Source organism: Drosophila rhopaloa, unplaced genomic scaffold, assembly GCF_018152115.1.
Source record: "Drosophila rhopaloa isolate 14029-0021.01 unplaced genomic scaffold, ASM1815211v1 contig_115, whole genome shotgun sequence".
In the NCBI taxonomy this organism is placed as follows: Eukaryota; Metazoa; Arthropoda; class Insecta; order Diptera; family Drosophilidae; genus Drosophila; species Drosophila rhopaloa.
Window position 1 is genome coordinate 15,116,624 of NW_025334990.1, and position 121,896 is coordinate 15,238,519.

The window sequence follows — 121,896 nt, forward strand, 5'->3', positions numbered from 1 at the left end:
CAACGTTAAATTGAAATTTTTAAATGCAGATTTTTAGAGAATCGATTCACAAGTCTTTAGAGGTATGCCACGTTGGAATCGGATTAAATTTGGTAAAGTTATGGAATCTAGAAGTCCAATTATGGGACTCCATTTTTCAAGTCATCAAAAACTTAGTAATAACTAACATGAAAACGGGTCAACATTTTGATCAACGTTAAATTGAAAATTTTGAAGGCAGATTTTTAGAGAATCGATTCACAAGTCTTTAGAGGTATGCCACTTTGGAATCGGATTAAATTTGGTAAAGTTATGGAATCTGGAAGTCCAATTATGGGACTCCATTTTTCAAGTCATCGAAAACTTAGTAATAACTAACATGAAAATGGGTCAAAATTTTGATCAACGTTATATTGAAAATTTTGAATGCAGATTTTTAGAGAATCGATTCACAAGTCTTTGGAGGTATGCCACTTTGGAATCGGATTAAATTTGGTAAAGTTATGGAATCTAGAAGTCCAATTATGGGACTCCATTTTTCAAGTCATCGAAAACTTCGTAATAACTAACATGAAAATGGGTCAAAATTTTGATCAACGTTATATTGAAAATTTTGAATGCAGATTTTTAGAGAATCGATTCACAAGTCTTTGGAGGTATGCCACTTTGGAATCGGATTAAATTTGGTAAAGTTATGGAATCTAGAAGTCCAATTATGGGACTCCATTTTTCAAGTCATCGAAAACTTCGTAATAACAAACATGAAAATGGGTCAAAATTTTAATCAACGTTAAATTGAAATTTTTAAATGCAGATTTTTAGAGAATCGATTCACAAGTCTTTAGAGGTATGCCACGTTGGAATCGGATTAAATTTGGTAAAGTTATGGAATCTAGAAGTCCAATTATGGGACTCCATTTTTCAAGTCATCAAAAACTTAGTAATAACTAACATGAAAACGGGTCAACATTTTGATCAACGTTAAATTGAAAATTTTGAAGGCAGATTTTTAGAGAATCGATTCACAAGTCTTTAGAGGTATGCCACTTTGGAATCGGATTAAATTTGGTAAAGTTATGGAATCTGGAAGTCCAATTATGGGACTCCATTTTTCAAGTCATCGAAAACTTAGTAATAACTAACATGAAAATGGGTCAACATTTTGATCAACGTTAAATTGAAATTTTTAAATGCAGATTTTTAGAGAATCGATTCACAAGTCTTTAGAGGTATGCCACGTTGGAATCGGATTAAATTTGGTAAAGTTATGGAATCTAGAAGTCCAATTATGGGACTCCATTTTTCAAGTCATCAAAAACTTAGTAATAACTAACATGAAAACGGGTCAACATTTTGATCAACGTTAAATTGAAAATTTTGAAGGCAGATTTTTAGAGAATCGATTCACAAGTCTTTAGAGGTATGCCACTTTGGAATCGGATTAAATTTGGTAAAGTTATGGAATCTGGAAGTCCAATTATGGGACTCCATTTTTCAAGTCATCGAAAACTTAGTAATAACTAACATGAAAATGGGTCAAAATTTTGATCAACGTTATATTGAAAATTTTGAATGCAGATTTTTAGAGAATCGATTCACAAGTCTTTGGAGGTATGCCACTTTGGAATCGGATTAAATTTGGTAAAGTTATGGAATCTAGAAGTCCAATTATGGGACTCCATTTTTCAAGTCATCGAAAACTTCGTAATAACTAACATGAAAATGGGTCAAAATTTTGATCAACGTTATATTGAAAATTTTGAATGCAGATTTTTAGAGAATCGATTCACAAGTCTTTGGAGGTATGCCACTTTGGAATCGGATTAAATTTGGTAAAGTTATGGAATCTAGAAGTCCAATTATGGGACTCCATTTTTCAAGTCATCGAAAACTTCGTAATAACAAACATGAAAATGGGTCAAAATTTTAATCAACGTTAAATTGAAATTTTTAAATGCAGATTTTTAGAGAATCGATTCACAAGTCTTTAGAGGTATGCCACGTTGGAATCGGATTAAATTTGGTAAAGTTATGGAATCTAGAAGTCCAATTATGGGACTCCATTTTTCAAGTCATCAAAAACTTAGTAATAACTAACATGAAAACGGGTCAACATTTTGATCAACGTTAAATTGAAAATTTTGAAGGCAGATTTTTAGAGAATCGATTCACAAGTCTTTAGAGGTATGCCACTTTGGAATCGGATTAAATTTGGTAAAGTTATGGAATCTGGAAGTCCAATTATGGGACTCCATTTTTCAAGTCATCGAAAACTTAGTAATAACTAACATGAAAATGGGTCAAAATTTTGATCAACGTTATATTGAAAATTTTGAATGCAGATTTTTAGAGAATCGATTCACAAGTCTTTGGAGGTATGCCACTTTGGAATCGGATTAAATTTGGTAAAGTTATGGAATCTAGAAGTCCAATTATGGGACTCCATTTTTCAAGTCATCGAAAACTTCGTAATAACTAACATGAAAATGGGTCAAAATTTTGATCAACGTTAAATTGAAAATTTTGAATGCAGATTTTTAGAGAATCGAATCACAAGTCTTTAGAGGTATGCCACTTTGGAATCGGATAAAATTTGGTAAAGTTATGGAATCTAGAAGTCCAATTATGGGACTCCATTTTTCAAGACATCGAAAACTTAGTAAATAACTAACATGAAAATGGGTCAAAATTTTGATCAACGTTAAATTGAAAATTTTGAATGCAGATTTTTAGAGAATCGAAACACAAGTCTTTAAGGTATGCCACGTTGGAATCGGATTAAATTTCGTAAAGTTATGGAATCTAGAAGTCCAATTATGGGACTCCATTTTTCAAGACATCGAAAACTTAGTAATAACTAACATGAAAATGGGTCAAAATTTTAATCAACGTTAAATTGAAAATTTTGAATGCAGATTTTTAGAGAATCGAATCACAAGTCTTTAGAGGTATGCCACGTTGGAATCGGATTAAATTTCGTAAAGTTATGGAATCTAGAAGTCCAATTATGGGACTCCATTTTTCAAGACATCGAAAACTTAGTAATAACTAACATGAAAATGGGTCAAAATTTTAATCAACGTTAAATTGAAAATTTTGAATGCAGATTTTTAGAGAATCGAAACACAAGTCTTTAGAGGTATGCCACGTTGGAATCGGATTAAATTTGGTAAAGTTATGGAATCTAGAAGTCCAATTATGGGACTCCATTTTTCAAGTCATCGAAAACTTAGTAATAACTAACATGAAAATGGGTCAAAATTTTGATCAACGTTAAATTGAAAATTTTGAATGCAGATTTTTAGAGAATCGAAACACAAGTCTTTAGAGGTATGCCACGTTGGAATCGGATAAAATTTGGTAAAGTTATGGAATCTATAAGCTTAAGTGAATTAAACCACAATGGGCTTGAATTTAAAATGGTATTTACTTCATGTAGAAAAATCAGTTAAGCTTGCTTATATTTTTAAAATTTGTGATTTTGTTTTTGTATTTGTGACTTTTTGTTTTTAGTAAAGCTCTAAGATATATTTTCTTTAAAGAAAACTAAACAAATGCGCTGGCAACATGCGACTAATAAGTAATGTTGCAGCAACATACGAGTGTTGCTTCCTGGCCTGCCGGCAACAACAACGCCGCTTAAGCCAGTTAACCCATTGAAGCCTACCCATTTGAGTGCTCTGCCGGCGTTGTTTTCTTACCTGGGCTTCGTTACCGAGTGGATTCGCACCTGGCGTTCAGTTGCGAGCAGCGCGGATAGCGAACAACAACGAAAAACCGGCGACGCGATTTGAATTCATTTCATACTCCCAATGCAGATCTCGTTAGAACGTTTTGTTTGGCAACACGGAAAGAGTTGAGGGATCGGTTGAGAACGAGAGATATATCTCCCTATATGTGTATGTACGGAGAGCGGAAGAGAGAGAGTGTAAGATCTGGTCGGGATTACTTTTCCGGCAGCTGCAGCCAACTTCAGTTGCTGTTGCAGTTGCAGTTCGTACGCGTCGCTTGCAACATCGTGTCGCGCATTTCCACTCCAAATTCGAAACGAATTTCGATTTTTCTCGTTTTCCAGTTGCAGTTTTTGTGTGTGGGAAAATGCGACAAATTATCCGGCTTCGGGTATTTGTTGCGTTCATTAAAAAAACGTTTTGTCGCTTGTAATTGAGCGGCAGTTGCTTTTGTTTTGCCTTTAAAAGAGCAGCAAACAGTGAAACAGGTGCGTGAGCCAAAACCGAAACAAGTTGTTACAAAAATACGAAAAAAAACAAACCGAAGCAATGTGCATAACTTGACTTGTATAAAATCATTAAAAGTGCATTAGACAACCAGCCCAGAGGCGGAAATTCTAAGGCCTTTCATCAGTCGGGCCGTCAAGCGGCCAACCCGTCACTCAGTCACTCATTCAGTTTGTCAGTTTTAATGCACCTGCAATGACTCGTTAAAAAAATTTGTCGAGAGATGCCCCTTAATGTTTGGCGGACCTCGGAGCCATTAAAAAGAAACAATTTCGCACTAAAAAATCAACCCACGTCGGGTGGCCAAAATGCTTTATACTTTATAAGACCAACAAACCATAAAGTGATCTCAAAAGTCGGCATACGCGGAATATACACACGCACCTACTATATGATAATCATAAAATCTGGCAAAAGGCATTCGGTTTTTGGTCAGTTTGGAGTTTTTGTTTTTCGCAGCTGCAACGCCAACGCTAAATTCTCGGCTGCGATATTTGGTTTATGAGTTCTGTCACTTTGCGTGGGTTGCCTGGGAATAACTTCAGATCTTATACTAGTGCTAACCTTGGAATGCCTTCAAAGATTATAATTTGTGGGGCTCTTAGTGTTTTATGGAGATTTTTAAAAGCAGATTGGGATACCTCGTAAAGAATTTTAAAAGCATCAAGTTTTGCGTAATCTATAAATGCCAAACTAACTTTATATATATGTAACACACTTTTACTGCTAAAATGACTATAATTGGAATCAAATATCTTCTTTGATGTTTGATTTTTTAACTTATTTTTTGACTTAAAATCTCTTTGTCTAAATATATTTTATTTCATACATCTAATTGACAATTTACTGTCCAACAAAGAATAATTTCAATCCCATTTCTCTTTTCTTAGGCTTTTTCAATTTAAATTCTCATTATAAGCCCTCCCGCTGCTTTTGAGCTTCAGAAATTCCAAGAATGCTCATCCGTGTGTGAGCGAACCCAAGTAATAATTCATCATACAAAGTATACCTTTTTAGATTTTGCATAAATGTCCAAGTCATGACGAGTCGACAAAACGTGCCTTTAATGTATTTAATAGATATTTGAACTGCCCATCAGGCTGACATAAAACAAATGTTGCCCATTAGACTGCATGTTCAGCATAAATGAAGCATAAAGCCAGAGCAACAACAATAATCGGTTAACGTTAACCCTTGCAGCGAAAACAACAACAACAATTGGCTAAGGAAAATGCAGTCAAGGCGCGCTTAATTAACATGCAACTGGCAACGTTCGCGTAAACAAAAATAACAAAAATAACAAAACAACGACAGCCACGACAAGTTAACGACAACAACACGTTGAAAAGTGCAATCTGCGGTAATCAAAACAGCACAAAAAATCCAGGGGAAAAAGGTCTCGATTTTCGCCAGAAGGTGACGAAGTAGTCGAGCGGTCTAAGTTTTCCCAATCAGTCAGCTAATGATGCTGTACCAGCAAAACCAGCAATATGCAACTGCAACTGCGGATGCGCCCTGCAGCTGCTAATTAAAGTGCAGCGGCGAGGGGAGAACAATTGCAGCTGCAACAGTCAGCAATTACCGCTTCAACAACATTCCAGCATCAGCAGTAAATAAACCATAATGTAAGTACACAAAAAACTTGAGGAAAACTGCTTCTCATCTTGCCATAATTACTTTTGAAACGCTTTCGTATATTATCTGTTTCTCTAGAATTTTGTTGTAAACAAATTTTTGTTAAAACACATTTGGGGTAATAGAATTATTTTTACTTTAGGTACATATACTAAAATATAAGCATTTTCAAAAATTAAGCTGTTTTTGTAAGAATTATTCTTAACTCATGCTAAGTTCAATGCTTAGAAAATTATAACTCTGCAATACACATTTTAATTCCTTTAAGATACTATAAAAAATTAAATATTCATTTTTGTTGGCTCAGACATTAATCAATTGTTAAATATATTTCTAAAATAAAAATAAGACATTACAATAAATATGAAGTTTAAATTAGGACGTTCAAAAACATCAATTAACGAAAAGTTTCATCCTTAAAACTAAAGGAAACTAATTATTTTGGAAACTTATTGATTGATTTATCACGCTTCCAGTGGCTATATATAAATTTAATAATTCCAATCTAAAGGCAAACTATTTGAAACTAAATGTTTCTTATTTATTTTCTGAATGATTCCTTCATCCCTTTACATTTCACCCACATACTCGAAAGTTCATTGTCTGAGTTTTCTGCGTGTATTGGCTGTCATTTGACTTTCTTTCGACTCGCTGCAGTAGCAGAAACAGCAGCAGCCACCCCATCGACTTTCTAAGCCAGTTGCCAATTTAGTGCATTTAGCAGATTTGGCCAGAGCGAGGAAAACTGGCCAAAAGTGGCAGTGGCTGTCGCCAATTGTTTACCGGGTCTCCACTGGGAAGAAGCCTGCGGACCGCGAAGATTTCCGAAGATTGCAGCCTGTGTAGACTGTAGACTGTAGCCTGTAGACTGCAGAAAAAGAAGCAGTTGCAGTTGCAGTTGCAGTGGAAGACTGGGTCGCGTGTTTGACACAAATGCCGCGAATAGTTTTGAAGGCGGTTTGGCCCCACTGCGATTTATGGTCAAAAGCCGCGTTGACTTGGCCAAACAAGAAGTGTGTTTCTTTTTGTGTGTGTTTTTTTGTTGTATGCTTCTTGTTTGTGTGTTTTTTTGTGCCGGCTGTTTCCTGTGACTGCGCTGATTGCGTTTTAATAAGCCGAGAGATGCCTTTCAGCCATTGCATGTTGGTTTTAAGTAGCAGGAAAAACCAATAATCGGCCCAAGACAAACAGCACGCAAACTTCGCTGCGGATGAATGCAGAAGTTGGCTAGTTAACTCGCGTGCCAATGCGGCAAAAAGTTGGGTCACCATGGGTTAAAGTTGCCCATGATGGCCCCCGGCCAATTTCAGATATCTATTTAGTGAAATCTCGCCTCGATTGTTTTTTTTCTTTCAATGAGCTCAATGCCGGGGTATTGAAAGAATGCTTCTGATCTTGGTAAAGATATTCATGACCATGGGTTAAATAATTTAAAGACTATAAATTTATAGAACAATTACAATTAAAGTCCGAATAATATACAAGCAAAAAACTTACAAAATTTATGTTTAGGAGTGTCACTAATGGATACGATGATTCTTTACAAAGAACACAAATAAAACAATAATAAAAGATAATTGAAGATCTTAAGATACTTTCATAGGCCAAATATATGATCACCTAAAATTTTATACCATATTTTTATACAAATTAAAAACCAGAACATGTTTGAAACTTTTATTGACAGTTTTAAATGAGAGTATCATATAGATCGTTACATAAGTTTTGTATAACTTATAAGGCAATCGATAAGTACTTTATAAAAATGTCAAATTCATTAAAAAACTTAACTCCCCTATAACTCGTTAACAATGAATAATCCCATTAAAAGCTCAATAGACTATTCATGTTTTGATGGATTATTGGCTATGGTAAAACCCTTTTTTGCCTCCATCAAGTTGGCTTAATAAAAAAACCCATTTAGCCATCGATATTCGAACAATGGGAAAACTTTTATTGCCCAGCAGCGGGAGTGTCCATTTTTCTGGCCAATGTGCGGCGGCGGCAAAGCTTCTTTGATGCCAAAAGATCAATGGAATTGGCTGTGGGTATTTGGCAATTTGTCGCTGAAATACGGCAAGTGTTCAAGTGAGATGCCTGGCATAAGTGGCTGAATATCTTTTGTAAACTGGGCACTGCAGTTATACAGCGCATTGCCCAAGATCGATTGGTTTCGGCTCGTAATAGGCTTAAAGTGATTGGGAAATGCCACTTCGACTGGTTAACGTTCATATTCATAGGCCATCGGCCATTGGCCACGCCCCCCTTTTCACGTGCAACGGTGACCCTCAGACCACATGAACTTGGCTAATCACATAAACAAACAAATAAAGCTGGGTAGCAAAAAAGCAACACAGCACCGAACAAGACAGCCAATAAATGTCCGACAGTGCAAAAAGGCCATAATAATAAACTTAAATAGACGGACAAAAAACAGCCTCAGACTTAATGCTTACAAATTTGAGCGCAGTGGCTGCTTCATAGACGAGGGCAATAACAAGTTTTTAATGCACTCCGTTGTTGCCGAGTTTTTGCTTTGTTTTAGTGGCACTCATTAGCCAAGTTATGAACACCAAGTTGCGGCAAAACAGTAGCACAAAAAGCCAAACAACAGATTTGCGCACCGCAACAAAATATGGCTAAAACGTTTAGCTAAATGCACGTACATTGAGTGCGAAAAGTTCATAGCCATAAAGTCTGAAAAAACTATTTAAAGAAATTATGAATAAATATGGAGTCCTAATCCTTATTAATAACACTCATTGAAATAATAAAACGAAAAAAATTTTTTGAGAGAAATGCTTTTAAGTTTAAACTTAGAAGAATCTAAAGAGAGTTTAGATTCAGTTGCTTTTGAAATCTTTTAAAAAATAAGTCCAAAATTTCTTTTAAGTTCAGAGTAAATGCAGATGTTTCAAAAGATTTTATAAAAAAACCGACCGTTAGAATACTTTTAGCAACCGCTGTTCGTGGAAATTGGATGCGTTTCTGTGGCGTTTTATGAGGCGTTTAAAAACGCCTCGTTCCCATGGCCCACCCAATCACCCAATCGCCCAAACGAGCGTTTCCAATGCACACACATTCGCCGTAATCAATTAAATGAAATCTGAGCCGAGCTTAGCTCAGCCCAAAAAGTATTGAGGGGTTTTCTAATGCCCCCCACCATTGCCATACTACAAAGTTACTCGAGTCGTGTCACAAGCGAAAAAAAAAAATTGTTTTCTCATTTTCTTCGTATTTTTTTTTTGTTTCTCATTTTTGTGGCATTGTTTGAGCGATTTGTTTGAATTTTGCCGACTGGCTGGAAGATGCCTCGCCAATATTGGGTATTTTGTTCGTTTTTTTTTCATCTGTGTGTGGCTTGGCATTTTATCCCAGTCACGCTGCAAAGTTATTTGCGCCGTCGTGCAGGGACCAAGTTCTCTTCTCTGTTATTATGCCAGCCGGTTTGGTCGTCATAAAGCTGGAAAAAATCAAGGGAAGAAGAGAGCCCAGATAAAAACGTCTGAGGTCTGCAGTTTTCGTGTGGTAATCCGAACCCAAAGCCTTTTGATTTATGCAGTTGGCGTCATAAACTGTTGCAGTTTCTGTACTGTGATATTCCTCTCAATCGGTAGGGTATTGTGAGGATTTGGAGATTAGAATTGTTAATTTATTACATTAACATTTTATATTTAATAGAAAAACAAAAACCCAAAACTTCTATAGAACCAGTAGTTCCACTTGTTTACAATTTAATTATTGTTATTTCAGCTGAATTTATTCCTAAAGCGGATTTTAGGTAATTTAAGTATCCTTTTTAAAACCTATTTAGATTGAAAAAAAAAATATTTGTATGCACCCTTAATTTAATGGAATATTAAATAATAATAATGTCAAATAAAAAATTTATTTTTTTTATTTATAAATAAAGAGCATTCATCAGTCCAAGCGGTTAACTTAAAAGTATCCAATTACCAAAAACATTCTGTCCCTCTGTCAGATTCTTTCTTTTGTGTGTTTTTACAAGATTCAAAATGCATTTTCGACTTAGCCTGATGGCCTGCACTTGTTGAATTTTGATATTTTGTGGGAAAACTTGGCTAAATTGGTGTGCCAACATCTGCGTGGTGCCAAGCTGGCAACAAATCCCCATCGACTTGCAAATATTGAAGTACTCGTATTCATCGTTCGTTTTGTTTTGACTAAAAAGTAAGTCAAAGGCTCGTTATGCATGCATCAAGCGTCTGGGTTTTTGTGTGCCAGCAATTTGCAAGTAATTCATGTAGAGTCGAGTGTTTTTTGTGAAGTATGAATGTGTAGTTTTTGTTTTTTTTTTTTTTTTTGATGGTGATGAATGAAATCAGCTCTCAACCTTGCCAAGTGCTTCCGCTCAGAGGTACACAATTGTCTGAGCCATGTCTATTATGACTTTTATTTTTTTATGGTCCGATGTCTCCGTCTGCTCAATTATAATTTGTGGCAGCCCCTCGGAAGGTTGAACTTTGGCGAATTTTTTCTTCAAATCATTATGCTCTAGGGCAAATGTACCCATTTTTTTTCTTTTTTGATAATTTCAAGTGCTAAGATACATATAATAAAATTACTTCATCGCCATTGTGGCTGAAATTGAGGTGATTTCTCATTGTTGCGGTCAAGTGGGCTAATGACTCTTGAGGGGGTGATGGTAACTCGAGACTCTTGTGGCTAAAACAAAAGTGATTTGCTTAATAGTTTTGGAACACGCAAATTTATAGCTATCCCTTGGTCTGTCAACAGCATTCCATGCGGGTTCGCAGTTTATTTTTTCGGCTATCGAATATCAATTTTCGAATTCTATTTTTGCCAGGCCTCGTTTGCATGTGACACACAAACTTTGGACAAAAGGTAACTTCTAACGATGCCGTATATCGATAATGCTGTCACCTTTTTTTCCGTTTGCCTCGCTGATCCGTTTTGGACTCCAAATATTTGCATAATTTTGCGTAGAAGCGTTACCCTAAACCACCTGTTCCAAATGCGCAATTCAAAGCGGATTTTCGGCGAAGGCTAAAACCGATTTTCAATTTTTGTTTATGCGCTCACGATTTGGCCATAAAGTGGTTGGAATATTTGCAGCGTCTGATTGCCCCGGTCGTTGGTATACGAGTATGAAGTTTGCCATTTACTTTCACCGATTGAAATTCAATTACGAAACCCGATACGCCCAGATCCAAGTGGAAGACAAAAATGTATGCCTCATGGGGAAAATCAATGCAAAAAGTGTTAATATTTATTAATTGAAGGGGGGAAAAAGAGCCGCCAGCGAAATGCCACAAACTTAGGGAAGTAAATCCGAACACAGTGAAATTAATATATGCATTGATATACGAGGTGTGTTCAAAAAGTAAGGTGACTTTTCAAATTTCGCGGGCAACATATTTTCGATTATCGATTTTTTTGTTTTGTTATATTGGTACACTCTTCCCTAACATCTGTACCAAGATTCAATGGAACATCCTCTTTTGTTTGGTTGTGAGAGGCGTAAAGTTACAAGTTATTTTGCGAGCTCGGCGATTTTTTGCTATCGAAAAATATGGATCAAAGGATTTGCATCAAATTTTGTGTAAAAAATAAAATTAAGTGCTCTGAAACACTTGAAATGTTGACAGTGGCATACGGTGAAACTGTTCTGAGTAAAAAAAATGTGTACAAGTGGTACAAACTCTTCCAAGATGGCCGGGAAGATGCCAATGACCAGCCTCGCTCTGGACGCCCAAGCACGTCAACAACTGATGAAAACGTTCAAGCAGTGACGAAAATTGTTTTGGAAAATCGTCGAATCACTATCAGAGAAGTTGCTGAAGATGTCGGTATATCGCTTGGCTCATGCCATGAAATTTTTTCAAACGTTTTGGGTATGAGTCGTGTGTCAGCGAAGTTTGTTCCGAAATTGCTGAATTTTGACCAAAAGAACCGTCGCATGAGCATCGCTCAAGAGCTGTTGAATGACGTCAACGACGACCCAGATTTACTCAAAAGGGTCATAACTGGTGACGAATCATGGGTATATGGTTATGATATCGAAACCAAAGCCCAATCGTCCCAATGGAAGAGCCCAGGCGAGCCAAAACCGAAAAAAGCAAAAAATCGCCGAGCTCGCAAAATAACTTGTAACTTTACGCCTCTCACAACCAAACAAAAGAGGATGTTCCATTGAAACTTGGTACAGATGTTAGGGAAGAGTGTACCAATATAACAAAACAAAAAAATCGATAATCGAAAATATGTTGCCCGCGAAATTTGAAAAGTCACCTTACTTTTTGAACACACCTCGTATGAGCAATAATTTCATTTAAAACCATTATCCTCTGTTTTGCTTCAAAGTCAGGTAAATTAATTTAACCATTCAGGGATCAGTTTATTGTCATTTGTTTATCAGTTATCTGATGATATAACAATGTATTTATCCAATTAAGAGGCGGGGCAAATTCATTTGACTGCGGCATCGTCATCAGTTCAAGTCGTTTTGTAGCTTGTCATATGCAAATTGCGTATACGCCCCGATGGCTATTCAGAAAAAAAAACAAAATCGCAAAACTGCCAGCCAAATGTCAAGCTCAACTCTCACAATCTGTCACTGACTTGTCGCTTGAGTGTGTCTCAAAAGTCGATCCCCATTTACCCCTGCCTCGGTGATCTTTCTCTCATTAATAGTTGCTCACTTAACGAGCGTTGTCCGGCGGCGAAATATTTTGCCAGTGATGCAATAGTGCTTCATGGCTTTGATTTACAGTCAAGATACGTACGATAACCTCACAATTGAAGGCATTGAAATTGCATTAAGATTGTTGATAAATCGCCGCCAAAGTTGCGCTGGCAATAGTAATAATGCCTGCACAGGCAGAAAGATGTTTGTGTTTTTAAGGTAAGCTTTTCTGTTTGATTACAAAATATTGTGTGACAGAGTGTCATAAGGTTTGTTATAAAACTAATCAATATTTTATAAAAATTAAAAATTAATTATTAATAAATATGATTTTTCAAAGAATTGATCTAACAAGATTTATTTATGAAAACTTGTATTCATAAAAATATGGCCTTACAAATTTTAATTATTTATTTTGTCTATAAACATAGGTTAAGCATTTTAGCACTCTTATAATTAAAACATGCTTTTATAAACACTATAAATAAAATAAAATAAAATAGTAAAATTGAATTTAAAACTTGAAAACTTAGGAAACAATTACGAAACATATAAACAAAAATGGTATAAGATAGGATTCAAGTCAAAAACTATTTTGTTTATCTGATTATTGTCTTCTCCAGAACTACCCAATAACAATGATACAAATTTTTTAGTGATCTAATTATTTTTCCAGTGCGGGATGAGTGGGTGGCGCGGGTCCGGTCCGAAGTGATGATCGTCAAAGGCGATCACCTTTTCGCCTAACGATTACAAACGTTTGCAATTAACTCAAATACTGTATTTACGGCCGGGCAACATGCCGCCCCCCGCGGACCGCCCCGATCTGCGATCTACGATCGGCGATCGCCGTCATTGCTATAACATGCTATATCATAATTTACAACTTTGACGTCAGGCTCCGCAGAGCACGCGTTCACCGCAATTCTGTTTTCGATTATGCGCCTCATGGCTTTCGGCGGTCGTAAGACTTCATCTATGGGTAGTAGTACCCCCGTATAACCCCCTCCTGAAACTCTGATCCCTCCCCTTGCAAAACTATAAACTCCATCTCCGGCCTTGATGGCTTGCCCCTGGCGGCGTTTTTTGTATCTTGCGCTTGCATCTTGTATCTTTTGCTGCCGAACGGCCGCATGGCCACATGGGGCGGTTGCTGCAAAAATTTGTTAGCCTGTCGTAAACTGCGCCAAATCGCATAAATTATAAACGCCAAACCCCGTTTATCGATATGCAAAGGAGTATCGTGTTTTTTAGTTTTTTTTTTGATTTAGCGAAAGTGTCGATATGCCTTGAACCGAGAACGGTTTCTTTGTGCCTTGTGGCCAGCAATTTCTTTTAATTGATTTTCAACAGTCGTGTGAGCTTTTTTTTCTTTTTGGTACCCGTCTAGACAACGCCAACGCATGAGATGTGGCTCGGTTGACAGGTGTTGATTGAAATGACCCAAAAAATCGGAGAAAAAGGAACACAATGCCTTGAAGATGGAGGCATGAGTTTCACACTTTTTGGGCTGTTTATAAACAGCTGTGAAAAACATTTCAGGAAAACAACTCAATCACATTAATGAGAGTCAGGGAAAATGAAATATCAAATGACTCGACGGGTTAAACTATTGTTGGTGGGGGTAAATCCATTGGAACCACTTAAATTGAACATAAACTGCCGAGTTCTTTGTAATTTTATACTTTTGTTTAGGGCATTTTGATGACCTGATAATTGTATAGGCGTTCATAACAACTTTTCTCGGTCTATTTAATAGATTTTCCAATATTTTAGGGGATAAAAGAAGTTAATTAAGGGTTTCAGAGATAGCCAGTTCATTCACCAACATTATTCTATGCAAATACTGCACTTTTTTGTTTGTTAAGTCCGACTAGCACAAGGAAACTGAAACTACAATTACTATACCAACAACCCAGAACAACAACCATAAAAAGCCCCGACAGACGCCAACATTGTCAATGCTCGAATGTGGTTGTCTCCCTTTTCGAACTCTGCTCTCAAAATGAAATAAATATAAATAAACATATTGTCGACTCATACACATTGACAGGTCGGCCGATAAGATAACACTCGCACGCACTCACAACAGACTTTTAAATATAGTCATTACAATATGTCAAACTGCATGTCGTGCAACTCTGTTTTTGTACGGCACTTTAGATCTATTTACCGACACTCCAGCAACATATAGTTGCAAGGCAGGAAGTTCTGGAAGTATTCAATATTTAAAAGCTATAATTAAAAAAACAAACAATAAACTTCTAAAAAGAAAGTTGTGCCATTGAATCAACTTTATAATTGGTTTAGTTTTACAACATGTGCAATATCTTCACAAAACCAAACTAATTAAATTATGAACAAAAAAACAAATAAATAAATAAACTTTATTGCACAGCAAATGCACATCAATGATATACACCATTAAATATAATTTAAATCAATTGAAACTTGCTTTAAATTTGTATTGAATTAGATTTGCATTATATTTGAATTCGATTAAAACCTGAAACTATTTAGCCGAATTAATTTGAAGTTTAATTACCTAAATTGAAATCAAACTTGTTTTTGCATTTAATGACTGAAAGACTCATTAGAACTTTGGATGACAAATAGTTATGTTAATCTACCATATTGTATTGTATTCTTTATCCATTGTAATCAACGTGATCTCTTGATGATGATGCATTTAGCAAACGCTGATGATCACAAATGCGCTTCTCATTCTTTAATCAAAATGTTTATAAGCTTAATTAAATGTTTGCTCTGCGGACAACAACTATCAATTGTTGATTATTTACACAATTGCCGCCTTATAAAGTAAGACGACGATGTCAAAGCCGCCTATCAGCGGAGATCGTCTATTGAACTCCAAGTAGCCGACGCAGTGCGAGTCCATGAAATGATCGTTTTATTTCATAATTAGTATTTCCCGCGAGCATTGATTTTGTAATTTATGCTAATGAGCCTGGCTTTTTTTCTACGGAAATATGAATATTGTATAAGCTTTTTTTTCATGCCCTATGAGCTGGCCGAGAATTTCTACAAAAGTGTCACGGCGTCTACGATTTCGTGTGTTTTTCAGCGCTAAACGTTAAGTGAGCCGGTTTCCGTTTCTGTCGAACTGTTATTTTTTTTGCTATTCATAAACAAGTTTAGTGCTTTGGCCAGTGGATTTCACGGCATTTAATTATGCGTTAGTGGATTCTCTCATTGCTTTAATGGGGTAATAAATTGCTGCAATTATTTATGCGTCACACCCAATCGATTTCTACTTGCCGGAGGGTCTTCAATTTGCCCACTCTTCTCACAAAAGAATTTATCTACATAAACAATAAAACATTTTTTCATTATTCTCAGGCTTTTGTAACCCGCTGAGTTTACAACTACTGGGTTTTTTTTATTTGGCAGGCCATTCTCAGCCAGATTTTATGAATAATGAGATAGGCCTAGGAGGTATGAAAAGTGACAGAATTTTATGGATTACATGGTAACGTAAAACCCTTGTTACATTCATTAAAGTTAGCCCATGCCGTTGTCAACTTAAATTAGTTAGCCGGAATATCTTCCTGCTTAATGACCTGTCTTGTCTCCAAGATATCTCACTTTCGGGTTTAGCAACTATATTTTCCAACTCAGCTTCTGTGGGATTAATGATGCCTTCGGTGAAAGATCAAACAGCCAGGATAGGGCGACACCTTTCCAACTTCATCAATCATGGAAAACGCTTCCGCTACCAGAATTTTACACACAGCACTACAATAATATGAATATATACATTTACAAAAATTACACAAAAAATAAATTTGTAGCTTTAATGAAAATCTTAGAAAAAAGTTAGAACATTGCGTCGATGTGATTTAAATAAGTATTTCAACTAGAACTGAGCAAGGAACAAAATTCAGTGATTCGTTATTAATTTTATATGTTTTGATCTACAAAAGATTAGGGCTTAAAACAACAATGTATTGAGATCATATAAATATTTTAATATTATTTAACAAACTAAGAAAAGTAAATGTCTTATATTGACTTAAAAGACTTAAGCAGAAAAGCGATTATTATTATTAAGTATTTTGTATTTTCTATGGAAAAAGGTGATATAGTCTTAAGAGGATCCATTGTTAAAAATGTTTCAATTTTAATTATGATTAAATGTTGAAGACAAATTAAACTGGCAGATTATCAAATCCATGCTGACATAACATACATTTTTCTCAGTACAGGTGTAAGTTTGCTTATCGGGCGTCCACACAGATTCGGAATGGGAATTGGAATTGGACTTGGAATCGGCATCGGTTGTTTGGGTGTTGGAGCGGACTCGTTACGAACTGGTTTTCGTGCTGCTAAGCAGTCAGTTACTTATATTTATTAATTATCGTATCGATAGCTCTCTCGTTTGAGCTTAGCTTCGGGCTAAAAGCAAAAAGCGTCTAGCAACAAATGTACATTTGGTATTGTGTTTGGGTTTTTTGGGTGGTTCTCGGATTGGTTTGGCGGCAGCCAAAGTTCTTTGACGATCGTTGGCAAACAAAAACAAAGTCGACAACCAAAACAAACACAAAAGATACACAGAAACGCATACGCACACGAGGGCCAAACACACAGATACTCACATTTACAGAGCATAAAGTTCAGGCGGCGAACTCGTGAAGTTTTTCTCCCGGCGCATTCAGTTCGATTCGAGCGATTTTCGAGCGCGGAGCGTTTAACTCGCACAGAAATAAAAACCAAAATAACAAAAAGATACGACAAAAGCCCCACAAAACGTGAAACTAAAACTAAAAAAAATTACAAGCTATCTGAGTCAGCCAAAAAAAAACATACAACTAAAGTGCAGCGGCGATGAAAAGTGTTTCTCCAAATGCCGGGCCAAAAGTTTTCGTTTTCGTTTTCGTCTGTCGCCTTCGGAGTTAATTAATTTCGGCATAGAATTTCCACCAGCTAAATATAAGTGTAGACAAAGCCAAAAAAGCCAAATGCTAATTAAATGCCATCGCAGAAAGCCATCGACTAAAGGCCATTAAGAAATCACGTATGCCCTGCTCATGAGTAGTCGACCCAATAACGCCGGCGAAATGATTCTCCACAATTCCGTAATCGGGGGCTACGATGAGTCAAAGTTTGCCGAAAAGATAACCCACCTGACGCCCACGGAACAGGAAGCAGTAAGGCGTTTCTGGAGGTAAAGATAATGGTGATGGATCTGCGATCTATATCACTGCAATCCAAAGTTGAAGGAAGTCGCACCAAATGTGCGGGTGTCTAATAAAGTGGCAAAAACTGAAAGCGTTTATCGGATGTTGTTTTATATCTATTATGGAGGTGTTAAAGGTGTGAACTTAAGTGCGAGTTTTGTGTGGCCATGAGCTAATGTCAATAGATGAAGGTGTTTCCAAAACAAGTTTTGGTGTCTTATAAACCTTTTTCGTTTTTTTTGTAAATATTAAATGTTTTAGGTTTTGATAAAAATATAAATACTTTTACAATCTGTGTTTTAGTAATATATTATAGGGATTTAAATACATTAAATATTTAAATAGAGCTTTCCTTGATTAGCTTAATACAACATTTTAGCCAATGTGTAACTTTCAAATTTTGTATTTAGATAAATTGCAATTTATTAAGCTGACAGCCCTTTAAAGGAACTTTAAAATGATCTGCCTAAAGTGTCACAACTTAAATGTATTTCCAAAAAACCCATGAATCTTTGTCTTCGGCCAAACCGAATCCAATTATAATAATTTCTAATTATGAGAACGGTCCGCGTAAACAAGGAAAAGCCGCAACAAATTGTGGCTAGACAAAGCTAGAAGGCAGAACATAAAAACAACGAGTTTCGTGTATCATAATCATAAACACGCATATTAATTTGGTCGGCAATCCAAAAATACGCGATGCCGCAACCGTTCCACATGAATGCAGGTTTCTTTGGAGGGGGAGTAGTGGGTCCATCCATGTCAGGCCTTTTCCATTCATGTAACATGCATATAGCGAAACCGCATAAATCAGTTGACGCATAAATTTTCATTTTACATACATTTTCAAATCGGGCAAAAGATGGAAACGTGAAAAATGACTCGAGAAATATGGCAGCAAATTGCCAGACGGCTTTCAATTTGACTCCTTGAAAGATATATATACATACATATAATATATATAATTTATTTATAATATCATTAAATCAGCAACACTGTTGTTTGGTCAAAAACATGACAGGCAATTAATTGATAATGCATGAAGAGCCAAGGTAACGCTGGCTTATTTGGCTAATTGCATTTGGATAATTTGGTATCCCCTTGAGGACCCAAAACAAATTATAAATAATTGCAGTTTCCGTTTCCAGCAAAGTGGAAAAATGAAAAATGCGGCACGCATGTTACGTTTTCCAGGAAACCCAAGGAAAATTGGAGTAGGGATCAGGGCGGCAAAGTTCACTAATGAGTTCTGGTGGGATTGTGGATTGGGGATGAGGATGGGGATGGGGATGGGGATGGGGATGCGGATGGGGATGGGAATGTGGATGAGGACGGGTCTGGATGAGAACCATTCCTCGGAATGGTGGGGCAAACAGTTTATACTGGATTTTGTGGCGCGCGCTCTCAAATATATTTCCAAAGATGTTTCCAAATACCGAACAAAGGGGGCGACAACAAGAACTCAAAACGCTGACAGCTTGATATATTTTATTATAATTTCTTCCCTACGGCAAGTGTGATTTCTATCTATATCTGTCGCACTGTTTGTGTTTCTTTGGTATCTACGCATTTGTCGCATTCCGTGTCGAGTGCACAGGAAAAATCACAGCACTGAAACAATTTTAAATAAATAAGTAATAATTAAATAAAAGCCATAATAGATTGATAATTAAAAAAAAGATCTATATTATTATTATACAATCTAACTTCGTGTTATATTCGTAAATAAATAAATTGAACGACGGAATTTATCCAAGATCAGTTAAAAAATAAAATAATCAATTTAAATTGCTTATTTTATGATAACTTTATTTATAGCTTTATTTATTAAGTCACATAGCAAAATATTTTATATTTTGATATCCATTAAAGATATCAGCTCAAAGTTAAAAAGTAAAAATCATTTATTTATAAACATAATCTATGTATTTTTCTCAGCGTGCTGGTTGCATTGATTTATTTTTAAATCTGATTGCAAAGACAAATAGCGTTGGCGCTTTTCTAGCCTTTCGCAAGAGACTTTCCTTGTTATTGTTTGTGCAGGCCCTGTAATCTTTCATTATATGGTTTACGTTATTTGCCAATTTCCACTAACAAGAATTTCTTTGGTCCGATTCGTTTCCAGGTCGCTGGTTTTGCGAAGTCAACGCGCCTTCATTGAGGAAAATGGTAAGTTGAAGAAACCCAGCGCGTGGGTCTGGGCCATAAAAATAATACTAAAAACGTGTCTCAGGCCCACATGGCTGACATTCTACAGCAGCTTTTGGCCACAAGATCGGATGTGGGTCAACCTAACGCCCGCACACGAATCCGCAAAGTCGGGCCAACACCCACAATTGTGTTGAGCGGTGTTAACAATACACTTAACTTGGCCGAAAAGGCAAATTTGTCACAGCGGCGCCGCAACGCACTTTTTTCAGCCTACTCCAATCCAGTGAAATATTTTTCGTATCTCAACTCCTTTATGGAAATCAATTTTGGCAAGACCCACACACACTCCCCCTTCCGCCAAAAAATGCAACTTTTAATTAAGCCAAACTGAGACCAAACTGGTTTGCGGCTTAAACGCAAATATTTCCCTCGATATCAAATAATTCGGGCTTTTTGCAGCGGCCAATTTATGACAAGCGGATGTGAGTTGACAGTTTAGTTGGCAGTGGGCAGTGGGCGTGGCAGGTTTTGATTTTCAACTTCAGCGTTAATTGAAGCAATTAAAATGGGCAACGTGCGCTTAAATGTCAGCTGGCCCGCGATTTCAACTCATTAGCCACACACGAAGTGTTCACCATAATTTTGAAAGAAAACTAAAAACGACAAAAGTTTATGACACGTTGAAAAATCATTAAAAACTAAAGGCCATAAACCACTGCAGCAACCACAAGTAGTCGACTGAAAGGGACAACTTTAATTGGGTAATTAAAATGCAGCCATAAAAAGAGAGCGAATCTCGCCTGGGGAGCACTTAAAAAAAGAAAAGAAAATTGTGAGGCGTGATGGAAAAACGGAAATCCATTAAGAAGGAACAGGGATGTTAGAATTGTTTTCTTTCTCTTTAAAAATATAAAAATTTAACTTTTTAGTCGGCCATATATTTTTACAAAATACTGTTATTAGTTCAACGTATTTAAATATTTAAGTCTTTTTAAAAAGTAGCTATACCTAGAGTTTTGACTGTCTTAATCTCAATTTTGCCATCCCATCGTTGGAGCAATTAAAAATCTCAAAAGTTTATAGCCTTTCTTCAAATATAAAAAACTATTTTTTTCATTAAATATTATATAAAGAGCATCTCTTATTGAGGGTGTATTTATTAAACCAAATGTATTTTGCTAATTTAAAATTATAGTTATTTCTACCAAAGTAAAATCTCTTGATTATGGCTAACATACCCATTATTCACTTATTTTATATTCGGCTGTCGCATTTTTTTTCGGTTGCCTGTCAAGTGAGTTGGGGCATGCAATTAGATCGAACAGCATTGCACGTGTTTTGCATAATTAAATTTTTGCACTTTACGGTAATTTGTGGCTGTTGCACCGTTAGCTTCATTAGCTGCAGCAGCTGCAACTGCGAATGCCGCCTACCTCAGAAATAGCCCCCATATGAGCAAATTGTGCACATGTCGGTTGGCCAACCAGTTTGAATTTGGTGTTCCAATACGCTTAGCTAAAGGCTATATCAACTTGATCTTAAATATTATAAAATATTTATTTATAAGGTGGAATAAAGCGTATACAAACTTCGATATTCCCACAAACACATTCATTTCTTTCCCATATCATTCACAAGATGAGTTCATTTTGTATGCTGGACAGCATCTGCATCATTCACCAATACGCCTACGCCAAAAATGTAGTCATTACAAGAGGTCTGATCAACATCGAAGCGATCACGATAATGATGATTGGGACATGGGACATGGGCCTGCAGAGTATGATCGTAATTCAACTGTTGTGATCGAGCTGGGTTAATTTCTTAATTTTTATGTGTGTCGGGTGCGACAATACGATTTATGTGACTGTATGTAGGCGCCCTTATATGGTTGGCAGATTGTCGGCCAAATGAAGTTGTAAACTCGCCGCCATACTGATTGTATTCGCAAAATGACAATTAAGCAATTACATGGGAAAGTTATACGGATTCTACTGGGTTTTTATTAAGATTCCAGTCAATTATCAAGATATTCATAATTTTTTTTCTGCATTTACATGCTAGTACATAGTTAAAAACAAAATGTTTTGCCTTTTAAGATACTCAGACAGTATTAAACACCCTGCAATTAGTGGACATTTATGGAGCCACATTCCTTGTCCGCCCACTGAATCCAAAAAAAACAAAAAAAAACTGTAGAAGCCACGCCAAATTTGAATAGTCTGTGTGATTATACGATTAAGAGTGTTTGATTGCGGGTGGGTGTTCGTTGCGATCGATGATAATTAAGCCGGTGAACAGATTTGGCCGTGGCCATGGAGCCGCCTGCTAATTACGGCCACTCGAGCTCATCAATATGCGACCTCTTAAGTCGGTCCAACACGTATACGCCGCGTTGAACACTTTCACAATCTAGACACGCCCACGATTTTAAGCGAAGCGTTTTTCAACCCACACGCTCGTTTGTTTATTTTCATGAATGAAAAGTGAAATGTATCTTCTGCACTTTTCAATCCGAACCGATTGCAGTTCGCCAACAGATGGCGACGGCAAAGAGCTTTATACTTGGCAACTTGATAACTTGATAAGCGTGGCTAAATGCTCCCATATCTTATCGGGTTTAATTAACCAAATGATGAAAAAAGTTGGTATTTGATAAGTTTGCCGGTCAGTTTGTTGAAGGCTTTCCCGAAGAGTAGAACGTTTGGTTTTTCTGTGGTTTTTAAAATCATACTATCGAAAAAATTTGGAGGTCAGCCGACGCGCTGCAGGAATTCCAAATGTTTTGAGTGCAAATTCGAGTAACAACAAAATGCTGTGGAATCTATTTTGGATAGGAGTTTTGTGGCTCTGGCATGAGGCAAAAATTCCGCAAGAAAGTGAGTGAAAGGCAGGAAAAAGAGCTATCTGATAAATACATAACATAAATTGATCAAACATACTTTGTTTGTGCTGGCTTTTAACGTTAAAATCTCTGAGCTGACTATTAAGCCCCATTACTTGAATCATTATTTAATTATTATTTGCCTTGATTACAAAATCGTTTACACCAATGCCAACGTAAATAACTTAAATTGCTTCGTTAAAAGTGATTCAGCTGGCCAAAAGTGGTTTATCTAAATTAGCCAAAATTAGTTATTATAAGGCGCAATTAAGAACAAATAAGGCACGAATGTATCTTGCGGATACACAAGGGGGCATTCCGAGAACTGCGCCTTTGTACCTGCTGCTCAGATTACCAAATCCGATCCGAAACGTGTTTGATGGAGGGCAGGTGTGGCTCCCTCCGTCTGCGTTGCACAGACGCACAAAAAAAGATACCTTTTTTGTGGTTTGACTGTGGCCAAATACCAAGAATCGACTGTTGACGTGACCTTGGCAGTGACATTAAGATATACCGTGTCTGGCTTTTATATACATATATCCCCGAGATACTTATTCCATTTCGTTTGACTTCTCTTGCAGCTCATCCTGGCTCTTCCCCCGCGAATCCCGCTCCTTCGGGCATGAGTCGCTCGGTGCGGAGTTGCAACTGCTGTCCTTATGGCTACCACATCGACCTGGACTTTGTGCGCTACTGTGAGGCCCTGGCCCACGAGAAGCCCAGCGAGGAGGAGCAGCGGCGCCGGGATCGCCGAAGGTCCCGAAAGTCCATGGAGTTCATGCTGGGATTCGAGAGCCTCTTCGGCGGCGATTGGCAGGCGGAGTCACGGGTGCAGGGAAAGCTAAGCGAGGTAGGTTAAGTACTAATGAGCATTCTCTAAAAGAATTTCATAGTTTGTTATCTTCCTGAAGACAATCATCATCAGAAAACATTAGCAAGTATTTTAAATCGATTTTGATTATTTCCAATTATAGTTAAAGCAATGCAGGTTATGGTGTCCTATTTGCAAGTCTACTTTTCCACCATTTTAAATCATTCATTCATTTTTCTGTTGATCAAAAAGCAATCCAAAATTTGAGTATACAAATTTGCAAATTTAGTATTCAGAGATTCAAAATACAAACTTGCAGCAAACACAAAATTTTCAATGTAGAGTCACGTCTGTGTGGTCTTTTCCTTTGATCTCCAAACTCGCGAAACTGCACGTGCAATTAACTTGTCACCTTTTCAATTTTCCATGCAGGCCTCACATGAAAGCGAACCGGATTCGCCACGCCCCATTGGAGGGGCGGTGGGCGGTGTGGGTATGTCGCAGTCGTACAGCACCACCCCCTGCTACCGACCGCGTTCGTCGTCCGTGCCGCGATTCACCTACGGCAGCATACCGCCGCGATCGGAGTCTCCCTTCGGCACCGCCTCCTCCACCTGCTCCTCCCTCCGCGGGGGCGTGGAAAGTGACGTGGGTGCGGGAGGGGGGATCTACCACCACCAGCAGCACCACCATCGTCCGGCGATCAGTCCGCCGGAGACGCGAGCCTTCCTCCACGAGGCGCTCGACGAGGTGTGCAGCGATTTCGAGCGGACTCTGGAGCGGACCTCGGTGAAGAGGCGCAAGACGCCATACGGAGGATCCCTGTCCATGGATCGGAACAACAACAAACTCAGCCTGAGCCTCACCAATGGTCACGGGCCATCAAAGGAGCAGCAGAGTCATCGGCTGGGCAACAGCACGTGGGACCGGTACTTTGATGTGGCAGGTGAGTGGGCGGCGGAACGATCTCCAGAAATAGCATGCCAAATAGAACTCAATTTATAAGTTTCTTGGTCTCCACTGAAAGAAAATATATAGTATATTCGAGGAATTATGACGTGATAAAATAGTTTTGAAAAAAACAAAAAATCCAGAATTAGTTTAAAACATTTAATTAGTTGTATGAGTTACTCTATTTTAAAGAAAAAGAAAATATTATAAAAATTCACACTTCCTCTTGAACGTTTGAGGAGTATCCTGAAAGTTTTGGATATTGTTGTTGATATCGTTAAAACCTAGATACAAATAATGACAGTATATTTACAAATAAAATATCTTGTGTATTTGAATTTATTTGTATTCTAGAGCTATAGTTTTTAAATGACGCGTGATTTTAGATAAAAACCAAGACCAACATATTATATATTTTTGGTTCTGTGTGACGAAGATGATTCATAGAGCCAAGTGAGACACGCCTTTGGCAGATACTTTTGCTTTCTTTTCTTAGCAATTAGCGATGCTGCGGCACATGTCAGATTTTTACGCACGAAAGTGTGAAAAATTTTGTTAGACTCTTAGAAGGGAATATAAAAACAAAACAGTGGAACAAAAATTGAAAGTAAAAGTAATAAACTCAAAAAAGCGGCAACAGAAGCCATTTTTAGAGACTAACATATGTGTAAAGTTCAAGTTCAAAATGAAAGTACCTTCAAAACATATCAAGTTGCATATTAACCCAATTTTTGTTAACAATTTTTGTGCACTTTTTTGACTACACAATCCCATAGTTCTCATGAAGTTGTCATCTCTGCAGCTGTGGTCTTAGATCAAAGGATATTGCAACATCTATAAAGTTTTAAACTAAATAGAAAAGCAAACAAATCAAATTATAGTTCACTGCTGGCAACTCCAAATATACAGATACAGAACAGAGATACGAAGTCGCATGCAAATGCAAATTCAGATACAGATACGGTTGCTTTGGATCTTTGGCATTTGAAACTCAATTGGGTGCTTGCAACGTGCGGCATGGGGCAACTTCAAGGCAATTTTCGAGGCGTTCGTATCTCAAATCAATTTGAAATGCGCATTTGGCGCTCAATTTGCATGCAAATTTTGCTCCAGCTCGTTTTTCTCGTATTTGTTGATGCCATAAATTTGCCATAAAGTGTGCAAAAAAATCAAGGCAAATAAACAAATCAAATTGTCGCGTTTCGTTACTATTTTTTTTTTTGTCCATAGGACATGGCGCAAAGAGTTGTCATTGATTAATGTGTAAAAAATGGTTGCAGTGCCTTGGTAATTGCCAAAGTATAGGCCATTAATAAATGGCTTTCAAATTGAACTGAACACGGGCAAAAGACAAACGGCTGCCAAAAAGAACTTGTAATGCCCAGAAAAGATTTCTAACAATAGATGAATGCCAAAAAGCGTGTAAAAGCAGAAAACACGAACCTTGATCTAAAAATATCATATTTAAAAAGATATTAACTAGTAAAACTACGTATTTATAGGTACATATTGTTTGTATTTTTCAACTAGATTAATTTAGTACGAATTTTTTAATCATTGAATAAGACTTTCTGTGTATCTAGCCAAAAACTACTATCTGCGGGCCCAACCCATCCAAAGCAAACACCAAATATTAAACCATAAATCAAAGAATCAGATGGTTATTTATAGATTTCAATTTGTTAAGACTTTAAATATCAATCAAACTTTTTTTTCATTTTTAAATTAATTGCAAAAAGATAAGATGTTAGATATTTCAAAGGGCGAACTTTGAATCAAATTTAATGATGATTTATTCAAAATTAGCCTCTTCATTTTCTTGGCCTTGACTCAGAAACCACAGGCAAACACCGACTGCGAATTGGTGTGCAAATAGACACCCAAAAATCAATACTATTTGCCTATCAAATGGCCCATTGAATATAAACAAACCCATTTGTTTTTTCTCTCTTATTCAGATCCTCTCTTTTTGCCCACGTCACTGAAATTATCACTATCAGCTTGTGTAATATAATTGTGAATTTAGCTTATCAGCACAAATACAGCAAAATGTTGCCTACTTCTCTAGCTTTTTTTCTTATTTTGGTTATTTAATTTGTATTTGCAGAGCGCTATCGCTTCGCTCTGGGCTCTCACCAAATTGGTTTTTATTTTATTTCGTTGTTAGTACTAAAGACCTAACATTATTTTTTTTCGCTCGCCTTTTGCACAAAGTTGTGTTAAATAATAACACAAAAATCTTTACTGCTAAATGGTTTTTTGTCGCTCTTCACGCTGTTTTTGCCGCCGTTGATGATGGTCGAATGAACGAAAAATCTGAGAGCAGTTTGTCGGCGACTTTCGAACGAATAGCATAAAAATGCGTCTGTGTAGCTGCGAAATAAATTACCTAAAATAATTATACGAAATGCCTTAAACGAAATCAACTAATCAAAACGAGACGCGTAATGGTGGTACAACGAATTTCGAGAGCAGCCAACATAAAATCGGTTCGACAACGACAAATAATTAAAAAGTTATAAGCTACGATAAAAACATTTAATTTCAAATTTATATAAAAAAATATATTATATTGATTTATTAACCATAAAGAACTTAACTAAAATCATAAATTTATAATCAAAAAGCGATAAATCGTCGAAAGAATTTCGAATCCTAAATATATAAACATTAATAAATCTCATAAACAAACGCGAAGACAAAATCAGCACAAAAATAAAACACATAAATTGTAAAACAAATTCGAATATATTTTTAATAATGCCCATGATTCTACGAAAACTTAAATATGAACTTTTAAGAAGTGAGTTGTGTGAACTATGTGTGCATGTTTGTTTAGACGCCACTGTAAGGCAGATAACATGTGATGAGCTGTCGCTTTGATCTGCCAAATCAAATAATTTAATATTGTTTATAACCCAACGCTTTAATTAGCACCGGCTAAGATAAGAAAAAGAAAACAACACAAGGCAATTAAATAAAAGAATCTAACCAACTTTTGCTACGCTTTTGGCTTTGCGAATAGCCAGACAAACCAAGTGCAATGTCTGCTGCCTTGGCACACAAAAACCGCCAAGTGCAATGCTGTGCTTCTCTAACCAACTAAACTGAATAAATCAATAATAGAAAATAACAATGTTTTCGACATCGGAGGATGCCTTGCCGCAGAGACGAAAGCGTTTGGTCAAGAGGAGTATCAAATTGAAGCCAGACAGCCAGCCAAACTCGACAAAAAGCTGGTGGAGCGACTGTAGGTTCATTAGCTTAAGGAGACGCTCATTTGGGGCGAACTCTTCACCGTTTTTGACTTGGTTCTTTGCTAATTAGTTGGGCCATAAAAACTGATTAATTATACCCCGGTCAATGCTACCCCGCGTCACGCGCTGCCCCGCCCCTCTCGACCACCGCCCCCCATTTCGCCTTGACCAAAGACGCTCAGCCAATTTGGCACCGCTAGGAAAAAACAGACACAGAAAAACATATTAACAATATAAAGGGTGTCTAGGAAAGTTTTTCGAAAGTTTGCAACAAAGAAATGATAAACTGTGTTCACAGACTGAGAATGAGTTACTACTAAGGTTTCGTTTATTTGGCGGGTAGCATGTCCACACTGATTTTAGTTTGATTTTTAATGCTGTTGGTCACATTAATCAATAGTGTTGTTATGCAATCAGCAGGCAGTGACTGGGGTTTATTAGGAATCAAATGAGAGTAGATATAGATTTAAATATTTCTTCTGTAATTTTTAAACTCCAGAGTTTAAATATATATGATAATATATAATTTATTCAAATACCATTTTGTCAAAGATACATTTTCTTGCTGTGCATCTGCTTTAAAAACGGAAAGGCTTTTGTCCGAAAAGTTCGTTGTACAGATACATTAAGTAATAGCAAATAAGAGGGCGGGAAAAAAGATGAGAACAGCGAAAAAACTTGGCAAGGCTGACAACGCGAGATGAGTAACAAATTGTTGTTGGCTGGGTACACAGTGCGTATGCGGGATATTGGACAAATGCAAGGGGACCAAAATAGAAGCTTCATCCATCAGCTGGTTATAAATTTCTCTTTTCGCTCTCATATAAAACTCAGCATGTTTTGCATGTGTCAAGTAAAATACGTGAAATAACCTTGTCTCTTATGTAAATAAAAGGTAATATATAAACACCACACACATAAATGTGTGCCAGGGCGATAAACAAAAACTAATATTGAATAATAACCCGAGTCTCTTATCTTGGGACATTTTTTCACTCACGCACACTCGCAAAATGGGTGGATCGAGTGACTTTTGCCTTTTATTTTTTGTCTGCATTTAATGTAGTTTTTGTATAGGTAAATAAACCCATAAACATTTGTTTTTTTTTGCGCATTATGCGAACTTTGGCACAATTATTAAAATTAGATTTTAGTAGCAGCCGCATTTATCATTTTGCTTAGGAGCTTTTTGCAATATTTTTATCGCATTTTTATATCCAGTCGCCAGCGGCAAGAGCTCATGGCAGGTTTGCAAATTAAGATTGTACTGAGAAGGACCAGCGGCAGACCAAGTAATCTGTAATAATACTACTTAAAATTTTAAGTTAATTACTATGTACAATTATTATTTTTAGATTCCTGCATTGGGGGCAATCGATCGCCCACTGGCACGCCACGCCCCTTTCTGCGATCCAATACTCTGCCATTGCAACAACGTCCCAGTCCGGCGGAGGTCCAGTATGAAAGCTATGTCCAGGCCACGGTGGCGGCCAATGCCAAGTCGCCAGTGGAGCAGCTGGAGTCCCGGAAGTCCTCGCCAGGACTTGCTCCACCGCCGCCGCCAAGGCGCCACCACTTGTTGGCCACTACGCCCACTGGTACGCCCACTTCCAAGGAGGATCGGCAGCAGGAGAATGGCTCCATGAGCAGCAGCTCCCTGCAGTCACCCGTCATCTCGGAAACTGGTCAGGCCACGGCAGATGCACAGGCTCTGTTTCAGATTCGCGAACAGATGGCCTTGAGCCTCAGACGCCTTAAGGATCTTGAGGAGCAAGTGAAGGTCATACCCGACATGGAGGTAAGCACTTATAAATAGAAACTATGGTTAAGTCTCTTTATAAAATATTTGTATATAATACAGGATCTTTTTTAGGGAGAAGTATTGTTTACAGTTTTGACACATTTTTTCTTATTATAGTGTAAGGTAATCTGAATGTCTTATAGATAACAATAATTCCTTTATGACTAAAAAACCAGATTACCTTTTGTACGATGAGACATTCAATAAATAACAAAACAACTCTTTTTAAGACTTGTACCAAATAGAGAAGTATTAGATTAAAGGTAGAAAAATTTACATTATCTGACCTGGATAAGACAATTTATAGATTAGTTTGCATTTACACCGCATAAGCTTCTTTAACTAACATTTATTAAATCCCAATTTCAGCTTGAACTCAATTCCTTGCGATCAGAAAAACAAAAGTTGCAGCGCAGGAATGAAGAGCTAATGCGGAGTCAACGGCAGACGCCATCGCCACCGAGTCCGGGTCTCAAGACCGCCTCACCCGTACAGTTTACGCCACAAAGGATCAGTCCAGTGTCGCTGGAGAGCCTGGGAGCTCGGATGCGCAGCAGCTCTACATCGGCATCGCCATCTCCAAGTGTCGTCCGTCGGGATGTGTCCACGCAGGCGGTGGTGCGACCACCTGCCACTCGAGATGTGTCCGTTGGCCACCAACCAACCACTCGAAATGTGGGTGTTCAACCATCGGAAACTGTTTACTCCAAGGAGGAAGTGGAGGTCAAGGTGGAGCAAGCCCTGAGCAATGCACAAAAGCAAAAGCTGAGGAAGCTCATCTCGGTGGGCACCCAGATGTATGTGCCACAACGGGAACAGCGGGATAGTGGAGTGCAAACTCTGCCGGAACGACCCAAGCTCAAATACAATGTGGGGGTCACCGCAAAACCAACTACGAGGGAAAACTTCACCAGCTGCAAACCGGATGTGCGACATGTGGGCAGCTCCGAGGATCGACTGGATGATGTCCTCTGCGAAAAGTGTGCCGTGAGCAAGAGGAGCGTAGCCAGTGGTCCGGAAACTCCGCCGGAGAAGGTAAAACCAGCTCCCCAAATGCCCGGACGGAGCAACACATTCAGTTTGGGCGAGAATGAGACCGTATCCGTGGTGCGAAAGGCCATCGGTTGCCAGACGCCAGTTACCCTGGTGCACAGTGCAGGAAGTCAAACCACCACGGCAGTAGTTCGTTCAACCGGAGCCCAGGTGAATCCCCAGCAGCATCACTCCGCGGTGCAGTGCGGAACGGAGCAGGTTAATCGCCAGACGGACACCAATGGATTGCAGCGACTCAGCCGGAGTCCCTTGAAGGCGGAGCAGGTGGCCGAGCCAGTGACACGCCCCCAAACCCGCCACATAGCCAGCAATACGGATAAGGAAAAGGAACCGGAACCCGTTAAGGTCCTGACCAGCCACTCCGCATGCAACACGGAGGAGATTCGCAAAAGGGACGTGGGCTGTGGCGATATTGTCAAACCTCATATCTCCATCGCCTGTGCGGCCAACTACTGTGATTCTTGCAAGGAGGCCATTCAGGATCTGGCAAGGGGCTTCTCGAAATCCAGTCCCACGACTCCCAGAATGGGTGGAGCAGGGCGTCGCTCCACTTCGGCGGATTCACGGATACCGCGACCCAAGCACCTCACGAGTCCGAGTCCGGTGCGCAAGGAGTTCAAGCGGCAAAACACCTACACGCTGGCCACGCCTTCTCCAACACCCAGTCCTCAGGTGGAACGGAAAACACGATTGAGGTGAGTGTTTACCAAAAAGAAAAACCACAATCTACCTCTTTAAGTTGTAAAAACAATAAGAGTTTAATTTTGTCATCACAACTTATTTGTATTCAAGTTTATTTCAAGTTAAACTATTAATCCCTTTATTAAAATCTTAGTTCATTTCAACGATTTCTATAGTTTCAAGAATTAATTGCATTATACAGGCCTCTTTATTTAAAAACAAACCAATAAGTAATGAAAGACATAAAAGAACCTATAAATTGATAACCTAAAATATATATTAAATTTAATTTCAAGAGTCCCCAAATTTAGGGAATTTTATAAGTCTGTTCGTTTTTTTTTTTTATTTAACCACGTTTACACAAGCTAATTCCACTGTGCTAGCCAAGTTTCCCACAGAGCTTTCAGCCAAGACACACACCACATAGCAGCTCTTGCGCATTGTGTTTTGAAAATCCACAGCCTGAAATCAAAATGCGTTGACCTTCAGTTGAGTTTTGGTGTTCGCTTTGGCCCAGTTACTGAGTCGCTTATTTTTGTTTTTTGTTTGGATTTTGGTTTTCCGCATGGTTCTTCCAATGTTTTCCAGCCTGAGCAGTTTCACGTGCTATCCGCTGCTGGTCAGCGGATGCTCGGCTCTGCTGCTAACGTGGGTTTCCAAACTCTACAAGGACTTCAGAGCTCCCAAACTCATCAAGGTTATTTGTTTTTCAGCTCCCTGCAGGAGAAGCCTCCCACTGTGTCCAGTTTCCAAGCAGCAGACCCATTGGGAGAATCCCAGAGTTTCATCCGGCAGCCGCAGAAGGACTTGTTGGACCTCAGTCTGCTGGGCGATGATGAGCTGATAGTGCGCGAGGAGAAGCGGGTGAGCATCAGCTGGTCGCGGGATGCCTCTCCTGCCCCTCTGATGACCTCCTCGGGCACCACCAAGTCCGAGTCGCCGGAACAGGAGCCGGCGATGAGCTCTTCCAGTGATTCCAGTCCGCCCATCGATGTGCAGATTGCCCAGGGAGCACGCAAGAAGTCCAGCACACCACTAAAATCTAGTCAGAGCGATGGCTCCCAGGTGACCGTCATCGAAAAGCCGGCCACCAAAGCCCAGCTCCATCAGTTGGCCCAGGCGGATTCGGAGCCCCGAAAGAAGTGAGTAATGGAACCATAATGACAAGCAATTGGGACTCAATTAGACATGGAATACTCATATCCGTTGGGTTTACAACATTATAAAAACTTATTAACTTAATTTAATATATTTATAATGTATTTTTCCCCCTCAGAACCGAGCTGTCTAAGGATCTTAAAGATGCCCTCAAGGCCATCAACGATTCGCTGCTGAAGAAGTTGGGCGCCAAACCCATATCCTCGCAGAGCCTTAAGTCGGCCAAGGTTACCATCCAGGATCACTGGTTCTTCAACTCCAGTACCGGCAAGTCCGATCCCCACCAGGTGGAGGACTATCTCGATTACTTTGAATCGCTGTCGGTGCCATTGTTGGAGTATTGTGTCAACCTGTCCGACAGTAATGTAAGTTATTATAATTAATTTATTTTTATATATACTATATACTTTATAATATACTTTTTTTTAGGGCAACACAGCCATGCACTATGCAGTCTCGCACGGCAACTTCGATGTGGTATCCATTTTGCTGGATTCTAAGGTTTGCGATGTAAACCAGATGAATAACGCCGGATACACATCGGTGATGCTCGTATCGTTGGCCAAGCTGAAGCAGCCGTCCCATCGCACAGTCGTCGAGCGACTGTTCAAGATGGCCGATGTCAACATACGGGCCAAGAAGGTAGGTAAGGGGCCCCACCGCCCACTGCTCTTGGTGCTTAGAAAAAGCTGACCCCTCGTAACTCCCCTACTAACCGCTAACGCCCTATTATCCCATTGCAATTGCAGCACTGCCAGACCGCTTTGATGCTCGCTGTGTCGCATGGTAACGGGGACATGGTCAATATGCTACTGGATGCCGGGGCGGACATCAATATCCAGGACGAGGACGGCAGCACGGCCCTCATGGGAGCCGCCGAGCACGGACGCATCGACGTGATCAAGACCCTGCTATCGCATCCCGACTGCGATTCGCTAGTTAACGATGTGGTGAGTAGAGAAGTATATTTAAGGTTAAGATTTGAAGGCTTTAAAAAACATAAAATGACTATCAGTTGTGAAATTCAAGATCTTTGATATAAGAAAAATGTTTAGGTAAAGCATTTCCCTTTGTAAATAATGTTTGTGTGTATATAACTCAAAGATTTTATTTTTTTTATTTAGTTAATAGTGTAATAAAATTTGATAGAATTTAAATAACATTGTCAGACTTCCCATAAAAAGCATTCCAAGTTATGAATTTAAAAATGTAACAAAATTACTTAAAACCTTTATGTTTTAAACTAAAGAAAACTTTAAAAGTCGAATCTTCGAAGATCAAGAACTACATTATAACTTTACCTATTTAAACAAGTTGGGAATTATAAGGCAGTAGGTATTTTTTAGGAGAGAGGTTGATAATAAATGATTTCATTATTTTCAATTTATTACTAATTCGTTTAAAGTTAAGCAGGATCTTACGAGTGAAGAATTATGAATTTTTTAACTATCTAGCATATATTCAGTATATAACTCAATTCTAATGATTTCTTTATCCACAGGACGGCAGCACGGCTTTCAAGATCGCCTGGCAGGCTGGGCACCGGGACGTGGGTCTGCTGATCTACGTCCACGAGCAGATGCTGAGGAGCAAGCTGCCGAACCGCGGAGAACCCACGAGGAGCTCCCTGATTTCGCCCCAGCGCCACAAGCGCCAGCCATCGCAGTAGAGCCATTTCGTATTAGCGGCCAATCCGACGAACAAACAGCTAGTGTCTAAGTTCTTAATTAGCATTTCGTAGAGCTGCCCAAAACACATTCCATAGCACAAACGCAGCATAACCTTTCATATGTATATTGTATACTTAGAGTTCGTTTGTCGTAAACGTTTTATTTATTTGTAAATCTAATTTTAGTACTAATGTGTAATGTAACTCTAATTTCGATTTTGATTAATCAACGAAAGCAACAGACTCTTAATAATATATCTGACACTCTTGCAATCAAGTACTGCACAGGCCTGAGCTACTGATCCGAAAGTAGCCGACAACCCAACCAATCATATCAGCAATCGACAATGCAAAACACGATTTATACTAACCACAAATAACAAAACAATGAATCAAATTGACAATTATTTTAACAAATCAAAAAGTTCATCCTTAGGAGGACAATGTGTATTTAATAGAAATTAAACAAACTATTTTAAAAGAAATGTTTTTTCGAAATAAATAAATTCTTAAATAAAAAACGTGCATAAAACTATTAACTATTTTATTAATTACTTTAAGTTGACTCTGACTATGAGGTTTTCTGACCTAAGTTTTATATTTTATTTGGTTAGTTGCCATGCTGAGTTTTATATTGCTTTCTAGACTTTGTTCATGGAGTAAATTCTTCGTCATTAAGTTAAGGCTAGAAATTTAGATACTGACAAAAGCTTAATCTTTTTGTTCGTCTACACATTTTTCCTACACAAATGAGTTGCTTTAACAACTTTTCCATATTAAGCACAGTATCCGCTCACTTTTTAATTGAATTAAATCACTTTTATACAATTATTTTGAGGAAACAGCTATATTATTTCTGAACTCGTATGTTTAATCAAACTTTTTTATATTTTATTTTAAAATTTAATATTTTTTTTAATGCATTGTTATGGGCTTCGTCAGCTATACCAAATAGTATTACGTTAAAATGGCAATGAAAACACTTTGAAAGAAACTAGTAACTTGATTTTACTTTCCCTGAGATTTAGCTAATGTCAGTTCTGATCTTGTGGTCCCAACCCTCCAGCTTATACTGCCCTCTCCTCATTTCCGGGCTCTATAACTCCCAATGGCATCAGGGTAAGCGCAATACCATCCTCCAGATCGACCAATGGCTTCCTGGAATTCAACGTGAATTCGTATTCGGAAAGGAGTAGGGCCAAAGCCAGTCGCAGTTGCAGCTGTGCGAATTGTATTCCAATGCAGCTGCGAGCACCCACTCCGAATCCGAACCAGGTGCCCTGCTCCTGCAGCGAATCCCTCGGTCCACTCCATCGATCTGGCTTGAATTCCTCTGGATCGGGATAGATATCCGGATCGTGGTGGATCGCATGTGTGGGTATAATCAGAAATAGCTCCTTCACCAGTATGTACTTGGGATGATCCGGAACTGCGTAATCATTTAGGGTGCGTCGCAGGATGTAGGGTGTTATGGGATGCATTCGCAGTGTTTCGTTGATCACCTGGCCCATAAAAGTCAGCGACTGAATGCACTCGTAGCTGATGTTCCCCTCATGCCGCTCAATGGCCTTCTTGACCTCCTCTCTAACTCGTGTTTGCAATTCCGGATGTAGGGCAAGTTCGTAAAGTGCATATGAGAGAGTGTTGGCCGTTTGTTCATAGCCTGCCTTTAAAAAGACAACTGCATGGGCGGTCAATTCATTTTGCAGGTGAAAAGACAACTCCTTATCGGATTCATACTGATGGGTAATCAACTCTAGAGCTTTGACCTCGATCAGGAGCTGAAGGTAGTCCTGCTGACGTACTCCCGAGGTCTCCCGCTGTTCCACTATTTTTGTGAGGAGATTTATGAAATAGTCCTCCGCCGGTTTGGGAGTGCGTCGCATTCGTAGCATTCGACAAAAGTTCGGAAACCGTATCATCATCAGGTTCATTAGGTAGCCATGTTTATGGCTATTCAAGGCCATTTCCGTCATCTGCTCAAAGTCCTCCAATGGATATGTTAACCTCTGCTGGGCATCCAAGCCAAAAACACACTTGGCCAGGGCAGAGAGGACATAACGCCTCATGATCTTCTGGATGTGTACCGTGGAATGCGGTTGACTCATTAGGGTGGAATTAACATTAAGGAGGAGCTCTGCCGCCTCCCCATAGAGACAGCCATATAGCCAGGACATGCGATCCCCTTCCAAACTGGGATCCAATTTCTGGCGCATCTCCTTCCAGCTCTCTCCTCGCAACGCGTAGAGATCTCCCGAAAGCGGATCCGACTTCTGATTGCAGTATAGACCACGATCGTTAAAGTTCCAAAAGTCCTTGATCATTATCTGTCTGATCAGCTCCCGATCGAGGATTAAGGCCCGCGGCTGCAGCAGAGCGTAGAATCCGCAAAACGGACCGCTGCCCTTGAACTTTTGGTATATGGCCGTGTAATGATTCGCTTTCATTGCCTCCGTACTTAATGTCTGCGTCATTATTTGCCTAAAGATAGGCCATAGCTTTTTCGGTCTCTCGTGCGGAATGTTCAGATAGCGCCAATAATCGCGTTGATACCGGGCCGCTATAATTAGCAGAACCAGCAGCCCGAGCACTAATAGCCCGATGATCAGGAAAATGATCCACATGTTTTGCATTTTGAACTCTGTTCTGTTTGTTCTGAATCACATGTATCGAAATCACTGTAGGGGGTGGGGGTGGAGCTCCACTTCCTGACCGCCCGCTATCTTGCCACCTTTTCACTCTCACTGCCTAGCTATATACTATATATTGCGATCCCGCTCTCAACCGCCAGGTTGTGTCACGAACTATATGATCTAATGCATCATCGCTCCGGAGCGTTCTCGACTGGGTTCTCGGTGGGTTACGTTCATTACCGAAGCGCGCGATTCGACTGAGAGTACAACGGAGAAAAGTAACTATTTACGATACTCGCTCCCCACTCCACAGGTGCGAGCTTTTAATTTGTTTCTTTGCCGCTTTTTCGAGTGCGCTACACTGAAGCTTGTCTGTCTGTCTGCTTGTTTGTGGGCGTCTCACTGAGGCCAGACGGACATATGATTATTATTACTTTATTTCCAATGTTGGTGGCACCATCAGACACTCACAGAAGACTCGTTTATACGTCTTGCGAAATCTAAATAAACAAAAGATCTGATAAGAATGCCATAAACTTGTAACGCTTTTATATTTAGCAAGACAATTTTTGTTATACAACCAGATTAGGTGATATCATATTTATGGTTATTTACTTTTATAACTTTTAAGACTTATACTGTACTAAAATACTTACTAACTTTATTGTAGGAGGTCTATGTATTCACCTTGGCCGAAAATGATCCTGTTATCTGCATTTCTGCGCTTTGAATTTCATTTTCGTTTGTTATCAATTTGGGTAGAATTTTAATAGACCTTTTTGTGGGAGCAATATTTTTTGGGGAATTTTTAATGAACACATTAGCTCCAAATTCATTTACTGCCCTATAAAAAATATATATTTGTTACTAATATTAAAAATACTACACTTTCGCTCTTTTCAAGAGTTTTTTTTTCTACCCTATCGGAAAGATTTCACGCCCAATTAACATTTAAATGCCGTGAAAAAAAAACAGACAAAAGAAAAGCTCACCCACAAAGCTGAAGTAAAGCCAAAATAAATAAAAAATTGAAAAGCTGCCGGGTTTAATTGCTCGTTGTTGTTGCCTACATCCGCACTTGAAATCTAATCAACTGTCAACCAAATATGACTGAAAAGGTAAACAGTGTCGTTGCCAGATCCGTCAAATATCAGAGCAGCTAATAACCATATCATGTTCCACTGCCGGTCTAACATGGACTTTTACTGATTAAGTAGCGTTCTGGTTACGAGTATATGACGCTATTCAGGGGGGATCGTCATCGTCCGCCACTTCTGGGGGATTGATAACCGAGGGCTCGTCGTTATACAGTGGAAACCGGCTGACGGGTCTGAAATCTATATAAACGAGTTCCAGTTCAAAACTATATAATCTTGAGGTAATGATTTGTTCAGTTATGAATTAAATACATGATAAGCCATTTAAGTTTCATAATAGTCAGTGATTAACCCATATTAACTACCCTGTTTTGTATATCTTCACAGAATTTCTTTAAATTATTTAAAATTAACTTTAAGTACTAAACATCTCAAAAGCCGTACAAAGTTTGTACTACAAACAAACAGAGTTAAAATAGTTCAACGTTTTTCCTTCATAAAAGTCATAGTCATTCTTTTGTGGTAGGTTAGGTATTCTATGAATAAGAAATAAGCTAAGAGGCTGTGATGAAAAATATAAACAATGATGAAGTCAATTAATGGTCTGACGAGACAATTTAAAAATAATATACAAATATTATGTTACGATGATAGTCGAGCAACGGTGAGCCAGCAGACGGTTTTCAGGTAGATAACCTACATATGTATATGGGGAATGTCTAGATCTATACAGGTTCTGATTAGCCATTGAACGTCATTATACAGTAACAATTGGCTAATCGTCACAGACAGCAGTGTGTGCGGAAAAGATAGCCAATTAGGCAGACAGTACCAAAATGATAATGAGTTTAAAAGAAGTCTAAATCTCATAGGCAAATATTTGACAAAAATGTTTCCATTGAAATTTGGCCTGTGCCACAATCTTTATAGACTGTTCTTACTGTTATGTTCTTGCTGTCTCACCGTTAAAGTAAACAAAACATCAGATTAACTCTTACTTTTCATGCATCTGAGAAAGATAGCTTCGTCATGCCAAGTAGGTAAATTTCAGCATTTAAAAGCAGTTCGTCGATCGTTTTCCGAGTCAGTCATCTCCGAACGGCAGCTTCAATAGTAGTATGGCGTTCACATACATTCTCTTCCAAGTGGCGATCGCCTTGCTGGCGATTTTTACTTACTATCTTCACCGTAAATTAACATACTTTAAGCGTCGAGGGATTCCTTTTGAGAAACCCCACCCGATCAGGGGAAACTTTGAGGGATTGATGAAAACGAAAAATTTTCACCAGATTTACCAAGATCACTACAACAAATATCGGGACAGCAAAGCTCCCTTTGTGGGATTTTTCCTTTTCCAGAGACCGGCTGTCTTTGTCATTGATCTGGATCTGGCCAAGAATGTACTCATCAAGGATTTTTCAAACTTTTCCGACAAGGGCTTGTATTACAACGAAAAAGATGATCCCATTTCCGCTCATCTCTTCAATCTGGATGGTCCGCAGTGGCGTCTGCTCAGGAACAAGTTATCCTCGACTTTCACATCGGGAAAAATGAAGTACATGTATCCAACAGTGGTTTCCGTTGTGGACGAATTTATGGCAGTGATGCATGAAAAGGTGGAGCAAAACTCTGTCCTGGATATCCGTGATCTGGTAGCCAGGTTCACGGTGGATGTCATTGGCACCTGCGCCTTTGGCATCAAGTGTAACAGTCTACGCGATGAAAAGGCCGAGTTCCTTTACTTTGGCAAGAAATCGTTGGTGGAAAAGCGACATAGTACTCTGTTGAATGGACTCATGCGCAGCTATCCCAACTTGGCCAGAAAAATAGGTTTCGTCCGAACTGCCCAGCATATTCAGGACTTCTATCATAGAATAGTCACCGAGACTGTGGCAGCGCGAGAAAGGGAGAATATCAAACGGAACGATTTCATGGACATGCTCATCGAAATGAAAAATCAAAAAGAAATCACTCTGGATAACGGGGAAGTGGTCAAGGGACTGACCATAGAGGAGATCCTTGCTCAAGCGTTTATATTTTTCATAGCTGGCTTCGAGACATCCTCCTCCACCATGGGATATGCTCTCTACGAACTGGCCAAGAACCCGGATATCCAAGAGAAGGTTAGAGCTGAAGTGGAAGAGGTTCTGCAGGAACATAACCAAAAGTTTACCTATGAGTGCAGTAAGAGTTTCAAGTATCTCAACCAAGCTATAAATGGTAAGTTTAATTCACAGAAATAAAGGAAACCTATTGACCCTTTAACCTCCTCGCAGAAACTTCACGTCTCTACACCATTGTACCCAATCTGGATCGGGTGGCCAACAAGCGTTACGTTGTTCCCGGACATCCGGAGTTCGTCATTGAGGCTGGTCAGTCGGTCATTGTACCCTCTTCTGCCATCCACCACGATCCCACCATCTATCCCGAACCCCTCGAGTTCCGACCTGAGCGATTCTCTCCGGAAGAGTCGGCAAATCGTCCTTCGGTCGCCTGGCTGCCCTTTGGAGATGGTCCTCGGAACTGCATTGGAATGAGATTCGGACAGATGCAGGCTCGCATTGGACTAGCCCTACTCATCAAGAATTTCAAGTTCTCAACCTGCTCCAAAACTCAAATTCCTCTGGTCTACGATCCCAAATCATTTGTACTCGGTGTCAAAGACGGAATCTATCTCAAACTGGAGGCGATCTAAATAGAAGATTAAGATCCATTAAATCGATACCAAAGCTTATGGAATATATTAATTCTCTTTTTGTGTAGACTACCTCGCATAGAAATCCGTTGAGGTAGGCTTAAGTCCAATCTTTTGTTTATAGGTTTAGTAGGTTCTCCCTTTTTAATAGGTAATCGTAAGGTATAACTAGATTGTACAAACTCAATAAAAATGTTATAAATTAAAACATTTGTACATTCAAGATGTGATTAACAGGTACTTTGTGATCGAGACGCGGCGAACAACACAAGTGCAAAGTTCCTACAATCGGCAACGATAAGTGAAAAGATTACGACAACCAGCTTTATGTTTGTTGGTCACAATGACTGCATAGTTTTGCACCGGACTATTAAAAAGCGCTGACAAAGCTTTGCGAATCTCAGTTAATGGCAAATGTTGAACAAGTTAACAATCGATCGGCGCAAGTTTATACAGCTTTGGCATTCTCAATAACAGTCAGTAAACAAATATTCGGAAAGATATGGCCGTGGGAACTGTTCTACTGACGGCTCTACTGGCGATACTTGGCTATCTTCTGGCGAAATGGCGCAGCACCATGAGGTATTGGCAGGAGCTGGGAATTCCCTGTGATGAGCCTCACATGTTTATGGGAAACATGAGTGGTGTGCGAACCAAGTGGTCGTTCAACGAAATCTGGTCGAATTACTACAAAAAGTTTCGCGGAAGCGGACCCTTTGCTGGCTTCTATTGGTTCCGGCGACCAGCTGCTTTCGTCCTGGAAACATCTCTGGCCAAGCACATTCTGATCAAGGATTTCAACAAGTTCACGGACCGCGGCTTCTTTCACAACACGGAGGACGATCCATTGTCTGGCCAGTTGTTCTTACTGGATGGCCATAAATGGAAGTCCATGAGGAACAAGCTGTCGCCCACGTTCACTTCGGGAAAAATGAAGTACATGTTCCCCACTGTGCTCAAGGTGGGTCACGAGTTCACCGATGTTTTTGCCCAAGATGTGGAAAAGACTCCCATTATTGAAGTGAGGGAGCTTTTGGCCCGGTTCACCACCGATGTCATCGGCACCTGTGCCTTCGGCATCGAATGCAGCAGTCTTAAGGATCCGGAAGCGGAATTCCGAGTGATGGGACGACGGTCCGTAAACGAGCATCGGCTGAGTTCCATTGGCATCGGATTCGTCAATAGCTTCCCCAATCTGGCACGTCGCCTCCACATGAAGATGACAGTGGAGCCCGTTGAAAAGTTCTTCATGCGCATCGTCCGGGAGACAGTGGCATTCAGAGAGCAGAACAACATTCGTCGAAACGATTTCATGGATCAGTTAATCGATTTGAAAAACAAGCCACTAATGACATCTGAAACCGGGGAGAATGTCAATCTGACTATCGAGGAGATTGCGGCGCAGGCTTTCGTATTCTTTGCGGCCGGTTTTGAAACATCGTCGACCACGATGGGTTTTGCTTTGTATGAGCTGGCCCAGAATCAGGACATCCAGAGTCGAGTGCGGGAAGAGGTCCTGGAGGTTATTGAGAAGTATAACGGAGATTTTACCTATGAAAACATAAAGGAACTGGCTTACCTCAATCAAGTGATTTCTGGTAAGTATAGGAGAAATGGTGCAGTTTCCACTTTATTAACTACTTGTTCTATCGCCTCACAGAAACACTTCGCATGTACACTGTGCTTCCTATTTTAAATCGCGAATGCCTGGAGGACTTTGTGGTGCCCGAAAACCCCAAGTATGTTATAAAGAAGGGAATGCCTATCCTGATTCCAGCTGGAGCCATGCACCGGGATGAGAAACTATATCCCAATCCCAACCAATTCAACCCGGACAACTTCTCCGAAGATCGCGTCAAGGAACGCGATTCCGTGGAGTGGCTCCCATTCGGCGATGGGCCCAGAAACTGCATCGGAATGCGCTTTGGCCAAATGCAGACAAGGATTGGATTGGCTCTCCTCCTCAAGAGCTTTAAGTTCTCCATCTGCGAGCAGACAAAGATTCCCATGAAATACAACAAGGACAGTTTCCTCATTGCAAGTGAATCAGGCATTTACCTTAAGGTGGAACGAGTGTAATTATTATAAATACAAAGTTATCATATAAATGGATAGGAACATGAACTACTTTTTGAGTTTTTATTTTGTCATTTGACCACTCATGCTCAGTAGGCGAATTTAATGGTTTTATAGCTGGGTGGCACAAAAAACTGGAGCAAAAATTAATAATTGATTAAGCATCATCAAAGTTAATATTTAAATGTAATTAAACAAGAAAGGAAAGCTAACTTCGGGCGGAGCCGAAGTTGAAATACCCTTGCAGAATATTCTGCAAATTATATTCTCCAAAATTATTCATATGATGCATTTTTAATACTCATAAAAAATCCCACCTTCCTAACTTTAAAAACACCAAAGTTATTTCATTTCCGATCAATCAGTTATATGGCAGCTATAGGATATAGTCGGCCGATCCTTATGAAATTTAATATGTCGAATAAAACCCATAGAAAATCCCAACTTCCTAACTTTACAAACACCAAAGTTATGGCATTTCCGATCAATCAGTTATATGGCAGCTATAAGATATAGTCGGCCGATCCTTATGAAATTTGGTAGGTCGGATTGATTGGCCAAATATAAAACCCATAGAAAATTCCAACTTTCTAACTTTACAAACACCAAAGTTATGGCATTTCCGATCAATCAGTTATATGGCAGCTATAAGATATAGTCGGCCGATCCTTATGAAATTTGGTACGTCGGATTGATTGGCCAAATATAGAACCCACAGAAAGTCCCAACTTCCTAACTTAACAAACAGCAGAGTTATGGCATTTCCGATCAATCAGTTATATGGCAGCTATAGGATATAGTCGGCCGATCCCGGCCGTTCCGACTTATATACTGCGTGCAAAGGAAAGAAGGGTGTGTGCAAAGTTTCAACTCGATAGCTTTAAAACTGAGAGACTAGTTTGCGTAGAAACAGACAGACGGACAGACGGACAGACGGACAGACGGACATGGCTATATCAACTCAGGAGGTGATCCTGATCAAGAATATATATACTTTATAGGGTCGGAGATGTCTCCTTCACTGCGTTGCACACTTTTGACCAAAATTATAATACCCTCTGCAAGGGTATAAAAAGGATTAACTTAAATAAAATAAATATATACAATATAATTTATTTATTTATAAAATAAACACATTGATTTTTATACCCTTGCAGAGGGTATTATAATTTCAGTCAAAAGTTTGCAACGCAGTGAAGGAGACATTTGCGACCCTATAAAGTATATATATTCTTGATCAGCATCACCAGGAGAGTCGATCTAGCCATGTCCGTCTGTCCGTCTGTCCGTCCGTCTGTCCGTCCGTCTGTCCGTCTGTCCGTCTGTCCGTCCGTTTCTACGCAAACTAGTCCCTCAGTTTTAAAGCTATCTGCTTGAAACTTTCCCAAAAGTTGTCTTTCTATTGCAGGTAGTATATAAGTCGGAACGAGCCGGATCGGGCCACTATATCATATAGCTGCCATATAACTGAACGATCGGAAAAGCCATAACTTTGGTGTTTTTAAAGTTAGGAAGTTGGGATTTGCTATGGGTTTTATTTTTGGATAATCAATCCGACCTGCCAAATTTCATAAGGATCGGACGACTATATCCTATAGCCGCCATATAACTGATTGATCGGAAATGCCATAGCTTTGGTGTTTGTAAAGTTAGGAAGTTGGGATTTTCTATGGGTTTTATTTTTGGCCAATCAATCCGACCTACCAAATTTTATAAGGATCGGCCGACTATATCTTATATCTGCCATATAACTGAACGATTGGAAATGACATAACTTTGGTGTTTTTAAAGTTAGGAAGTTGGGACTTTTTATGAGTATTAAGAATGCATCATATGAATAATTTTGGAGAATATAATTTATAGAATATTCTGCAAGGGTATATCAACTTCGGCTCCGCCCGAAGTTAGCTTTCCTTTCTTGTTGATTTTGCATTCATTCACACGAGTCTGAATTTTTTCATTAATAGGTGCTAACATTTTTGAAGCCCTGTATTAAGGTCAACTTAAATTAACTAATTTTTTTAAGACCTAAGAAGAGACAACCTTCGCAGATCCTATTTTTGAAAAAAATGCCTGAAAGTAGACTATGAAACTTTAATTATTTATTTCCAAGATATCTTTTGTATTGCAAAATCTTAAAAATTATAGTTTGGATGGTGACTGATTGATTGTTTTTTAATTTTCAAGTGGATACCAACAAATGTACTTGACAAAAGATAAGAAAAAGATTAAAATAAGCGTGGGTTAGCAAAGAAAGGCTGATGCAAGAATCTAAAGATGATGAAATATGGTTTGCGATAACATCACATTTCAATAACAGTCCCGAAATGGATATTAAAAGAATATACCATTAGGTAATTGGAGATTAAATCTCCTTGGTAACTACAACTTAATATATTTCCCGAAGGTCTCCCTTCATTGCCTTACATTTGTATACAAAACAATGGGTTATCAGTTCTGAGTGGCATATAATAGAGAAGGGTTAGAGCTATCGTAGTTTGCATTCCCTTGGTCACAGTGACTTGATGTTTTACTATTTGGCTTTAAAAGCTTGCCGGCAAACTGCTTTTCTTGTCAGTTAATAAAAAGTAATCAACGGAATTGCACACAAGATCCTGCAACTGAAGAATTTAAAACAATTTCCTTAAACGATGGCTGCGGAAACATTGCTTTTAACGGCAGCGGTGATATTAGTTGGATATCTCCTCCTCTTGTTTCGACGTAAATTGCAGTACTGGCAAAATCTGGGAATCCCTTGCGAGAAGCCGCATTTCCTTATGGGAAACATTGCCGGAGTGGGCACTAAACTATCATTCAATGACATCTGGATGACCCATTACAAGAAGTTCAGAGGATCTGGACCTTTCGCGGGCTTCTATTGGTTCCAACGACCGGCTGTTTTAGTATTGGAACCTGCCCTGGCAAAGCTCATACTTATTAAGGAGTTCAACAAGTTCACAGATCGCGGGTTCTATCACAATGCAGAGGACGATCCTTTAACGGGTAACCTGTTCTTATTGGATGGCCTCAAGTGGAAATCCTTGAGAACCAAGCTCTCTCCTACATTCACATCCGGAAAAATGAAGTACATGTTTCCCACCGTGGAGAAAGTGGGCCATGAGTTCGCAGATGTATTTGACCAGATGCTGGACAAGTCGAACATTGTAGAGGTTAAGGAACTCATGGCCAGATTTACAACAGACGTTATCGGAACCTGTGCGTTTGGCATTGAGTGTAGCAGTCTTAAAGATCCCGAAGCGGAGTTCCGGGTGATGGGCCGTCGATCATTTAAAGAGGTACGACATGGACCTCTTGTCTTCATGTTTATGAATAGTTTTCCCAATCTTGCACGACGCCTGCACTTCAAAATGTCAACTGAGCCAATAGAAACGTTCTTTATGCGTATAGTGAAAGAGACCGTGGCTTTCAGGGAGCAGAATAATATCCGACGCAATGACTTTATGGATCAGTTAATCGAGTTGAAAAACAATAAGTCGCTAAAATCGGAAACAGGAGAAAGTGTCAATCTAACCATCGAGGAAGTCGCAGCTCAGGCTTTTATATTCTTTTCCGGCGGCTTTGAAACCTCATCGACTACCATGGGATTTGCTTTATACGAACTCGCCCAACATCAGGACATTCAAGACCGGGTGAGGAAAGAGTGCCAAGAGGTTATTGCCAAGTACAATGGGGAGTTATCGTACGAAGGTATGAAGGAACTAGTTTATTTAGACCAGATAATATCGGGTGAGTTAAAGAAGAGTTGTGCTTTATTCCCATAATAACCTTTGGTATTTTGCAGAAACACTTCGCCTGTACACAGTCGTTCCCGTTTTGAACCGCGAATGTCTGGAGGACTTTGTAGTGCCCTATAATCCCAAGTATGTAATAAAGAAGGGAATGCCAGTCCTGATTCCGGCCGGAGCCATGCACCGCGATGAGAAGTTATATCCCAACCCAGACACTTTTAACCCGGACAACTTCTCCGCCGATCGCGTCAAGGAGCGAGATTCCGTGGAGTGGCTCCCTTTCGGCGATGGTCCTCGAAATTGCATTGGGATGCGGTTTGGCCAAATGCAAGTCCGTATTGGATTGGCTTTGCTCATTAGCAAGTTCAAGTTCTCCGTCTGCAATAGAACTTCAATTCCTATGGTCTATGATAAACAGAGCTTTGGATTGTCTAGCGAATCTGGCATATTCTTGAAAGCTGAACGTCTAAATTAAAGTTTTCTATAAATAAATTCGCACTGATTACCACATTGACTTCTTATATGACTGAGGGTGCGTAAAAGCTTAGGGGAATTCCTACTACACATTATTCGTACTAGACATTAGATAAGAGATAAGAATACTATATGAACATTATCTTTATTAGTTTCCTGCCCTGGGGGAATACGAATACGAAACAGTAATTTAGAGCTAGAACTATGGGTACTACTAGCGGGACTTCTCTTTTAAACTACATTTTTCTTAACCTCTTTTAACATATACTCTCCGTAGTCACTTCACTCTCTGTAGTCACCTGACTCTCTGTAGTCACTTGACTCTCTGTTGTCACCTGACTCTCTTTACTGTGAAGAAGAGTAGTATAGAGAAATGCCGACTCAGCGTTACAACTCGTTTACAAACAGATTGAGAAATGCGCTCTTAACTTTTCCTTGAATTGGATGCTATCATATTATTAAACAATTCGCCTTAGTTTATTTTTATTAAAAAATGTACTTTTTTAAATATAATTGAACCTTAGAACCTAAAGCATATTTTTGGGGTTAATGGAAATCTGTACCTAGATGAGGAAATAGTATTGATAAGATCTTATAAGAAGAAAACGGTAAATAAAATTATGGTATTCCAATACATAATACAGCAATTATAGGATAAGTTATTTTCTGTACCTAGATAAAGAAATGTGTAGTTGAATTGAACTACAAATTGTTAGTACCTGGGTTCAACAGTTTTTCCCCCTTTTTATACTGTTGCTTTCTCCCTTAAAGAAGAATTATATTTAAATAATACAGAAACAAAGAGAACAGATATTCATTTTACATTTACCCAGACCTATTCAAAACTGATTGAGGTAGGTCGGTTAGTTTCTATATTTCAGTGACAATAAAAAAGGCCTTCAAATACAAATGTTCTAAGTTTGAATCGTATGAACAAATAAATCATTAACTAAAGTCTCGTTTTTTGTTTTCAGCTAACCTGTGGAATATGGAGCTCAATTTTCCTGCATTTTAGAGATATTTGAATGTGTAATTATTTTGAATAGTGTTTTCGATCATTTGGTTTTTGTGTTGTAGCTAACTTGTTGTGCAGTTTCCCACATTTGGTTCGGCACTCAATAAACGAGTTATTAATGAATCAAAATGTTATATTTATTATTCATTCTATTACTACAAGGTAACATTTGGTTTTATATATTTATTTTCGTTTGCTTTTTTTATTAAACTCAAGAAGAAGCCGCACATGGAATTTCAATATTTTAACAATGTTATGAAAAATTAGTTAATTTTGCCTTTTTCTAACTCGATCAATTCCCATGACAAAACCGAATCTGACCTTGGGCGAAAAAGTACATATAGATAGCTAATTGCATGTAATAATTAACTTTTACAACAGTATTAATCTACAAGTAGCATTAATCAAACTGCGTCGTAGCCTCTCAGTTGTTGCTTGTTTATTATTTCCCAACCCTGCTGACTTTTAAATGGATTCCGTCTTTCGAGCTCATCAGAATATTATCGGTTTTATATTCCAGAGGAACGACAGTTTTGGTGGGGTGCAACTCAAACTTGAAGTTGTGGATGAGCAGGGCCATTCCAACGAAGACCTGCATCAGTCCGAATCGAAGGCCAATACAGTTCCGGGGACCATCCCCAAAAGGCAGGAAAGTGCAGGCGGGTCGCTGTTGCACCTGATCCTCATCAAAGCGTTCGGGTATGAACTTTTCGGGTTCCGGATAGAACTCGGGATCATGGTGGATGGCCCTGGTGGGCACCAGAACTCCGGTGCCTTCTTCAATGTAATACTTAGGATTACTGTGCTCATAGCGTTGAGTTGCAATACGTATTAAATGACCAACTACCGGACGTTTCCTCATGGTCTCTGCAAAGTAAATGAATTATATTTTAGTAGATGAACGCCACGCACTTGAATGACTGACTCACCATTGATGACCTTTTCCATATATGTCATCTCCCGCATGCTGTCATAGTCAAATTTTCCATTATGTTTTTTCAGCACACTATCAATTTCATTCCTTAGCTTATCTTGTACATCTTGATTGCAAGCCAGTTCATAAAGTGCAAAACCCATGGTTGTGGAGCTCGTTTCAAAGCCAGCCAGGAAAAATATAAAGGCCTGGGCAGCTATTTCATTAAAGGTTAGACCATTTTGCTTGTCGCCATTATCGTATTTCGACTTCATTTCGATCAGCATGTCCATAAAATCGTTTCGTTTCACATTGTTCTTCACGCGATAGTTTACAGTATCCTTAATGATGTTCATGTAGAAGTCTTCCACCTTCTGGACACTCTGTTTCATGCGAAGTTTGGCCGCTAGCCTTGGTGCCCCAAACAAAAACATATCCAAAGACTTTCCATATCGTCGTTCGTTGATAGCAGCAGTTCCCATTTGGACAAACTCCGCCTTGGGGTCCGACAAACTGTGACAATCCAAGCCGAAGGCACACGTTCCGATCACATCGGCTGTGAAACGGGCCAACACATCGGTGATTTCCAGGGAGTCCTTACTTGCGGATGCCTTCTGATCGAGTACTCGAACCAGATCATCTCCCACTTCCAGGATAGTGGGAAACATGGTCTTCATCTTGCCAGAGGTAAATGTGGGGGTCAGTTTCTGGCGCAGAGTCTTCCACTTCTGACCCTCAATGTTTACCAAGTTGGCGGTCAGCGGATCATCCCGCTCGTTGTGGAATATACCACGATCGTGGAACTTGTCGAACTCGCGGATTAATACAGTCTTGGCGAAATCAATATCGGTGACAACCACCATCTTTTTGAAAAAAAAGTAAAATCCAACAAATGGTCCATCGGTCTTGTTCTTGTACTTGAAATAGGTACGCTTAAAAATATCCGATAATTGCATAGTTTTCATTAACTCGCTAGTATTGCCGTATGGAATTTTGGGGGCATCGTGGGGAATGCCGCGACGCTTCCAATAAGTAAAGTTTTGATGCACAAACCACACGGCGAGGGTGAGAACACCGATGAGCAATACGATTAGAACGGCCATTTCGGAACAACTGAATAATATGAACGGAGAACCGACGCTTTTATAGGCTATCCCTCTCCCTTTCCGTGGGCCGATAAAGAGTAACAAAGTCCGATTGGGGTCTGTATGTATGTATATCTCTTAAGTTTTCTCTTGACTCGTTTTTTTCCTTTAAATATATATTTATCTAGATAATTTTACATTGCTGTGGAAACTCCATTATTCAAAACAGTTACATATTGTCGTAATTTTTGTCAATTTTATTTAATACTGCGCATAGTTCAGAGTACAGGTTCTATTATCTTTTAAACGTTAAAAAATGTGCTTCTAAGGATGACTTACAGTTTTCGGAAAATGATTTCAGCTTAATCGCGAAAATTTCACAATTTCCATTTTTGTATGTGAAGGCTGCGTTTTATATATGTATATTAAATATTTAGATTTTTTCATATTTTAAAAATTTATTTAAATAGTTGTTAGTTATCGATGTGCTGCATTTATTGCTACGGCGTAATATGATAGCTTACTACGTTTATTACTAACGATTAACCGTTAAAAAATGTGCTTCTAAGGATGACTTACACCTTTCGAAAAATGATTTCAACTTAATCGCGAAAATTTCACAATTTCCATTTTTGTATGTGAAGGCTGCGTTTTATAAATATTAAATTTAATTTTTAATTTTTTTCACATTTTAAAAATTTATTTAAAAAGTTGTTAGTTAGAAACGTGAAGGGAAACTAACTTCGGCAAGCTTAATTTTTAAAACCATTGCAGATTTTTCAAAAACAAAAATTTTCTCCTTTTAACGAGAAAAAAACGATTTGGAAAGTTTCAATAACTTTATTTTTACCCCCAGTGTGACAGAAACAGACGGACATGGCTATATCAACTGGTCTAGTCATGGTGATGAAGAATATTTACTTTATAAGGTCGGAAAAGTTTCTTTTTATACCCTTGCAGAGGGTATTATAATTTCAGTCAAAAGTTTGCAACGCAGTGAAGGAGACATTTCCGACCCTATAAAGTATATATATTCTTGATCAGCATCACCAGGAGAGTCGATCTAGCCATGTCTGTCCGTCCGTCTGTCCGTCCGTCCGTTTCTACGCAAACTAGTCCCTCAGTTTTAAAGCTATCTTCTTGAAACTTTCCCAAAAGTTGTCTTTCTATTGCAGGTAGTATATAAGTCGGAACGAGCCGGATCGGGCCACTATATCATATAGCTGCCATACAACTGAACGATCGGAAATGCCATATCTTTGGTGTTTTTAAAGTTAGGAAGTAGGGATTTTTTTATGAGTATTAAGAATGCATCATATGAATAACCGATCCGATTTTGGAGAATATACTTTGCAGAATATTCTGCAAGGGTATATCAACTTCGGCTCCGCCCGAAGTTAGCTTTCCTTTCTTGTTATTTTATGTGTTAATAAGCAATGGGAAAATCAGAAAATAATTAAAAAGATTTTAAGTGATTGTATTGTATTGTAAATAATCTATATTTATACCCTTGCAGAGGGTATTATAATTTTGGTCAAAAGTGTGCAACGCAGTGAAGGAGACATCTCCGACCCTATAAAGTATATATATTCTTGATCAGGATCACCTCCTGAGTTGATATAGCCATGTCCGTCTGTCCGTCTGTCCGTCTGTCCGTCTGTCCGTCTGTCTGTCCGTCTGTCTGTTTCTACGCGAACTAGTCTCTCAGTTTTAAAGATATCGAATTGAAACTTTGCACACACCCTTCTTTCCTTTGCACGCAGTATATAAGTCGGAACGGCCGGGATCGGCCGACTATATCCTATAGCTGCCATATAACTGAACGATCGGAAATGCCATAACTTTGGTGTTTGTAAAGTTAGGAAGTTGGGATTTGCTATGGGTTTTGTATTTGGCTAATCAATCCGACATGCCGAATTTCATAAGGATCGGCCGACTATATCCTATAGCTTCCATATAACTGATTGATCGGAAATGCCATAACTTTGGTGTTTGTAAAGTTAGAATGTTGGGATTTTCTATGGGTTTTATATTTGGCTAATCAATCCGACATGCCGAATTTCATAAGGATCGGCCGACTATATCCTATAGCTGCCATATAACTGATTGATCGGAAATGCCATAACTTTGGTGTTTGTAAAGTTAGGAAGTCGGCATTTTCTATGGGTGTTATATTTGGCCAGCCAATCCGACCTACCAAATTTCATAAGGATCGGCCGATTATATCCTATAGCTGCCATATAACTGAACGATTGGAAATGTCATAACTTTGGTGTTTTTAAAGTTAGGAAGTTGGGATTTTTTATGAGTATTAAGAATGCATCATATGAATAATTTTGGAGAATATAATTTACAGAGTATTCTGCAAGGGTATATCAACTTCGGCTCCGCCCGAAGTTAGCTTTCCTTTCTTGTTTTGTTTTGTTTTAAAACTTGCTTAGATAAAAACAACTTTTCTCTTCATACGCTCTTAAAATTGGTAAAGTGCAAGTCATCGTTATTATTACCTTTTTCGTTTACTTTGGAAGCTGTTCGCAGAGCTCTCCCATCTACAGTTTTTTTTTTGGGGAATCAATGTTTATAGTGTTTTTTTTCTTTTGTTGTGGGATTCTGTTTCAATTTCTCTCTTAGTATTTATAAATTTGCTATGCTTATTTTTCGTCTCGCTTTGTCGCACATATGTACATAGGCAAACGTAATTAAGAGAAGGTATATTATATTATACTTTCCTGACAGATCATTTAAAAACAAAGATTTGTGGACTTGGCCAAAGATTTTTGAAAGAGTAAAAACACCTTACCCTATTTAAAACAAGTTGAGGTAGGTTCGATACGTTTCTATTAAGTGTTATTCAAAATAGAGGGCTCTAACAAAGATAAGAACGGTTCTCTTAAAAAGGAAATTCTCGGCTGATGAAGTAGTAAAGAGAAAACATTAGGTTCTAAATAAAAAAAAGAATAAGTTAATAAAATTGAGAATAAGTAAATCGAATAAATAATAATTGGGTTCGTTCTCAAGCTTTTTGAAGAGCGTGTTCGGCTAACAAACGAAGCGTTTCGTGTTCAGTAGGTTTTTGAAGCTGATCTAGGCTGCATTCGCTGCAATTTTCGTCGGTATTCTAGTTTTCCACACCCAAGCTGATGTCATGGTTGTTTTTATTTATCTATTGACGGCTGTCGCAGTGCTAGTGGGGTATCTGGCATTGAAATGGCGTCGTTCCCTGCAGTACTGGCAAAATCTGGGTATTCCCTGCGAGGAGCCCCACATCCTGATGGGAAGTCTGGCGGGAGTGCAAACTAGTCGATGCTTCTGCGATGTCTGGATGGATTATTATGCCAAGTTTCGTGGAACTGGTCCCTTTGCGGGTTTCTATTGGTTCCAACGACCTGGAGTCCTTGTGCTGGACACTTCCCTGGCAAAACTTATACTGATTAAAGAATTTAATAAGTTCACCGATCGTGGATTCTATCACAACACCGAGGACGATCCTCTGTCGGGACAACTGTTTTTGCTGGATGGTCACAAGTGGAAGTCCATGAGGAACAAACTATCATCTACATTTACATCGGGAAAAATGAAGTACATGTTTCCCACCGTGGTCAAGGTGGGCCACGAGTTCATCGAAGTGTTTGGCCAGACGATGGAAAAGTCCCCAATTGTGGAGGTCAAGGATATCCTTGCCCGATTCACCACTGACGTGATCGGCACCTGTGCCTTTGGCATTGAGTGCAGTAGTCTCAAGGATCCCGAGGCGGAATTCCGGGTGATGGGCCGTCGAGCTGTTTTCGAGCAGCGACATGGACCTATTGGAATCGCCTTTATCAATAGCTTCCAGAACTTGGCCCGCAGGCTCCATATGAAAATGACCCTTGAGGAAGCAGAACAATTTTTCCTGCGGATTGTCAGGGAGACTGTGGCTTTCAGAGAACAGAATAATATCCGTCGGAATGATTTCATGGATCAGTTAATCGATTTGAAAAACAGTCCACTGACAAAGTCCGAAAGTGGGGAGAGTGTTAATCTAACGATCGAGGAAATGGCAGCTCAAGCGTTTGTGTTTTTCGGGGCTGGCTTTGAGACCTCGTCGACTACCATGGGATTTGCCTTGTACGAACTGGCCCAACATCAGGACATTCAGGACCGTGTGAGAAAAGAGTGCCAAGAGGTGATTGCCAATTGCAACGGAGAGGTAACTTACGAATGTATGAAGGATCTGGTCTATTTAGACCAAGTAATTTCGGGTGAGAAAGAAATGAAAAATTAAGCTTAACCCATACTTACATTTGATATCTTTCAGAAACACTTCGCCTGTACACAGTTCTTCCCGTCTTGAATCGCGAATGCCTGGAGGACTTTGTGGTCCCCGATAATCCCAAATACGTCATCAAAAAAGGAATGCCCGTCCTGATTCCTGCCGGAGCCATGCACCGCGATGAGAAGTTATATCCCAACCCAAATACCTTTGATCCCGACAATTTCTCAGCCGATCGCGTCAAGGAACGTGATTCCGTGGAGTGGCTTCCTTTTGGAGAAGGTCCCAGAAACTGCATTGGAATGCGCTTTGGCCAAATGCAAGCCCGAATTGGATTGGCTTTCCTCATCAAAGACTTCAAGTTTTCCGTATGCGACCAGACCACAATTCCCATGGTATACAACAAAAAAACTTTCCTAATAACAAGCGATACCGGTATATTCCTAAAAGTGGAACGCGTTTAATAGTTCCCTTATATAATCACCCCAGTGCTTATCGATGTACTACATTTATTACTGCGGCGTAATATGATAGCTTACTACGTATATTACTAACGACTAACCGCATGAAAATGATTTAGATTACTAAGTATCATTATTTGTCAAGGAATTTACTGATAATTAAAAACGAAAATAAACTTTTATAAATAGTAAGCAACAAACATTTGACATATAGATAAGGGCAAACAATACGTTGTTAAACATATGCTAATTTATCTTTGTGAAAACGAAATCAATAATAAATGTTAATGTTTTCTTTATTTTTAAATGTGGGTAAATGTGCTTTAATATTAGTTCTATATTTTGTCTAAAAGGCGTGGTGCTAGCCTTTCCTTAAATTCTCTCTTAAATAAATCACTTTTTGAAATGGTTCTTAGATAGAAATTAAAACAAGCCAAAAATATCTTTTTATTTTCACTGCCAGTACCTTTCAAAAAATACATTTAGTATTTTAAGTTTTCATTACTTTTTTATTTACTTTGAGGAACTTAAAAATCTGGGTAATAAAATAAAAATGTACATAATAACAACCTTTTAATAATAACAAATTTCTAACAAGGTTAAAAACACAAATTCTTTACAAAATTAAAAAACATTATTAACTCAGCCCTTGAAACTCAATTTGTTGGCATAAAATGTTGTATGCACAATATTTTAAACACATTTTTAAAAACAACATTCTTAAAGAAAATAGAAAAACATTTACAACATTTTTTTAGACTTTCACTACCTTGCTGACATTAAGGTTAAACCCGTCTTCGGAACTCAATAAAATATTCTTAACTTTGAAATTGACTAGAACAGATGTCTTTGTGGGGTGCAATTCAAACTTAAAATTGTGGATGAGCAGGGCCAATCCGACGAAGACCTGCATCCGTCCGAATCGAAGACCTATACAATTCCGGGGACCATCGCCGAAAGGCAGGAAAGTGCAAGGCGGTCGCTTCTTAACCTGCTCCTCATCGAAGCGCTCTGGGATGAACTTTTCCGGCTCCGGATAGAAGTCGGGATCATGGTGGATGCCCAAATTGGAGACCATAACTCCAGTGCCAGGTTCAATGAAATATTTTGGGCTGCTGTGCACATAGGGTTTAGTTGCAATGCGTACCAAAAAGCCCAGAACAGGGTATTTTCTAAGCGTTTCTAAAAAGGGAACGTATCTTTAGGAGATAGTTAAGAACACTATAGAGTAACCAAGTAACTCACCATCTATGACCTTTTCCATATAAGACATCTCTCGCATGCTGTTGTAGTCTAATTGTCCATCATGCTTCTTCAGCACAGTATCGACTTCCATCCTCAGTTTATCCTGAACATCTTGATTGCAGGAGAGTTCATAGAGGGCAAATCCCATGGTTGTGGAGCTCGTTTCAAAGCCAGCCAGAAAGAACGAGTAAACCTGGGCAGCAATCTCATTAAAGCTAAGCCCGTTTTGCTTATCGCCCTTATCGTATTTTAACTTCATATCGATCAGCAAGTCCAAGAAATCGTTCCGAGTTATCTTGTTCTCTACTCTATAGTCTATAGTGTTCCTAACAATATTCATGTAGAATTTCTGCACCGACGGAAGCAGCAGCTCGATTCCCAACATGACGGCTATCTTGGGTGCTCCGAAGATTAGCAGGTCCACCAGCCAGCCATGACGTCGTTCCCTGAGCGCCGCATTACCCATTTGGACAAACTCCGCCTTGGGATCGCGCAAACTATTGCATTCCAGGCCAAAGGCGCAGGTTCCGATCACGTCGGCGGTGAAGCGGGCCATCAGATCGCTGACTTCCAGGGTCTGCGGGGAACTTGAGATCTTTTCATCGATCACCCGAATCAGTTCATGGGCCACATTTAAAACTGCTGGAAACATGGTCTTCACTTTCGCAGGCGTAAAAGCCGGAGTAAGCTTCTGGCGGAGATTTCTCCACTTCTGACCCTCCATAGTAGTTAGGTTACTGGTCAATGGATCATCCCGCTCGTTGTGATACACTCCGCGATCGTGGAACTTGTCAAAGTCGCTGACCAGCACGGTTTTCACAAAATCAATGTCGGTGACAACGATATATTTCCTCGCATAAAGGTAGAAGCCCACAAAGGGTCCGTCGGTCTGGTTCTTGAATTTCAGGTAGCTTCGCTTGATAATTTCGGCCAGCTGCATTGTCCGCCAAAATTCTCGGCTGTTGCCGAGTGGAATATTGGGCGGATCATGTGGAATACCGCGACGCTTCCAGTAGGTGTAGTTTTGAAGTACCCACCAAACAGCGAGGGTAAGAGCACCAACCAGCAAACCAAGTAGGACCGCCATTTCAAGAACACTGAATTGCTAGTCCAAGAAAACGTGGCTTCGACAAAAAAAAAAGAGCTTTGTATTGTCTTATCTCTAGTCGCCCTTTGCTAGATCTAAATCACGAAAATCAAAAGCTTAAAATGGAAATGGTAATAGGAACCATAATCCATATGAAAAAACAAATGGGAAAATATTAAAAAATAATAAATTCTTTAAAATTAGTTTTTTAATGGCGATACACTAAAACTGGCTTCAATATTACTCTTTCTAAAAATAGAAAATAAAGTTTGTGCTATTATAGGAAAACTTATAAGGATTTTTCTGTATTCATTTATCCCTTCCTTTCTTTTAAAATCATTTTCTGGAAACAACATCGATTTACGAAAAATCTTTAAATAATAATATGATAATCATTAATAATACTCATTTTTATACCTTAAAAAAAAAGGGCTCACGATAAATTTGCTTAGAAGTTACCTGTAATATTAATTATTATAAACAAGAACAGCAAATAAATTAGTTTACATTGTAACCGATCAGTTAAACCAGAGATTCAACAATGAACCTATCTTTTATAATCTCACTAGGCAATTCTCTCCACCTTAAGGTAAATTCCATTTTCGGCTTAAAGCAGGATGCTCTTTATGATATCCTCAATTTGGTCTTCAATCCCCGGGGCCGCACTAAACTTATAGCCACTGACCAGAAAGGCCATTCCTACACAGGCTTGCCTTAGCTTGAATAGCAATCCAATGCAGTTCCAGGGACCTTCGCCAAATGGAAGCTAGGACTTCGACAATCTAGCAACGATTGCCTCCTCTGAAAATATCTTGCGCTTTAATTTTTTTCCGTTCGAGACATATTTTCGGATCGTAGTGTATGCCCAGAGCTGGAATTACGACGACTTTGCATTAACTTGGGATCTTCGGGTGAAAAGTCCGACTCGGTCATTCTCGTTAGATGCGCTAGAGCTAGGTATTTGTGAAGTGCTTCTGGTGGGAGAGGTAGTAAATACTACTTAAGAAAAGTTTTAAGTCGTCTCACTTCTCGTTGGTCTTCAATCTGTAGGCGAATGTTTCTCTTACGATTCCGGTGTAGGAGTCGTCCACCTCCTGGTGAAGGGAAAGCCGAAAATAAATATATCTAGCATATTTTGGCAATTGTCACAAATTCCGCGATGGGTGGACCAAACTATTGCAATTCAGACCAGAGGCCCAGTTACCTATTAAATCAGTAGTATACAGTGCAACAAGATGAAACACCTCCAAAACTGGACATTCACCTAAAGTAGTTTTACCATTGAAGATCGTATCCGATTCCTCTCCAACTTCACCACTTTAGAACACAGATAATCATCGATTTCGTTGTAGTAATCATACCCAATTCTCGAAGTGATTTACGTCCTTGATCATTACCAAGATCCAAATTGGGCACCTCAGCAGTTGGGGTGAGATATTAACAGAGACATTCCTCGTACACTTTCCATGCAAAACTAAACTTAAAATCGTTCACCTAAAATGATCTTTAATGGAGTTTAACTTGTACGTATTATTTTCTATTTTTTAGACTGGCGGAAAGTTAGATAATTTTAAAGGAAATTCACATCGCAGTAAATAATATAAATCCGACAATAGAATTACTGTCAATACCTAATATACATTTATTTCTCCCTTTATACTCAACAAAATCGTATTTACAGGAATAAATAATTATAACCTGTATTATAATCTCATTTGGAAACCTTCTCGACTTTAAGGTGGATACCGTTCTCTGCGGATATTAAAATGCTCTTCACGACAATCTTCATAGGTATTTGTGTCTCCGGGGCCACACAAAACTTATAGCCCCTGATCAAATAGGCCAATCCCACACAGGTCTGCATTAATCCAAATCGAAGTCCGATGCAGTTTCTGGGACCTTCGCCGAACGGAAGCCAGGTGCACGATGATCTCTCAGCGATTGCCTCCTCCGTGAAACGCTCCGGCTTGAACTTTTCCGGTTCGGGATAGATTTCCGGATCGTAGTGAAAGCCCAGAGCTGGAATTACGACGACTGTGCCCTTGGCAATGAAATACTTGGGGTCCTCCGGTGAAAAGTCAGTCTGTGTCATTCTCGTAAGATGAGCCAGCACTGGGTACTTTCGAAGAGTTTCTAAGGAGTTAAAAAGGCGGCTTGGATTAATTATTATAACCCAATTAAGTGTTTGCAGATGACTCACCCATTACTACCTGTTCCAGATACTTCATTTCCTTGACTCCCTCGTAGGTGAACTCGTTATTGTGCTTGCCCAGAACATGGTTTATCTCCTCCCTGAGTTTATCCTGAACATCCTGATTGCGAGCCAGCTCGTAGAGAGCGAATCCCATGGTCGTAGAACTCGTCTCGAAGCCAGCCACAAAGAAGATGAAAGCCTGGGCCAAAATCTCGTTAAATGACAGACCATCCTCAGTGTTTCCCGCCTGTTCCTTCTGGTACATTTCGATTAAACTGTCCATAAAGTCATGGCGCTTCTCCTTGGTCTTCAATCGGTAGTCAATGGTTTCTCTTACGATTCCAGTGTAGAAGTCCTCAACTTCCTGAACGTTCAACTTAAGATGCAAGCGGCGTGATAGCTTTGGAAAACCGAATAGGAAGAAATCCAGCCATCCTCCATAGCGACGATCAACGATCGCCCGTTTTCCAATTGTCACAAAGTCTGCTTTTGGATTGTGCAAACTATTGCAATTAAGACCAAAGGCGCAATTGCCGATTACGTCAGCCGTGTAACGTGCCACCAGATCCACAATTTCGAGAACTTCACCTTGACCTGAAGTGATTTTACCGCTGAAGACCTTCTCCAATTCCTCACCCACTTTTACAACAATTGGAAACATGTTCTTCATTTTGCCGGACGTAAAAGTGGGAGTCAACTTGTGCCTCAAGTGCCGCCACTTCTGACCTTCGATGCTGAACAAGGTAGCCGAAAGCGGATCATCGATCTCGTTGTAGAAAATGCCCCGATTCTCGAAGTGATTGAAGTCCTTGATCATCACTCTCTTGACCAGTTCCAGGTCGGTGATTACAGCGGTCCGGGTGAAAAAGAAGTAGAACCCGGCGAATGGGTAGTCCGAACCCTTGTACTTCATATAGTAGTCCCGAAAGATATGGGCAATGTGTCTTTTCTTGGGCCAATCCTTGATGTTTCCGTAAAGTGGGTGTGGCACATCGTGGGGAATACCTCTGCTCTGCCAATATCCAAGACGACGTCGCGCGAGGTACAAAAGCAACGACACTACAAGTGCGATCAACGACAGTAACAGCGACATTATTCGACCAGGTTCCGCTCCACACTGAACTCAAAAGCGAAATGCTACGACGTTTATAAGGGAACCGTTCTCTTTTAATCTCTCTTACTGAACCCTATTTTTAGCTTTTTCGATAAAGTCGTACATATTTTGTTTTTGCGTGGGAATGCCTCATTTTATAATTTTTTGTTAACTAAAAAACATACCTTAACATATAACACATTATCAAAGGTTGGCTAACTTCGAAAACTCATAAGGCAACTCAAGAGAGTCAATCTTCATGTTTACAGAGAGAAAACTTGTTGTTCTTGTTTCAAACAAAATAATCTCGCTTACGCAACCGAACCGACAATAAAAGGCAATCAACCAAAGTTTGAAAATATTCTCTGCGCACTCAACCAATCATTTAATACACAATTTGGACTCTGCAAATGAAATAATACTTGATTATATTTTCCATTGGGTATAACATTTTCATTTTGCACAGTACTATTACTTTAGATACGTTAATATAAGATTACGAAAATTAATCTAACTTTGTACACAATTTAAATCTTTGTGTGTAATACGGCACTGTCTGGTGAAATAGGCATTTTCCCTGATATTTTCCTTGGCAACCTGTATACAATTGTTCTTATTGATAATCATTCCTAATCACTCTTATCATTCTTGAAGAGTCATTGCTTCCATACGTAATAAAACAAATTATTGTGTTTAGATTTTCCGAGGGCTTTAGTTTTTGCATGGTATTAAAATCAACTTGAGAAAAAGTATACAAATGGAAGGTATGGAACTATAAATTTGATTACAATTTCTCAGCTTAATTTATAATACAAATCCAATTTTTTTAATATTGATCAAAAATTAATTTATTTTTATAAATAATAGTTAACAATTTTGTTACCTACATTATAGGTCTCAGCAGTTGCGAATCTCAAGTTAGGGTTACTAGTAAATGATATAAACCTATTTGGAAAGCTTCTCAACTTTCAGATGGATACCATTTTTGGCGGATAAAAGAACGCTTTTCGGTACAACCTGTATAGGAATTTCGGTCTCCGGGGCCACACTAAACTTATAGCCCCTGATCAGATAGGCCAATCCCACACAGGCCTGCATTAGTCCGAATCGAAGTCCAATGCAATTCCGGGGACCTTCTCCAAACGGAAGCCAGGTGCATGAGGGTCTTTCAGCGATTGCCTCGTCCGTGAAACGTTCCGGCTTAAATTTTTCCGGATCTGGATATATTTCAGGATCAAAGTGAATGCCCAGAGCTGGGATCACAACGTTTGTTCCCTTGGCGATAAAGTACTTGGGGTCCTCAGGTGAAAAGTCCGTCTCGGTCACTCTCGAAAGATGCGCCAAAACGGGGTATATTCGAAGAGTTTCTAGGAGCAAAAGTATTAATTACTTTTTTGTTTTACAATATAATTTTAACTTATAGAACTTTACCCATGACGACTTGCTCCAAAAACTTCATTTCCTTGACTCCCTCGTAGGTGAACTCGTTGTTGTGCTTGCCCAGAACATGGTTAATCTCCTCCCTGAGTTTATCCTGAACATCCTGATGGCGGGCCAGTTCAAAGAGCGCGAATCCCATGGTCGTAGAGCTCGTCTCGAAGCCTGCCACAAAGAAGATGAAAGCCTGGGCAAGGAGCTCGTTGAACGTAAGACCGTCCTCCGAGTTGCCAGCCTGCTCATTTTTATACATTTCAATCAGACTGTCCATAAAGTCGTTTCGCTTCTCCTTAGTCTTCAATCTGTACTCAATTGTTTCTCTTACGATTCTGGTGTAGAAGTCCTCCACCTCCTGGACGTTTAGTTTTAGACGCAAACGGCGTGATAACTTGGGAAAGCCGAAAAGAAATATATCCAACATATTTCCATAGCGATGTTCAACGACCGCCCGTTTGCCAATTGTCACAAATTCCGCCTCTGGATTATGCAAACTATTGCAATTCAGACCAAAGGCGCAGTTACCTATTACGTCAGCGGTATATCGTGCCACAAGATCGACAACCTCCAAGACTGGACTTTCACCGAAAGTAGTTTTACCCTTGAATATCGTATCCATTTCCTCTCCAACTTTCACGACTATAGGGAACATGTTCTTCATTTTGCCGGACGTAAAAGTGGGAGTCAACTTGTGCCTCAAATGCCGCCACTTCTGACCTTCGATGCTGAACAAGGTAGCCGAAAGCGGATCATCGATCTCGTTGTAGAAAATACCCCGATTCTCGAAGTGATTGAAGTCCTTGATCAGCACTCTCTTGACCAGATCCAAATCGGTCACCACAACAGTCTTGGTGAAAAAGAAGAAGAATCCAGCAAACGGGTAGCACGAATCCTTGTATTTCAAGTAGTAGTCCCGAAAAATATGGCCAATATGACGCTTATTCTGCCAGTCCTTGAGGTTTCCGAAAAGTGGATGTGGCACATCATGAGGAATATTCCGGCGCCGCCAATACTGAAGATGTCGTCGTGCAAAAAATATAAGCAACGACAATGTAAGCGCGATCAGCGTAAATAGCATCGACATTTCTCGTTCACGTTCCGCTCTAAACTAAATGCGAAAGGCGACTTTAATAAGCTTTTATAAGCTCAATTTCTTCTTTTCCCCAAGATTTCATGTAAGTTCTCTTGATAAGATAGTAACCATTTGTTTATCTGTGTTTTGCAACCTCAACTCTTACTCAAATATATTTTTAATTATGATGATTTATAGGCCAATCAAACTTGTTGTACTCTGCGGGAGAACGAAATTAGATATTTTTTATATATTTAAAAAAAATGATTGTTATTTTTGCATGATTTTATCAGAAAGAAACACGTTATTAAATATCAGATAACCTGGTGAAATACTTTTGTCAAGTTCCTACACCTTAATGTTTTTCTGATAATGCCAGTGACGACAAAAACAAAATAATCAAATGGGTAAAAAATGAGATTAGGTATAATAAAGGTGCATTAGTACCAAGCTTTATCAATGATATATTTACCATTGCGTATATTCATAAAAATTGTATTATAATATGTATTTATACATAGACATTATATACATAATCAAATTAAAATATATGGGTTACTTATTTAATTGGAACCACTATTTTCGCAGTTGGCTAAGTTCTTGGACTTTCAAGTAGATACCATTGGCGGGGCACAGCAGAATATTGGACTTGGCAAACTCGATTTTGGGGTCAGTTCGAGGACATACGCTGAAGTGAAAGTTCCTCAGCAGGTTGACCAGGCCAATGGTCGTCTGCATCTTGCCGAACCTCATTCCGATGCAATTGCGAGGTCCATCGCCGAAGGGAAGCCACGAGGCGGTGGGACGCTGGGCCAGTTGGTCGGCCAAAAACCGCTCCGGTATGAAATTGTTGGGCCATGGATACAAAGCCGAATCATGATGGATGCCGTAGACCGGAATCAGTACCATCTGTCCGGGCTCAATATAGAAATGACGGTCCCCCTTGGCGGCATATAAGTGTCTGGAGATCCGCGTAAGCTGCGGCAGTATGGGATATTTCCGAAGAGTTTCTGGAAAGGAGAAGAGTTAAGCATAATGTAATAAGGTAATAAAAACGTATCAATATCAATCTGATATTTTCATATCTCAAGTTGTTTATGTTTACTTATGTTGTTACCTTATCTGAAGTAAATAATATCTTACACAGATCTATTGTTACATTTTTTCTTAAAAACTTTTTTATCAAATAAACTTATAATATTATAATAATAGCGTCTTCATATTATAATAAGCAACAAGCATAACATTTTTTCATCTGGAATTCATCACAAGTATTATTTACAAAATTATTATGGATTTACATAAAAATAATCCAATTGGTTAAACGATTTTCCATATAACCTTTTTGTCAGTCCCTAGTATACATTAATTTGTTAAGTTCAGTTTGTTGTCTCGGTAAGACCCACCTGCAATGACAAGTTCCATGTAGCGCAGCTCCTGCATGGAATCGTAGGTGAATTCCCCCTGATGCAAATTCAGGGCGTCGTCGATTTCCTGGCGAAGCTTCACCTGAAGTTCCGGCTGCTTGGCCAGTTCGTACAGGGCGAATGCCAAGGTCGAAGCGGAGGTGTCGAACCCAGCTACAAAGAATATGAAAGCCTGGGCGGCCATTTCCTCGATGGTCAGTTCACCCCTCTGCTTCATTTCGATCAGCAGGTTCATGAAGTCACTCCTCACGTCTCCCTGCTCCTCCCTTTGCTTTACAGTTTCCCGGACGATGCCCACATAGAAATCCGTGATGTCCTGATGGATCTGACGCATGCGCAGCAGGCGAGCAAGATCGGGAAAACTCTCGATGAACCCATCGACCAGTTTGCAGTGGCGACGCTCCGAAAAGGCTCTTCTGCCCATTTTGGCAAACTCCGCCTCGGGATTCCGAAGGCCGTTACACTCCACTCCGAAGGCACAACGGCCTATGACATCGGAGGTATAGCGGGCCATCAGATCACCAATCTCTAGGATCCCGCACATGGCACTATCCGCCATTTCGCCGCACACCTGAGCCAGTTCCACACCCACCTCGCACACCGTGGGAAACATGTACTTCATCTTGGCGGATGTGAATGTGGGTGTCATCTTCACGCGCAGGGGTCGCCATTTGGGTCCATCGATGCGGAATAGATGGCCAGTCAGAGGATCATCGCGCTCATTATGGTACATGCCACGATCCTCAAAGTTGGCGAAGTCCCGTATAAGAATCTGCTTGGCCAGTTCCAAGTCCGTGATCAGCACAACAGGTCGCATCATCATAAAAAACCCAGCGAAGGGTGCTCCATTGCTCTTGAACTTCTCATACAGCGGTGTTATAATATCGATGAAGTGCTTCGTTTTCCGGAAACCATCCATATTCCCCACGGGAAACCGGCCGGGGACATTGCCAATACCCCTTCTGGTCCAGTAACTCAATCGCGTGCGCACAAACCAAAAGCCCACCGCCAGGCCGATCAGCAGTAGAGCCACCACATCCAGCATCCTCTCTACACGGATTTCACTTTCAACTGAACACTGCCTCTGGACGAGATTTGCTTCTAATCAGCTCCAGTTCCAAGTTCCAATGTAAACAAGCCCAGGCAGATAACCTCGTCAAATAAAACCTCGGTAGAACGAAACGAAATGGAATCGACAAAGCTCGGATTTGAAAGCTTTGAACTGCGAATATAGATATAGAAGCAAACAAAGTGGAGAAATACAAGTGCAGTGAAACCGTCTTGATCTTGACATATATGTAAGATAAATGTGCATATACGATAGCTTTAAATAGCCCCAACCACTTATAATTATTATTATTTCAAATCGAATATCCAACGGATCCAAAGTGTGTTTTCATTAACCACCAACCAATCCATTAAGTTTATACTTGGGAACGTTTGATCAATTTAAAATAAACATTTATTTTTCATAATCAGTCTTCTAAAAAATAATTGTGGCTTAAATGTATTCCTAAACATTTTTAAATTAAAACTTATACAATAATATATATATATACTGTTAAGCCCCGGATACGAAGTTTTTTTTTTATAATCTGATATATTTTACAGGTTACGGAACCAACTAAATGGCTATTTTTTATTCAATGTAAAGTTAGAAAAACCGAAATTGTTATTTATTTTTATTTTATTTTATAGTATAAATACGTTATTGGCATATTTTTAAAATTTGAAAAACATAAACTATGGAGGTGTTTCCAGCATGTTTTCAAAACCAAAATAGTTTTTTCAGAAACTTATGACTCGGTCACACTGAAGTACCTGAATTGTGCAATAGCGGTCGTCATTTAGTCGTTGTAAGAAATTATAAATTTATTAATTAAACCGCAGAAATGAGGGGACGACGAGTGGGCAGCGTACTAGCCCTTGGAGCCACCGCCCTGGGCGCCTTTTACCTGGGCTCCCACGTGGAGCGTCAACGCCTGAACGATGGATGCACCAATAGCCTTCCCCGCCTGCCGGGTCTACCCACCTTTGGAACTGTTTCGGCGGCCAGTTTGATTCCCGCTCAAGAGGCGAATGTCAGCCTGGCGGCGACACCCTCGCGGATCGGTCAGATCATGAAGTACGGCTTTCCGGGACTGGATCACGTGCGATCCCACTCGGACTACGTGCTGTCCTACGATCGGAGGAACCGAGTGCCCCACTGGGTCTTCGAGCACCTAACGGCGGAGTCGGTGGCCAAGAACGACGCAGTGGACAGGGCCAAATGTGATTTCCGGCAGGATGAGAGCCTCCATCCTTTCTTCAGGTCCCAGAACACGGATTACAGGCGATCGGGATACGACCGCGGGCACATGGCCGCCGCCGGGAACCATCGGCTCCACCAGAAGCACTGCGACGAGACCTTTTACCTCTCAAACATGGCGCCACAGGTGGGCCAGGGATTCAACCGGGATGCGTGGAACACCCTGGAGACGCACGTGCGCAAACTGACCAAGAGCAACTCCAATGTGTATGTCTGCACGGGACCACTTTACCTGCCACACAAGGAGGATGATGGAAAGACCTACGTGAAGTACGAAGTCATTGGGGCCAACACGGTGGCAGTGCCCACACACTTTTACAAGGTCATAGTGAGCGAATCCCCGGACCACAAGCTCCACATGGAGTCCTATGTGATGCCCAATCAAGTGATCAGCAACGATACTCCCATCAGCGTGTTCCAGGTGCCGCCGGAAAGCGTGGAACGCTCGGCGGGATTGCTCTTCTTCGACCAGATCAACCGCAAACAACTGGCCACCATCAATGGCAAGAAAGTCTAGTTGATGTCTTAGTTTGGTTTTAGTGTATTTGACCAGGGATAGCCCCTTTGTATAATGTAATTTTCTTCTTTTCCAAAGAACTTGTGGATTAATAAAAGTAAACAATTAATACAGATGTACGAGATGAGGCGGTGTTCGTGAAGAGATAGCAAAGCGAGGGGATGTGAATCTAAAACTGGATCTGATGCGTGGTGTTTTAGTGGGTCGTTACATGCCGCCTTCGTTCTTCGAACGCACGTCGTCGATCTTGAGTATCATCTTGACGAGCTGCGTGGAGAGGAGGATCTGCTGCTTCTTCGAGTGCAGCGACTCCACCACATTGTGGCTCTTCATGTCAGAATCGCCCGACAGCATGCAGTCCACACCCAGGCTGGGCTTCTTCTCTGCCACCTGGCTGGCCTTCAGCTCCGAGAGCGTCTCGATGGGATGCAGGCCGCTGTTCTCGGCAAGGGCCAGCGGAATGCTCTCCAGGGCCACAGAGAAGGCGCGGAAGGCGTACTGCTCCAGGGTGGACAGCTGGTCGGCCTCCTTGGCCACCGCCAGCGAGCAACTGATCTCAGCCGCTCCGCCGCCATAAACAATACGCGAGTCCTTCACCAGCGAGCGCACCACGCAGATGGCGTCGTGGATGGACCGCTTGGCTTCGGCGATGATCATGGCGTTGCCGCCACGCAAGAAGATGGTTACGGCCTTGGAGTTCTTGCACTCCTCGATGACCAGCATCTTGTCCTTGGAAGTGCCAAAGGCTAAAAGGAGAAAAGGTCAATTAACACAAGGCTCTACTTTATATCAAGCCAATTCTAATGGACGAAGACCTACCCATCTCGCGGACGAGTCCAGCATGACCCAGTTTCTCGGCTGTGAGCTCCTCGAAGCGCGGCACGATGCGTCCACCAGTGGCGATGGCAATCAGCTCGATCTCCGGACCGCCTACCCAGCGCACGGCGGGCAGTTCCTGTTGCAGCAACAGGTGGTTGGCCTCGTCGTCGAAGCCCCACTGGCAGATGGCCAAAGTGGCGCCGGCATCCTTTACCTGCTTGACCATCTGCGTGAACTTCTCCTGCTCGTACTCGCGCAGTGCCCTGTAATCCTCCGCGGAGGTCACATCGAGCTTATGCTTGGTCTTCGGCTTCGGGGGCTCGAACGGGCAGGTGAGGATGGCCAACTTGACGTTCTTCAGCTCCTTGGGCATCTGCGAGTGGCTGAGGGTCTTGTCCACGATGACGCCCTTCACCAGCATCGAGTCCTCCATGCGACCGCCGACCTTGGTCTCGATCTTGATCAGCTCGAAGTTCACGTCCTTTTTCTCGATGTCGGCCACATTCAGCACGGCATCCACAGCCATCTCGGCCATCTGACGATGGCACTTGTTCACGATCTTGCTGCCCAGGGTGGTCATTGCAATCTGGATCAGGGGTTCCTTGTTCTTCGGATCCACTGGGAAGGGCTGGGCGATCGCGTCCAGCTGCTTGATGGCGCACTGAGCGGCTAACTCAAAGCCATCAGCGATACGAATGGGATGGATGCCCCTGTCGATCAGACCCTCCGCCTGCTCCAGCAGAGCTCCGGCCAGGACCACAACGCCGGTGGTTCCATCGCCGATCTCGTCGTCCTGCGACTGCGACAGCTGCACCATCAGCTTGGCAATCTCGTGGTCAACCTCCATCAGCTTCATGATGGTGGCGCCGTCGTTGGTCACAGTCACATCGCCATCGGGGCTCACCATGATCTTGTCCAGACCCTTGGGACCCAGAGAGGTCTTCAGAGTGGAGGCGATCTGGCGGCCGGCCATAATGTGCGTCTGTAAAGGAGAAGGAAAGGGAAATTAATGACGTTATTTAGAATTCTATTACTACCTATCTTTGCTAAACCCAGTTTATAGGTTTCAATCAAAATAACTAATAACTCCAATACAGATCTTATTGGTTCTTTTAAAATGATTAAAGTTTAGACAAAAGCAGTTGCATCTATACCATAGATGTATTAGAATACAACTAACTTATGATAATACATTTGTTGTTTTTGAAGATAGGTAAATAAGTTCATATTATAACACCAAATTTGATAGTTTCAGTTAGACTTTGTCTTTTAGGGCATTTTTATTGTATTCCCTTCAATATCCAAACTTTTCACAGTGCGCGTGACTCAGCCGGCAATGAAAGAAAAACATCTGGTCGGCGTTTTAACCTCAAAATCCGCCAGACAGTTAAGTTTTGTTAAACTCTTTGTTTATCAATGCAACTAAGGAATAAATTAATGCTTGAAGGTCCTGCTCACTCTTTAGGCAGGATATATGCATCATTTTTATTAAAGCTAACGACTGTCAGCCCATTCCAAACCGGCTTCATAGAACATCTGGAATGTTCCACAGACGATGCGTCATTCTTGGTGCTCATTTAAGAAAAGGGTCTTTAAAGAAGACTTCATTCCTGGGAACTCCTCTGTTAAGGCTCCACCAGGATGAGGAGTCCACTGTCAAGAACCGGCAGTTTTTTCCCCATTTACCTTTATGGCATCTGTTCCTGTGATGCGCTTCTGGCGCTCCTGGTCGCGCAGGATGATGAAAGGCCGACCATATTCGTCGAACGCGAACGTTCCGGGAAAGGCGCTCATGGTTTTTGAGTTAAAAAGTTGACGGATTCGCACGTTTTACCAAGATTTATTTCCCGAGTTTATTTTCCGAAGCTCCAACGAACGAACGACTGAACCTAAATTACACCTAACGCGTTTTGGTTGGTGGTGGAAAACGAACCGATTAATATCGATACACATCAGCCTTCTTTTCTAATTTAAGATACGTATTTGGGGTATTCCCTTTAATAGCCAAATAGTAAAAGTTTTAGGACTTTTATATCGTGGATCCTATAATGTTTCATAAGCAAACTTTGTTTTTTAAAGACGTATAGAAAGCTTTTAATTGTTTAGTTTTCAAGTTTTCTATAACAAGAATACCCAAATAAACTTTGGCTTTCTGGAGTTTGCCTATGAAACATTATACCAATAAGGAAACAAATTTCAGAAAACCGAAGTTTATTCGGGTATATAATATTCGGATTTTTGAAATTTGTTTCATTTTTGTTATAGAAAACTTTAAATCTAAACAAACCAGCTTAACAAAATTTTAATATTTTAAGAAACGATTTTTGGGCGTACAAATTTGTGCAGCTAAATGATAATGAACAAAATTTAAATATCGAAATCATAAAAAAAATCCATGTCTCGATTTTTATTTTTTTAATTAATACCGTGTTTCCGTACATCCTGCAATATAAAGAAGACTTTTGAGAACGTTTTATCCAGACAGCTTAAACACTGAGAGACTAGTTGGCTGATCAAGAATATATACCTTATAGGGTCTTTAGACTAAAATAATAAACCAATATAGAAGGGTTTAAAAAGTAATTTGGGACTAAATATATCAAATGCAAAAAATAATTTTAAACTTTCTTTTTTGATATGTATGACTAATCAATAGTTTATTAGAAATTAATTCAAAACAAAATAAATTCTGGATAACAAGGTTTTCACAAAATCATGAAGATATTTGAGAAATATTAAATAACGTTTACTTTTACTGTTAATCAGAACCTCGTTGAGAAGTGAAGGGCCCTAAATAAATAGTTTGAGAAATATCGATGCTTACCACCTCTAGGCTGGAAAGTATTTTTGCAATTAGTGTGCCCATACCTTAACAACAGAAAATCTCCCGAAAAACCCCCCACCAAAAGCTATAAAATGAAAGTCACGCTGGTATATTTGTCAGTTTTATACTAACTTTCAACGCAATCACATCATAAATAGCTGGGAGGTTTGCACCCCACAAAAAGCCAGTTTCAACACAAAAGTCAAATTTCGTTCAATTCGATTTATTCTCAGTGCGTTAAGTTGCAACCATTAAGTGTTAAAATGCCATCCAATATGAATAATAAACTGTAAGTAGTGGTCTCCATTTGGATGCCATACACAAAGAAAAAAAAAGTGCAAACTCGATTTTGTAGTGCAAGAAAGAAGAAAAAAAAGAGAAATGAAAATAGTGCGAGGGAGTCCACGACCCCTTTCCAATTGGTGGCAAATAGGTTTGGTTGCAATGGTTTGTAGTGCAATAGTTTTAGTGTAACCTGCTAATAAATCGGGTAACGGTGTTGGTTTATTTTCTCACGTACACACACACACATGCATTCACCTAGTCAGGTGCAGCTGTGTGGGTCAGAATGTTTTTTTTTGTAATATCATCTGTGACGCACACAAAGGCAAAAACAAAAGGAACGGCGGAAATAAATAATGAAATTTGTGGCCATGCTTGTGTGCTAGCACGTTTCGTAAGTAAAGTAAATAATTGATTTCAGCTGAAATTGTGAAATTTAATTTTTTACTTTATTATGACTTATTTATTTACTGTTTTTGAGTTCAGTTCAAGATGGCCGACCGCAGGGTTGCCATCCTGTAGTCGCCACTTTGATTATTTTGTTGATTGTAAACACAAATAAATAACAATAATGCATCCGCTTTCCAATAACGTTTTAATAATCCATTTGTTTGCAGGTCTTGTTTATTAATTAATTAGCGCAAAAGACACATCATGTTTGCGCATCTGGCAACGCCGTACCCCACTTTTATTTACAGTTTGACTCCCCTTCCAATTGGAGAACCATTTAATATGCGTGTGTGCGTGTATTGCTTTTTCCTTTGTTTACCTGTTTCGCCTGTTTATTTAAATTATCATTTGGAGAGTATTCATTTGAGCAAAAAAAACGGTGGATTTACCGTTGTTTTTGGGTTATGTGCAACCATATTGTTTATGATTGGAATTATCCAGAAACCAACTGAACTGAAGTCTTATTTTTCCTTCTTGCATGAAACATGGCCATTCATTATGTCATATAACAAACAAACACATACACATAAAGAGCAATTGATATAAACAAGGGAAAATTCCACTCGCCATTGCAGTTTTGCTTTGTTTTTTTTTTTCTGTGGCAAGTGAGATAAAGTGGTGAGAAAGAGACGGCTGTATATACAGAAATATTGGGTCATCAGCTCTTTTTCTAGCAGCTTCTTTCTTTTTATTTCTCCTTCTTTTCCTCCCTCTTTTATCTTATCTTTCCAAACCTCATGAGATCGTAGCCCTTATCGCACCTATTGTTCTGGTGCTACCATATAATTTTGAGTGTGTTTGTTTTATGACATCTTGTTTTGCTTTTGTCTGAAATCCTCCTAGTTGTTTGCTTAGTATACTTATTTTTTTACGGCTGTTGTCCCTGTCGAAAGATTGTACCGTGATCCCCTAATATTTGTCCAAGCAGAACGTTAAGTTTTGATGTTGATTACACAAGCGCACCAATTACGTCTTCTTATCACATATTTTTTATCTAGATCAAATCTAGTTAGTGTTCTATCTATATGACTCGATTTTCTTTGTTTTACTTCACTTGCGCTGCATCGTACGCAGGTAGAAATGACAAAGCTTAGCACCAAGGTTTACATTAAAAGGGTGATTATATAAAAACTCGCATTTAGGACTCGTCGGCATTACTTAGTACTGTTTTTTCGATGACACGTGATCAGCAATACGGGATTGGCTGGTATATCTGTAAAATAATACAACAAAAATATGCGGTCTCATACACGTTTTGACGGCGAATAACAGTTAGGGTCACAAAAATAAAACCTTCAAAACTTTTTAAATATACCGAGTTTATTATTAAACGTCTTATGGCTCTCAAGTAAATTTTCTTTGATTTTGACTATAATGTTGAAATAGTACTGCATTAAGTTTTATGGCAATTAAATTCGGGGCTCTTTCAATGTCATTTTAATGATAACATAATTTGTCCTCTATAAATTAAGCAATAACTTGCTTTATAGGTCTTCTTCTAAAGATAAACATACATAATAACCTTCTTTTAAAGATTTTCGAATAGTAAACTGTTCAATATCTATTTTAAAAGAACTAAAATCCATAAAGAGAGTGAAATTTATTACTTGGTGACCTCTGATGTTCGTAGACAAGTATTCAAATATTCATAATACAGACAGCGTCACGTTGACTTTACCCCTTTATTCCCTTTTGAAAACCCCTTCTTATATCACATTATAGCTATATTTAGAGTTTTGTTTATGGCAGTTATCGCCCATATTGATTTGTCATTTTTTTTTGTTTTAGTAAGTTTGTCTGCAAAAAAAATGACAGACACGTGCGGCCAAAAAAAGTAGCCATGTTTTTTGACTTGACTTAAATGGCGCACTATAGATATTTCTCACAGACTTTTGTATATTAATTTTCCCGATATTTATAGCAAAAGCTCTCTCTTCGTATATTTGTTTTGGCCATTGGGATTTTGTAAATAAAATGGTGGGATTGCCGGCATTTTTGCTTATACTAAGTTATTTGCGCCTTATTTGTTTAGCGATTCACCATCATTTTGCGGGGCGGAATGCGCTCCATTTGACCTTGGTCTGTTGTGAGTCAACCCCCGCCCAATTCAGATCCATACCTGACCGACTGTACCCGCCTAAATATGTCTCGACTACTAGGTACTAGGGTATATGTATATCTCGTGGGGCCTCCTAGTCGCTGCTACTTAATCACATAAATGATGCCGCCACCGTTTGGATGTCGTCAGTCGCCAGACAAACGCCCAAAGCACAGCACCTCACAGATCGCCGAGAAATCCCCACTCAGGAGAGGCAGTAATCCGTGCCAGAGTACAGATCTTTTCGATGTGAATTCCAAGCCCCGTCGAAAAACCGAAAGCAACGCAACCTGTGATAGATAAAGAACGCAAACCAAGAGACGAAAGTAAACTGCAGCTGTGATAAATCCAAATCTCTACCCGACAAAATATTTAACTTGGCAATGACGACATCCAGTGACATGGTGCCACAGTCAGAGAGCCAGTACTTTGAAGGGTACGTCCGCAGAGCCCTCTAGTTTTTTATTAATTGGGAAAGCATTTTCAATTGCCCTGCACGTGCCATCAATTCGGATTCGCATTAATACTGCCTTGCCATTCCCATAAAGTGCATCCATTAAGGTACATATTTGAATCCATCTGGTCGCTGTCCCCATTCAGAGGCCTCTATTTCGCTCAATTCACAATGCTCTGCCAAGTGCGCAGTTTGTTGATTTAATTGGCTTGGCAGAAAGGAAACAACAAAATGCTTGGCATATTTCGCACGAACTCTGCCGGCAAACAATTCAAATATAGAGTATATAGTATAGGTATCCGTACGTTTTGTGCCGTCCTCATTGTATGTCTGATTAACACCTAGAACGAATCCGATTCGAAATCCAAATGCGAATAAGTGAATAAAGAGAGCTGTCCGTCGACAGTCCAAGAATCCATTAACACTGTCATGGAATTGCTCTCTTTGTATAATATTCGACGCTGCGCTGAGACTAACCCTAACTAATCCCCAGTTTGTCTGGCCTAACCTGTCCGTTGTCCTGTCTGTTGAGGTGAATCTCAGTCCGAAAGGACTCTCCACGAATAGTGAAATGAAGAGAGCTATCCGTCGACAGTCAAGTTAAAACTGATCGTAATACTGTCATGGAATTGCTCTCTTTGTATAACATTCGAAAGGCGACGATATCAACGGTGTGCTTAACTCGATTAAAGCATAACTTGTAAGCGTCCTCTGGTTATGGTATTTAATCCTTCCACGCCTTTCAGCTGTTTTTTTTTTTAGAAAGCAAACAGACTGCGTTTTCAAATTCAAGTTTCGTTTGTATTTTTGGCTCTTATGCCTGATAAATACTTTACAAAAAATCTGGAGAAGTTCAACCCGCCCGCTAATAATATAGTGCCCGCAACTTAGAGATTAGAAATGCGTTCTTGAGGAGTCGGTTCCTACAGGCCGCCGCGTCCCCGTCCACCGGTGGGCCCTCCTTGCCAGGCTCCTCGTCCGCCGCTGCCGCCCGGAGCTCCTGGCGGTCCGCCACTGCCCCTTCCTCCGCCCGGCGGCCCGCCTCTTCCTCTGCCACGAGCTGTAAGAGGATTAAATTATTAGTATTTATCACTATAAAAGGTTGAAAGGCAAACATTTACTACAAGACTGTCTTTAAGAATAAATTGATTGATTGTTTGAAATACAATTCTGTGTATTCTATGGAGATATAGGATAAATAAAATAAATATTATTGGAATAAAGCTGGCTTTAACGATTATTGCTGCATTGCTTAGTCATTTTACTAAAAATTATTTTTTGTATGTGTACATTTTAATCGGTGAGAAGGAATTTGTCCTTTTCGTTGAATATCTAGTTATTACTATCTTGACTAGCAGATTCAAAGATAATTTCTGGATTTTGAAGTCACACATTTAAATAAAAATGTGCTTGAAATTCTTATTTCACATACAAACTATAAGTTCTATTTTGATATTGTAAAAACGAAGTAAACTTTTCTAAAGAAAAAAAGTCTAATATTAATTCTGGTTTTCTAATTCTCAAATATTTTGAATAAAAATGTGCTTAAAACTTTAAATTAAGATTCATTTTTATGTATAAACATTAGATTATGTTGTGTTCAAGAAGAAGTGTTTGCAACAATGACGGTGAACCTTCTAGAAGCTTAAAACACTATATAAAATAATAATTTCTCTAAAAAGACAGTCTTGTAGAAATATATGTTAGCAAAAGTGCCCGACTCACCCTGTGCGCGCAGAATGGCTGCCTTGCCCCTTCCCGCCGTCCCGCCCAATCCCTTGCCCGTCTGCTTCTTGAACATCGGGGCATTTTTTAGCATGTCGGGCAGTATGAGGAAACGGATCTTGGAGCCACGGATATAGACGTTCTCCAGGTTGGCGGTGCGTCCATCCCGGTAGGTGACCGTGATCTGGGTCATCTGGCAGTTCATATTGTCCTCCGCCTCGATGAGTTTGCCCCGGTAAACCTCGCCGGTAATAGTCTCGCAAGTGATTATGTGGCCTTCGGCCTCGTGCAGCACTTTAATGGGTACTCCAATTGACATGGTTGCTAGGTTTTATACTGGTTTTCAGCAAGTTACAATTGATTTTTCACTAATTTTTCCGACGCCGCTAAAATCTTTCTGCGTTTTTCTTTGCACAAACGTTTGTGCCGAGTGTCTATGTGTGTGTGGTGTGTTCGCTTTGACAGCTGCCATCCGCCATCTTGTGGTGAAATCGCCGAGTGCAGGGTTGCTTGCGCCGCGTAACTATCGGTCGAGGCGCATATCGGTTCTTCCGATAAGGCGCGGATATCTTATCGCTTCAAAATCAACACCAGCAATGCTGTACGTCATAAAAGCGAGTTAATTTAATTGTCCATGCTCAGCTGATAAGGGCTTTGTTCTGCCTTCGTGGCCATTAGTTTGTTAGCAGCTATTGCGACGTTCACCCGCCAATTGAGTTTTACTCTACATCATGTTTTGGTAAATTATTTATGTTCGAGTTTCAAAAATTGATTTTTGAAAAACTTCGCCGAAAAACCAGTTGAAATTTTCTTAAGCTTTGAATAATTGTAATGGATTATAGAAAACAATAATTTTCAAATCATTTAAAAAACAGAAGTGGATAGGCGCTACAAAATCAAGCAGGCACAACTTTGATTAAATATGGATATCTTATTTTATAAACCATTTTTACCCACAGCGACCCAGTGTTTAGTAGTGGCTTCGTTAGAAGAGAATTTAATGACAGCGGTATTGCCGATGGCAAGATCCGCACCATCTCGACTTCGTCTTGCGCCACGACCATGTCATCGGATTCCTACCGCATCTCTCTCGGCGTAGGGCCTCTGTGGTGGTCCTGATGTCCCTGTCCACCACAGAACAGATCACGATAGGGCATCGCTCTTAACGGGTGAGTATTATAGTTGCATAATGATGAACATTACTAAACATCCTTCCATCCCTGTAGGCTACAGCCGTAAGTCTTCGGTCGACTCGGCTGGTGGCAGCCTGTACGAGGCCAGCTCCCGGGCGTCGTCGTTGTCGTCCTCCGAATCGGATTGCTCCGACTTGGAGTCGCAGCCCGACATCCATTCGTTGTGCTCGGACGATGACTGCCAGGAAGTGCTGCGCCAGATCTTGCAGCACGACCAGCCGGTGCAGATCACCATCAAGCTGCATGTGACCGAGGACCAGTACACCAATTGGAATACGATTCTGAATCCCGTCAACAACATTCTGTATGTCGCTATGCCAAAGGATCTACCGCCAGCCGGCTCCAAGCAGACTTTCATCTCGCTGCTGGAATTCGCCGAGGATAAGCTGGAGGTGGACGGCATCGTGATGGTCATGCCCAAGGATCAGCCGGACCGGGCTCGCCTCATCGAGGCATTCCTGTTCATGGGCTTCGAGCCGCTGTCCAGGAAAGCACCGCAGGCACCACCGGCCGCCATCAACGACAACGAGAATAACTACTTCCTTTTTAGCATCGAGGAGTAGTTCGACAGCAAGGGGACGATTTTCGCAAACAAAAAACGGAAGAAGAACTTAATCAGCAACAATCCTATATCCAGTCCGTAGTTTCAGCAAATAGCTCGATTAGCTCACCTTAGATCCAATGACACATTGTCCCCAATGTGTTCCATGAAAAGCAAAAGAACCTTTTTAAATCTTCGCGTTTACGTAGTCGAAAATCGTTTTGAAATTGTCTCCGGAGCGGCTTTATTTTTTGGTAGTCCTTCATTTATGGCCAGCCACGTTAAGAGCCTGATCGCAAATTACTATATTAAACTATAATCGAAAAAATATACAAAAGAAAATTTAAAAAAAAGTATAAAACTAGAAAATATCAACAAAAAAATGTATTAATTTTAAGTTTATTCGTGAATCAATATTTTGTATTTATGTTTTCGCTTTTGTTGTAATCACAATATTTCTTTACATGTATTTTCAATATTTCTTTTCATGTATTTTCAATATTTTATATAATTAAGCTTATATATTATGTATGGTAATCCCAATTTGTTCACACTAGAAAATATTATATATATATTTTTATTCACTTTTTGTATGCCTTAAGCGAAGAAAACGGGAAAGTAGAAAAGTTGGAGGAGGATTGAAAGGGACACCCATATGCATAAAAGCTAATTAACATACGCCAGCAAAAAATCCATATACACACGATATCCAATATTAATAAACTTAATAATCAATAGATTCCACACCACGCAAGCAAACGATATACATTTTTTTATTTATTCCACTTTAATGTATGATTTTATTGATTCGAATAATAAAACATATTACTTAACAAAATTATTGATCTGTCAGCCTGATTATTAAATTTATTCTGTTTATGACGTCCAGAGGCAATGCGCATTATTATTGTTTTCAAATATTTCGAGTGGAACACGGCCAAGACTCATGATTAAATTTATAGTCAAGACGCCCTTCCCTTCCTTTGTTCCAGATAAGAGTAATTTCCGATTCTTCGACGTTGGAGTGTTTTGTGTTCTACTGTTTATTAACTGACCCAGCCTGAATGAAATTTATAAAGATAACGATTAGTTTTAATCCGTTATAGGTACCAGTGCGAACTTGCGGTATCAATGATACTCTTTTGCTCTCTTTGAAACCTTTAAATGAAATGCGTTATCAGATTAGAGAGACTATAAAATAAAACAATGGCCAGCAATTTGTCATCATCGCAAATATTAATTTGATAACCTAATTAACGTATGGAGTTCAGATTAAAGAATGTTCTTTAAAAAGTCAAAACAAAATTGATTTACCCCAAATAAATAATGAAAAATTATATTTTTAGACGGATTGGACAGAATCTTAGTAGAACTTTCCTTTTACGAATATCTTTAAAGAAAAAGGCATTCATTAAAAGGTTGAACTTGGAGTAAACTTAAATATTATATAAAGGATATAAGAGGTTATCTTAATTCTTTGAATGGCCGAAGTAATATGATTATCGAAGTTAGGTAAAAGAAAGATTATTTTTTCAGTAGGGCAGGTATAACTATTGTTACTGTTCTGCTATCTCCCATATAAAATGCTCAATGGCAAACTATTGACGTCCGATTCAAAGTTTTTATCAGACACTAAAAATATCTCTGTTGGACAAAGTTTTTTATTAAATTAGAAACAAGAAATACTGTTTCAGAGAACTGTAAAGAGCGGTCTAAAATCTTACTCTGCTAATCTCAGCTTTAAAAAACTATCCAACATCTGGTCACCGCCAGCTTGCCTGTTCGCTTAATGGGCGATAAAACTCTGCCGCACTCAAAAGCAAAAAAAATATATACCCAACTATGTGATATAGGGGCTTGGAGCTACGTATATAAAAAAAGATAACGATATAAACAGCAGCGGAAGAGCCTCCGAAAAAACAGTCGAGTCTGGAACGTCGCTGAGCTTACACGAACGGAAAAGCGTTGTTAATATCCCAGAGTTATCATGTTGAAGGCGGTGAGTTTAGTTCCAAGGAGCGAACCTTATCTTATCGAGGCTTCCGATATGGCAATTGGTTTAATTTTATTTACTTTCAATCCCAATAATGCCTTGGATGGGGAATCCAGATTATTGTTTTTGCCACTATTTTAGTGGCCGTGGTTCTGGCTACGCAACCGCTGGAACAGAAAGAAAGGAACCACCATCTGGACCATAAACACCATTTGTCGCAGCACCACCAAGAGTTCCAGAAGGTCAGACATACGGCCAATGAGCACACCAAACACGGAAAGAATCATCATCTGGTGCCTTCCCACGTTAAGGATCACCAATCCCATGGGCACTCCACGTTCCAAAGGAAAGTAAGACAGGCCAAACATGACCATGGTCACAAGAAGAGCCTCCACCAGAAGGACCATCACCAGAAGGACCACCACACCCGGAAAGTGCGATCCCACGCAAAAGCCATCAAATCCCATCACAAAAGGCACACGGGATCGGGATCGCGTCGCCACTAAAAAATACATTTGGCCATGATATTTCCTATTTAAATCCTAGTTTATGTGTATGTCAGTTGTATCCGTTTGCCAAAATAAAAGTGGAGCATTGGAATCAAGCCCTTGCGAATTTCTTATACAGTAATCACTCTTGTGTGGCTATTGAATCCGCAGTCTCTAAACTATTTGGATTTATAAAATATTTTTAAAATATATGCCATGAACAAAAACATAAACTTTATTATTGAAATTTCATTACCAAAACAAAATTAGAACGAATTTTAATTATTTTAAGTTCCTCAGAATAGAAACTCTAAAATCTCTAATAAGGATTTGTGTTCTTCAGCAAGTTAAATATAATGAAAATTTTAAGATAATTTTAAATCTGAATAAAAGAGTCAGCACTCTTATCACCTCATTCCTAGAAAACTGAAGTATATTTACATATCCTGCATTCTCGTAAAATAATAATCTTCCAGAAATACCTTGAATATTTTAAAGTGTCAACTTTTAATTAATTTTGAGCATTTTACAAGAAGTGATTGAAATAATATGTTGATCTCTTAGCCGATATCCACTGTAGAGTCCAGCTCTCTTTGTGACCCGGTTAATGGCCAAAAATTGAGCTTGCGTGGATCGTTAAAGATAGGTCTTAAGTTCAGATGTGTAATTACGCTTAGCCAACTTGGTATTTTGCTATTTTGTTACGTTGGCCATTGAAGCTCAATTTCTTCGGAAGCGCCGACCAAGTCCCAAAAATCCGGTTTCAGACAATTGAAATTTGAAAATAATAAACCGCACATGCGAACGTACTCGTATACATAAAGTGTTTTGTTTTTATTGCAATAAAGCCGGTGTTAATTGTGGTCTGGGGTCAAAAACTCGGAATGACGTCATTATAATGGTTGCAAGACAGTGAAAGGGTTCATTTTTAACGGGGCTTGTATAATTTCTTTGGTTACATAGGATTTTGGGTCTTAGGAACGTGTGTTTGGGTTGGCTGTGGTTCATGTTTTAACCCCAAACTGGGTAAATTCGCGGACGGTAAAAGCCGCCTCCATAACTGCGATATCCTCCGTAACCACCATATCCGGAATATCCGCCGTACTTATAGCCTCCTCCATATCCGCCGTAATAAACCGGAGGAGGAGCTGCATAATATCCGTAACCAATGGAATCGGCCGTAGAAAGATCACCCCCTTCAACAGCTTCTTTGTTCTGAAAATATTATATTATTAATTGGATAATAAGTAAAAAAGGATAAGACCTACCTCTATAGGTCCGGCAGATATAGATCCAATAATAACCAGGCACAAAAGGACGGAATATAACTGAAAACGTAAAAAAATATTACATTATTAATATAAATCTTGATAGATTTCCATTGTAACCAGTACCTTTGCCATTGTTGACCTTATTTGCGAAATTTCTCGGGGATGTACTTGGGGATTTTATATTTTCCTCTCAAATTAGCAACTTTTTCCGGTCGTGTTCTGGTTAGAAGCGTTGTTGTCCGTTAACTGTGATCCCCAATGAACGCCCAACAATATTTATAGTGGGCAAAGCAAAACATCCCGGTGATCGATTTCGCACATGATCATTGATTGGACAAACATTCTGGAATCTGGGGAAGTCGTTACCCGATGGGAAATGAGAGGTGTTTCATATCAGGGTCAGGCTGATGACTCGATTAGATCTTCTAATTTGGTTGAATGGTGTTACAAAGAACATTTCCAGTTTACTTTTATATATAAAGCACTTACCAGATTGGCTAATCTTATTTGTTAGAGAATGTTTACTCAATGAGAGAAATTAAGAAATTTCCAGTCCTCGAATTAATCATTTACGCACTGGCTTAAAAAGTTCCTAATTAATTCGGTTAACACAATCGTTGGCAAGATAATGATTCATTTGATTTAATTACAAGCATTATAATCGAATTTTTTAAGGTTATTGGATATCATTTGAAATTTTAATATTTTGTTCACTTACAGTTTATTTTCAATTTGTAAACTTATTTGGTATAACTTTATTTTACATATGGCGTTATTTTAGGTAAGTTGCATTAAAAAAGAAATTATTGGTTCATATATAAACAAAAATAATAAGAAGAGGTATATTTTGTAATCAATTATATAGATTTTTAAAAAACTGATATTTCCTTTTGAAAATGAAAATTTCAAACGAATAATCGCGCTTCTTGCGTTGTTACCTTGATTACGCATGCGGCATTTTTATGTTGGCCACCTCTAGATTTTGTGCCACCACCAGAAATAAATGGCTGCCGCATGAAAAAATAAACGTTTTCGTTTTGCAAGCCGGAAAAATTGTAAATTCCAGCCGAAGAAACATTGTAAAAGTGCAAAATAGGTAAAAAAGTTATTAACAAACTGTTGGGCTAAAAAGTTAAAAAAGAATTAACTTGGGGCGAGTAGAATAATAGCTTTTTTCACTGAGTTGTGAATATGCAAAAAGACCGCGACGTCGGCGGCATTCGATTTCTCCCCTTCGAACAAAACGTGTCTGTGTGTCATATAGTGTACATCTTTTTCATTTTATTGATTAGGAACTAGGATACGTGCAGCGGAACGATGTCCATTCCGCCGTACATGATACCGCAGAATGCGTGGGCGGCGCAGCTGATGGCCCAGCAGGCTTATGCCGCAGCCCACGCTCAGCAGGCTCAATTGCACGCCCAGCAGCAGATGGCCAACCAGATCCAGCAGATTCCCCCACCAGGAGCACCGCTTCCGCCTCCCAGTGGCCATGCTAACGGAATTCCCATTCCGGCTGGTGGACAAGGACCAGGCTTGGGTCAAATTCCCACTCCCAAACCGGACATCCTCACCGAGGAGAAGCTGCAGGAGAAGGCCCTCAAATGGCAGCATTTGCAGTCCAAGCGATTCGCCGAGAAGCGTAAATTCGGCTTTGTGGATACCCAGAAGGAGGACATGCCTCCGGAGCACATTCGGAAGATTATTCGCGATCACGGTGACATGACCTCTCGCAAGTATCGCCACGACAAGCGAGTCTATCTCGGCGCCCTCAAGTACATGCCTCATGCGGTGCTTAAGCTGCTGGAGAACATGCCCATGCCCTGGGAGCAGATCCGGGATGTACAGGTGCTGTACCACATCACGGGAGCCATCACCTTTGTCAACGAGATTCCCTGGGTCATTGAACCTGTCTACATTGCCCAATGGGGGTGAGTTTACTCTAGTTTTACCTTAAAATCCCAACTAATATCATTACTTACTTTATAGAACCATGTGGATCATGATGAGGCGTGAGAAGCGCGATCGTCGCCACTTTAAGCGCATGAGATTCCCGCCCTTCGACGATGAGGAGCCGCCGCTCGACTACGCGGACAACGTTCTCGATGTGGAGCCCTTAGAGGCCATTCAGATTGAGCTGGACAATGATGAAGACAATGCCGTGTACAAATGGTTTTACGATCATCGTCCTTTGGTGGATACCCAGTGAGTTTTGAGCAAGGCTTATATTTGATATTGTTAGTTAACATATATTTCTATTCAAGGTTTGTAAACGGCACCACATACCGCAAGTGGAATCTTTCCCTGCCCCAGCTTGCCACTCTTTATCGGCTGGCCAATCAACTGCTTACGGACCTGGTAGACAACAACTTCTTTTATCTTTTTGACCCCAAAAGTTTCTTCACCGCCAAGGCTTTAAATATGGCCATTCCGGGTGGACCTAAGTTTGAGCCCCTTATTAAAGACCACAATGTGGGGTAAGTGCCTTGCCAGCAACAAATACCAAGATATCTTTTAATCATGTATTACATTTTTAGTGACGAAGATTGGAACGAGTTTAATGACATTAATAAAGTCATTATCAGGCAGCCAATTCGCACGGAATATCGCATTGCCTTTCCCTACTTGTACAACAATATGCCGCACTTTGTGCACCTGAGCTGGTAAGGTCCTTCATTCTTCAGAAATTTTTAATCTTAAATTTTATTTACGTGGTAGTAACGTTTCCAAGTGAACATCCTCGCTGGAAATGCTTCATGTCGCGTTAGAAAAACGTCGAGCTCCCAGCTTACTACCAATTTTGCGATAAAAGGGAGCTGCAATGAATATGTTCGTGGCGATTGTTAAGAATAAATCGTGACTGCTGATAGTTGCATACATTTAAACTCAATTGAAGCTAGAAGGATTTTGAATAACCAACGGCTTTCTTCTATTTCAGGTATCACACTCCAAACGTGGTCTATATCAAGACCGAAGATCCCGATTTGCCAGCCTTTTACTTTGATCCGCTCATTAATCCCATATCCCATCGCAATGCGAACTCCAAAGTGCAGGAGCCACTGCCGGATGATGATGAGGAGTTTACGTTGCCGAACGATGTACAGCCGTTCCTGCAGGATACTCCCCTGTACACTGACAATACAGCCAACGGCATCGCCTTGCTGTGGGCACCTCGTCCTTTTAACATGCGTTCAGGTCGCTCCCGCCGCGCCATCGATGTTCCTCTGGTTAAGTGCTGGTACAAGGAGCATTGTCCTCCTGGCCATCCAGTCAAAGTGCGCGTTAGCTACCAAAAACTGCTCAAATACTATGTGCTCAATGCCCTGAAGCACCGCAAACCAAAACCACAGAAGAAACGGTTAGTTAGATTGGTGTTAAACTATCATAAACTATTCTAAAGGTTTCAATTTACTTTGCAGCTACCTCTTCCGTTCTTTTAAGGCCACAAAATTCTTCCAGACCACCACCCTGGATTGGGTTGAGGCTGGATTGCAGGTTTGCCGTCAGGGATACAACATGCTGAACCTCTTGATTCACCGAAAGAATCTTAACTACTTGCATTTGGATTACAACTTCAACTTGAAGCCTGTAAAGACTCTGACCACAAAAGAGCGTAAAAAGTCACGTTTCGGAAATGGTAGGTTGATTTCTTGCTACCAATTTTATTAAAGGTCCTAATTCTTCTTTGTATCTATTAGCTTTCCACTTGTGCCGTGAGATTCTGCGTCTGACCAAGCTTATCATTGACTCGCATGTTCAGTATCGACTGAACAATGTGGACGCCTTTCAGTTGGCCGACGGTCTGCAGTATATATTCGCCCATGTCGGCCAGCTGACTGGCATGTATCGCTACAAATACAAGCTTATGAGGCAGATTCGGATGTGTAAGGATCTGAAGCATTTGATATACTACCGCTTCAACACAGGACCAGTGGGCAAGGGACCGGGCTGTGGCTTTTGGGCACCCGGTTGGCGAGTCTGGTTGTTCTTCATGCGCGGCATTACACCTCTGCTGGAACGCTGGCTGGGCAATCTGCTGTCGCGTCAGTTCGAGGGTCGACACTCCAAGGGCGTGGCCAAAACGGTGACCAAGCAGCGCGTCGAATCCCACTTCGATTTGGAGCTGCGTGCCTCTGTAATGCACGACATTGTGGACATGATGCCCGAAGGTATTAAGCAGAACAAGGCGCGTACAATTCTGCAGCACCTTTCCGAGGCTTGGCGTTGCTGGAAGGCTAACATTCCGTGGAAGGTACCCGGTCTGCCTATTCCCATTGAGAATATGATTTTGCGTTACGTTAAGATGAAGGCGGATTGGTGGACAAACACGGCTCACTACAATCGCGAACGTATTCGACGAGGAGCCACTGTGGACAAGACCGTGTGCAAGAAGAATCTGGGGCGATTGACGCGTCTTTACTTAAAGGCTGAGCAGGAAAGACAGCACAACTATCTGAAGGATGGTCCATACATATCACCTGAGGAGGCTGTGGCCATTTATACCACCACCGTCCATTGGCTGGAGTCGCGTCGCTTTGCGCCCATTCCCTTCCCGCCCCTCTCGTACAAGCACGACACCAAGCTTTTGATCCTGGCCCTGGAACGGTTGAAGGAGGCGTACAGCGTCAAGTCCAGGTTGAATCAAAGTCAGCGCGAGGAGCTGGGTCTTATTGAACAGGCATACGATAACCCCCATGAGGCCTTGTCCCGTATCAAGCGTCATTTGCTCACGCAGAGAGCCTTCAAGGAGGTTAGTTATTCATACTCCAGCATTTGTTAAATTTAGTTTAATGATTTCATTTTAAATTTCAGGTGGGCATCGAGTTCATGGACTTGTATAGTCATCTTATTCCTGTCTATGAAGTGGAACCTTTGGAGAAGATCACGGACGCCTATCTGGATCAGTATCTATGGTATGAAGCAGACAAGCGACGTCTTTTCCCGCCTTGGATTAAGCCCAGCGATACCGAGCCTCCACCATTGCTGGCCTACAAGTGGTGTCAAGGTAAATTTCTAAAGAATATCAGTGAACAAATTGGATTGTCCGACTCTGGGCATTTTGGGTGTGTGATTTGTAGCAAAGTGATATGTATTTGATCATCCCCTTGTTGCAAACCTCACGCCAAAGATGAGTCCCACAAAACAACATTAATTAAAGTGGTAAATGTTATATTTAACCAAAAACACTCAATGTTATCATCTCGTTAATTAAGTTTTATCACCCTATTCCTTGAAACAGGCATCAACAACCTGCAAGATGTGTGGGATGTGGGTGAGGGCGAGTGCAATGTGCTGCTGGAGTCGCGATTTGAAAAGCTTTACGAGAAGATTGACTTGACGCTGCTCAATCGTTTGCTCCGGCTGATCGTCGATCACAATATCGCTGATTACATGACGGCCAAGAACAACGTGGTGATCAACTATAAGGACATGAACCATACCAACAGCTACGGCATTATTCGCGGCCTGCAGTTCTCCTCGTTCATCACCCAGTACTATGGTTTGGTGTTGGATCTGTTGGTGCTGGGTCTTCACCGATCCAGTGAGATGGCTGGTCCCCCCCAAATGCCCAACGATTTCCTCACGTTCCAGGACGCAGTGACAGAGACGGCTCACCCCATTCGATTGTATTGCCGCTATGTCGACCGCATTCACCTGTTCTTTAGGTTTTCGGCGGAAGAGGCTCGTGATCTCATCCAGCGCTACCTCACCGAACATCCTGATCCCAACAACGAGAATATTGTGGGCTACAATAACAAAAAGTGCTGGCCACGTGATGCTCGCATGCGTTTAATGAAACATGATGTCAATCTGTAGGTTTTTCTTTTATTTATAATTAATTTTTTGGGAGAGTAAAGAATATTTTATTTTATTTTACAGAGGTCGCGCTGTCTTTTGGGACATTAAAAACCGTCTGCCACGCTCCGTGACCACCATTGGTTGGGAGAGCACCTTCGTCTCTGTTTATTCTAAGGACAACCCCAATCTGCTGTTCAACATGAGTGGATTCGAATGCCGCATTTTGCCAAAGGTTCCTTTAACCACCATTTTAAATCTAAGATCAGTTTATAATTGAATATTTTCTTCCCACAGTGTCGCACCCAGAATGAAGAGTTTACTCATCGCGATGGCGTTTGGAACTTGCAGAACGAAATTACCAAGGAGCGCACGGCTCAGTGCTTCCTGCGTGTGGATGATGAGTCGCTGGGACGTTTCCACAATCGAGTGCGGCAAATCCTGATGGCTTCCGGCTCTACTACATTCACAAAGGTAGTTAAAACCCATAATATTTTCTTTGAATCGTAAAGTAATTATACTAATTTTTAATTTCAGATTGTAAACAAATGGAACACGGCGCTTATAGGCTTGATGACCTACTTCCGAGAGGCTGTGGTCAATACGCAGGAGCTACTGGATTTGCTGGTCAAGTGCGAGAATAAAATTCAGACCCGTATCAAGATTGGCCTGAACTCCAAAATGCCTTCCCGTTTCCCGCCTGTTGTGTTCTACACACCGAAGGAGTTGGGCGGTCTGGGAATGTTGAGCATGGGTCACGTCTTGATTCCGCAATCCGATCTGCGCTGGTCTAAGCAAACGGATGTGGGCATTACCCATTTCCGCTCTGGTTGGTTTTGAATTAAGTAGAGTTTTAATACATGTTGCTAATGAATTTGTTATTTATAGGTATGTCCCACGACGAGGATCAGCTTATTCCCAATCTATATCGCTACATCCAGCCCTGGGAAAGCGAGTTCATCGACTCGCAGCGTGTGTGGGCGGAATATGCGTTGAAGCGCCAAGAGGCGAATGCCCAAAACCGTCGGCTTACGCTGGAGGATCTGGAGGACAGCTGGGATCGCGGTATTCCGCGTATCAACACGCTCTTCCAGAAGGATCGTCACACATTAGCTTACGATAAGGGCTGGCGCATTCGAACTGAGTTTAAGCAGTACCAGGTACTGAAACAGAATCCCTTCTGGTGGACTCACCAGCGGCACGACGGCAAGCTGTGGAACCTGAACAACTACCGCACGGACATGATCCAGGCGCTGGGTGGAGTGGAGGGCATTTTGGAGCACACACTGTTTAAGGGCACTTACTTCCCCACCTGGGAGGGTCTGTTCTGGGAGAAGGCCTCCGGGTTCGAGGAGTCGATGAAGTACAAGAAGCTGACCAATGCCCAGCGATCCGGTCTCAACCAGATTCCGAATCGTCGCTTCACACTGTGGTGGTCACCAACCATTAATCGTGCGAATGTGTACGTGGGTTTCCAGGTGCAGTTGGATCTGACGGGAATATTCATGCATGGCAAGATTCCCACGCTGAAAATCTCGCTGATTCAGATCTTCCGAGCCCATTTGTGGCAGAAGATCCACGAGTCGATTGTGATGGATCTGTGTCAGGTGTTTGATCAAGAACTGGACGCTCTAGAGATCGAGACGGTGCAGAAGGAGACGATCCATCCCCGAAAGTCCTACAAGATGAACTCCTCGTGTGCGGACATCCTGCTCTTCCCCGCCTACAAGTGGAATGTGTCGCGGCCCTCATTGTTGGCCGACACCAAGGACACAATGGATAACACCACCACCCAAAAGTACTGGCTTGATATCCAGCTGCGTTGGGGTGATTACGATTCGCACGATGTGGAGCGATATGCGAGGGCCAAGTTCCTCGACTACACCACGGACAACATGTCCATCTATCCCTCTCCCACGGGCGTCTTGATAGCCATCGATCTGGCCTACAATCTGCATTCAGCTTACGGCAATTGGTTCCCTGGTTGCAAGACTCTCATCCAACAGGCCATGGCGAAAATCATGAAGGCGAATCCAGCTTTGTATGTGCTTCGTGAACGCATCCGCAAGGCACTGCAACTTTACTCGTCGGAGCCAACGGAGCCATACCTCAGCTCGCAAAACTACGGAGAGCTGTTCTCCAACCAGATCATTTGGTTCGTAGACGACACCAACGTGTATCGCGTCACAATCCACAAGACATTCGAGGGAAATCTGACAACGAAGCCCATTAATGGAGCAATCTTCATCTTTAATCCGCGTACGGGTCAGCTTTTCTTAAAGATCATTCACACCTCTGTGTGGGCAGGTCAGAAACGTCTGGGACAGCTGGCCAAGTGGAAGACTGCTGAGGAGGTGGCTGCGCTGATTCGATCGTTGCCAGTGGAGGAGCAGCCCAAACAGATTATTGTGACGCGAAAGGGCATGTTGGATCCGCTGGAGGTGCACTTGCTCGACTTCCCCAACATTGTGATTAAGGGATCCGAGCTGCAGCTGCCATTCCAGGCTTGCCTCAAAGTGGAGAAGTTTGGAGATTTGATCCTCAAGGCCACAGAGCCGCAGATGGTGCTGTTCAACCTCTATGACGATTGGTTAAAGACCATTTCTTCATACACGGCCTTCAGTCGTCTCATCCTCATTCTGCGTGCTCTCCACGTGAATACAGAAAGGACGAAGATTATCCTGAAGCCGGACAAGACCACCATTACGGAGGCGCATCATATTTGGCCCACACTGACGGACGAGGAATGGATAAAGGTGGAGGTGCAGCTCAAGGACCTTATTCTCGCCGATTACGGCAAGAAGAACAACGTGAATGTGGCCTCGTTGACGCAGTCTGAAATCCGTGACATTATCCTCGGCATGGAGATCAGCGCTCCGTCTGCGCAACGCCAGCAGATCGCAGAGATCGAGAAGCAGACCAAGGAGCAGAACCAACTGACCGCCACGACTACGCGTACCACAAACAAGCACGGTGACGAGATCATCACCTCTACCACGTCCAATTATGAGACGCAGACGTTTAGCTCAAAGACCGAATGGCGAGTGAGAGCGATCTCAGCCACCAATCTGCACCTGCGAACGAACCACATCTACGTGAGCTCGGACGACATTAAGGAGACCGGCTACACTTACATCCTGCCCAAGAACATACTGAAAAAGTTTGTCACCATATCGGATCTGCGTGCCCAGATTGCGGGCTACCTGTACGGAGTAAGTCCACCAGACAACCCGCAGGTGAAGGAGATCCGCTGCATCGTGATGCCGCCACAGTGGGGCACCCACCAGACGATCAACCTGCCCAATGCCCTGCCCACGCATCAGTATCTCAAGGACATGGAGCCGCTAGGCTGGATCCACACGCAGCCCAACGAGTTGCCGCAATTGTCGCCGCAGGACATCACGACGCACGCGAAGATCATGCAGGAGAATTCCAACTGGGATGGCGAGAAGACGATAGTGATCACTTGCTCCTTCACGCCCGGATCCTGCTCGCTAACGGCCTACAAGTTGACGCCCTCGGGCTTCGAGTGGGGCTCCAAGAACACGGACAAGGGCAACAATCCCAAGGGCTACCTGCCGTCGCACTACGAACGTGTCCAGATGCTGCTCTCAAACAAGTTCCTTGGCTTCTTCATGGTGCCTGCGCAGAGCAGTTGGAACTACAATTTCATGGGCGTGCGCCACGATCCCAACATGAAGTACGAACTGCAGCTGGCGAACCCCAAGGAGTTCTACCACGAGCTCCACCGCACCTCGCATTTCCTGCTCTTCTCCAATCTCGAGGACGGCGGCGATGGGGCTGGCGCCGATCGGGAGGATGTGTACGCGTAGGAGGCGCGTGTCGGGAGTTTTAGGGTTTTCGTTTAGTGCATACAAACAATTTTATAAGCTTGTTTTCAAAATGCTAGCGCCTAGGTACATTTTGTAATAAAAACCATTCTTTTTCCAACAAGTCACAAGTCGTTGCCATGGAATTCATTCCTCCGCCGCCGCCGCTAAGGCATAGTATTCATAACATTCGTTAACGGTAAGTGTTCTGTATGTATGACTAAAGTTAATGCTAAATTTCTGTTTGGTTCGGTTTTGGTTTCTGTTCCGGTTTCTAGGTACGTTCGATTGACTGCTGACCCGCATTCAGGAGCACTTCCACAGCACGATGGCCAGGTTGCCGGCGAAGAAGAGGTAGAGAATGTTTTCCGTCTCGTAGGAGACCTCGAATCCAAATCCCTCGCCCACAACCACATGCCAATAGATGCCGAACTTCTTGTCCATGTTTTCCTTAATGATTTTGGCAGCGTGCTGGTAATGGATTTTAAATTATAAGTTAGGTTTACTATGTAGTTCTGGGAAGAACTTCAGGGATAAAAGGTTAAACAATAAATTAAGTCACTAATTTTGAGACTCTAGACATCTAATAATCTATAGTTTTTTTGTTAAATCGTACATAAATATTTGAGAAACTTTTAAGTTAGAATATTAACCATTTATTTAATGAACTATCTAATAATTTAAAAATAATCAGAATTTTGTATTCTCATAAAGCAACCTAGATTAACCTTTTATGTGGGTTCTCTTTTGAGGTATTCGACTTACCTCATAGTTAGATGAGTATTTCTCGCAGGCTGTGATGGACAGTTCAATGGCCTCTATCCGCATCTCCTCGTTCATGTCCGAGTGCTTAAATAGGGAGTCACAAGTCAGGATTTAATCCAGGATATTCTATACTTAACCAACCTTCACCAAAGGGTAAACATGCACGATTTTCTTTTCGCCCTCCTTGCCGGCTTCTTCGTCCGCCATGTCTGCGATTCACCAACGACTGAAGGATGGAACCGAAATAATAACTATCACGGAGCCAGGCCAGGCTAATGTAATAAAAATCGAGTTAAATTCCTATTTACATGTGACACACAAGTCAAGGTAAAGGCGGCACTGTAGCTATAGATGTGTATATATAGTATATGAATGGCAGGTGAATGCTTATGAATTCTCCGTTTTTGCGCTATTGTCACGGCAGGATGGCTGCTATGGCAATTTGTTTTTGGGCACGGTTTCGGTTTCGATTGGCCTGCCAGCCTGTCAGGAGCGAGGTTGACTTGCAACTAAACGATGGCAATGGATACGCCGGCTCCGTGCTGACGCCAACTCCATTAACTGGCAACCACAGGCGGAGTTTCTGCGCCGGGGGAAAGTTCCTGTGAGCCGGGGTTTTCATAGCTACACTCGGTGTGCGCTGCGTTTGCGCCAAGTCTGCATGTTAAGGGTCCTTCGTCCCCTGCTGCTGCTTCCTGCATCCCCGGTTTTTGTTGCAAACAAAAGCAATTTCCGTGCGGGTGCCACTGCGAGACAGACGACGCGGCGTCATAGTCATCTTATTGGCGGCAACCCCAATTTTCGCCATGATTTTTGCACTGAAAGTGGTCAGCTGGGGGAGGAATAGCCATTGATGCTTGGAAAAACCCATTGAAACCCACCCCGCACCCATGATGATGCACTCAAAATGTCAACAGATTGTCAGTTAACAAAACATGGGGAATGCTTTTGTTTATTTAACAATCCAACATGGAATTAATGACTCGAAGGAATTATGTAGTTAAAGATAAGTATTACAAAATGAAATGTAAAGTTTTTGAGTATGAATAATATGATCTTATAAGGTAAAAACTAGATGCCAGATCAGGATCCTGAAATATGAATTTATAGTTTTAGTATTAAGAATTAAGAAATTCTATCACTCGTATTTATATAAGTTGAACTTTATAAGCTAAACTTATCTTTTAGGAATTATAAATTATATAAAGGTCTTTGGTTTATCATGACAGTGATTCCATAATTGTTAAAGAAATGGCTTATGTAATGGAAATGTAAAAACAATATTTTAGATCAAAAATTTGAGCGTGACAGTTTGTCAGATTACGACGTAACCAAATGAACATCGTCAAAACTTAAGTATAAACTTAAGTTGTAGTTGAATTAAGAGTTTAAAGTATTAAGTTCCGTTTTCGGGGTTGGAATCCCAGTACTCCTCTTCTTGATCTTGCTCTTGATCAATTAATACAGCCTCCTGGGAAAGGTGTTCAGACAGGTCGTTGGGATCGGACCACTGCGATTCCTCATCGGAATCTTCTATTATAACGTATTCATCCTCAACTTTAATATTGTTTTCATGTAGTAATTCCCCCAAGATTTCTTTTGTAGCTTTTACGTAATGTAGGCGTTCCAATAGGTCTGCAATTGGCATTTTGTAGGTGTCCTGGTAATGATCTATTTCATTCTCTGAAGAATTGGCGATTCTTTTAAAACGATTCAATTCAATTTGCACTTCGTTCCAGATCTTTTCCTTTTCTGTACGCGTATCCACATTGAAGGGATAGTCGACAGAATGAACAAGCTTGTAGGGAGTGGATTCCTCATCAAGCTTGGGATTGGTGACCAACGGATTCTCCAATTGCGATTCCAAGAAATCCTTCCGAACGAATATAGCTATCTGGGACACATGCCCCACCGATTCGAGGTCCTTGGGCGGATTCCCCACTCCCAACAAGGAGAACATGTAATTCGGGTACTTCTCAACAATGCTCAAACACCAGCTTTTGAACTCCTCCCGAGTCCATTCAAACTTGTGATCGTCGTGGCGGAATCCATTCGGCAGCAAAGGATTGAATCTCGTAAAGATTACATTATAATCTGAGTTTGGGGTGCTGAAAACCACCAATTTTGGCTGCATAAAACCAAAAACATTGGATGGAATTTTGGACAAAACATCGTCATATACATGCTCAATTCTGAAAGAAAAATTATAGACTAGTAAAATAAAGAAATATTTTTTTTATAAATAAAATGTTCTACTCAAATATATATAAATTTAAATTGTAATGGGGACATTATTGATACAGTTTAGTTAATTGAGTTATTGATGAATAATTAATTTTATGATTGTAAACAATATTTATAAAAACTAATATACTAAGAAGACTTACAGTTCCAAGGCAACTACGGCGTCTGTATTTCGCAATTCTTCGGAAGAATCTGCAACGCTTCCCTGAAGAATTCGAACGTTCAGAGGACTCAAACGATGCCTTATATAATCAGATACCAAAGGATTGACGCTAATTGAGTTTTTCCTCAGCAAGGGCTCGTCAATATCAACCTGCAAATTAAACGAGTTTTGAAAAATAACCGTCACTAATTGAAACAAAATGAGAATGAAACATAGGACATAATGAATTAATCGAAGTGCAAAAACAAGATCAAATTATTGACTACATTTAGACGGAATGAATGTCAATTTAAAGGCATCTTAGCAATTAACAATTTAAAATTTTAAATCTACTTGTTTATAATTTATTAAATAATGTATTTCTAAGTTTATAAGTAGCGGTCACATAAGAAAAACCTTTTTTAACCCCGTATCCGGTCACACTGGAAAAACTGTGCGTGTGTGTGTGCAGCAGTGCACAGGAAGAATGTGTAATTGTTACGAAAAGTCAAATGGAAACGGAATTACAATAGCAATTATCGTGTGAAAGTGCATTTGTGCACCGTTGCACCTAGTGAAAAGTGTAAGCATTACAATATAAGATCCCAAACAATACAAATCAGCGGAAAACCCCCAAACATTTGAAACGGGGCAAAGAAAACGTAGAAAAACAAGAAGAAGAGAACGAGTAATACGTGAGAAAAATACATACTGCAAGATCAATTTGACTTTGGTCTGCGATAGCAACTTATTAGCACGAGAAAAGTGCTTAACCCGAGGGCAAAACCCCGTGCAACTGAATAAACATGCCAACATTTAGTTCTTTGTTTAATAATGCCGGCCAGAAAATCGATTTTTTTCGGAACCCACAGTATGTTTGTATGTCGGTGTGATTGTGTTCCCAGACATGGTGGTGCGTTCGCGTTTGTTTGTGTTTGTATTCGTGCCCCCGGACGCGCAGCGAATTAAATCATTTTGCAACACTGCCAATTAAAATAAATAAAATAACCAAATGAAATACATTGTGCGAAAAAACACAACACAAAATAATCAAATTTCACAATAAACAATACTGCTAAGCCTCACATCCGTATTAAAAACAATATAAATTTTGATCTGATCTCATACTTCAAAAATAGACAACACCTGCGCTTTACAACACTGCTAGGCACAACAAATGGCAATAAAATGACGAAAATTACTTGAAGGCAAAAAACAAAACAACACAAATCCCAATAGTACAAAAACCTCACAAGACACGCGTTTGAATAAAAACAATACTAATTTCTGCCTGAAGTAATACCACGAAAATAGATAATTAGTGACCTCTCTGTTTCTTCTTCTTTCCTCATCAGTAGATAAAGAAGCGCCGTTGAAAGCGGAATCGCACAAAAACAAACCAACAATTCGAATCACGCCGCCTAAACGTGAGCCTGAGTCACAGAATCCCAGGGGAGTTACCTCCGAAAACGCACCCAGATTCTCGTCTGCTGCCGATATGGGCAAGCGCCTCCAATTGGAGCGCCCAACCACGGACCGCAGTGCCCGCAAGCGAAAGCGTACGGCGGCCAAGGTCGCCGAGAAGTGCCAGCGCTTGACCGGCGGCTCCAGCAGCGTCAATGGCTTCGAGTTTCACGAGAACGACGACGAGGAGTCCTGCTCCTCGGCAGGATCCGCTGGCGGCACGGAGGTGGATCCCCCCACACTATTGCACACCCCGCAGGCTCGTAGTTTGCTCTTGACGGGAGCCAGCATCGCCAGCGATCACAACAACTCCAGTATAATGGAGTCACCGCGCCCGGTTTACACACTCCGACCCTCGGTGGTCAATGGGACCATTCTGAGGGACATGCTTTCCAAGGCCTGGCGCTTAGGGCGACCCATAGGTGAGTGTCAATGGAAACCCATCTGAATTTCGTGAAAACTAAAACCCTGTTTCTTCCCGCAGGCAAAGGCAATTTTGGCGAGATCTTCCTTGCGTCGGACGACACTGTTTGCCCGGCCAGCTCGGAAACAGCCAAATACGTGGTCAAGATCGAACCACACTCAAATGGGCCTCTTTTCGTAGAGATTCACTGCCTGATCAACACATCTCAGAGCAAGGGTAGGCATATGCTCAACTCCCCTTCATAATACCAGCTCTCAAACACCCATATTACAGATCAATTAAATGTCGGCGAAGATGCTGCCATCCTGCCAGTCCAACAGATGCATGCTCTCAGCAAGGGACCGCCCTCTGGGATACCCAGCTTTATTGCCTCAGGCACGCACTACTTTGGAGATGCCCGTTATCGCTTTCTTGTGCTACCGCGCTTTGATCGTGATCTGCACTCGCTGATCAAAAACTCAAAGGTGCATCAGAAGTCACTCCTAGTGCTAGCTGTGCACATAATTAATGTACTGGAGAATCTGCACGATAAGGGATATTGTCATAACGATATTAAGGCCCAAAACCTGATGGTGTCCAAGTGCAAGTACCTCAGGAAGCAGGCGGTCCCGAAGGGCAATGGCTACGACGAGCACTATGAGGAGAAGCAACAGACCACGGACAGCGGCAACAGTTCGGAGCAGGAGACAAATGATGATGAGTACTTCCTGAAGAACGAAAAGTTCGCCCTGAAGCGGATTGCACATATTAAGCAGGACGAAGACGAAGATGACGAGGACTTTGATGATGGCGCGACATCGAACAGCAACAACAGCAACAGCCTGGATATCTACCACACGCCAGTGAACAAGAAGCGAACTGCACGTAATCCAGTCCAGTTCAGCGGCTCCAATCCGGTGCGCTCATGTCGTCGCGAGAAGCGCAACTCCATGTACGAGGAGATGGTCAAGTCACACTATCTGCGCCCCACAAAGCGCATAAGTTACCGCGAGGAGTTCAACGAGGAGGGCTATCCCAAGGCGACCGCGGAAAACAGTGATGAATCGCCGGAATCCTCTGATAACGAGTCGGATGAGTTCATTCCGCCCTCGTCCTGCCGCTCGGTCAACAGAAGAGGCAGAAGTGCTCAGGCACCCAGTCCCAAAAAGTGCTCTGTTTCAACCCGGGCCACCCGGCACCAGGAGAAGCAGAAGAAGGAACCTAATGGTGACCAAAAACTGCGCAGCAGGGTCATCAAGCACGGTGAAAGCAACCCAACTGAGTACAAGTTTCTGCCCGTCGAGGAGGAGCATGTTTTCCTCATCGATTTTGGCCTGGCGTCCAAGTACCAGGATCGCGGAATCCACCGCCCCTTCATCATGGATCAGCGTAGGGCGCATGACGGCACGCTAGAGTTCACGTCACGCGACGCTCATCTGGGCGCCCATTCGCGGCGCAGTGATCTAGAGTGCCTGGGCTACAACCTGCTGTATTGGTCCGAGGGATATCTACCTTGGAAGGATGTGGCCCAACAGCAGCAGCAGGAGAAAGTGCACCGCACCAAGGAGCTGTTCATGACGGACGTGCCTGAGATGCTGCGACAGTTCTACGGCAAGCAAGTTCCTAAGTATCTTGGCGAGTTCCTGCTGCAGATCAGTCAGCTGGCTTACCAGGAGAGACCCAACTACGAGCGCTACCGCAAAATCTTCAAGCGCGAGTACCAGCGTCTGGGCCACGATCCCAATCAGATGCGTTTGAGCAGCGAAGAGATCCTGCGCACTTGTGTCTCCGCTAAGGATGTGGTGGATGGCAGCAAGTGCGACATCTTCGAGCTAAACAACAAGATAGCCACCAATGTGATGCGCAACTCAGCGCTGAGCACTCCGTTCCAGGAGCATTCGCTCACGAACCGCGTATCTCCCAAAAATCTGCGTTCTAAATCTAACAAAAAAGCGACGAAAAAGAAGTTCTCGTGGGCGGAGGTGCTCTCACAGGATCCCGATCAAATAGCCCGCGAACGGGCGGTTAAGGAGTTTGAGCGGGAGGAGTCCATCTGCCCGCTGGAATCCCGTCTTCCAAAGCGCTACGAGGGCAAGCCCACCTACGCGATACTGGCCATGGAGCAAAATCGTCGCGAAAAGGGCTTGGTTGTCCAGGATCATAATGACGAAGAGGAGGAGGAAGATGATGAAGACGAGAACCAGGAGGTCCAGGGTGGTGAGCCGGAGGACGAAGAGGAGGAAGATGAGGACGCAGATAGCGTTGATGGAGAAGTAAGTTATATCATTTAAAACCAGCTGAATGAATTTCTGTAATACAGCTTCTAAAAGAGCCCTTATTAATATATTTAAATCTTTAACGCAGGATGAATCGGATGGCGCTGCAGAGGAGAGCGACTGCTCCGATCATTCCGAGAAAGCTGTGCGTGGCCGTCCCAGGGGCTCCACACGCAAGCGAACCACCAGCAAACAGAGCCAGGCTCAGCAGAATCAGCATCCGCCGGTCAAGGCCCATCGCGGTGTGGGACGTCCGAGCAAGAACTCGGCCGTCGTGCGGTTCGCCCCGGGAGCCGTGAGCAAGAGCCGCTCCACGCCGCTCTCGGCAGTGGCCAGTAACAAACGTGGCTGCGCCACACGCAAGGAGAACAGCTCCACTCTGGCCTCGGCCACCGGCGAGGGGGAGCGGAAACTGAAGACGAGCCGCACGCGCAGAGCTCTTTATAAGACTGAACCCAAAAACGGCGAGCACGATGCGGAGAACAACTCGAGCCTGCTGGAAGTGCAGAATCTGTACGGAGAATACGATGACGAGAACAACTATGGCAAGGGGCGCGGTGTCCACTCGTCCAGGCACTGTCGCAAATGATTGCCAGATGACACTTAGGAATAGAGACTAGGAGTGATCAATAGGAAGTCGGATGGCAACGGATGAAGAGAAGGACAAGGACAGAGAGGCAGAACAGAAGAAACCTAAATTCGTTTTCAAGTATTTTTAGTGGTAATTAAGGTACGAACAGGACAGAACCTACTTATATATACACACTTCGGACCTGAAACGCAGGCGGAGCGTGGACTCGATCTAGTGAGATCGACTTCATAATGTGTAATTTTGGTTTTTTAAACATTAAATCGATAAGTTTTCGTAAGTTTTTTGGTTGGCACGCTCACCTCCATAGGGAAGATGTTGTTGAATTATCCATTATACCATGTAGTCCCCAGTTGTAAGAGATGTTTGTGTGTTTAAACGGTGCGCAGGAGCAGTGCACCATTGCCTTGATAGCAAATCATTGATTTTTAAATTCTTATTTTATTACTTGAAAATTTTATGTTAGTTATGTTAGAATATACATCATCCTATAGACCAGATGTACGCCCCGTTTCACCCATATTTTATGCAGCCCGGTACATACTCTCCTCAAAAGTATTTAATATAACTAGATAAAGTTATTTGATAAACATGATACAAGTCTAAGTTAGGATATATATGCGTGTATAAACTAGCAGCGGAAATAAATAAAATAGAATTGTATTTCCTTAATAACTAATCTGAACTCGTTTATTTTTCATTGATCTTGTGGAATAAACTAAAGCTTTTACCAGTAGAATATTTTCTATTGGATTTCCTTAACTAAACAAAAATCTTTTCTTTAATCTTGTGGAATAAGCTAAAAGTTCCTACCATAAGATTATGCTCTATTGAATTTTTTTAATAATTAAACTGAATTACTGTCCTTTTTTTAATATTGTGGTATAAACTAATTGTTCTTACCAGTAGAATATTTTCTATTGTCTCAATGCGACGCATTAGCTGAAAAAAGCGCATCTCCGCACAGCCAAACTCCACAACTTTCTTGATCTGCTCCGTCCAGCGGGAGTCCTCCAGGAACTGGATAGCGGCACAGTAACGCTGCTCGTACACCGGCGGATCAAAAGTAATCCCGGTTTCAGTCATTGTTGTTAGTGTTTGGAAATCCCCGCAGGGAAACTTGTAGCAAAACATTGCGCGTCGTATAAGAGTGACCTCAAAGCTCTACGTGAAAAATCTTTATGGAATCGAACAGGTAAAAGTATCTGAAATCGTGATTATTATATCGATAGTTATTGTATTTGAATTAGGGCGGTAAATTTATGATACAGAGATCTTTAGAGGCTTAGAATCTATTGAAAGTAAGTCTTCAGGTTTCGGTCTCAAAATATGCTAGCCATTAAAGACCTTAAACACTATTATGAAAACTTTTTAAAATTATTTGAATTGAAAAGTTTTTTTTTCTAATACAGCTGTTTTAATCAGTTTTAAATTTAATCAAATAGCTAGACAACCATTGCTCTAAAAATAAGCTTATGTTTAACTCTCTATAAGCAAATTAGGTCTAAAAAGTATGTGTTTATTTTAATAATTGAAATGTGTTTATTTAATTTTTGGTTTGAAAAGCCACTAAATTTAAATTGACAGATCTTAAAAACTAAATATCAATATTCAAAGGGGCATATTATATTTCATATTGTACTCCTTTGCTACTGCAAGAATACATTTTTAAAATGCCCAACTTTATGGAAATCAGTCTGGCTTTTGTGGTCAGGGGAATCACGCAACTTCCGGCATCCTTTCCGGACGACCTTCGCTGCAGGTGTTTGCCTCACATTTGCATCGAAACTGGTGGGTTGTTAAACCCCAACAACCACCAGCCACTCGACCGTCGAATAATCAGACAGGTCTGCAGGTCGTGGGAGTTTTCCGTATTGGTGTAATGTTTAATGGACGGATAATGCCAACGTCAGCGGCTCCATGTCCCACATTAAAAACGTTTTTAGTTTTCAACCTGCTGCCATAATTTCCAGGCTAATTGACCCGCGTTTGAAATGGAAATTTAGAAATCAATAAATTTTAGTGCCCCGCGCTGGTGGAGGACCTTTCCCCACGGTTGCCATAATTATACACGTCGGCTGTTCTGTCGCCGAGGACTCCCTTTTATTATTGTTTGCACTGAAAGACGTGGCCGGGGCTCATAAAGCCATCAAATGCGGCAGAGCACTGAAAACAAAGCTGATATTGCTACTTGTATATCAAAATGTATTAAATTATTATGTTAAACTAAATTGAGTTAACCAAATGAGAAAAAAACTTGAAGCCTTTCATATAAATACAAAAAAAAAGTCTGAGAAAATATGATACAACTAATGGTTTGATTAATCATAGTTACTCTACTTTGTTGTCCCTTTTGATGTACTAGAAAACGAACTTTTAATAAAACGTTCTAAAAATTCGAAAGTTCGAAATTTAATAAAAAAAACTATTTTTAAAAGAAGTTCATTAAATTTAGTTGTGATTTAAAAACAAGTTTATCAATGGATCAAGAAAACACTAAAGGAAGATTTAATAAATTAAGTCTTTTAAACATCAAAAATTCCCAAAAAAGCCGTTACCAATTATTTGATTATTTGAAATACGAAGTAAATTGTTAAATTATTTTCCGTGTAAATTGGGCCGGCAGTCCGCACGGAAACCGAAAATCCAATAAGCCATCGGTGTGTGTGTACGGTTTGGGTTCCTAGCCTTGCGTGCTCCACGAAGTCTTCGGTTTACCAGTTCAGTTTGCATTCGCCAACCGTGCTTTCAAGTTGTCCGTCAAAAGATGGCCAAGTTCAGTCCGCACCAGCTGTCGAATCCTCGGGCGAATGTCTTCATCCTGGTCAATCTGGGATGCGAAATGCTCTACGTGATCGATCAGCGGCTGAAGGCCCAGCAGATTGCACAGGATAAGTCAATTCAGGGTGAGCAATCCTGATACCCATAATAGTCAGTTACCAACTGCGAACTCAAATATTATATTTGACTTCTAGTTCAAGTCCTTGCCATTTGCAAAAGTCTCCTTTGATGTTTGCCAAAGGTTAAAGAGGACTAAATTTATCAAGTGCTTTTAAAAAGTTCAAATCGTAGAATATCTTTCTTAAGTTGGAAAGCCAACTCCTAAAAAAATTTTTTAAAATACAAATTTACAAATCAATGATATTGAAGTTGTTTATTTTAAAATTTGGAATATTCCACTTGAGCTAATGGTCCGTAACAATAGATAAATAGATAGATTTTTATAAGCAATAACCCTTCGGCTAAGTTTTTAAATAACTCTGACTAAAGACAGCCATGCAATAAAAGAGTTTTGTTATCTAAACCTGACGATATATTCCCGGAATACATATCTCACAGTTATTCACGATGTGACCGCGGTGCTGCTGGAGCCCAAGTTTATAGACTCCTTGCTGAACGGATCGAAACACAATAATGCCCAGCTCCTGACCGCCGAGCACTGCAAGTTCATGCTGAATGACATCGCCACCTGCTCCTTGATGAGACTCGATGACCAGTCGATGTCCAAGCTGTGGAACCTGATGACCATGGTCTACAAGTGGCAGCTTTTCGTGTCCCGACATCAGCACCACCTGCTGGAGATTACCTTCCGGCACTTGGAGGCGGTCAATAGGTTGTATCCCGATGCCAAGCGACACATGTTGATTGACTTCACGAAGAACACACTGCTGGATTTCTGGAACGCCAGCGGGGAGGAAGCCCAGCTGTCCATTTACCAGACGAACCGCGCCTGGCTGCAGTGCTTCAACACCAAGATATCGCTGCTGATTCGCCTGGGATTCCAGGCCATGGACGGGAGTTTCTTCAAGGAGGTGGACCAGGAATACTTCACGGAGTATGTCCAGTCGGCGGGCGATAATATCTATGTGAAGAGTGCAGAGCAGCGGGAACAGCAGGAACGGGAGCCCAACAGCATGGATCAACTGGCCGCCCAGCTGAACATCAGTCCACCGCAAGGCGAGGATCTGCAGCCGATCAATGCCCGCCAGTTCCAGCAGCAGTTCGAGCAGGCCTTCGGCAATGTGATTTTCGATGATCCGGTGGCCAGCAGCTCCTCCGGCTGCGAGTTTGTCCAGCTGGAGCCCACGACGCCATCTACGGCGATGTCGCGGGGTGGATCCTTGCTGAACCAGAACCTGCTCGACTTGTACAGCAAAATTCCTTAGAGCCAGTGCCTTTCGTTTAGAAAATATTGTATTTCTTGTTCAGTTGGTTTTTGTAAAATAATTATAAAAACGCAGTAAGTTGCATAGTTCTTGTTTGTTTTTTGTTTTGTTTTCATCGAAGACATTGTTGTGATCAAAAAAATGAATCAACGTTAGAATTTTGAGCTTGCGACTTGTTGTGAAATATGTGGGGGTGTGTTTGGTGCAGGGTAAAATAGAACCAAAGGTCGAAATGTACAATTACAAATATAAAAGTTAAGGGCGTGCTCCTCTCATCGCGCTGCTGCCTGCGCTACAGACTTATGGCAACAACATGTATATTAATCAATTACTCTCCTCATTTTGTGTGTCTCGCTTGTAATACGCTGCCTCCAGTCAAAGTCAGCAAAGGAAAAGTTCGTCCGTGTTGGGTGGTGGTTGTGGTGATGGTTGGCCAGCGTCAGGATCCGATTACATCTTCGCCTTGAGCGGCACTGCGTCCACCATGATATGAAGGGCCATCTTGAGGCACTCCTCCGCTGAGCTGATCTGCTCGCACGGATATGCGGCGCCGTATTGCGTAAGGAAGTCGCAGTACTTCCGGTAGTTGCTGACCGCAAAGTCGTAGTTGTAGGCGCCCAGCGATTTCATGTCCGTGTCATCGGTCACGGATGGCACCGTCGCCTTGTGCGGCATCCGCCTGAAGGTGGGGTAGTCCAGCTCGCAGCCCTCGCACTTGCAGTCGAAGCGGTACTGCATGGACAGTGTGTCCAACCGCTGCTGCTTGCTGAAGATGGCGAAGTGGGCGCTGTAAGGAAGGGAAAGCATTTCTTTAAGAATGTGTTGTGCTATTACGAAATAGGCCACCACTCACCCATAGTTGTCGTAGAGCACATTTCCCGCCTTAATCGGCCGCAGGACGAACAGGTACGCCTTGGTGCCCTCGTATATCCTTAAAGTATTCGGCGCACACGAGTGATTTAGCAGCGAGAGGAAGGCGTACGCCCCGGACGAGTGCGTCTGGTCGTCCTTGGTCTCGTTAACCTGCTCCACCAGATCAATGCCGTGCATATTCGATGGGGACGTCTGCAGGTGCCGGAACAGCAGGTCCGTGAAGAAGTTCATGCCTTCCTCGCCGCCCAAATAGTCCTTGAGCGGCGTGTATTCGATAATAAAGTGCTTGAGCACGGCACAGACCACGGAGCGCTGGAAGAGATCGGAGACGGAGCGCAGGTGCTGGTTGGTCACCAGTCCGTGGATGGCCCGGTAGTGCTCCTGCGGCGACAGCTGCCCGTAGTCCAGGTCGAAGGCGCACTTGTGCTGATTCTGCGGCTGCTCGCAGAAGGCCATCAGTTCCTCGATGCTGGGATACAGATCCAAGGCGGCCAGCGTGGTCCGCAGGGCGATGCCGTGGATCTTGTTGAACATGCGGTGCAGAAAGTCAATGATGGGGCACTCGAAGCGGTGATAAGTGGACGTGGCCTGCTGCTTGCACTCCTCGGAGCAGAACATCACGGAGCAGCAGCTGTCGCAGGGTATGAGGGTCAGGTAGTTCTCCCGCTTGCAGGTGGCGCAGCGGATGTACCGCATGGGCGGCAGCAGTGTGGAGCAGAAGGGCTGCTCCACGGCCACCAAATCCCCGACGACCAGATCCCGATTGCTGACCACAAAGCGTCCCTCGTCGGCGGACTCGCGCAGCTCCAAACAGTCGGCAATGTACGGCACCTGGGCGTGCGAATCGAAGCTGAGCTTGAACTCGTAGGGCACCACATCCGTCGGTTGTTGCTCCAGCAGCTGCTGGCAGTCCCGCTCCCGTTTGTCCAGCTTGTGGCTCAGCCTGGCCGGATAGTTGGCCTTCCTGGCCAGCTCGATGTTGGCCAGGCACTCCCGGTAGCGCTTCCATTCGAACAGAACCGCCGACCGGTTGGCATAGCCTATGGACAGGTGCTCCGAGTTGGGCTCGGCATAGCAGATGCTTTTGTTGTACAGCTCCAGGGCCTGAAAAGTATAACACAGTGTTATTTTGGGTCTGGAATGGAGCCGTTTCTATAGGAAACCAACCTGAAAGTATTTCCTGTTCTTCAGCGAGAACTGCTCGTTGCCCAGCATCCGGAACTCCACGCTCCGCTTGTTGCACTTGTCCTCCCGGAGCATTACGTTCAGGAAGATCTTCTCCATGTACTTGAAGTCGATCAGGGCCCGCTCCACGAAGTCCACCTTGCGGTAGTTCTCCTTCAGCTCGTTGAACTTCCCGGAGATGATCCCTATTAGCTTCCAGTCGTTCAGCTTCTTCACCAGATCGTCGCTCACGTCGTACACGTCCATCTTGTGAGCGGGAGGGATAAGTGTGCTGGTCCTGGTCCTGGTCCTGTATGTCCTGGAGACTTCTCCGGATCGGATCGGATCGGATCCTACGGTTCGGTCCGCGTGTCGGCGACGCCGCCTGTTTTTTTCAGCCGGAAAATCGGTTCGTTTGGCCCCCTGCCGCTGCCGCGAATTGTTTAGCTGGCGCACGTGCTGACGGCTAATTTGCGATTTCACAGACAATTTCGATTCGGCAATATTGCGATTATCCGCAGGGCGATTAAAATGTTATTTTTTGCGAATCCGCTGGTAGTGTGGTATAGCCCACCAATAATTAACCCCGCATTGCCGGCGAATGTACTAAAATATACCAACGAATTTGAGCTTGCCTTAGCCAGGACACACCTCAAAGGGTCCATGTGTCCACTAACTGTGGATTATGTATTCGCTTACTAACGCCAAAACCAATCCCAACCCGCACTTTTTGCTTAAACTTTTTCGCCGATCTGGCAAGACTTTGTTAAAAATTAGTGCTGGAAAAGGTAGTTATACCGCGTATTTGAATTTGTCCGAAAACTTTTTATGTTCAAGTCAATTTGAATTATTGGAAATATATATGTATATTTTATAGTTATTAATTTTATGTTCTAAATTAAATTTTATAAAACATTTGATGTCCTATTTTGATATTGCTGTTGCCATGCGGTTAACAAAGTGACTTTTTCAAAATAAAAAAATATAAATATTTTAATTGATATCTTTGTATACCGATAGTCATCGCAGTGCTTTCACGCACTTAATCTATGTTGGCGCCATCTTTGAATTCCCCAAGGGAAGTGCACACACTGGCGGCCATTTCTTTTCTTCTGTCAAAATCTGAATTTTGAAGAATTCGGGCAAATTTGGCAATTTGATCAAATTGTTTATTCAGTTTGCGTGCTCAGACGGCCGCCGCACCAGTTCGGTTCAAGTTGAAGGCAAGGGAATATTATTTTTAGCCAGTAGGCCACAGCTAAGAACACTTCTGGCCTGTCTACAAATTTTCTATTTGGCTGTGTCTGCAAATAAATCAAACACTTTCGTATCATATCAAGAGAAGCAAAAGCAGGAAAGTATGTAAAAATAGGGAAAGGGCGTGGGTTGAGTTATGAATTTATGGCTTGTTCGATTTTATAGAATGCCCATCATTCGGCTGGAGTCTTCCGACAAGGAGATATTCGACACGGACCAGGAGATAGCCAAGTGCTCGGAAACGATTCGCACGGCTCTCGAGGATCTGGGCGATGAGAGCGACAACAGTGTGCTGCCCTTGCCGAATGTCAACTCGCTGATCCTGAAGAAGGTGCTCCACTGGGCCACCTACCACAAGGATGATACCATGGTGACCGAGGAGGACGAGAACAAGGAGAAGCGCACGGATGATATCTCTTCGTGGGACGCCGATTTCCTCAAAGTGGACCAGGGCACCCTGTTCGAGCTGATCCTGGCCGCCAACTACCTCAATATCCAGGGCCTCCTGGACGTCACCTGCAAGACGGTGGCCAACATGATCAAGGGCAAGTTGCCGCAGGAAATCCGCGACACGTTCGCCATCAACAACGACTTTTCGCCGCAGGAGGAGGAGCAGGTGCGCAAGGAGAACGAGTGGTGCGAGGATAAATAGCTGGAGATGCCTCATTAGCCCATTGGAAGGATTGTTAAAGTTCTTATATTATCAAAATAAATCATTGCAAAAGCATTGCTTCTAATTGTTGCGTTTGATTAAAATGTATTTAGTTTTTAAGTTATTTCTGGACTGCACCAAATCAGCAATCATTATCATGAATATGACATTTTGAAATTGTTATTATCTTGATAATATAACATTATACTGTCGTCAGGAATACGAAAGTACATACGTGTACCCTAATGCTGATTATTATGATAATAGAAATTGTTATATTATCTCAACATAATAAAATTGTTTAACATTTTACAATAACTTTAAATGAGCTCAAAGTTCAGATATAAAAAAATATACTCCTTCTGTAAATTTAAAATGTTTAATCCCCTACATTCGTATCAAAATAATAACAAATATCCAACGTTTAAATAACGTTATTTACAGGCAGCTTAAGAATGGAATGTATTTTAAGTACATGTTAAACAAGAGCCCGCGCGATGATGTCCATAATCTTGGCCAGGATGGAACTCACTAGATTGGCGACCAGGCCCAATATTGTGAAGATTAGATCGACGAGGCCCACAAACTCGTAGGTTCGCAGGAATTGGAAGACGAAAAAGGCGGCCACCACGACGATGACGGGTTTCACCAGGGAAATCAGGAACCGGAAGGCGAAAATGAGTGCGTACCAAGAGATGACCAATAGCAACACGTATGCGATCAGTTCGCCCAGGTCAGAGGGCATGGACACGTTCTTGGAGATGAACTCGTGAAAGACCGTGAAGAAGGACCCGTCGTTCTGCCAGTCACCTCCTTTCTGTCTGAAATCCTTGCAGCTTCCCCGCTCCATGGTTTAGTTGAACTTTACTGACGCTCTATGCAAGGCACACTGAATGAGCCGATCGTGCGTGTTTAAGTGTGATTCACAAAATTCCATTTGCGAAATCTTAATCAAAACAAATCTTGAAGTGCCGAAAATCAGCTGTTGAGTGTGACCATATCCCGATCGTGTAGCTGCAGCCCTGCAGGGTGTATACTTTTTAAGGTAGCACAAACTTGTTTTATTATTATTAAAAAAATTTAAGTTTTGATTTAATAACCCATTTTAAACTGTGTAAAGAGCAGTATAATTTTTAAAATTTTATAATAACTTTAAATAAGCTTAAAATTGAGATATAAAACCGACATAGACATTGTAAATTTAAAATTTTTAATCCCCTACCTTCGTATCAAAATAATAACAAATATGCAACATTTAAATAACGTTATTTACAGGCAGCTTAAGAATGGAATGTATTTTATGTATTAAACAAGAGCATGCGCGATGATGTCCATGATCTTGGCCAAGATTAGATCGACGAGGCCCACAAACTCGTAGGTTGGCAGGAATTGGACAACGAAAAAGGCGGCCACCACGACGATGTCGGGTTTCACCAGGGAAATCAGGAACCGGAAGGCGAAAATGAGTGTGTACCAAGAGATGACCAATAGCAAGACGTAAGCGATCAGGAACCGGAGGGCGAAAAGGAGTGCGTACCAAGAGATGACCAATAGCCACACGTATGCGATCAGTTCGCCCAGGTCGGAGGGCATGGACACGTTCTTCGAGACGAATTCGTGAAAGACCGTGAAGAAGGACCCGTCGTTCTGCCAGTCACCTCCTTTCTGTCTGAAATCCTTGCAGCTTCCCCGCTCCATGGTTTAGTTGAACTTTACTGACGCTCTATGCTAGGGATGTCAAAAATATATCAAAATATCAATATATCGATATTTTTTGGAAAAAAAATATATATTTATATCGTGATATTTTTTTAGCCAAATATCAAAATATCGATAGTTTATTTTTCGATATTATTTGATACTTGCATATCTTTCTCTCATGTACATAAGCATGCCTCACACCGACTGGGACAGCGATCTGGTGGAATTCTGGTACTCCCAGAAAGACAATTTACCAAATCTTTCCAGTGTTGCACTAAGCTACCTAATTACCCCGGGTAGTGGTGTCGTCAGAGCGGTTAGCGTCGGCTATTAAGTGCGTTGTCTGCGACAAACGCAGCCGCATGACCGACCGACACATAACGGAAAGAGTATTTTTAAAATCCATATGCAAAGACTTATGAAACTAATAAAATAACAAATGTAACAAAACGTATTTCATTTTTTATATTTTTCTAGTGCTTTTACTTTAATTTTATGGCAAAAGTCTTGTTTCCTTGTTGTTAGCTTATTTAAGCGGCTAAAATTTTGAAATTCAACTGAAAAAAAAATATCAAAAATATCTAATATATTGATATTTTTCTTAAGGAAAATATATCAGCGATACGATATTTTAAAAATATTTGACATCCCTACTCTATGCAAGGCACACTGAATTGAGCCGATCGTACGTGTTTAAGTGTGATTCACAAAATTCCATTTGCGAAATCTTAATCAAAACAAATCTTAAAGTGCCGAAAATCAGCTGTTGAGTGTGACCATATCCCGATCGTGTAGTTGCAGCCCTGCAGGGTGTATACTTTTTAAGGTAGCACAAACTTGTTTTATTGTTATTAAAAAAAATTTAAGTTTTGATTTAATAACCCATTTTAAACTGTGTAAAGAGCAGTATAATTTTTAAAATTTTACAATAACTTTAAATAAGCTGAAAATTGAGATATAAAACCGACATAGACATTGTAAATTTAAAATGTTTAATCCCCTACCTTCGTATCTAAATAATAACAAATAAATAACGTTACTTACAGGCAGCTTAAGAATGGAATGTATTTTATGTATTAACAAGAGCACGCGCGATGATGTCATCGCTATAAAAAAACAACGAGTTTATATTTTTCAAAATTTATTTTTAGTGGATAGCCTCAACGTTGCGGCTTATGTATGAAACACCACTTCGTTCATATGGCTGCCTCGTGCGCAACCATGTACTTTTTAAGGTAGCACAAACTTGTTTTATTGTTATTAAAAAAAAAAAATTTAAGTTTTGTTTTGAATTATGCATTTAAAACTATGTGAATAGCAGTATAAAATGAAAAACTGGACCTCGGTTTATATATATTTTATATATATATCCATGCATGGATATTAAAAAAAAGTAGTGGCGTAAAGAGCTTTTTAACATTTAAAAAAATATATATTTGTGTATTTTGCACTATTATTTTATTGCAATTTTAATAAAAGCATGGAAAGACGTAAAAATGAATTTAATCGATTTTAATGTTTAAAACGTATTAAGTTACTGGACATTGTCAATATATAAATAATTGGGTTCCAGCGCTTTTTCATTTTTTACAACGACAAACAAGCTATTAAATGAATTTCTGCACAATTATAAAATGCATTATATATATATTGAAAAACACGTTTTAATTATTTATGTGGCGTTCTCATAATTGGTGGTTTAAATTTCAAATTAGCTTTTATTATCGGTTTATTAAGACAAACGGTTATCGCGCATTGATGGCTCCTAATTACTTCTCTCAAGTTGCCAACAAAACAATTACTTTCTTTCAAAGTGAGTTGGGTGAACGTGGCCATAGATCTAAATGCGACCTTTCAACTTCGACGCTGTGCATTGAACTGGCTGCAAATTCGCTAAATCCCAGCGATTCCCCCGGGAAAACCTGGCAGGCAAAAAGGTAAGAGGCTGCCTGTAACTGATGCTATACAAAGAAAAAAAAAAACAGAAAACAGAAAAAAACAGCAGGCGAACAATAAGCAATTTCCTTTTCCTTTAAGCTCTCTTGGTTCAACGTACTGCACCCACAGCCCGCAAAGAAATCGCATTTTAATAGCCGTCGAATCGCCCACCAACACGCAAATTGGAATAAATGGCGCCAGAACAGGATTTTCTTTTCGCAAGTCGTATGATCGGTGGGTGTGAAAATCATAAGGAGCAGACTTAATTTACTTGGGCCCTAGGCAGTTGCACCGAAACTGTAGTTTCATTGTTCATCCTGTCAACTTGCCATTAGCTATGCTCTTTTCCAACTAGCTTGTTCTGGGCAAACTACATGGGACAATGGACAATGGGCAGCCAGTGCAAACAGATGTCCATCCAACTTGGCTTCAGTTGCACTCTGGACTAGAAACGAAACTTCAGGGAACTGAACTCGACTTGATGCAACTGACAGGATGACTTTGACACAAGGCCCAGGAGGACAGATGGTCGGCTCCATAAATAAAACACATCCACTGACGGTGATGCCAACGAACTATATAATTCATTAAACAAGACGCATAGTTCAAGCTGAAATGGAGGAAGGGAAAAACTTTACAACGAAGCCAATAATTTCTCTTTAATAAATCTACTTCAATAAAGAAGGTATTAACTTTTCAACATCGATAGAAATATCGGCTTCTTGGGCTATGATTTAAACTTAACAACTCCAATAACTTTGTCAAACAATAAATATCACATACATAGTATATTTGGTGAATAAGAAACTAAATAGACAAATATTTACTATTGAACGAATAATTTGTAAAATTTTACGTGTATTGTTACCCCATAAAACAAACATAGTCTTACTTATTTTATTTTGCAGACACAGATTTAGTTTAGTAAAAGGAAACCAATTAGAGAAGTGCCTAAAAGTATGCTTTGAAAAGCATGTACTTATAAATTTCGTCCTTTGACCTTTCGATTCCAAATGTATTGTCAATGATAGAAACGTATAACCAAACCTTTAGGTTCTTTAGCAAACATCCAAATTGCCATCTCTGCCAGCTGACCCAATGTTAGTTGGTCTGATTCTGTGTGTGTTTGAGGGTGTTGTAAGTGCAACAACTGTGTCACGCCTTGTTTCTGTAAACGACAAAAGCGGAGAATAGTGCAGAATGTATGTGCGAATAAGCGAGTGGACGTGGCGCAGGACGAAGGAAGAAGGAGGAAGGACAACGACAAGCTGCTAAAGCCAGCTTGTTACTATTTCTGGCCTTTGTTGCTGGCTTCATAAAAGTGTTGTGCTGAGCTGTGTTGTGTTGTGTTGTGTGTTGTCCACGTGTGTTTGAGTGTGCACGAGCGTTTGTATGTTTGCCGGGCTTTTCCTGTTGCTCGTTCGACTTCTGCCTGAGCGTTTCCGCTTCCTTTCATTTGCCATTCCGCCCATTCCGCCCATTCCGCCCACTCCGCCCTTGCCGCCTTCTTGCCCCGCCCACTTTCTATCTGGCGTTTCATTTTTGCTTGTTTTGGATTTGCTTTGCTCTGCGGCTATTTGCTTGACTAATTCCTAGAGACCCTTAAATATTTAATACACTCGCACCAGGCTAAAAAAGCATTTGAAGCACTTGAAAGCACAGGGAATTTTTAAACCAAATTTGTCGGTGGCTGTAGAGATTATTACTCCCACGTGCAAGTGGGAATTCCAGCTTTACCTGCCAACTCCATGGAAAACCTGTCGTTGACACCTGTCGCTCGCTTCACTTGCACAATGCACTGCACTACACAAAACCAAAATAATTATGATCATTATACTACAATGTTCCAAATAAAAAATACATCATTTCAATATTAATATATAATATAGATATATATGATATATTTTACACGAGTTGAAATAGGTTTATAGCCCCAAAACAACTATCCGATGTATTGTTTTCTTACCAGAATTAAATCATCGAATAAATGTTTGGTTTTATAAATTTAAGTAATATTAGTTTATACTTTATTAACATTTTTATTATATTGTTTCATAAACATATGATTATTTTTGCTTGTGCTCTTGCACTTTTCGACGTCTCCCACTCCATTTCAAGGGGCACGTGTCAGCTGGAAAGTGCATCGCATCCGGCAACCGCAACTTTGCAACTCAGAGTTGACCTTTTCGAGGTGGAGACTCTTGAGCTGCGAGTTTCTGATGCTGTCGCTCACCGGGGGCAAAGTCATTTGACATAGTCAACTTGTTTTAAATTAATGAGCACCACCGAAAAAACGCGCATAAAATTGCTTTGCGTCCTGGGCGAGAATGGTGGAGTGGTGGTGTGGCACCATCAGGTGGCAGCAACAGGTGGAAAGGGTTCCTCCCCCAGGAAGCGTTCTGGGCCGTAAAAAGCCACTCGGAAACATTCGAGGGCCTAAGTAAAGTTTCCGCCTGGCGGCCTGCAGGGGAATCCCCCCTCTCGCCACACAAAAAAAAACGACTGGCGGGCATAGGAAAATTACAAGAAGCAGAAAAACAAACAAAGGGTCCTGGGCCTAAAGGATACGAGTATCCTTTTGGGCTCCGACGCGCCTCGCCTTGTATATGCCTAATGGATTCCCCAAATCATTTGACCAAGGCACCAAAAGGCCCTTATCCGCTTTTAAATGTCAGCGCGTTATGAAATTATGGGCTAAATGAATTTATTCACAAATAAATGAAATTGCGCAGTCAACGATAATCATTTTTGTACATTATTTTTACACTTTTTCATCGTGTACGTTTTTTTATTTTTATTAATATTTTCATTCAATTTTGAACGGCAGCTCTTTATTCCGGCTGAAATATCAAAGGTGAGTTAAAGGTGGCGCTGTGGAAAACGCAGAGGAGTAGTTTCAGCGGGAAATGGGATACAGGTGAGGGAGTTTCAGGTGGGCTGCCGTGTCAATTCAATCAAGCGACTTGCTTTTCTCCACTTTCCTCCAACTTAATCTCAATGTTGTTAGCCTCGTTGTTGTTTGGTTACACAAAATGAGAATTTATGCCCGGCACACAATATCGGGCGCATATAAGCTGACTATATAATAAAATTTCAATTTGCCCGACAAACGATGTCGTCGACACTCGTTTTGCCGCATAAAGGCAAAGAAAAGGCACAAAGCAATCGCAGTTCCCCCGGCCAAAGTGTACGCAAATATCGTACGAATGTATACATATACTCGTTTATAAAAATATTCCATCATGCGTTTTATTTGCGCTTATTGCGATGTGAAAGTTGCAGAACCTTTGGACAACCTCCCACTGGATAAGGTTCCATCTCATAATCAGTTTTTGGAAAGCCAAAAAGTTAATTCAGATACCATAGTTTTACTTTATATATATTCAGCAATGTGGGAATTTCCATTTTCCCGGCGAGGTAAATCATATAAGTCATGCAAATTCACCTGCAATCACCTTGATATCACCGGAAATGTTGATTTTTAATTTCTGCTTAAATTTCACGGTAAATCCTGTGCATGGTTTCTGGTTTGTTAATTGCTGCCAGCAGGGAGTAAACCTTTCAAAGGTCGCTCCACTCGGTGTACACCTACCATTGACATTTATAAAGGGAGTGGGAAAACTGGCGGCTATTTAAAATGAAAATTCCATTGGTTAAAACTCCTCAGTCAATGTTAGTTCAGAATGGAGATTTATCGTTTATCAAATACTGTGGAGTTTACAAGAAATTTACAAATTGGTTATGATAAACGTGGGTAAGAAATACTTAATAAAAAAAATAATACACAACATTTCAATAAATAAATAAAAAAATACCTTAATAAAAATTATATTAAATATTAACCAAGAATTTCCTCAATTATTAAGTTTAAATGTCAAATAACAAACTTGTTCAGGCTTCAAAGCTCCTTGGCGAAAAAACTACTTTCTAGGATACTTTTATTGCTAAGTTATCTTTTCTAGGAAAAAAGAAAATATAAAAATTCCAGGAATGTGTAACAAGTCAGTTCAAAGAATACCTAAGCATAAAATATGGATTGATTTATTGCGATAATACAAGCTTAATTGAATAAAAACACCTTTTCCCTCTTATTTTTTTCTCTACTATTTTCTGTCTTAAACATTTCACTGACTTTAGCATCATAATCGCTTTAACGAGTGAAAAACAGATATCCTCGTTCGATGAGAAGATTTCTTATGTATCCTGGGCTCACGACTCGAGTGGAGTAAGCCCAATGCCTCGAAATGGCTTTCACATGTTTAAAATGGGGTTGGGGATGGCGGCATAAAACAGGCTCAGAGCACATCTATTGATATGACATTTGCCGGTTGGTGGCTCCGAATCCCCAATGACGTCACGGCGGAGCAGGGGGAAAGGGAGTAAGTGCGTCGGCGGATGGGCGGCGCAGGTCACGTAAAACATGCTCGTTAAAAATTGACGATGTGCATCAGCGCGTGGCGAGATGCGGACTCTTAGACAAGGTGCGAGTAAAAGTGTTGGGACCCGGGAGTATTTGGTGTGGCTCCACGTGCCTCAAGCACTTAACCCATTGACCGAGGTGGTCCACCTTTTGTGTGCCTGGGCATTTATCGGAAAAAAAAGGGAATTTCTGCTGGCGGCATTTATGACTTTTTAAAGCCATCGCCGCATCTCGAAACGCATAAAAACATTCAGCCATAATGTGGCGTGGCCCAAGCGAAGCGAGAACCCCCAAAGGACATCCAACTTACTGGGGCGTATGCGTATTCTCATATAAATATCTAAATGTTTTGCATACTGCACACCGCCCCCTTGACATGCCGCTTTCGCAGCCTTTGCCATCGTTGAGATATAAATACGTAATGCATGTCAGTTTGGTTTTGCGCTTTGATTTAACAGCGTTGATTTATGGCACTGAGAAGTATGCCATGGCAGGATGGAAGGATGGAAGGATGGCAGGATGGCAGGATGGCAGGAGGCCAGGAGTATAAAAAGTGCGCGTTAAATTCAAATATAACCCACGGCCGCAGTGAAAGCGGATTTAATTAGTGGAAAGCAGACGGAAAGTGTACGCTTCGCTGACAATATGAGATGAGATGGGTTGAGATTGTGGGGTATGACGTTGGCGGTGATAATGATGATGCTTCTGATGCCTGGCATAACCATTAATCCGCCAGCGAAATGCGTCTGAAGTTAAGGGAATATAAAATACAAGTCTGCCTTAAAAATATTTACGAAGCGAATCAAAATCAAGCAAAAGGTCGCCAAAACTTTGGCCAAGTAGATCATTTCCAGGTTATTCACATATCTCCACACCCTGGGCAAAAAACATCCCACTGCGTATATCAAATTAATTTGTCGGCCGGCAATGAAATAACTTTGACAACTTCTTCTCTTTTTTTGGGATCAAGGGAAAGTTTTAGCGGCCCTCTTTGGCACTTGCTAATTGAGTTTGTCCGACTTTCATACGCCATGTGGGACCTGTGGAAATTTTGGACGTTTTGCCTGTGCTATTGCCGCCCGACTTGTCAACCTTTTTATTTGGTTCAATAAACCGAATGCCAGCATTTATGCGTATATTTATTTGTATAAACACATATAAATATTTGTGTGTTTAAAGGAGAAAGGCAAACAAACGACCGTTGCGACCGCCTGTTATTTTTGCCTAACATAACATTGCGTATACGCAACGCCAACACCTTTAACAAAAAATAAGCATACGCCGGGTGGGGTAGGCGAAAAAAAAAGAATTAAGAAATGGCAGTACCCACGTGTTTCTGCTTGTTTCCGAGAAAGCTTTTCATGCTAATGGAAAATTCAATACGTTTAACTTCTGATATTTATATTGTAAAAGGTTTTCGGGGGCGGATGTGCCAAGTCAAGTATGTTCTCTCTTTCCGCCACTTCAAAGTATTGCTTCTGTAATTCTGTCTATGGAATACTTAAATATTTCTCCTATTTGGATGGCACCACATGTGGCGCATTTGTGTTTGAAACATGTCAATTTTCCCGCACTTAGTAAATCGGATTTTCCCATGAACTCTGTACTGTCCTTGAAAAAACCAGCCCTGGAGAATTTAATTGACAAAATTAATTACCGAAAATGCTTTTTCTTCTAAATTATAAATATCCATGGGAGCCACATAAACAACAACGCAAAAGAAGAGAGAAAAACATCGGCACAACTCAGGTTGTTGACAAAAAACAACATGGCCAAGAAGTGAGGGGGAATGGGGGGGATGGGGGGTTGAAGAAAACGTCGCCGTTTTGCGTTGTTCAAATATTCATGACAAGACGGCACAAAGTGCTCAAGTTTATTGCAATGAGAACAAGTAAACGATGGCGGCGGCGACTGTTGCTTTTCTCCAACTCCTGCCTGTCTGCATCTGTCGCCTTTCCCTTGGATTTTTATGGCATATCTTTTTATGAAATATGCCCGAATACACAGGGACTAAAATAAAGTGATTTCGGGACTGTCAAATATGTGGCATGTCCTGGCATGACATCAGTTGAGCAGATGCAACTGTATCTGTGAGATGCAAAACGCAGTCCGACTATTGCATCACACGCAATTGTCCAACTGCTGACGCATGCACTTCTTCGACTCCAGGCCATGACATCACTTTACACGCACGATTTGTGGCAAACGCCGCCATAATTTCTGCCCAAAACACAACGTCCCCCTCCTCCTCCTCCTCCCGTGATCCAGCATCTGGATTTGAGGAGGATTTGGTGGGGATTCTAGGAGGATTCGAGGAGGATTCGAGGAGGATTCGAGGAGGAGCAAACGGCAGCGAGTGGGCGCAGGATGACCGAATGCAAGAAGATGGCGACGACTTCCGCACAAACGGAAGCCACATTCCGCTCTTTTGCTTGCGACTTGCCATTGTCAACGTTGTGTTCTTGTACTCATGTATTCTTGGCCCACACGTACACACATACACACACACACACACAGAGACTGATGCATCACTTTTGGCCGACATCCAAGAGCTGAACACAAATTTTTCGAGTACAGTCAGCAAAAAGCGCATTTTGGCATGGCAACATGGCAGACTCAAAAATCACACGCACACATTCGCCGGCATTCGCCATCAGCACACCTTTATGGATTGGAAGTTCAGCAATTAGCGCACTGAATCGAGCTGAACCGAATTGAACAGGTACATATATGTATATATCAATACTCTGAGATATATATGAAGAACAGCGACATGGATAATTATGATTACTTATACTTATGATCGTTATTAGTAGTACATAATATTAGTAAATAAATTTAAACTGCTTAAAAAAAATCAAAAAATAAATAAATATATGTTAATAAAAATAATAAAACTAAAGTTAAGGTCGATTTAATTTAATTTAATTTTTGGTGTTAATCATTACTTTATAAATGTATCTGGTAATAAAACAAATAATATTAAAACCTGCTATTGCAGAGCAGTCAAAATATAACTTTTTGCAATAACACAACACAAAAACAATAATTTCTTTAAAGACAGTGGGAAGGGGATAATTACTGCCTTGTTTTAATTGTAATGCACTTACATGCAATTGAGTAAGGCGTTTAGAACAAATCGTAGGTGTAGAAGTGCGCTAATTAAAATTGATTTGATATTGAAATGGATACCAAACACAATTAGCAATTAACACAATTAAATAGCAGAGGTAGTTTTCCAACTAATTTAATGCAACTTCAGCTTAAATATGCAAATGCCCAAATGAAACCAGCGGTGGTCAGCGGTAAATATAAATATTTGCTTGCCACAAAAACTCACAAGCAATCAACCCTGTGCAGGTGTAATTCCTTCAATTAGCAATGTCCCCACAATCAACAACTTTCCGTGAACTATAATTATGTAAGCCACTGTCACTGTCAAATGACATCAGTTTCACCGGAAATTATGCCCACGTGACACTCAATTATATGGCAAATATTGTAAGGGAATGCTTAATTAATAATTCCACAATATTGCAAGGATACTTTGGGCTTAAAATTGTATTGGATAAATAAACCATAATTGTTGATTACTTTACAATACACTTTTGAATTAAAGAAGTTAAGTAGCAGGCTAAAAATAGCAGGTATTATTAAAGGTTGTTTACATATTTTGACCTGTTTTTTGTAAATATTTATTCATTATTCATGTAATGGTATTTAATTAACATGTAAACTTGGATATTTTCTCACTTGTCAGTGCGATGTCATAGCAGCAAAATCGTATAAATGCCTAATGAATGAAGGTGTCTGTGAGTTCCTGGAAATCGCATTAAAGTGGGTTATTTAAACAGTTTGCCCGGTGAGCTGGCTTGGTTTTTGTGATTCAGACTAACCGAGCAGTTGACATCATATACGCCCTGTGCATATTCGCGGTATATACGCCATAAAACTTGCCCGCAATCTTCTCTCAATGGGACAATGGGGGCCGCCAAAAGGGGGTTGCATATTAGCCGGCAGCATTTTTGGCGGCAAACGCCTACGCGCCATTGTCGCCGCACCAACCCAACCCACTCCCAACCCACTCCCACCCCACTCGATTTGTCCTTGGGCCTTGGGTGTGGGTGTTGGTCGATTGGGGCTTGAAAAATCATTCATTGAGACACACACACACACACACACACACTTGAACAGTGGCTAGTTGGCAGTCGCAGAGAGTCGTAGAGATTTTTCGCGTGGGCGTTGTGTGTTATTGTTGCTTCCCCCGTTGTTTTCATACTCCAAATATTTGTAGTGGGAAAATTCTTGTAGAAGTACTATTGAGCTCTGCTTTGCTCTCTCTTTCTCTCCATCTAACCGTCTCCCTCGTTCGCCATTAAGTTTCGTTTTATGACAGTGTCGCTGGCGTTGGCTAGAAACAGTTGACGCAGCAGCTCCACTTTCAAAAAAAAAAACAACAACAAAAAGGCACAAACTAAGAAAAAAAGGAAATCTGGAAATTCCAAGAGAACGTGGGCGTCGAATGCTTCTAGTTTCTAACCCCCCCACTTTCTGCGGTTTTCCCTTATTGTGTATGCCTGTCGCGCTTTGCTGATTTTTCTTAATGGAATTTATGCGAGTGTGAAATTTATGTTTGTGCACAGATAGAAAACGCAAAACTATTCTTAGTTTTCGCTCTGGCGAGTGGAAAAACACACACGCGTTGCCTACTTTTCAGCGCAAGGACAAGGACGCCACCCAAAAACCGCCCCACTTAGATTAACTGCAGCGCGTGCGGAAATCGCCAACGCACACTTGCCGTAATAATTCAGATTGCCATTAAGTAGTTTTTCCTGCGGTAACTCTTACGTGTTCATTAGCTGTCAGTTAAGCCAATCAACCACGGAACAAAACAAAAAAAAAAGGGATAAGGTTGCATGCGAAGCCAGCGGGATATCGGTGGGGATATCCCGACAGCCAGTCGCTATGTAATCGCTCGCAGTTATGAATATTTACTGCCATCCTATTTTCTGCTTGGCCCACACACATTACTATATTATGTCAATGCGAGTGTGTGGGCGGGACAAATTGCTTTTCAATCAATTGAGCCTGCAGTTATTGCACTAGCCCAAAGGTTGCGTCTTCTACTTGTACTATATATATTGCTCATACGACCCGTTTGCCCAAAAAACCAAAATGAAAAGGAGCCAGCGGGGGTGACTGGGTGGTTCATTCATACATATGCCATTGACTGGCAAAACGCCCTCGAAAAGTCTTGTATTACAAATGGAAATTTCTTGACTTCTGCCAAAAGAAAAGAGAGAAGCAAACGGAAAAACCCTTTGTCAGTATTTGAGTGCGAGCCACATGGCGCGGGTGTATGTCTTTGGCATATTTATGATTCAGCTGATAAATAAAATAAATTTCATTTAAAGCCCATTTCAGCTTTATTGCCAGTAGCTGCTAGCCGACTATTTGTGCTCATAATTTGGCTCGTAAATAATAATATTTCATAAGAGGGTGTACAACACCACAACATCCTATATATTTGTACAATCTGCAGTTGCTTGCTCAGCGATGCAATCAGATGGGTGAAACTCTGTGGCCGACGGCTCAGCTGATGCGGTTATATGTTCGACAGATCCCATGCCATAAGGTATTGCAGCCGCTGATCCTTATGTCAGAGAAATTGCATCAGCAGCACCACCTGGCCGCAAAAGCTTATTGAGTGCCTGATGTGCGAGCAAATGCGTTACCCTCCGGATTTTCTGGCTTTTCCGACCTGGACACGTACGATTCCTCTTCACCTGCTCGGCAAGTTGATAAACTGAGGCGGCATTCAGCTGGAAAACGCTTCGGCGGGTGGGCACCATGAAAATCGGGAAATGGCTGCAATGTGGATGGAAACCGAGGCATGTTACCTCACCTGAACTTGAGGCAACTGGGAGATGTGCTTTGTGGAAGGTGAATGTTTTTGAAGGTCAATCAGTTGCAGATATGGGTATCGTTAAGTATCTAAAAAAGAGTTGACAGATATATGAAGAGAAGTGCATAATACAAGATGATGTTGTTTGTGGAAATAACATATAACAAAACATTTATAGAATGAAAGGAATAGGCATCGGACAATAAATAGTTGATAATAGTTAGGCAATCCAAATTAAACACTTATTGGCATATGTGACTTATATATTTTATGTGGCACATATTTTTTTACGCAAGTAAGTAAATCATAAAGCTTGTGCTAAATTAAATTTTAATAATAATATTTTGAAAACATTATATAAAAATTATACTACAAAGATGCCGAATTCCTCCACTGTGCATCTATTTTCTGGCCCACTCATTTGCGAATTTATGTTGGAAACGTGTGGACTAAATTATGACAAACCGCAGTGAAAGTTTCAAAAAGCATTTTCAGCACACACTTAGAGCTCACCTTCACGCCCCCTCCGCCCCACTTTTGTGGAAAATATAGAGAGAACGAATAGCCAAAAAAAAAAAAAAAAAAGATGGAAAAAACCAGCGAAGTGTACGTGCCAGTTAAGTTCACTTCAAAATGGATGACCACGCCCACTGGAAAACTTTGGGTTGATTAAAGTGCGAGTCCGGTGCGGAAATGTACCAAAGTGTACGGAAATTTTTGCGAGATGTACGGCATTGTGTTGTCCGGCTCTTGGCAGCTCCATGCCCATAATTAATGTCCATGCTGACTGGACTGACCAGAGGCTACTCTTCATTTCGCCGGCTAAATATCCCCCTCGCCCCTTTCGCTTGTGTGAATGCCAACTGATACATTATCTGCACAGCGGAAAAATTCAGGGATTAACAGGATTTTATATAGGCAATTACAGATGATTTATCATGCACAATCTTCATGATTTCTAATAATTTAAATAATCTACATCGATAAAAATGAGTTTGGTATTTGAATGAAAGTTTCATCGTTTTATTAAGTGTTAACGATACTACATCAAGCTTATTTTTAATCTAGCACAAAAGGTTTTATTATTGTTAAAAGTATTGAAATGGACAAAAGGGTCTGATTATTTCTTAAAATAGATTTTAGCCCAAAAAGAGGTAGATTATAATATAAAATTCTACAATCAAAACATTATAAAGCTATATAAACAATAAGT

At 40.9% G+C, this 121,896-nt stretch overlaps 23 protein-coding genes, 1 long non-coding RNA gene and 1 other non-coding gene across 34 annotated transcripts; 12 read left to right on the top strand and 13 right to left on the bottom strand.

Annotated features, from left to right (window-relative positions):
• The first annotated feature begins 3,736 nt into the window (after nt 1–3,736).
• On the top strand, nt 3,737–34,668 carry LOC108040924 (KN motif and ankyrin repeat domain-containing protein 1). Of its 9 annotated transcripts, none has more exons than XM_017118615.1 (12): nt 3,737–4,198; nt 5,235–5,842; nt 19,843–19,886; nt 23,334–23,602; nt 23,996–24,509; nt 29,127–29,569; nt 29,942–31,320; nt 32,020–32,448; nt 32,583–32,829; nt 32,894–33,106; nt 33,214–33,414; nt 33,966–34,668. In XM_017118615.1, coding segments are annotated over exons 2-12 (3,909 nt in total). In that variant the 5' UTR covers nt 3,737–4,198; nt 5,235–5,840; the 3' UTR covers nt 34,134–34,668. The 9 variants fall into 9 exon arrangements, with proteins under 9 accessions (XP_016974104.1, XP_016974105.1, XP_016974102.1 ...); XM_017118616.1 differs by having other exon boundaries at nt 5,418–5,842; XM_017118613.1 differs by lacking the exon at nt 3,737–4,198 and having other exon boundaries at nt 5,222–5,842.
• Nucleotides 34,275–37,085, bottom strand: LOC108040925 (probable cytochrome P450 317a1). Its single transcript, XM_017118622.2, has one exon. The coding sequence runs from the start codon at nt 36,764–36,766 to the stop codon at nt 35,201–35,203; it is 1,566 nt and encodes a 521-aa protein (XP_016974111.1). The 5' UTR covers nt 36,767–37,085; the 3' UTR covers nt 34,275–35,200.
• Nucleotides 37,086–38,963: 1,878 nt separating this feature from the next.
• On the top strand, nt 38,964–40,602 carry LOC108040930 (cytochrome P450 6a8). Its single transcript, XM_017118626.1, has 2 exons — nt 38,964–40,083; nt 40,140–40,602. The coding sequence occupies exons 1-2, from the start codon at nt 38,982–38,984 to the stop codon at nt 40,556–40,558; spliced, it is 1,521 nt and encodes a 506-aa protein (XP_016974115.1). The 5' UTR covers nt 38,964–38,981; the 3' UTR covers nt 40,559–40,602.
• Nucleotides 40,603–40,983: 381 nt separating this feature from the next.
• Nucleotides 40,984–46,893, top strand: LOC108040923. The gene is made up of 4 exons (XM_017118610.2): nt 40,984–42,156; nt 42,219–42,633; nt 45,282–46,381; nt 46,437–46,893. Exons 1-4 carry the CDS (start codon nt 41,061–41,063, stop codon nt 46,856–46,858), a joined length of 3,033 nt encoding a protein of 1,010 aa, XP_016974099.2. The 5' UTR covers nt 40,984–41,060; the 3' UTR covers nt 46,859–46,893.
• Nucleotides 46,894–47,670: 777 nt separating this feature from the next.
• LOC108040926 (probable cytochrome P450 6a20) lies at nt 47,671–49,894 on the bottom strand. Its single transcript, XM_017118623.2, has 2 exons — nt 48,802–49,894; nt 47,671–48,739 (listed from the first exon to the last, which is right to left on the bottom strand). The coding sequence occupies exons 1-2, from the start codon at nt 49,886–49,888 to the stop codon at nt 48,315–48,317; spliced, it is 1,512 nt and encodes a 503-aa protein (XP_016974112.1). The 5' UTR covers nt 49,889–49,894; the 3' UTR covers nt 47,671–48,314.
• A 3,042-nt stretch (nt 49,895–52,936) lies between these two features.
• Nucleotides 52,937–54,890, top strand: LOC123038087 (cytochrome P450 6a9). Its single transcript, XM_044461681.1, has 2 exons — nt 52,937–54,111; nt 54,168–54,890. The coding sequence occupies exons 1-2, from the start codon at nt 53,016–53,018 to the stop codon at nt 54,584–54,586; spliced, it is 1,515 nt and encodes a 504-aa protein (XP_044317616.1). The 5' UTR covers nt 52,937–53,015; the 3' UTR covers nt 54,587–54,890.
• A 317-nt stretch (nt 54,891–55,207) lies between these two features.
• LOC108040929 (probable cytochrome P450 6a19) lies at nt 55,208–56,921 on the bottom strand. Its single transcript, XM_017118625.2, has 2 exons — nt 55,829–56,921; nt 55,208–55,765 (listed from the first exon to the last, which is right to left on the bottom strand). The coding sequence occupies exons 1-2, from the start codon at nt 56,913–56,915 to the stop codon at nt 55,338–55,340; spliced, it is 1,515 nt and encodes a 504-aa protein (XP_016974114.2). The 5' UTR covers nt 56,916–56,921; the 3' UTR covers nt 55,208–55,337.
• Nucleotides 56,922–58,533: 1,612 nt separating this feature from the next.
• On the bottom strand, nt 58,534–60,247 carry LOC108040928 (probable cytochrome P450 6a23). The gene is made up of 2 exons (XM_017118624.2): nt 59,116–60,247; nt 58,534–59,048 (listed from the first exon to the last, which is right to left on the bottom strand). Exons 1-2 carry the CDS (start codon nt 60,200–60,202, stop codon nt 58,627–58,629), a joined length of 1,509 nt encoding a protein of 502 aa, XP_016974113.1. The 5' UTR covers nt 60,203–60,247; the 3' UTR covers nt 58,534–58,626.
• A 314-nt stretch (nt 60,248–60,561) lies between these two features.
• Nucleotides 60,562–62,731, bottom strand: LOC108040920 (probable cytochrome P450 6a17). The gene is made up of 2 exons (XM_017118608.2): nt 61,634–62,731; nt 60,562–61,569 (listed from the first exon to the last, which is right to left on the bottom strand). The coding sequence occupies exons 1-2, from the start codon at nt 62,718–62,720 to the stop codon at nt 61,148–61,150; spliced, it is 1,509 nt and encodes a 502-aa protein (XP_016974097.2). The 5' UTR covers nt 62,721–62,731; the 3' UTR covers nt 60,562–61,147.
• Nucleotides 62,732–63,152: 421 nt separating this feature from the next.
• LOC108049253 (cytochrome P450 6a22) lies at nt 63,153–65,343 on the bottom strand. Its single transcript, XM_017130377.2, has 2 exons — nt 64,115–65,343; nt 63,153–63,718 (listed from the first exon to the last, which is right to left on the bottom strand). Exons 1-2 carry the CDS (start codon nt 65,178–65,180, stop codon nt 63,285–63,287), a joined length of 1,500 nt encoding a protein of 499 aa, XP_016985866.1. The 5' UTR covers nt 65,181–65,343; the 3' UTR covers nt 63,153–63,284.
• Nucleotides 65,344–65,880: 537 nt separating this feature from the next.
• Nucleotides 65,881–67,079, top strand: LOC108049245 (endonuclease G, mitochondrial). Its single transcript, XM_017130370.2, has one exon. It carries the CDS (start codon nt 66,028–66,030, stop codon nt 66,958–66,960), a length of 933 nt encoding a protein of 310 aa, XP_016985859.1. The 5' UTR covers nt 65,881–66,027; the 3' UTR covers nt 66,961–67,079.
• Nucleotides 66,969–69,689, bottom strand: LOC108049244 (T-complex protein 1 subunit epsilon). The gene is made up of 3 exons (XM_017130368.2): nt 69,466–69,689; nt 67,780–68,761; nt 66,969–67,706 (listed from the first exon to the last, which is right to left on the bottom strand). The coding sequence occupies exons 1-3, from the start codon at nt 69,571–69,573 to the stop codon at nt 67,168–67,170; spliced, it is 1,629 nt and encodes a 542-aa protein (XP_016985857.1). The 5' UTR covers nt 69,574–69,689; the 3' UTR covers nt 66,969–67,167.
• Nucleotides 69,690–73,585: 3,896 nt separating this feature from the next.
• Nucleotides 73,586–78,187, top strand: LOC108049222 (ornithine decarboxylase antizyme). Its single transcript, XM_017130339.2, is given in 4 exon segments — nt 73,586–73,869; nt 76,572–76,728; nt 76,730–76,781; nt 76,839–78,187. Coding segments are annotated over 4 exon segments (792 nt in total). The 5' UTR covers nt 73,586–73,816; the 3' UTR covers nt 77,369–78,187.
• Nucleotides 74,667–76,344, bottom strand: LOC108049223 (small nuclear ribonucleoprotein Sm D3). Its single transcript, XM_017130340.2, has 2 exons — nt 75,613–76,344; nt 74,667–74,947 (listed from the first exon to the last, which is right to left on the bottom strand). The coding sequence occupies exons 1-2, from the start codon at nt 75,929–75,931 to the stop codon at nt 74,811–74,813; spliced, it is 456 nt and encodes a 151-aa protein (XP_016985829.1). The 5' UTR covers nt 75,932–76,344; the 3' UTR covers nt 74,667–74,810.
• Nucleotides 78,188–79,239: 1,052 nt separating the features above from the next.
• LOC108049224 (histidine-rich glycoprotein) lies at nt 79,240–79,943 on the top strand. Its single transcript, XM_017130341.2, has 2 exons — nt 79,240–79,345; nt 79,456–79,943. The coding sequence occupies exons 1-2, from the start codon at nt 79,334–79,336 to the stop codon at nt 79,843–79,845; spliced, it is 402 nt and encodes a 133-aa protein (XP_016985830.1). The 5' UTR covers nt 79,240–79,333; the 3' UTR covers nt 79,846–79,943.
• A 1,035-nt stretch (nt 79,944–80,978) lies between these two features.
• On the bottom strand, nt 80,979–81,333 carry LOC108049226. The gene is made up of 3 exons (XR_001769528.2): nt 81,222–81,333; nt 81,096–81,155; nt 80,979–81,042 (listed from the first exon to the last, which is right to left on the bottom strand). It is a non-coding gene; the product is annotated as an uncharacterized LOC108049226 (long non-coding RNA).
• Nucleotides 81,334–82,079: 746 nt separating this feature from the next.
• On the top strand, nt 82,080–90,848 carry LOC108049213 (pre-mRNA-processing-splicing factor 8). The gene is made up of 14 exons (XM_017130328.1): nt 82,080–82,194; nt 82,391–83,029; nt 83,088–83,303; nt 83,363–83,575; nt 83,636–83,761; nt 84,037–84,456; nt 84,518–84,735; nt 84,797–85,848; nt 85,911–86,103; nt 86,338–86,911; nt 86,979–87,129; nt 87,192–87,368; nt 87,432–87,723; nt 87,783–90,848. Exons 2-14 carry the CDS (start codon nt 82,416–82,418, stop codon nt 90,725–90,727), a joined length of 7,191 nt encoding a protein of 2,396 aa, XP_016985817.1. The 5' UTR covers nt 82,080–82,194; nt 82,391–82,415; the 3' UTR covers nt 90,728–90,848.
• On the top strand, nt 83,805–83,980 carry LOC123037030. Its single transcript, XR_006417323.1, has one exon.
• LOC108049217 (dynein axonemal light chain 4) lies at nt 90,738–92,006 on the bottom strand. The gene is made up of 3 exons (XM_017130332.2): nt 91,631–92,006; nt 91,490–91,573; nt 90,738–91,195 (listed from the first exon to the last, which is right to left on the bottom strand). The coding sequence occupies exons 1-3, from the start codon at nt 91,694–91,696 to the stop codon at nt 91,031–91,033; spliced, it is 315 nt and encodes a 104-aa protein (XP_016985821.1). The 5' UTR covers nt 91,697–92,006; the 3' UTR covers nt 90,738–91,030.
• A 393-nt stretch (nt 92,007–92,399) lies between these two features.
• On the bottom strand, nt 92,400–99,756 carry LOC108049216 (small RNA 2'-O-methyltransferase). Its single transcript, XM_017130331.1, has 3 exons — nt 99,511–99,756; nt 93,877–94,046; nt 92,400–93,681 (listed from the first exon to the last, which is right to left on the bottom strand). Exons 1-3 carry the CDS (start codon nt 99,739–99,741, stop codon nt 92,886–92,888), a joined length of 1,197 nt encoding a protein of 398 aa, XP_016985820.1. The 5' UTR covers nt 99,742–99,756; the 3' UTR covers nt 92,400–92,885.
• Nucleotides 94,319–99,292, top strand: LOC108049214. 2 transcript variants are annotated; one of them, XM_017130329.2, is made up of 5 exons: nt 94,319–94,458; nt 95,231–95,761; nt 95,824–95,979; nt 96,037–98,015; nt 98,107–99,292. In XM_017130329.2, the coding sequence occupies exons 2-5, from the start codon at nt 95,374–95,376 to the stop codon at nt 98,605–98,607; spliced, it is 3,024 nt and encodes a 1,007-aa protein (XP_016985818.1). In that variant the 5' UTR covers nt 94,319–94,458; nt 95,231–95,373; the 3' UTR covers nt 98,608–99,292. The 2 variants fall into 2 exon arrangements, with proteins under 2 accessions (XP_016985818.1, XP_016985819.1); XM_017130330.2 differs by having other exon boundaries at nt 95,234–95,761.
• Nucleotides 99,757–101,347: 1,591 nt separating the features above from the next.
• LOC108049250 (protein OSCP1) lies at nt 101,348–102,791 on the top strand. The gene is made up of 2 exons (XM_017130375.2): nt 101,348–101,513; nt 101,947–102,791. The coding sequence occupies exons 1-2, from the start codon at nt 101,375–101,377 to the stop codon at nt 102,771–102,773; spliced, it is 966 nt and encodes a 321-aa protein (XP_016985864.1). The 5' UTR covers nt 101,348–101,374; the 3' UTR covers nt 102,774–102,791.
• A 61-nt stretch (nt 102,792–102,852) lies between these two features.
• LOC108049249 (SET and MYND domain-containing protein 4) lies at nt 102,853–105,407 on the bottom strand. The gene is made up of 3 exons (XM_017130374.2): nt 104,814–105,407; nt 103,627–104,750; nt 102,853–103,560 (listed from the first exon to the last, which is right to left on the bottom strand). Exons 1-3 carry the CDS (start codon nt 105,075–105,077, stop codon nt 103,224–103,226), a joined length of 1,725 nt encoding a protein of 574 aa, XP_016985863.1. The 5' UTR covers nt 105,078–105,407; the 3' UTR covers nt 102,853–103,223.
• Nucleotides 105,408–105,914: 507 nt separating this feature from the next.
• LOC108049268 (S-phase kinase-associated protein 1) lies at nt 105,915–106,804 on the top strand. The gene is made up of 2 exons (XM_017130395.1): nt 105,915–106,168; nt 106,233–106,804. The coding sequence occupies exon 2, from the start codon at nt 106,234–106,236 to the stop codon at nt 106,717–106,719; it is 486 nt and encodes a 161-aa protein (XP_016985884.1). The 5' UTR covers nt 105,915–106,168; nt 106,233; the 3' UTR covers nt 106,720–106,804.
• Nucleotides 106,805–107,079: 275 nt separating this feature from the next.
• On the bottom strand, nt 107,080–107,707 carry LOC108049270. Its single transcript, XM_017130396.1, has one exon. The coding sequence runs from the start codon at nt 107,567–107,569 to the stop codon at nt 107,198–107,200; it is 372 nt and encodes a 123-aa protein (XP_016985885.1). The 5' UTR covers nt 107,570–107,707; the 3' UTR covers nt 107,080–107,197.
• Between the last annotated feature and the right edge of the window lie 14,189 nt (nt 107,708–121,896).

Coding starts and splice junctions, on each gene's coding strand:
- LOC108040924 (XM_017118611.1), top strand. CDS start 17,568: ATGAGTAGTCGACCCAATAACGCCGGCGAAATGATTCTCCACAATTCC. Junction 19,887..23,333: donor CGCCTTCATTGAGGAAAATG/GTAAGTTGAAGA, acceptor CTTCTCTTGCAG/CTCATCCTGGCTCTTCCCCC. Junction 31,321..32,019: donor GAACGGAAAACACGATTGAG/GTGAGTGTTTAC, acceptor TTTGTTTTTCAG/CTCCCTGCAGGAGAAGCCTC.
- LOC108049245 (XM_017130370.2), top strand. CDS start 66,028: ATGAGGGGACGACGAGTGGGCAGCGTACTAGCCCTTGGAGCCACCGCC.
- LOC108049216 (XM_017130331.1), bottom strand. CDS start 99,741: ATGTTTTGCTACAAGTTTCCCTGCGGGGATTTCCAAACACTAACAACA. Junction 94,047..99,510: donor CAATAGAAAATATTCTACTG/GTAAGAACAATT, acceptor TTTAATTTGCAG/GTTGATATTGACGAGCCCTT. Junction 93,682..93,876: donor GCCGTAGTTGCCTTGGAACT/GTAAGTCTTCTT, acceptor TTTTTCTTTCAG/AATTGAGCATGTATATGACG.
- LOC108049268 (XM_017130395.1), top strand. CDS start 106,234: ATGCCCATCATTCGGCTGGAGTCTTCCGACAAGGAGATATTCGACACG.
- LOC108040929 (XM_017118625.2), bottom strand. CDS start 56,915: ATGGCGGTCCTACTTGGTTTGCTGGTTGGTGCTCTTACCCTCGCTGTT. Junction 55,766..55,828: donor TATGGAAAAGGTCATAGATG/GTGAGTTACTTG, acceptor TTCCCTTTTTAG/AAACGCTTAGAAAATACCCT.
- LOC123038087 (XM_044461681.1), top strand. CDS start 53,016: ATGGTTGTTTTTATTTATCTATTGACGGCTGTCGCAGTGCTAGTGGGG. Junction 54,112..54,167: donor TTTAGACCAAGTAATTTCGG/GTGAGAAAGAAA, acceptor GATATCTTTCAG/AAACACTTCGCCTGTACACA.
- LOC108040923 (XM_017118610.2), top strand. CDS start 41,061: ATGGCCGTGGGAACTGTTCTACTGACGGCTCTACTGGCGATACTTGGC. Junction 42,157..42,218: donor CCTCAATCAAGTGATTTCTG/GTAAGTATAGGA, acceptor ATCGCCTCACAG/AAACACTTCGCATGTACACT. Junction 42,634..45,281: donor TACCTTAAGGTGGAACGAGT/GTAATTATTATA, acceptor ACAATTTCCTTA/AACGATGGCTGCGGAAACAT.
- LOC108049270 (XM_017130396.1), bottom strand. CDS start 107,569: ATGGAGCGGGGAAGCTGCAAGGATTTCAGACAGAAAGGAGGTGACTGG.
- LOC108040928 (XM_017118624.2), bottom strand. CDS start 60,202: ATGTCGCTGTTACTGTCGTTGATCGCACTTGTAGTGTCGTTGCTTTTG. Junction 59,049..59,115: donor TCTGGAACAGGTAGTAATGG/GTGAGTCATCTG, acceptor TTAACTCCTTAG/AAACTCTTCGAAAGTACCCA.
- LOC108049244 (XM_017130368.2), bottom strand. CDS start 69,573: ATGAGCGCCTTTCCCGGAACGTTCGCGTTCGACGAATATGGTCGGCCT. Junction 68,762..69,465: donor CAGGAACAGATGCCATAAAG/GTAAATGGGGAA, acceptor TCTCCTTTACAG/ACGCACATTATGGCCGGCCG. Junction 67,707..67,779: donor TGGACTCGTCCGCGAGATGG/GTAGGTCTTCGT, acceptor TTCTCCTTTTAG/CCTTTGGCACTTCCAAGGAC.
- LOC108049217 (XM_017130332.2), bottom strand. CDS start 91,696: ATGGCGGACGAAGAAGCCGGCAAGGAGGGCGAAAAGAAAATCGTGCAT. Junction 91,574..91,630: donor ATGTTTACCCTTTGGTGAAG/GTTGGTTAAGTA, acceptor TCCCTATTTAAG/CACTCGGACATGAACGAGGA. Junction 91,196..91,489: donor AATACTCATCTAACTATGAG/GTAAGTCGAATA, acceptor ATCCATTACCAG/CACGCTGCCAAAATCATTAA.
- LOC108049249 (XM_017130374.2), bottom strand. CDS start 105,077: ATGGACGTGTACGACGTGAGCGACGATCTGGTGAAGAAGCTGAACGAC. Junction 104,751..104,813: donor AGAACAGGAAATACTTTCAG/GTTGGTTTCCTA, acceptor TATACTTTTCAG/GCCCTGGAGCTGTACAACAA. Junction 103,561..103,626: donor GTGCTCTACGACAACTATGG/GTGAGTGGTGGC, acceptor CCTTCCTTACAG/CGCCCACTTCGCCATCTTCA.
- LOC108049223 (XM_017130340.2), bottom strand. CDS start 75,931: ATGTCAATTGGAGTACCCATTAAAGTGCTGCACGAGGCCGAAGGCCAC. Junction 74,948..75,612: donor AGCCATTCTGCGCGCACAGG/GTGAGTCGGGCA, acceptor ATCCTCTTACAG/CTCGTGGCAGAGGAAGAGGC.
- LOC108049214 (XM_017130329.2), top strand. CDS start 95,374: ATGGGCAAGCGCCTCCAATTGGAGCGCCCAACCACGGACCGCAGTGCC. Junction 95,762..95,823: donor GCGCTTAGGGCGACCCATAG/GTGAGTGTCAAT, acceptor TTCTTCCCGCAG/GCAAAGGCAATTTTGGCGAG. Junction 95,980..96,036: donor CAACACATCTCAGAGCAAGG/GTAGGCATATGC, acceptor CCCATATTACAG/ATCAATTAAATGTCGGCGAA.
- LOC108040920 (XM_017118608.2), bottom strand. CDS start 62,720: ATGTCGATGCTATTTACGCTGATCGCGCTTACATTGTCGTTGCTTATA. Junction 61,570..61,633: donor TTTGGAGCAAGTCGTCATGG/GTAAAGTTCTAT, acceptor TTTTGCTCCTAG/AAACTCTTCGAATATACCCC.
- LOC108040925 (XM_017118622.2), bottom strand. CDS start 36,766: ATGCAAAACATGTGGATCATTTTCCTGATCATCGGGCTATTAGTGCTC.
- LOC108049253 (XM_017130377.2), bottom strand. CDS start 65,180: ATGCTGGATGTGGTGGCTCTACTGCTGATCGGCCTGGCGGTGGGCTTT. Junction 63,719..64,114: donor CATGGAACTTGTCATTGCAG/GTGGGTCTTACC, acceptor TCTCCTTTCCAG/AAACTCTTCGGAAATATCCC.
- LOC108040926 (XM_017118623.2), bottom strand. CDS start 49,888: ATGGCCGTTCTAATCGTATTGCTCATCGGTGTTCTCACCCTCGCCGTG. Junction 48,740..48,801: donor TATGGAAAAGGTCATCAATG/GTGAGTCAGTCA, acceptor TTTACTTTGCAG/AGACCATGAGGAAACGTCCG.
- LOC108049213 (XM_017130328.1), top strand. CDS start 82,416: ATGTCCATTCCGCCGTACATGATACCGCAGAATGCGTGGGCGGCGCAG. Junction 83,030..83,087: donor GTCTACATTGCCCAATGGGG/GTGAGTTTACTC, acceptor CTTACTTTATAG/AACCATGTGGATCATGATGA. Junction 84,457..84,517: donor CCAAAACCACAGAAGAAACG/GTTAGTTAGATT, acceptor TTTACTTTGCAG/CTACCTCTTCCGTTCTTTTA.
- LOC108049250 (XM_017130375.2), top strand. CDS start 101,375: ATGGCCAAGTTCAGTCCGCACCAGCTGTCGAATCCTCGGGCGAATGTC. Junction 101,514..101,946: donor ACAGGATAAGTCAATTCAGG/GTGAGCAATCCT, acceptor CATATCTCACAG/TTATTCACGATGTGACCGCG.
- LOC108040930 (XM_017118626.1), top strand. CDS start 38,982: ATGGCGTTCACATACATTCTCTTCCAAGTGGCGATCGCCTTGCTGGCG. Junction 40,084..40,139: donor TCTCAACCAAGCTATAAATG/GTAAGTTTAATT, acceptor ACCTCCTCGCAG/AAACTTCACGTCTCTACACC.